Consider the following 144,179-nt stretch of genomic DNA (forward strand, 5'->3'; position numbering starts at 1 on the left):
CAACCAAGAAGCAGTGTCTTTATCTGTAACGGAGTACAAGTTAATTTCATAACGAGCAACGAGACTACAGGCAAAATGTTTCCCTCCATGGTTCAGCAACGGAAAGATCGGGATCTCATCTTCCTGCGCAAGGGCAGGCTGAAAGAGCTGGGAATACGCTGACGTTGAGATCGCCGGCAATTGTCCGCTGGAAAGAGCGTATCTCACCATAAATATCGGAGACTACCAACGCGGCTGAGATGTATTGCAAGTCCTGCATCCTACCGCTGGCCGGTCCCGGTCTGCACCCGGAGTAGGACTCGATCGGCCAGGAGAGCTCAGACTCCGCGGGTTCCTGCAGGGCCTTCGCTTCCTGCTGAGATAACGACTGCAGCTACTCCTCTAAGAACTCTTACCAGTCTGGTCTAGCCTAGTGGTTTGGCTCTAGCCTGCACGGAGCCGATAAAATCCAAACCGCATAATTTCTCCCGCTTACGGTGAGGAGCCGATTTATGCAGCGCGGGAGGAGTTGTCGCTGGGTCTTCCAACTTCGTTTTAAAATATCTGAGGAACAACGGATGTTATCGCTCCATCGCGAGAGACGATCGTCGGAGGCTTGATTCGACTGATTTTCCTCGATTCGTTAGACAGCTCGTCTTGGTTTTGATGGGAGATGGTCGGGCAGGTGATAAAGCCGAATTACGGCAAATTTTGTATACCGCGTTATCCTGCGCACACGGAAGAGAAAAAAATTTACGACCTATTTGTTTCCTGCTGCAGGTCCGATCCACGTAACGTTCCCAAGAAACCGGTACCCGGCAACGCTTCGGCCACTTTCGCTGCTGCGGCCTAATAGACTTTATTGTTTTACAGCCCAATTATAGATTACGTTTACGACGCGATCGTCTCTGAGTGCGTACGCCTCTATTACCTTCCATCTCCTAATGAATCTTACAAAAAATTCAGAGATCCAATTTGAGCCGCATGCGCGCTCGTCGAGTTTACGCTGATGGTGGCATTCGGCGTTTAACCGCGATTTATTTTTCTTTACCTTTTTGACGCTTATGGTACAGATTAGCCAGCTCTAATTCCGAGGATAGTAACTTCGAATTCTCTATTCGCGGTGAGGCTGACTGTTCGGTAATTTCTTGAATTTCACATTTTAATGGTTACGATTACTTACAACATTTCTGGGATTTCTGACTCTCCCTTACGGAGATCCGTACCCTCAACTTATAGATGATGCTGATTTCCCGTAAGAAAAAAAGTTGGCTTATTTCCGTAAAGACTGACAGCGTTGTAAAGATATACAAATAGCCATTTTCAGAGGACTTTTAGAATTCCGAAATTGCGCTGAAGACACACTCCGAGACGTTTGGAACAATCTGTTAAGGAAGCTGGTTCGGGAGTACCTAAGTTCAAATTCAAAACTCGCGGTGTAACTTAAAAACAAGCTGTTGAACTCTGATCCGAAAATGCAGTCATGAAAATATCAAAAACGTACCCGATACCTGCAGCGGTGGGTGCGCAGGGGAGTTTCGAGCCAAGGTTGACGGGCAGCCGGTTCTGGACAAAGTAGATGGTATCAGCGAGCAGGAGATAGAGAGAGAGAAAGAGTTATAAAATTGTTATTTTTCCCACGTATTAAGTTTTCGTCAGCGAAGTCCTAGGCCGAAAGGAGAGTAGGATGTATCCGTATGCGAGGTGTGCCCGAAGAGTGGTACTCGCCGGAAGCCATAGGGCACCGCTATCTGCGCCGCATCTCGCACCCCCAGCCCCCTGGACCCGTGGAGTCGCGGGTTTCGTGAGGACGTGAAGAGGACGTGAGGAGGACCCGGGAACCGTGGAACTGCAGCCACACGCACATAAGCGGGCGCGAGTGCTCCTTCTTTCGGAACGGTGGAAAAGTTGAAAGGGATTACACCGTGAAATTGGAGCCCCTCCAAACGTACCCGGGGCAATTCGTAGTGGCTCGAAGGGTCGGCCGCCGCCGGAAGCGGACTTTCTTTTATTTTTTATTCCTCTTCTTATGTTCCCCCTCGCCTCGGTGTAGACGGGCCATACCGCGATCACGCTGCAGAACCCGCAGCCACCGTTTCGTCTCCCGGATTCTCGGACTCTTCTGACATTACCTGGAATCGAAAAAACCCACTGCCTTTAGGTAATTTTGAACATGGTGTCACTTGACCGATTGAAAAGCACTTTTGATAATCAGGATAATTTCACTGGTGAACAAAATTTTGTAACAAGGAGGGTGCTTACCAATTTCGAATTGCATTAATTTCGAATTGCGGGAAAAAAATATAATGATCATGTAGAAAAACTGCCAATGCTGGGTGTAAAAAACGATAGAAACATTGCATACATCACACGTGTGACGTGCTTGAAAAAAAACTTAAAATACATGCTTCGCTGGCAGAAAACTTTGAATAGCGAAATGGGTTTGCTACTGTAGCAAGCCTGTTGCTGAGCTGGCAAAGAACTCGGTTGTACTTAGAAAACAAATTTGTTATACACGGAGTGAAATCCTGTTGATCGAATATTCCGATACATACTGCAAGCGTTTATGCTGTCGGAATGCTTCAAACAATTTTATTTTCTTTATACTGAACTTTTATACTTTATTAGTCTCTGCGATTCATACGCGGTCACAATTACAATTGTATGTATCGATGCTTGAGTTGTATAACTCGAATACTTTTCCTGCTCGATATTTTAAATGTTACGAAACATATATATATCCGTGTTCCTTGATCAATTGTAATCGTAACTTTACGAGTTTAAGAGTAAGAAAAAAAACAGGTTTTATATAATACAGTTCAAAAACCGACTAGCGCTTGAACGAACTGTGAAATAAAAGTGACAGCATCTCGTAAGGCATTCCACGACGAGCTTCGAGGATTTGAATCACCGAACGAGAACAAAGACAAAGGTATTGGTCGAGCTTAACAGATATCCAAGGTGCTGATGCGAAGATTTTTCAATCGCTTCCTAATTGGTTAGCGAAATTACGTTACGAGGAATTGATCCTGCTCCGCAGCAAGAATTTAAAGTCAAAATGATTGAACGCCACGTCTGCAGAATCCAACACCAGCTGATCTCTAGCATAGTGACGCAAATTATTTTTACATCTGAAAAAGATACCCGGTTCGCAAGCCAGAAACCGATTATTTCTAATTAAGAACAAAAATTCCTATTGACTGAGATAACGTTTTGAATAATTTTAAACATAACATTTGTTGCAAATAGTTCCTGCAAAACAAATTACAGATAAAGAAAAAAAAAATTTCAAAATTTGCAAAAAACAATTTTACATGTTTTATTTTCAGAACTCTTTATTCCGAATATTCCGACTTCAAATTGTAGAGTAAAGTGATTTAGTCCCTTGATTTCTAAACACATAGACAAAGAAACAGTATTGTAAACGACGACAAAGAAATTTTCTGAAACACTCCAGAAAAATTTAAACTTCAAAATTTTCCAAGAAAGTATCTGTCATTGAAAAACTCTCGTTCTCCGGAAACAGAGAGTGAAGGTGTGCGTGCAAGTGGTTTCGAACACTTTCGTAGTGGCCGAGTGGTAATGAGACAAGTTGTTATTTGCACGTGATGTCGATTTAAATGCTGGATATTTTGTGGCGCGTATAATATAAGTAGGCTGCGCGATTATATTCGCATTAGCCGATGTGTATTGCAGTGCAAAATTGCGCCCGAGACTTGAATCACGCGGTGTAAAACGCCACACACGATGCATTCCATCATATTGTTGCCGTGAAAAGAGCGTAACAATTTCTGCCGTGTCCGCGAACAGTGGAGAAAACTTTCATTTCTTGAGTTCTACCGATTTCACAATCCGCGCTGATTTACGCGCGTTGGTTTGAATCGATTCCCTCGTGACAACTGGTTATGGAAGAAAACGTATTACAACATTTAGACACGGTACACCTTATTGCGGTCTTCCTGATTTATTGCTTGCATTCCAGGACTCAAATACTCGCACATACTCCGATATTCCCGCAGTCCAATACCTCATTGGTCTCACCCCGTGCACATTGCACGATTATGCCGCAGCTTTGACCGCTAATACTTATAGCTGTGTGTATAGAATGTTTATCTAAAATTATGCACTCACGTGCTCTAATATGCAGACTTTGTCAAAAAAGTAAGATAGCTTTTTGGTTCGAATACAGTCATCAATTCTCTCATGAGTTACGAAATGTCACAGAGCTTGCTGACTAGTCCACCAACTTCATGACCATATACATTACATCAAACCACAATGAAATAACGTCCAGCTATGAAGCAGCGTTATTATTAATACCGCGTGAACATTGACGGATTCGCGAAACGATTCGAAGAGTCCGATCTACGTGTCACGCTTCCATAACGAAACTTTGTGATAAATATGCGATCGACGTGAAACGCAAGTGCCCCCCGCACCCTGTCCGAAAAGTTTGCAGGGGGGTCGCGACACGCGACGAATAATCGGAGCTCGGTGTATCGGAGCCACGGCTGGTTATGAATGGCCGAAGGTGGTGGTGTCGGTGTAGGCCGCGTATCGAACAAGCATCTGCGTGTCGCTTGTTGGGCCCCGGGGCCCCGGGGCCACCTCGAGCTGGCCGAGCCGCGACGTTAAGGAAGCCGCAGCACACGCAGTCCTCTCCGCCGGGTGTCGAAACACCTCGACCAATTATTGAGAAACTGGAATCCCTGACCACCCAGCCTCCTCTCGCCGGACCACCGCATCTACCGAAAGGAAATCGGTGCAGAGATGAGACCGCACCTCGCCGCTTAATTAGGCCGGGTGTATTCCGAGTCGGCGAGCGAGTAGTCACCGAATGATGTGTGTCCCTGTTTTCTATTTCAGCTTTTAATGCTCGTAACACCGAGCCTTGACGGACTCACTCGCTCCGAATCGTATAAACACCTAATTTCGACGAGACGAGCTGCATACGAATTTCGCCTCCGGTTGTATTCGTTCGAGTATTAAGAAAAAAACCATAACCGTGAACCTAATGGACGCGAGGTTTTCCGCTGATTCTTAATTATCACGCCACTGCTGCGTATTCCGGATCACGTCGCAAGAAGCGCAAAATCCATTCTTCGAATTCCAGCCGTACGTTGGTGACCGTTGAAGCGAGGCTCATGCACGCTTAGCATATTTGCACATCACGCCTGCATCTCGTTCCCTCACGGTGACGGAAGATCAAAGATTGCCCGACCCTGGCGAAAATACAGTCGGAGTGATCTCAAGGATCGCGATGAAATGCCGATGTGGCGGGCAGAGGGTTTATCGGGAGGATCGGTAGTTCACGAAGGATACGACCGCCGAACCGAGCAATTGGTTGGTATACGTCTGTCCGTGCGTGGAAGAAGGCGCTCTTTTAATTGCGTTGTTAAAAGTTGATCCCGCTGCGCGAAGACGACATTCTGCACCGCGTTTATCTCCCTCGATCTCCGATCGTTCGGTAACCGATCTGTATTAGACTCTCTCCGGAGATCGTATCGCCCGGGGAGTGCGGTCAGCCCGACCCCGTCGCCCGATCTTTATCTCCGGAACACCCTTGCCAATGGACCTTCCGTCCGTCGATCGGTGGATACCGCTGGTTGCCGTACACGGGTGTACACTCACAGTCGCACGAATGGTGTCCCGTCCTCCGCAGCGGCACCCAGATATCATTTCGTCGATCCATCTAATGGGAATCGCATTGGTCACGTATTCCTCACCCGGCATCTGTGACACCGCAGGTAAGTAGTGGAGGGTTCGAGGAGACGGAGCACCGTGCAAAAAGGCAAACGAGATCGGTCTTTCTCGACGCGGGATTTTTTTCTTCCGAAAGAACAAAAATGCAAGAAAGCCGCCATTGGGTCTAAGCCTTTGTATCACTTAACCAAATTTCCCCGATTCATCGACGCCCGATGCTTGTCCATGTTCAGCTGACGAGAGTTTCCTCGAACGCACATTCACCACGAAATCACTCGCATATGCGAAATTGCACCCTATTTTCAGCTATCAGTGTCGTTGCCAGGGGTGCGGGGGTCGGAACCCACGCATTAGAGGGCTGACTCATCTCCGCGGATCCGTCCGATGGGGTGTATCGGTATCACCCTTCGCCCCATCAGCCGCCAATCCAACCTAACCCGGGTGCCAGTCTCGCCCCGTTCAATCCGTCCCGATTCTTCCCCTTCCAGGATAAAGTTGGGATATGTAACATATTTGTGACGGTTCGATAGGCCGCACCCCGGCTACAGACGCGTCTGTTCGTTTGTGAAATTAGTGCTGGTTTTGTCGTGCTTAAGAGTCGGGGTGATTTCAACCAGGGGCCACTGCATGGGATTGGCAGTATAGGAGGAACCGTGGAAGGACGACTGTGCTTGTGTACACGGTGTTTGTTCTAGCGGGCACTTAAGATCCGTCGTTAATCGCTCCCGCGCATATTAGTCATCGGATCGTAAATTTATCCCAGCATTTTATCTTCGGAATGATTTTTAGTCCAGGATTGGATTCCGCTTCCGAAACTACTTGCAGGTCTGCAGGACTCGATGAAACGCTTAAAAATCACACGAAGAAGTTTGAAAATTTCAGTTTGGTCAAGGGATACGTGGCCAGAGAATTTTAATGACAAAACACTGAGTTATCATAATTTTCAATTACCCTATTAGGAATCTCCGAAACAGATCTCGTTGCAGTTCAGTTACTGCGCGGTTTGTTGGTCAACTTCACGTTGAAGCTCCCACACAATCCGACCGTTTTCGAATAATTCATGACCGATAAATAAAATCGTTGAACGAGAGTTAATGAGACAAACGCAAGACTATGTTACGTGGATGTGACCAAGCCTCAAGAGCAGTCGTAAGCCGGATCTACACTTAGCACCTATCGGTGTTCGAAGTTGAAAGTGCATCCGGTGAACGAATGATGTTGATTCGACGTTAGCCTTTAAGCCCCAGGTCTGTCAGGATTAATTACACCGCGGCTGAGTACATATATTCCTGGGATGAACGGCTCCTCTGACAGTGACTTCCTTTATCGGAAAATCGTTACGAATGAAAGAAGAGATCGCACCTTGGGTCTGGAATTATGGAAACGGCTGCGTCGCATGTATATTAATTCGTTAATAAAACGGGGGTCTCGTCCTGCAACGCAGCTGCCCGGGGCACGCAGGGCTGATCCGTTTCAGAGAAGGGGGCTTTTAAGCCCACTAATTACGTAAGCAAATTAACACTCGTTCGGCATTCCCTCCGCGTCGCGATACCGGGGCTTCGCTAAATTCGCGGCAACTCATCAAACCGCGCCAACTGTCGTCGCTCTCTCCTGCGTCGCTGCGAGGACGTGTCATCAAAAAGTGCGAAAGCTTAATTGAAGGAATTGAATCTTCCGCCTGGTCAACTCGCAATCAGAGCTCCCAGCTCGCCGAGCCTTCGAGCCGGAATCGCAGTCGGTTACGCTGTCTCGAGGGGTGAGAGGAGGACCGACAAACGGCAGGGAGGCGGCTGGACCAGAGGATCAACCGACAGGCTCCTCCACCAGCCTGGTGGATACCTCGCGCGCTTTCCTCCTCGCCTCTATAAGGATCTCGCGTTGATTCTAGCGTCTAGACAACTTTATACCGCCAAGTGTCACGCATTGCTAAGGCTCTATTCACACCGGGACACCTTTATTCGATACGCGTCTTCGACGAATATATCATCGAAACTGTGAGAAGTTGGTTGAAATTGACACACGATAGCGACGTCATCACTTGTACCGCTGATGCAATGAGCTTATACAGGTACTGTGGTGACAACACGAGTCCGAAGATTACCATATTTTCGATTTGTTTTAGTCTATAGAGGGCTAGAATTAAAATACCAACACGGTTGACCAATATGGCATGGTGACTAGGCGGAAAACAAATTGCTCAATTAAATCCATCCTGTTTAGCGTAATAGATTTTCTACCACCAGGTGGCATCTACTCGATACACACTGGATCCCAATAACTTCATTGTCTTGTGGACTGAACGAATGAACCTGCACCTGTATCACTTAAAAAAAAGTTCCAATTCGCCGATAACTTAATGGGCATCTTTTCGATCGCTCTTCGCGAACGTTGCGGTAATTAACGTGGCCCTCTACTGGGCGTTGATTAATGATTTCGTTGCACGACGGACATCGGAAGACGTATAGAGCTTCTTCATTCTATGTATATTAAGAAGACGTTTGATGTCCAGCTGTGTGGATGGAGCTTACATTAGGTTCCCTCAACTGGCAATCGTCGGTCGCCGAGGAAGACGCAGGATCGGTACAATAAGCGTCTGCTGCGAACCAAGAGCTGGATATACTCTCGGTCAGCGGCTTTGATGACGCGACACTTTTTACATCGTTGTGCTGTATCGTCGGGACAATTCACTCATCCGCTTTTTAACTCGTCACGCGTTACTTATTAACCATATTGCAACTCTTATGCCGCAAGAAAATTTGCCCCGCCATTATTTTTCTATTAAAAATTGGCAAAATTTGGGAAAAATTTATGCGCATGCTTTTACACTTGATTTCACAATTTCTGCGGTTTGATTAATTGCGAGTAAAAGAAACGAGTCCAGCTCTACTTTGATCTTAGGTTAAATGTGTTCGGGATTTCAACAATGAAAGACTATATAGACCCTGTGTTTTTATCGTTAACTCGAGTATTGTTATATGCTTTGCAAGTTTACCCCGGTTTCCGAGCTGCATCGAATAACGATAAATTTTTCAACTTTTTAACCCATCAAGATCGATAATCCACTCATAACTCTGTGTTTGAAAAAGGTGTTTGCCGTTCGCTCTGCAGCGGATTACATGCCCCTTAACGAGCACCAGAGCAAGGCGCGCGTTCCTTTCTTCACGCGATTCCGCAGAGGAAAGCGTCCGTCTATTTCCATCTCTACTTCTCGAGAATAGAGCGCAAGAAAAGGACAACAGGAAGAAGAATAAGGCGAGGAGTTTGCCGTTTCCTTTTTCCATCGGGAATCGTTGATCGCCGTTGAGGTAAAAGCGTGGACCGGTATAATAAGCTTCTGTAACGACAAGTGGGAGAGGTAGGCAGCTTCCCCGCAGGGCCTGAGGGCATGGCTTTTTGCATCGGCCATTGTCGAAGGCGTCGGGACAATTCACTTAGCGATTCTTTGGTACTTCGATGAAAGACGAAGAGGAGCTGCGGTGTGATTTTCTCTTTCTTTCTTCTCCTTCGTCTTCTCTTAAATCGTCGCTTTGCCGAGGCTCGAGCTCCCTCTCGATTTCAGCCAGCTTCAATATTTCGCCCTCAAGACGTGCCCGAATCACAGCGTCGGGTGCAGAAGGCGATGGATGCCACTCAATTAATCTAATGAATCATAAATCCGTTCGCATCTCCTCCTCGTCTCCTCGACTCCTCCCGTCAGGCCGATACCTCGAGATGCAGCTCGAGCCAAACACCGAGACTCGAAGACAGCGGCTGGGGCAGCTGCTCGCTTTTCAGTCCCACCTGCAGTTTGTCGCAAGCCTAATTACGCGTACGAGGTAATATGGCGCCGGATTCACGCTGCAGACGCCGAACGACGAATGCAGCGGATCCTTGATACGATTCATCGGGAACCACAGAGGATATTATTTCTACTGCAGGACGCAAGAAATTCTGCATCAGACATATTCTCCTTCGGTTGTAGCATCTTAGTAAATACTTTTTTTCAGACTTTCATACTCGACCACTTTGTGGATACTCTTTTTTCGATACCGATGATACACCGTATCAAGTAAAAGTTATGCTAGGAACGAAAAATGATATTAACATCATCAAAAAAGTTCAGTCTTCAGTGACTGTGTAATTTAGAGCAATTCCAGGAGCAGGTGTGTGACTTTACTATAGACTATTCAGGCTACGTTCAGTCAAAAATTGTTTCAAAATGTTTCTAAAATTTTTTCGTGTCATCTCTTTAAATTCTCTGTAATATACATGGACCACATTTCTTAGAATAGTGCCACGCTGCATTCACATTTTCGAACAAGTACTAAGTTTGAAACATAGCCATTTGAAAGTGAATAAGATACTATATCGTTATTTGAAAATTCATGTACTCGAGAGCCCGCGTTACACAGTCATGAAATGAGCCTTCAATTGTTACGAAAACTTTTTTTAAATTTACCAGCGATGACAACCGTTAAGAGTGGCTGCAGAGATTGAAAAGTAAAAATAATCAAGAAGCGAGCAAAACAATGTGGTAATGATCTAAATCATTCGAAAACGAGGAGAACTTTGTAATTTCAATACGAATCCCACAAGTTATAACAAACACCTTTTAAGATCCATGAAGAAATTGGCCCTATTACAGCAAAAAGAAAGCCATACGGATCAAAGTTACGATACCAAAGTTGTAACGCAATAACTTTCGATAATTGGTTGATTCGTTATGCCTCCGTGCAGCTGATGAGAAGAAATTCCTTTCAATAATTACGTCGCACGTATAATACGCGGTTGATATTGACGTTATATTTAGCATAAGTGAAATCTTTTAATTTCACGTACGCAATCTGCAGGCAGCGCTGCCTTCACATCGTATCGACGCGTTTGATTGCATCTACGAATCGCACTGCTGCAGGTTCAGGCTGCTGTTCGCGTCACCTGCTGCAGGCGTTTCTCTCGTTTTGATTTCGAGGCGATTCGATCACCTGGAGGAGATATTACAGTAACGTGACGAAATACCGGCATCGGAGGACCGCGAGTGTATTTTACGAGTCGGGTTTCATGCGCCTGCAGCAGCAGAGCTGAGTAACCTGATTACTTATTTGGTGTGTGACGTTTTTAGTACGAGTAAATTAAACTTCCTCAATATCGCGGTGGGTATTCACTGATAGCATAGAACGTCTTTCGCTGTGATGACCCACGGAAACTCCACACGTTTAAACTTTTAAATTACTCCTGCACCCGGTAAGCACTCGCTGGTTATGGGTAGGCAAGCCTGTAGAACAAATTAAGAATCTCCACAGTAGCTTCGAACGGCTGGCAATAAGTTTCCTCCACGCATACGCGGCCTATTACCTGTATATATGATTTCCTGCAGGTCCCACGTCGCGCCGAAAGCTCGCAGGCCACGGCCGATGAGAAAGACTCGTTTTGTTTTCTCTCTTTCCATTTCTCTCTCTCTCTTCTCGTCTTTCTGCTATCCATTTTAATTTTTTCATCAACGTAGTTATAAATTAGCCGTGGCTATAAGGAAGTTCGTCTACTTTCGATCATTCAGCAATTGTACAGATGTAACGTGTACGTATACGTTTCCTTTCTTCTGTTAATGCAGGTGGCCTGTTTCTGTTCTGTGGAAACTTATTCACCGTGAACTTTATCCTCTCAGTGCACACGTAGGCACAGTCGAAACAGTAAGAATTTAGGCGCAGGTGATTTCAACTTATATTTTCACTCAACACGATCGTATAGTAAATGGCAAAGACAGATTGGTGAAAATTAGATTTGCTCACTTGGTTCTGAATATATGTATTTTTTTCTATTGCAATATTCAAATCACAATTCATTAGACTAATATATGAAAAATGGCGATGCACAGATTGACTTTAGGTCACCGATTAAATGCAACAGATAACAATTTTTTATTTTTCCTAAGTTTAGCAAACGATTCTTTTTTGGTAGAACCATTCATTAGTTTTATAGTTCCAATCGCCGAACGGATTTCAAGAGTCAGAATCTCCAACTTGTCAAAACAAAACCTGCACCATATGAACAGCAGAAATCATGATAAAAATATTTATTTCAAAGAAACTCGATGATTTATCTGAAATTTTTTTAAGTTTCCAAAGCAAAGATAATGCATTTCAGCAATACCTTCATCCCAAAGCATGTTATAAAATGCTTCCACTCTTGATGCGATAAAAGCGTCTACACCAAAAAACAAAAAGTCTAACAGCTGGAAGCCGCCAACAATCGAGATAGAATGTTACAACATTTATATTGTCATAAACTGGAAGATGCAGTAAGTTCTTGATATTCATAAAGAAACAATCGTCATTAATTCTTGATGATCGGTAAATTAAAATAAGTGGCGGAATGGCTGAACTCTTATTCTCATTTCAGGACTCATTTGTTCGTCGAAAACATCAAATATTTTCGAAACATGTAATATCAACTGAATTTTGGTTTCCAATCAACTGAAACCAAAATCCATTTGATATCACGCGAATAAGCCGGAATCATTGTTGTCTCGAGAATCAGTGGTTAAAGAGCCAACGAGGTGATTCGTAACGTGGCATTCTCTGACTCCGACTACCCTTTTCCCTTTTCAATCCGAGTCTTGAAAGAATTCTTAATAAAGTATAAGCTCGATTAGCCAATTAAAACGTTGTGCAAATAAAGGAATATCAAAGTGAATCATGGAAATAAATGGATCGAGATACAGGTATGTGTGTATATAATTAATGATTCAGCCACGTTACAGAAAGTGGAGCATTGCGGAGAGCAAGGTGAAAAACAAATAAGCCAGCAAATAAACATGCAGAACGAGAGGAGGAGAAAAAAAAGTCCCCGAGAAAACGGAGAAAAAGATAAATAGAAAAAAAAAAAAAAAAAAGTAACAAACAACCAGGGAAACACGAAGAAAAATGCCTGTCCCTGTAAGCCGTACTCGATATTATACTCGACAAGCGCAGGTTGAGAATGTGTGTCAATATAATAGGGGAGCCAGTCGAGAGATCGTAAAATATCGCGAGACAAGTTGAAATCTAGTTGTCTATCTGGCAGATGACCTCATCGCGGTAATTATCTCCGTGGTGAAAAAGCTGTCCAGCCTTTCATGGCTTCCATCGCGGTTTCTGCTGCTGCGGCTCGTACGACTCATGTCTCATGTCTCATGTCGCGCGTCGACGTGCCCCGTGTCCTTAAGGAGCCCGTCACTTAATTGCTTATTTTCCAGGATCTTTGCGCGGATCGTTGGACCGGAGGCAATTAAAAGGGGGTCAGAGCCGCGCGCGTATTGGCCCGCATTTTTCCGTAGAGCGTCCGATTGCTAGCCGACGATATTCACGTGCTGCGTTGTGTCTGCGGACAGGGTGCGGCGAGAGAAACACGCCGTCTCGCTCCGCACATCACACGCGCGAAGCGCAGGAGCCAAGTCGGAGTCGAGTGTTTGCTAATCGCCGTTAAACGTTCCTAAACACACGTAGTTAGCACCGTTTATCCTTCTGCCTCCTCAGACAGTCCAACGCCTTCCGGGGTTTGACTCGACGAGCCAATTTCGGCGCCTCCTCCCATCCCTCGCAACTCATCTTCGCGTCGATAATAATTAATACCCATCACACGGAATTGCACCCTCGAATCCGGATCGTCGAGACTTGAGCGGATGATATAACTGCGGGAAATGCTACGAAATAATTATTCTTCAGAGATAAACCGTATCCTGCACATCGATGAAAGTCTCGAGACCTAAGGAATTGGTTGCTCAGTGTTCCTATATTTACTCCATTGCTTCGTTTCGTATTGGAAATAGGTATAATTTCAAATATTGTAATCTTCTCGCTGGTATAATTTCCAACTTCAGGAGTGCGCTTCTGGTATTTTTCACGCTTGAACATAGTCAAATTTTGCTCCTCCGCAGTATATTCAGCAATATTGAATACCGGTTACGATCGAAGGTCCGAAATTCTCGCAGATCAAGAGAAACGCAATCGTTGATATTTTCCCAATTAGTCAGCGCCCCGCATCAAACTCAGGTGCGAATAGGTCCCCAAGGCCCGAGGAACGATCACTCGAAGGAATTAAGTCATAGATCAAGACGCCCGACGGTGACACCGGGGGCATGCGTCGGGGGTAGCGGACGTGTCTCAAACGGCCTTTCTAACGGCTCTAGGCCTGCGCGTAAGTCGACGTCGAGGGCCGCTGGAGGGTCCGGAGAAGCGGAAGGGGACTCGGAGACGCAGGTGCGACGATAACTGCTAACTGATACGAATTACACGAGCCGGATACCCGCGTCCTCGGTTCGTCGAGGCTGCTTTTTCCTCACGTGCAGCGGATGCTGCTGCTGCCACGGCGTCGCGTCGACGGCCGCTTTTGAGACGGCGGCGTATATCGTGATTAAAAGACGTTAGGCCCGACGTGGGGCCCGGCCGTCGGCCGGCTCCGTCGTATTTTAATGTTTAATCGCTCTCACCTCGCGGTCTTATCTCTTCGCCTTTTTATTCCCGTCCTCGTTTTTGCCACCCCGAAAACCCGCGGGGATCCGACTCGGTCAAACTCATCCCGCCCTTCGAACGATCCTCCAATTAACGCGGCCCTGTCAACCGCGTGAATCACGGCGAGTCGCGGTTTAAGCTATTATTGTTTATGCTTTCGGACCGATTAATTGAAAAAACCCGGAGGAACGGAAGCTATCTCTAATCCTCTCATGAGCATTTATATGGAGTGTCCCATTTTAACTTACACAGCTGAATAACAAAAAATTGGAAGCCAGTTAAAAAATATTTCGAACAAAAGTTGTTGGGTATCGAAGGACTGACCCCACTATGATCTTCGCTTTGGCGTTGACCTTCATTTTTAAGGATATTTAAAGGTCATCATGTGTTTCTCAAACTAAAACATCGGCTTCCAATTCTTTGCGTTATTCAGCTGTGTAAGTTAAAACGGGACACTCTGTATCAGCTTTTTTATATTTCCCTAATTTATTTCACAGCCGCGCGCTGCACTGACCATCGCAATAAACTCCACTATACAGCAAGCGTCGGAGAATTTAATTAACGCTCTTGTACACGATGACCTATCGGCTGCATTACGATATAATTAGAAATCCAGTTATACGCTGCCGATTATCATTCTAATTAAAATCGTCATCAAGCCCTCGGAACTAGTCGTCGTCGAGGTTTTCGATCCTCATCCTCTTTCGGCTGTGTTACGGTTCCTGTTTATTAAATGAAAATACAGACGAACCGCGAATGTCTCTCCTCGTTTGCTTTACGTCTTTCACGAATTTGATCAGAATTCTTGAAAATTTTGTACAAAATTACAACACTCGGCAAAACTACATAACTTAATATTACAGTTGCGTTAGTGTCTGTCCGTTGTTTTTGCGTCCGATGCAGAAAGTTACGAAAAATAAATAAAGAAATATCCGACAAATGCATACAATTTCATGAATACGAATAGCAAAATATCCGAGTATATTATAACACGATCGCGTGATCAAAGAAGGAATTTGAGGACAGGGAGAAATAATATCAGTGGAATGAAAAAATCTTGAACATCGTCTTCCGCAAGTATTGTCAGTCTACGCTGACCATGCAAACGAACATAAAAGCACGTTGTTATCGCGAAGGGGAGACGAGAGTTGATTTTTCGCGAAAAATTTTTCGCCTCGTAGCGTGAGCCGAGACACGAGACGTCCTGCAGCTTCTCTTTCAAGACGAGTCGAAAACAATCCAGCTGAGATCTCGGGGCCCGACTAGAGAGCGGGTTTGGCACCGCGGGGGGCCTCACGGATGCCGCGCGCACGCGGTCCCAAAACCAACATCGGCGCCGACAAATAACTACCCGCATTATCCGATCTCCCAGGCTACCATCTCCGCCATCTACCTTACACTCCTCGGCGTGGCGTCCGGGCGTCGTCGCCTGTGTGTTGCGTACCTGTATTTCCCGAGACAAGCAGCGCAGCTTGTGTCGAAAGGACACGGTAATAAATACCGGACGAGAACGATTAACGAATTTTAACCGCAAGGCATTCAATCCGGACACTCGGTGCTGGTACTGTCGGATTGTAGGCAGGCACCTTAAAATCGAGTCAATGCGGATGCGTCGAGTCGCGGATCACCTTTGCCATCGTACAATTCTGTACGATGCCTTTATGGTCAACGATATAATGCAAATGGTCGGCACCGATAACGGAAAGAGGATTTTTTTTTGTTTCAACGTTTTATGTCTGCGAAAATTTCTAGAATTTTCGATATTTCGGAAGCTATGATGGTAATGTCATTATTCGAGAGATGTTCGTCCCTTCGGGTTATTGCGGTTTATGGTCTTTCCCACCAATTGAAAGATGGAATGAACGAATGTGTGTGGTTACAGAAAAAGTCGCCTGCGAGCCTGAAGGAAATTGACGATAGCTGTATAAATTATAGGTGAAAACTGATTAATTGAACTTGGCTGAATTGTATCGTCTTAGAAAGCTGTTCCATACATATCAAATTGACTACAATTGCAACTCTTGAACGGTTGAAGTTTCATCAGCATAATTTCAGAGACAACGTCGTTCAAATGATTTAATTTCATCGCTTTTCTGGAATGATTTCCAACATACGTCGCAGGTGACTTTGACCCTGAAAGGAGAGCGTCTTTGTACGGTTATTGGAAAGAAATTTCAACGTTACGTACAAGGAAACGCAATACCTCCGTATATAAGAGACAGACGAAAAACGGTTATGAGGTTAACGTACCGATAAGGAGAGAACGGCCGATACTGCATATAATCGCGAAGCGCGGAGGACGTATGGTCCTTTGGTCGCGGGAGCGAAGATCGTCCGTCGCGATTGTAAATCAGAGCAAATTGATCGCAAATCAGGCTCGCCTCCGCCCACGCCGCGCCGGACTGCGGTGTGCGGCTGGCCTCGCACGAACGGGTTGGCGACGACTCGGCACCGAGCGGGCCCAAAGCTTGGGGATCAAGCCTACACCTCCAGGCGGCATCGGTCCCACAAACGCGCCGACAAACGCTGTCTCACTAGAAGGCCCCTCTTCCGCCGCCCGGCTCTCGCCCCGCACGCCTCTTATAAAGAGTCCAACGAGCCCGCGTGTGCATACAGGCACTTTATTACGCAGACTCGCGCACTCGGCGTCGGCGCTTGTGTCCCGTGCGTGAATGTGTGCCTACTTAAGTGTATTAACGACGGTTTTAAGGGCGGGGGCGGGGGCCGCGGGGCCCAGGTGCAAATCAGGATCCAGTCTTCACCCCTCTCCCCACTCCCCACTCTCCATTGCTCACTACCTCCGGCTATCGCTGAGTTAAGAAGTAGTGCCACAACGACGGAACAATGGACGTGGCTTAACCCCGATAATGCCTGTTCCATATATACCCAGCGATCATTCGACGGGCGGAAGAGACGCCCGAACTGCGGCAGCGACCCCCAAGCGTCTGCTGACGGGGACGCCGACCCAATTGCTACGTGGGCCCCATGGACCCAGATGCCCGTCTTGGAGTTGTAATCACGTGGGCTCTACTGCTGCCTTGGTACCTATTGAGTGATTTCATGGATCCCCGTTTGGAAAGGTAGAACTGATTACCTTGCGCGGAAGGATCCAATTTTCAGAAATTATATTGATTACGAGCGTTGATGGGAGGTTATTCGCAGAGGATGAAGCCCTTTTCCAACCTCGGAAATGGTTGGGAAATAAAATAGTTGGCATAAGGATGATAAATCGGTATACGCATTCTTAGAACTTCTGCAAGAACATTTTTTCTTCTGCAATAAAAATTAATATGCAAGTATTATAATGCCCGAATTTGACGTTTCTTGAGTCATTCTGAATGAAAAGAACACCCTGAAACACGTACCAATTTTGGATTGTGTAGAGTCAGTGAGAATTTAGTTATACTTAAAATTACTGAATAGGATCAAGAAATTACAATAAATAGGAAAAAATTTTCAATTTCCTTATGAATATTTTACGTGACCCGTCACACGTAAAGGACCATGCCTCCTCTTCAATGATAACGTAAAATTCTCAAAAAAATTAATTTCTTTCACCATAGCCATATCGGATAATTAATTATCATTCTCATTAGCAGTAGCGGGGTAAATAAAACACAAAACTTTTTGCGGCGACAGAAAGAACCCGCAATAACTACCGCGCGGTTACCTTCAATGAGAAGATTAGCCCAGTTTACGACCGTTGAACGACACCTCGAGGCCCTGAAGATCGGCAAATTCGCGCAAGAAGCGGCCTGCATCCTGGCCTTAGCGGCCGCTGGAGTCCCGCAGGAATCCGCCGAGGCTGAAACTGCAACAGGGATTCGGCTCCCTACAATGGGGCTCTACTTATACGTTACCGACGTTAAATAAACCCGCACCATCGGGATATCTATAGCCTGGACAGCGAAGAGGAACACGAGCCGAAGAGTCGGCCGCGGATGGACAGGGACAGGTCCGCATTGTTTCCCTTGGCCAGTAAATTCTCCTCGGCAAGGAGTGTAAATGAGAACCAACTAGGCATCCGCGGCAGGAGGGAAGCTGCCTCCTCCTTAGGCCACCTCCGCACATCCCCTTGGTCCATCGGCTACCCGGCCTGCACAGCACCGGCAGCAGGACCGGGCGAATCCTGGTGAGAGAGATTTATTTCACGGCGACGATGCAGCGTATACCTAAGCCCTTTGTCGCCCACCGCGCGGTGAGAAGTCCGCATTTTTCACAATTTTTTTCCAATCCTCCGCATACTCTTTTTTTTCATTTTTATTTTTTACATCTCATATGTATACCCGTACATACCTTCGATCCTCCGCAACGGACCTTGACCTGATCTTCCTCTCGGCTACTGGAATTGAGCCTGCAATCTGCCCCTCTTTCTCTGACCCCGAAATGCGTTCCAAACCGAACAGTCTGAGGGTATTGAAGACGTGTTTCTCCTCGGTTCGTCATGATGATGTTCCGTCTTATCCTGCAAAGTGAAATCGTTGGTATCGTTAAAGCGGCTGCCCGTACTCGTGAATTCTTTTCAAATCGTGTAAACTGTGTAACAGAAATAATGTCCAGCGTTAACTCAGACCGCACTGGTAGTGAAACTTGGTAAAATATATCCTCAACCAGTTTGATTCAATGTTGAAACAAACAATTACCAAAATATCGTAAAACTTACACTCGAACCCAAGAATTATAGTGCAATGCAATATATTTCTTCGGTTCAACAACTCACAAATCACTAGGTCAAGACAGTTAAGTATACAAATTTTCCTTTTTTGAATGTTTACTATGCAACCTGACCTCAACCCCGATATGTTATACTGATTGTGGAGAAGTGTGCTTTCGAGGCTTAACGAACTGCGTTAGAGTGATGAAAATCCGCAGTTCAAATAAGACGGAAAAACAATCAGTTGTTAGGACGAATAAGGAAACATTAGACATAGTCAATACTATTCCGTTTTATCGTCTCAACGAATCCTTACCCTCGTATAGACTCCTGAGAAGCAAAGTCACATGGAATAGTAAACAGTTCTACAAATACCGTCCACGGAAAGAATTCACTCCAACCCGCCGGTAGTCCAAAAATGTCCCTTTCCAAGGTGTGTACCTTGCCTTAGGGCCCGATAAAAAGCGTTAACGTCACTCCGGCTCCGCCTGTACCCACCTTAAGCAAGGCATAGGGACTTCTGCAGTCTGTAGCCTGTCCCAAGGTGCAGCTTACGTAGTAACGTAACTCAATCGTGGAAGACAAATTGCGGGGTCCGAGTATATCCAGATGCATTGTGTGGAATAATAAAGATGCATTTTGCACGCGGTGTTTCAAACACATCGAAGAAGACTGTGTTGAAATATTTCAAAGTGTTACTGCATCATCGTACAGTAAACGAGGCGAATGCGGAAAAGTGCTTTTGTCTTAACGCGATGTCACGTTGAGAGACGTGAGCATTGACGAATTGGTTTCGTGAACACCGATGATAAACTAAACTCACGATTTAAAATAAAATGACAAGGCGGTCGTCTGTGTTTTTACCGACAGCCTTACGACGCTGTAAAACGCCAGCGATGCTGTATGAGATATCTGGCTATCAGTGAAGCATCGAACGCTTCAGACTGCCGCAAAACTTCGTGACGCTTGTATTCGCAACGTCTGCGGTACAGATCGTCCGATGTGTGATCCATACCTGTCACTGCACGCCATACAGCATAGCTCAGCCACCACGCGGTGCAGCGGTAGTTAGCGACAGGGCTTCGTTAAGAAAACGACTTCAAACTCCAATGTCCGATCGCACCCATCCTCGAAGTTCCGAAGGACGTTTTCACGGTGGGCTGTAACTACATACGTACAAGAGCACGCTGACGCGAGATGTATAGAATGCCCGTCAGTGCAGTATTTCGAGCAGTTGAAAATCACCTGGAGAGAGTGGAATTTGAAAGGAGAAGAGAGGCGGATAGACGGTCCGGTAAAGTACGTCAGATACGAGTCTAGAAGTCCACTATAGACGAGGAATCTCTTACTGATTAGGAAGGTATCGGAATGCTCCGCGCGTCTCAGGCGTCTTTGATCGGGCGCGTCTCGAGTCTCTTCGAGTCCCGCACTTGTCCCTGAAATTAGAGTCCGCTCGCTCCAAGACCGGTATCCGGTTCTTCAATCGGCGCGCGGCGATAGCGCCGTTGAATTAATTGACACTGGAGGTGTCGCCGCACAAAACTATGCAAAGTGGTCCTCCGGCCGGCCTGCCGAAGGACGATGCGGCCCGTTGACTTGATCCTGCGTCGCCGGCAGGACGAACGAGAAGAAGATGCGGGTCTCTGTATTGGTGCCGGGATGCTGCGGCTTCTGGACCAACTCCGAGCTGCCGGCGTCGCGCGTTACTCTCCGCGGCTACCGTTCCGATTGCCACGATTGTCCGGCGGCGTCGGCAACTCCAAAGGAGACGCCTTCGCCCGAGTGAGCGCGTATAGCCGCGTGTGCTGACGTCCCTGTAATATAGACGCCAGGTTTTCAATATAAGGTGAGAATCTCTTTAAGTGCTGTATACATTATTCGGACGTTTCAAGTGAAAAACACACCTGTTTTATTTCCAGCTTTAACCGTCCGATTTCTAGTACATAGCTACGCTCTAGATACCGCCTTACTGAATATGCTCGTTCGATTTGTCGCCGCGTGGTTTGAACATGTGCCTGGAGCAAATTATCCTTTTTCTCAATCAAATCATGCCGCCTATATGACGAACGGTGTCAAAAGTTTTGATCTTTTCACCCCCTGTTTTTTCAGCATGCCAACATCGCGTTGACTCAAGAGTAAAAGAAAATCGAATACGTTAAATTTTGATTAAAACTTCTCTGGCAACAAATTCTGTGGATATATTTGTGCTACGACTGATCGATGAAGTCAACATTTTTTCGAATTAGTAGGTCAGTAACTTTGCAGCCACAATGAAGTCCTTTTGACGTATAAAATTTAAGATCCTAATGCATCTGAAAACACGTTTCAACAAAGATGAATTTTTTTTTTGCTCAGAAAATCGATATTTCGAACACCGCATATACGTGAATGGTGCGATATTTTTCTATTCTCTTTTCCTGTAGACTGCAGAGAAATATGTATAAGCAACCTAATATGTGTCAACGACTTTGTGAAACGTATATATTACTGTCCAGATGCGCATACAATTTTATCGAGTGTACGTACCAATATTGATAATGTCTACTTTTCATAGACTCATTTTTCTCGTTCTTACAAGATGGCAAATAGAGATATTACAGGTTCCTGCGACACGTCGCGCATACCAACCAGTACATTGTGCACGTAACGTACACCGTGGATACCAGCCTCTGTGCGTAAATATTGGTCACAGACTCAGCTGTAGTGAGGCTACCAACGGGATGCAGGATATAATTAATCCCGCGCATCCTGGACTTGCGAGCTCTAAATATCCCGTCTGTTTCGGATTTCTGTTACACATTCTCCGTAGGCATAACGTTGTAATTTGTGAAAGCGGTGAAGCCTGCACATCGACTTCTGTGTGCGTGCAGTATCCGTTGAATTGAGCGCAGGAAAGAGGACAGAAATAGAAATATCCGACAACGTGTAATAGAGGGTAAGTCAGGCGTGATTTGAGGTGGGATTTCCTGCGTTGCACCTGACAATAAAAATTCGCGACGTTGTAACTCTCCGTGCGTTTTCCGCCATCGGAATCAGCCCGGGAGGAAGAGGGGCGTAGGAAACGTTGAAATAGAAGAGGAAAGGGGGTGTTGCTCGAGTTTCCGTTAGCGCGGGTCGCACGCTACCGTAATTACGGGTGTTCCTTGCCTCTGCCCCCCGTCAAACCGTAACTACCGACCAAGACCGAGTTCGACCGCTAACCGGCAGCGCTACCGTGTCGACCGATTCTTCTTCTTCGTCTTCTTCGTCGACTGCGAAACGCCCGCAGGACGAGGACGCCGAGTATTGAATCCCGAGTCCTCATCCCCGACAACCTGCCATTCATCGTAATGCCACGGTGCTTGCGGAAAACGTTAATGCCAGTCTTAACTCTTACGTATCCCATGTTATAACCTATTCGTAGGCTTACACCTACCGCAGTGAACCACCTACAGAAACCGATCCTACGCCTCGCCACCCTGGGAGTCCAGCGTGATCGACCAGTTGAGAAATTACTGCCGAAATGGGATTTCGATGATGGAGGATGAAAATGATTTTGTTGTGTGTCCGAGTTCTGACATTACAGAGAACGGTGATTATTTCGACCCAACTTTTCCTTTCCACGTCGATGTCGTTTTGATCTTTAAATCAAAGCACCCCTACAAAGAAATTGCATCGTGTGTACACGCCGAATAAGTGAATTTCATTGATTGATTAAACTAAAGTACGTGCGAAGTTTGTCACCTAATTTTTGGCACAGATCTGGGAGTACATAATATTTAAGATGACGGTAGTCGCTAGTGTCTTGAAGTTGTGTTGACGACAGTTTGATACAATTCACGAGAATTTATCTAATAGCCATTTCATTGATTACCAAATATATAGTAATTGTGCATGAAAATATGTGGTAATTGGGTGAAAACAGAATCGTGAATACCTACAGTTCAAGAACGTACCTAATAAATAGAAATATACAGATGAAAATGAGTAATACGTTCGTTGTTACGAAAAGCTCAATCAATGAGAGACGCTAATGATCGGTATTGGTATACCGAAACCGTATAGCTTTGATGTACCGCCGGTACAAAAGCGATTCTTCTTCTTTTTTTTTTCTTTACTTTTGAGTACGGATCGTAAATCCTATTATTCATTTACCTGCAGCACAGTCAAGATGCGGGTAGCGTAACGCATCCGAAGACAGTTTATTGGAAGTTTGACGATATAGAAGCAGCTTCGTCTACTTTTCGACGCAAGTTCCACTGTGGTAGTGAGATACTGCTAGAACGAATCATCCCACGATTGTTCTGAAAAGTGAGTAGCATATATGAATATACCGTATGTGCAATAAAGTCATGAATTACGAATGTGTTCGTTGAATTCTGTTAATTACATTTTGTTACTACTATTTTTTGTTTACGATCGGGACTAACAATAGTTTTCTACTCGAATCACATGTATAAGTTACCCTCGGAGATTAATTAGCTTTAATTTTAGTTAACCCTGAGTATGATTTGAATTTCGAAGAGTATAAATGACTCGGCAATAGCAACGTTAAACGGAGAACAATAAATCCCAACGACTTTATACGTTTACATAATATATACACAGGTGCCTTATACTTAGGCGAAAGGATCAGGACCCCGATCTATAAGCTAGGCGAGGAAGCGGGGCCGAAACAAAAAGTGTAAAACCTACAAGTTTGTTGAATCAATGCTCGGAATCACCATAAAATAGTAATAATAAGCTGCCTAACATCCAAGAGACGCAAGGACTCGAGTATAGAAGCGAACTGCACCTCGTGTCTATACCGATCACATAATACGTATCAGAAGCACGTCGCTGTCTCAGATTTAGCACAGAGGATGTGCTGGTATAGGAATGAATAATTTTTTACAGAATGATTCGGTAATACACGTGACTTCGTTACCTGCGTCAATTTTCTTCCATCGTTTCAACGAGATTTTCAAGATCATATCGTCGACCCGGGTATTCATGATTCGTTGCACGAAAAGGTCGGCGAATTTATGAAACCGAAAGTCTACGATGATTTTGAAAATTTGTAAATTGGCGAAAAAGGGATAATAAATCGCGCTACGACATAAGCCTATCTGTTCCTCCGAGGCATTGTCATCCTCTTACGAGGGTTTCAATGGATCGAAGAAACTGGCTCAAGTCCCTCGGTTCCTCGGGGTGAGTCGGGGCCGTACAGTTGGTAGAAATGCGGTTTGGGATATAGGAACCAATTTGTATGCTGATAGCTATCTCCGAGGAATAATTTATAAACGATATTAAAGCGCGCTCTTTCAGGCTGCCCCGGCACGCTAGACGGTACCGCCAACCTGTTCATCCCCCTTTTATAGAGTTTGGCGTCGCACATGCGGCCGCAAAGAGTAAAACCCGCAGTTAGCGGTTAGCTGGCTACGATTTTCACCGCTGCGGAGTTGGTCTAGATTTAAACTTAGCACCGGCGATACAGCCGATCGGGGGTTACCCGTTTTGCCGGGTGATCTATAGATCCACTGCTGGATAAACCCTCGCATCAACCGAATAACTAGTCCGTTTTCTAAGAACGCGGATTTGCTGCTCGGATCGGGATCGGTGCTCGAGCCTCACTCCTCGCCAATCGAAGTAGACATTCGACAAAAACGACCAACTACAGGATTTCGCGTGCCTTCGGCTATTCGGAGACGTGCACGAATTAATTTGCCGCAACGAAGGGGCGGTTTTATAGCTTTTTCATTTCGCATCGTACTTTTGGGCCTGAAAAGGAGACAGCGGTGGCATAGAGTTTATGGAGAATAGTTGTAGTGGGCTTGGTTAACATTCTTATCCTCCATTTCTAAATCCATTATAACTTCGATAATTTTCTTGATATTTATGCAAATGCTGTTTAGAACATCGAATATCGAGAGCTGCATTTAAATGAAAACCTAAAATTTTCAATCCATGGATTGACCTTTACGCTTTGTTTTCTACTAATAGATACGCCAGAAAAAATCAATTAATCAATCATACGAAGCATGCAGCTATGCCACGAAAAAATGTTACACCTGCAGAGCCCATTTTTTAAAAACTTTATTCTGACAGCATAAATTCAAACAGCAGCACAGAGACGACTTGCTTCGCAATTTTGTGGCATTAGTGTTGAAAAAATGGAGCATTTTAGAATTCTGAGCTAAGCACAACATTCTCAAAAAGGATCTCGACCGGTTTTCTTTGGCTCATCTGATAAATTTAGCCGCATAGAACCGTTAGAATCCTCAAAACAGATGGCCAGAAAGCATAATAATTGATTTCGAATGAGCATATTTGCAAGAAAAAAAACCTTTTGGCATCGATAAAATATGTTTCTGCAGAATTAATGCTCTCTTAAATTGGGATATAATAAAGAAATTGAAAAGACATCATCGACAAGCTATTAAAATATTCTAACGAAAGTCCTGTTTTTAGAATTTAATCAAGCGTAGTCGCTGTAAAAACACGCTAGCTTTAATTATAATGGATAAAATTTGTACAGACACCTTTATGAGATACTTTGTTTGAAATACCTCTTGTGTAAAACTTTTCGTCACAAACTTGTATGAGGATTGAAAATAATCGCGTTGCAACTTCACGACGTTTACGTGGGAAAGAAGGAAGAATTGTTTGAAAAAATAATGACACGGTTTCTTTTCGACTCAAGTAACGGAATATATATATATGTAGGTACTAATTTTCGTCTGCTCAATTCGTTGAATTGTCAAATTTGTTTTACTCCCGGTCCTTATAATCGCTGCAGCGATAATGAATGAGGATATTATATTTTCTGTCGGAGCTGGTGGTAGAGGGGGGGGGTACTGAGAGTCGTTAATTGCTTCCGCCATAACGCATCATTACGCGGCAATCTACCGTCGTAAAAGATGGTCATTTTTTCCGTAAAAGACGAATGAAAATTGATTTCTTACTTTTGAATCGGTTTGACATTTTACGACAGCTCTAACGTTCTTATAAACAAGAATATCCCGATTATTTTTCCGTACTCCGATCTGTCTAATCGTAAATGGGAATGAAATGGAATATGCAAATAAATAGCCAGATTTATATGTATTTTGTGTTTATTCCGACCTAACGAATGCATGGCCTTCATCGAAAAGTACAATTTGCATTTCAACTTACGAGATCTCATATGCGACGCGATGCTACGTATAATATTATGTCTATAATCTGTGGAATCTCGCGAATTTGTCACTGCAGGCTACGAATGAAGCCAAGTGTTTGATAAATTTGTCCGATCGGTCGAGTATAATTTATACATACACATCGCAGAATGTCTATGCAATAGTACGTGAAATATGTATAATCAACGGAAGCGTATAAGATCTCTGACTCGCGTTTATCTTATACTTGGTCGGCGAAACTTCACACGAAGCCGTCAATTTACGAGGAGATATATCCACGCTACACGTATCATGCACACAAATCGTAATCGGCAATAAATATCCATCGAACTCCTCGGAGCGAGATGAATACATTTTTCTCAGCGTCAACGATCTCGTAACGATCGGTCATGTGATTCTAATCATAGCAGGGCTCGGATATTCAGTATTAATTGAACATAAATTTGTACAGACCATCACACGCACCTGACGTCATGCGTCAGTGGAACCGGTTTCATCACGGACTTTTCCGACGATGAACTATTTGAAGAAATTCGTAAAAGGCAAACCGTTGATCTTTTACACAGGCTGTGTGCAGATGCCGCAACTAAACGTCATGTTTACTCTTCTAATTTCACTGTAATTCCTTTGATTTCCATTTTTTTTTTTTCTCTCTTGCATTCTTCATAGAGTCGAATATTCAAAGCACGTACCTTACATCATCCGCGGCTGCTGCACCAATACTACACTTCAAATTCGCGGCAAAAGCTCGTTTCAGCCATCCAAGCGCATAAATTTCAAGACATAATAAAGCGACCGAATCGCTTCAAGGGACTTTGTTTAAAATAATTTTTCAGCGCACTGGCCAACACAATCAGAGATGGTTCACAAGCGAACGTGTATGTTTACGAACAAGAGGTAAAAAGCATGCTACCAAAATTTTGAACAATTTTGAGTACAATTCGGTGTAGAGTCGAGTTTCATGCGGTACTTTATCTGTTGTGCAAATTATAACATTCTTCGACTGAATTGTTATGTCAACTGGATTAAATGTGGATTTATACATGGGCATGGAAGCGAGGAACGGATTATCAAACTTCTACCCCGACTTTGCTGTCGTAAACATGACATAATCTGGCCCTGACCGCACGCCAAGTATCGTTACAGTCCGACCGTCGCGGCTGATTTGGATCTAGCCCGTGTCTCACACTGATCCTCAGCTCGTCGAATTTAACTCGCTTGCGAGTCTGCGCACTGCGCGTAACGCTGAGTCAGTATACACTTTGCAGATACGGAAGAGGCAAGTTCCGTCTGCTGTTTCTCGCCCAGGATTGCGATAGAAAAAATGTATATCAGTGAATTTTCCGTTAAGACTGTATACCTGGATATACGTGAAAATTTCTTTGATGAAAATACTGCCGGTTGACCGTAGATTGACTGGAGGTCTCGAATTTAAATGGCAAATAATCTTGGATGAAAAGTTGAGTTTGAACGTAAAAGCCGTATTTCTAAAAATCATTTGAATCTCTTTCATATCGAATATCTGTGCATTCCGAAATTTCGAGCGCTTCGATTTTCATCTTTCTCATCTACTGTAGAATGTTTGATAACGAATACGTAATTTATGCTACTTTCAATGGCGGATAGAAAATAAATTCTTCTCGTTCTACAATAATTTTGTTTCAAGTTGGAATTATATTTCAACAAAAGTATACGAATAGTTGTCATATAATTACGTGCACTCTTGGACGTGCCAGAAGTTAAATTACCGCTTTATTCACAATCAGTTCATTTCAATATGGATATTCACTCGCAGCTTCGGCACATCCATCGACATATATGATAATGTCATCAACATTATTGCAGTATAGGAAAGGTGTTCAAGATTATGAAATAGCAACAAGCAATGGATGAAATACAAGAACAAGTGGTACAAGAGACGTTTGACAATTGATGAAAATGCCGAGAGGTAAATCACATTCACGGAGTGATAAATGAAGAAGAGACAGCGTTATTTTTAAATTAATATATAATTTCACTCATGTGAGGTTTGGAGTTTCGGCTGGGTCAAAGGGTCTTCGATATACAATACAAGCCATAGGAATACGAATCGGGGTTATCACGGCCACGCAGGACCGAGTTATTATTGCTTTATTTGAGGGTCGTGTTTGAATATCAGGGCAGTGGCTCAGGAAGAAAGTAACTTGTTGAGCAAATTTGCAAAAATTTTACAATACAGGAAACTGTTTACAGAGGCTTCGTTCCATCCCCACAGACGGGTGAGGGACACGACCCCGAGTATCACCCTCGAATATAATAGTTAACAATTTCTTATTTTCTTATCTCGTTTTGTGCATTTTACATAACGTGTCGAACAAACAAACGTCGATTCGTCCCTTGCGCATTTTTAATCAGCAGCACGGTTCTGCCGGAACGTCAAGCTTTCTTCCATCTTCATATACACGTCTATAACATATTACGATTCATCGACTCTCAAAAGCCGGCTAAAAACTTCAACTCGAGTGCAAGAGCAGCGATTCTGCGTCGACGTCGATGCGTGGTGGATATAAGTTTGGACCCTAGGAGAAAAAAATAAAACGAAAACAAGAAAATATTCAATGGATCCAGAACCGTGACTGATCTCGGTAGGATTGCGATTTTGTTGAAAATGTTGCCAACATTTTTACCGTTCGTTAATTACAGTTATGCGTAAAAAATTCAATTGAGATAGCGAAGCGCGTAATTAATCGTAAGCTTGTGGTTCAACCCGGTAATTTTAGACTGGCCTGCGAGGAAAAGAAATTTATCGACTTACCGTCGAATTTTGAGTAAATCTAAGCCTTGGTTTCGTATTTCCATATTTTTGGTTCGTATACGGTTGAAATAAATATAAATAAGGAGATATAATCGATTTGAAAAGTATAATTTTCTGCGGTGCTGTTACGTAGCCTAATACAATTCCTACTAATTGATCGCGTTTTCCAAATTTTTCTGCTATATAATATCATTTCTCTGTTACTCTCGAATTTATTATACACTTTAATCGCTATGTATAATATTCTCTAAAATTTAATCGTAATTTAGTTTAATAACTCCCTCGGTTGATACAAACGATATAATATAAGACTTTTCTTTTTTGTTTGTTATACGTTCCGTTTTTTATGATTGTAGTGGTTCTTTAAAATTCATCTTTTTGTTCTTGTTTATATTTCGTTTTCTACAATAAGAAGACTCTCACGCACGGATTGATTCTGATTCACCGACACGTTCTATTTATGTATTTATAATCAATAATCGTTATCTACAATTTCTAAAATTTATACAGGTTGCATTAAAGATAGATAGGTTGACGGAGAGAAACAGAAACGGTCGGAAAAAACGAGATAAGAACAATTATGAAGCAAGAGATCGAAAGTAATAATAGAAAAAAGCGGGAAGAAACGGAGCCGCGATGAAAAACATTAATAATAATAACAACAACAATAATAATAATAACAACGATAATAATAACAACAACGCATCATGTACCGAATGAGCCACTTTTAGTAGGTAAGTTTGATAAGCGAGAATATTATTTTGGTCTTTGAGCCAAACTCCACTTTTCGTTGGTTTGTGGATCCTTGTAAATTTTGAAGACTTCAGATCAAGAAAAAAATCCAATAATTTCGAGGTAAGATCGATTCGATATTGTTTTGAGAATTGAAAATCTTAAAAATGTGAATTTGATTAATTTGTACCACATTTCTTGTATTGGATATGAACGAAAAAGCTCCAACATGTGCATAATAATTGCATAATTTAATCGAATCACGATGTTTTAAAAACAATGAACTTATGCGTCCCGGATAAAATATAAATCACCCAATTCACGGCTCATTGTTTCTTGAGTAGCAATATGATAAAAAAAATTAGGAGAATCCGTCTAGTGGTGGTCAAAAAATATATTTTACAAAAACGAAAAACGACGTTTCGGCCGGACCCTGACGACTATCTTCAGGAATTATTTGACGACCTTCATAGCCTAGATGTTGTTATAACGCCATTTTGGAAGGAAGTCTCGGTATAATAAAAAGACGTACATAAGTTGAAAATTTACCAAAATCGCGAACTCGAACTTGACGATTACGAAAGAGTTGGAAGTAAAAACAAATGGTCTCAATTACGAGTTTGAAGAAGGTTTCATCTGTTTTTCGTCCATAATTTTCATAATTCAATTATAACCTTATCACAAGGCAACGGTAATTTCGATAAATACCTAATTGATAAGTTGTATTATTTTTTAAATCTATTTTGTATTTTTCGTTAGTTTTCTGTTCCTCTCTTTCCTCTCGATTTTACGTACTGTATATATAATAATTATCTGCACGCGATCTGTGAGTCATATAGAACTTGTTTCTGCATTTATGACTGAGTCTGTGTGAAACTTTACAAAATAGAATATACATATACTTTTCCGTCGAGTCAAATTACGTAATATTATTCCATCTAGATAAAGGTATTCATATGTGTAAATATATACACACACCTAAATACGGCATGTATGGATAATGTTAGTATGAAAAACGTAACTCTACTACTTCTGTCTCGATGCGAAAAAATCATTATGTCGATGGGGCAGCGTGCGTAGTACATGCGTTGATTATTATCACTATTATCATGATTATTATTCTTATCATATGATTCTAATTAATATAATATTTATATACTATAATAATTAATAATATAGAGGATAATGTTTATGTGTTTGTTTTTATGTGTGTGTGTGTATATATTATATATGTATATAAATATAATATATATGCGTGTGCATGTACATATATATATATATACACATATATATATATATAATATAATATAATATCACTAGGGTACATATTTACAAGGTCGGAAATAATATCTAGAGGTGCTTTATATTGCGTTATCATTATTGTTATTATTATTGTTTTTCTTCATCTTCTTCTTCTTATTCTTATTATTAATAATATTACTATTATTATATATTCTTATTATTTAATATCTGCAGGTAGTAATTAGGTTTTTTTTTTATTTCGACCTTTTTTTTAAATATTCATCTCCACATTACTTCAATTATTTTACTTTAGTGTTTTTCATTCTCTTTTCTTTCCCTTGCATTCTTGAATTTTTAATAATATATAACTGTAATTTACATCGTCGCTCGGCAACTTTTCTTACACGATCTAACGAACACCGTATAATATGTATGCATTTATGAATATATATATATATAGTAACGAGACATCGTTTGACGCTCCTCGATTCCGTCAATTACAGTACCTACAATGCACGGACGTTATATTTATATCCCCAATATTTAATCTCTTTCTCGTTATATTTTTACATGTGTATAGATCGCATATCATAGATCGTTTTAAATTGCTCTCGGCCAAGTACCTTAATCGTCTAATATTTGTAAAAATCATAATTGTGCTTATTCGTTTATTTTTTCTTAGTTTCTTCCTGACTGATTTCACTTTGTCTTGTTTTTCATTCTGTTATATTATTTCCTTTCCTTTCATTGAAATCTCATCCATGATCGCCTATATATATACATATATTTTATACATGCTTCAAGCTTGTGTTTATGCCATGTATGAAATATATACTTGTATATTTAATATTGCAATGCATGAATATATTCTCAACGTTTTACATGTCGTTAGTTTTTTTATCCTCTCCTCTTCCTCGTTTTCTTCTTCTTCCTCTTTAATATTATCATATGAATATTATCGTTATTACTATTAATATTTATTATTATTAATATTATATTTTCTATCAATTAAAGATGTATATTTACACACAGAGAGACACACCGTTGAGCCACAGTTCGTTTTGTTCGTTACGTTTTTCTGAAAAACCTCATTCAAAATTCGTCCAACAATTGTACATACACGTCGTAACTTCGCGGGTATTGCATTACATAGATAGCTACAATGATATCGGTAAACCGCGAGACTCGCTCGTCGATCACGAAAGACAGTCATACCGACATAATACCTCGTTCAGCAACAAGCGTTCAGTTATGTGTATCATGTACCTACATCACGAACGCTGTTGTTGCAATTGAAATCGTTCATTCGTTACGCGAGAGTTGTGAGAAAGAAAGAAAAAAACAAAGTTCACTCAAAAAAACCTCCACTTTCCTGCAGACTTTGAAAAGCCTACGTTGTTGTTCTTTTTCTTCCCCTGCAGTAAATAAATGTTAAACGAGGCTAGCCATACGGTTATTAAAACATTTATACAACAGTTATATTATATATATATAATGTACGAAAAGATTGTATACTTCTTTATTTCGTTTTCCCTTTTTTCACGTATTTCACTCTTTTTCTTTTTCTATATTATAATTGTCAGGACTCTTCGCGGTTCTGTATTATAAATTGCACTTTGTATCGTCGGGGGAGGGTTTCCCTCCCTCTTTCCTCCCTCCCTCCCTCCCTTCCTCCTCCTCCTCGTCCGCGACGTCGTCCGCCGGTTACCCAAGCCCCTGATGAGGCCGAACCGCGTTCGGCTACGACGGCGGTGAAGTGGAATCGGGCTCGAGTTCGCCACCCTCCTCGGCATCGTCCTCCTCCCGACTAAATTCGTCCAGATCCCCGTCCTCCGGATCCGGTAGCGTGCTGGTAACACGTATCTCGGTCTCCTGTCACGGACTCGCACCGCCCCCGGTTTCCGTATCACCCATTCGACTCCCAGACACGGGTCCGGGGCTCGTCGTTCTCCGTTTCCGTTGCAAACCGTTCACCATATTCTCTATCGACTTGAGCTCCCCCGTCGAGGATGGCGTTCCGGTCAACGCGCCGCCGGGGGAGGGCGATCCCGTGGGAGGACGCGGGGGCGGCGAACGAGGACTGAGGGTCCGACTGCCCGGCGTCACCGTCTCGAAGGCCGAGCCGTGCGAGGGCGCCGGGAGACCGTAGGGGGAGAATCGGTGCCCCTTAAGCTGGTGAAGCGGGCTCGCCAGCGGGTGGGGATAGTGCGCGAAGAGCGCCGGGTGCTGGGAAGCCGCCAGGGCGAGTTGCGCGTTGAAGAGCATCCCCGGCGTCACGCCGGCGTGCAGGCCCAGAGGACTCGGGGGCAGCAGCGGACCGGGGCCCGGGTAGAGGCCCGGTACCGGCGGGTAGAGGCAGGGTAGGAGTGGGGGGTGGAGCGGTGGGCCCACCGAGACGTCGGGCCTCGGGCCCTCCGAACTCGCCGTCGCCGTGCCGCCGCTCTCCGAACCGGAGGAGTCGCTCCCCTCGCCTCGGTCGCTCGCCCGGTCATCCCGGTCCCTTGAGTGGTCCCGTTCCCGGTGATGGTGCGCGGGGTGCGGCGTGTCCGGGCCCACTACGTCAAGCAGTTTGTCGTCGTCGTCCAGGTCCGTCGCCGACGTCGAGGAGCGTCGCTTCTTCGGCGTCGGATCGCCGCCTGAGAGCCGGGAACCACCGCCTGACACGGTCAACAGCGCCTGTCTTCTGCAACAACGGCTCAGAGTTAGCAATCGCGAAATTACGACGCAGTGGATTTTTTTCGTTGGTTAAACGATTTCGGACTTGCGGTATGAGCGTAAAGCAGAACGTGTTTCAAACTGATCATTGTAGCCGCGTGTTTTTTAATTACCGTCAAGAATTGTATAATTGCAAAAGTTCCGAAAGATTGAATCGCCCTAATTGAGATGTAGGTGCACGGATATACTTTAGAATGCGGGGTACATTTTTTTAACCTGTTGTACCCGTTCATTTTTTCTTTCAAACAGGAAAACGAAAAGAATAATCGGAAAATTATTCTTTCCTGCGTACATATAAAACGCGATATCATAAAAAAAAAAAAAAAAAAATCATGAAAATTCCTCGTTGGAAACAGTTAATTCACGCAGTTTTCGTACCATAATAATTAGATCGAATCGAATCGGAAATGTATTTGAAGCTAACGGTCAGTGTGCAGTCAAACATGCCGACGGTGATTATAGAACAGGATAGTGAAGTTTGCTGACCGTAAATTTTCGATAAAATTTTACGGAAAATTGATCCTTTTATTTTACTAAACATCCTTTGAAATTTGCTGAGATCGATTGTGCAGAAATCAGTTGAAAAAGTTACACGAAACTTGCAATCACTCTTACGTCTATAATATGACAAGGGAATAACATTTCGCATCAAGTTACTTCGCAAAAAGTTTAAGCGAATTTCGCTTAAAGTTCTTTCGATTTTGAATTTTGCATTTATAAGTCTTTACGTATCTTAAGATTGGAAAAAAAATTTTCAAACATAAATCATGACAATTTACCTACAGCTGAAAATTTGTAAACGTTAACCGTGTATATCTGAAACAAAGTATGCGAAAGTATTGTTGCCCGGATGTCTGATGGAAAAAAATGAAAAAAGAAAATCATAGATAGTACGAGAAAATGGAATATAATTTCAAGTCATTGTTAATTTTCATCCAAAGACTGTGACGTCGTAAGATTAACTCATTCTTTCGAATCGTTTCAATTGCACGTGCAATCGCAAGTCTGAGAGTATGGACCAACTGCCCAATTCGCGTGGATATAATTACGTCGTTTATTAAGTGACAAGACGCATGAAAAAGCTGATCGGATAATGCGTTCGAAACGTATTCAAGATACGCGCGTGCAGGCGTTTCACTGCTGTGATTAATATTATTATTATTATTATTATTATTATTGTTGTTGTTGTTGTTATTATTGTTGTTGTTATTATTATTAACAGCGAGGCAATAAATGAGTCGTAATTCAGAGATTTATCCAGGACAGAAGTTATTGCTTATGACAGACGTGGGATATAATTAATTATCTTAATTACACCGCCGGCGCGGTTTGCATGCACGAGTGCGCCAGTACTTAACCCAAGTTAGTAACCCCCATTCCCTCGGCCCACGTCTGCACCTGGATCTTGGGTACGCCGGTATAACAAGCCAACCATCTTCCATGTTCCTTACCGTCAACGTTTAGTGCCGATGTCTGCGAACCCGGGTCGCTTTTGAATAATTTTGCGAATTTTAATTAAGAAAAACTCTCATAATTGACATTCCATAATGCGTTGTAAATGTTTTTGGGAAGTTATATAACTACTACAGATACTTGTGATTTCATGATTATCAATCATGACTCACATAAATTTTTACTGTTACCTGCAACAGAATATTGTTTTGCGTATGTGTGCAGTACGAAAAAAAATCGACTTTGGTAATTACTACCAGAAAATTTGCCGAGTGCGCCATTTTTTCATTGGACTATTGTTACACTAAATAATCACTTTCGCAACATTACGTTAGAATTCTAATAATATTCACTCGTTATTTTAACGCTATTCATTCCGTACCTACTACAACTTTTTATACGTAGCAAAATGAACAACATAAAATTTTGCGTAATACTTGAACATGAAAAGTAGTGAATTGAAATCACGTAACGATATATCGTACAGAAGTTGGTAAAAAATTACATAAAGTGGCTAACAAGAACGCTACAGAGCAGAAGGCGAGAAAAACACGGAGTTTCTCTTCCCTTCGCGTATCGTTACAGTGACGCACCCTTTAATAACAGGAATATTTCACACCTCTGACCTCTTACAAATTACAGCAGCGGTGGTTCAAGGACAATTACCGCGGCAAACTCTTTCACGTGTGGATGAGCTCTAACCGTTCGCGCTTTGTTCATCCCAAGGACAATGAGGGACCGAAAGAGACAGAGATAGGGAAAGGAACTCAAATGGAGAGGGAGAGAGAGAGAGAGAAACGTGGACTCGGCGCGAGAGAAGCGATTAGCTTCGTTGGCGAACAATTTTTCCACGCTTATATATGTCGGTGAGCTTAAACAGCTGTTAAAGGCAAAAATAATGCGAAAATTTCGAAAGAATAAACCGCGTGCCAAGTGTTGAAATTCATGAGGGTCGTTGTAAGTATTGTGCTGGTGAACCCAAAGTTGAATGGTTTCAATTCGTTAAAATTCCACTGACCTCCAACTTATCGTATAATGTTTTCGCCAATTTTCAGTTGACCAAGTAAATTCCAATAATTTTCCAGCATTCTGGCTGATTTCTAGTGATCTTTGTGTTTTCCTGTGATTCACTCCAATCCATAAACCACTGAAAATCGCTTATCGTAGTGTTGAGATTATGTGAAGCGTTTGAGCCTAATTAAGTGGTTCAAGTACCGATGACCAATCTGCATAAGTAGCTACTATTTAGAACAAAAAGAAGCCTAGGAAGTCATTGAAAAACAATGGCAGTCACTAATCAGTGTACCGGACATCGCCGGAAATCTCAAGTTAAGACAGACACCACACGAAATCAACGCCAATGAAACGGAATCATTCGTTCCATGTTGAAGGGTAAAAAATGAGCGGCAGACAGGGCAGCGCACGTAGGGTTGGACTGGGTCATGAACGTAGGGTTGTGTCGCGTCGTGCGGGGGTAGGTGAGCTCTCGTCCGATAACTCGGCGGTGTAAGCTGGATGTAAGTCCCAGGCAGAAGCAGCAATGCATCGGCACACAGTACGAGGCTTAGGAGTCCGGTAATTCCCCGTAATGCGATCAGCGCGGCGCACACAGAGAGATGACAGCAATGCCGTGCCGACGAGCAGAGTGGCGTCGACGATCACTCGGCGTCGCTTCTTCGCACACACTCTTCGTCCATAGATCAATAGTACATTGAGTAAGGTTCTCGCGTACATGAACCCAGTCCGCATGTCGGCACGTCGATAAATAGGTCTTACATTTTTTTCAATAGCTTTAAAATCCAGTCGCAGTATCTAGTCGAGAAGATTTTTGGTATTTTGTTTTTTGGTTTTTTTTTTTTTTTTTTTGATCTACGGTTTCGGGGTCGGGTTGAAATTCCGAATTTGAAAAGTACCGAAAGCGCTAAATTTCGAATTTTTTGATGGCGAAACTTAAAGAAAAGAAATTAATTTTTGACGAAACATCAAAGTGTCGTATGGTCTGAAACCCGACACTCAAAGTTACGAAAGTGCAAAGTTCCGAAAGGATAAAATGCCGAATTTAAAGGGCACAACTCTCACCAGGTGAAGTTCCGAAAGTATGAAAGTGAGAAAATTGAAAAATCTGAAACATCGAAATTCTGAGTGATCGAAGGTTTTCAGTTTCGTGAATTTCTGGCTTGGTGAAATTTCACCGCTTTGATATTTATTTGTTTTGGATTTTCGATACTTTTACGTTCGAAATCCTGGTCATTTCGAGTTTCGGTTTTTCTGATTTTTTTATACCCACTCGTTGAGTAAACTACGCTGTGTGAGTATATGTTAAGTTTCGCAATTTTAATCTGTCGAAACTTTATTCTTTGGAATTTTCAGAATTTTACATTTCGGAACTTTGAGCCGTCGGCTTTCCGAACATTTGAAACTTTGTTCTTTCGTAAAAGTTTGATTTTTTTACTTCAATTTTTCCACTAAATAATATTCGGAATTCGGCGCTTTCGGAACTTTTCAAATTCGGAATTCCAGCTCCGCCTCACCGTTTTTGAAGTATCGTTCGTTTCTTTGAAACTCTGACCACGAAGAGTTGTTTACATGTGAACCTGAATGTTCGAAAAATATTTATTCCATCCAATTCGGCAACTCCGATTCACTTTATACTTGGTGTTTTTTTTCGTACGCGTAAATTTCTATAAAATAACATTTTCCACGGGAATCTCTGCGCAGAATTCGTGGAAAGTTTCGTAATCGTTAATTTTTAGTATACAATACGATATAATACGTTTGCTAAAAACATACGTGATGTAAACGAAGAGTTCTAGTTCTTGTTAAAATAGCGAAATCTCCGCGTTCTGCGTCGCGTTACATTGAACGACAGTAACAGTCGCAGCAAGCGTGAATTCCAGTATTCACCTCGAGGCGAGTGGCACTGCGCAGTGGTTAGGAATGAAATATGATTGAATTTATGGCTTGAATCATAATTGACGTTGCTAATGCGGATGGCATATTAATTGAGCCGGTTGTTCGAGTCAATTTACATTTTTTCCACTAAATAATATTCGGAATTCGGCGCTTTCGGAACTTTTCAAATTCGGAATTCCAGCTCCGCCTCACCGTTTTTGAAGTATCGTTCGTTTCTTTGAAACTCTGACCACGAAGAGTTGTTTACATGTGAACCTGAATGTTCGAAAAATATTTATTCCATCCAATTCGGCAACTCCGATTCACTTTATACTTGGTGTTTTTTTTCGTACGCGTAAATTTCTATAAAATAACATTTTCCACGGGAATCTCTGCGCAGAATTCGTGGAAAGTTTCGTAATCGTTAATTTTTAGTATACAATACGATATAATACGTTTGCTAAAAACATACGTGATGTAAACGAAGAGTTCTAGTTCTTGTTAAAATAGCGAAATCTCCGCGTTCTGCGTCGCGTTACATTGAACGACAGTAACAGTCGCAGCAAGCGTGAATTCCAGTATTCACCTCGAGGCGAGTGGCACTGCGCAGTGGTTAGGAATGAAATATGATTGAATTTATGGCTTGAATCATAATTGACGTTGCTAATGCGGATGGCATATTAATTGAGCCGGTTGTTCGAGTCAATTTACATTCGTATGACAAGTTGCAGTGTTACCACAGCCTATACTGTACGTTCTGTAACATTGCGGTACGGAGACAAGACCATCAATAACAAAGCTTGACCGCTTATATGCATCACACGCGACTGCAGTTCGAAAGGATTTATACACGAGAGTTGACGAACCGTTTCAATTCCCACCTTTCCCCGTATAATTTTCGACAATTTTCACGAAAATCAGCGAACTCTATTCCCAATCGAACTCGAAAAACTCGACGCAGCCCCTGTTTTATAATCGGCTCTTGATCCTCGGCGACCCCAACGATCCCGGTTTCAGCCAACAGAAACTGCGTCCGTGCGTTTTAGCCTCCTACGAAAGGCAAAGATCAAACCGTTCAAAGCGATACGAAGGGGTGAAACGGGGTGGTTATGGGGATGGGGGTGGGAGTGGAGGTGGGGCTACCCTTGTCGCCGTTCCTTTGCGCCTCGCGCGAGGTGAACGCACACCGTCATGCCTGGATTATATTAGGTAGTGTCGCCGCGACGATGTGCAGGGGTGACGCAGGGTGCGAATTCGCCGCCCTGATCTCTCCTCTGCATTTTAAATTTCTACCCCCTCCGCTTTCCCTTCCTTCTGCAGAAGGGACGCCAAAGGGAATCTTTGTGCATACGATACGCGTATATATATAAATACACCATATGTGTGTGTGTGTATCGTATATGTGGTGTATGGATGAACGAAATAGATGCGAAGCTTTTAACGCTGTGAAGAGGTTAAAAGAGACGGGAAACTTTTTTTTTTTTTCGGAATAATCTGATTTCCTTTTTTTGTTTCTCAGTTTTTATTTCCCGGTTGGCTATTCTTCAAAATACAATCATCGATGTAGTAGTATCGTTAATAATGTTTAATTGAGAGAAGCGATAGAAAGCGAATTTCGGAAACGGAAAATTGAGATGCAAATTTGACTACTGAAATAATACACTAGACATGACTTTTCAGGCTAACTTACTAACGATGAGTAAAAAGTGATTTTCGATGTATAATAAATTCAATTTCAATTGTAATATGAAACCGAACATTTTTATAATCCAGCATAAAGCTCGACGAGCCTGTTTCAACGTCACATAGGTACGACTGAAACAATGAATTGCATGCATGCGCATACATACTGCGACACGAAGAGGAGCTATATGGCGAAAAAGTTTTCGCGACAAAGGGATAGCCCCTATAACCCTTTGTGAAGCGACAGCCCGGAGGCCGGAGGAAGAAACGAGGAGGGGAGAGGGAAAAAGATAAGGAAAAAAACAAATTTCAATAGGGAAAAAAAGGATGTACAGAATATAATGTACAGAAAAAAGAGTTCACACACGTCAAGTGGTTCGTATAAGGGATGAAAACCCCCTGGCGAGTATCGCGAATCTCGCGTACATATATAGTAACTATACACGCGAACGAGAGCTCCGCCCTTCAGCATCACTATGCTAATCCGATGATTGGCTCCAGGTCTGTTTAATCTCTCTTTCCCCGGGCCACCCTCAACCACCGTTAAGCGAAACCATGAGCCAAAACTAACCCTTATTCTAATTAGTCAACCATGCTTTATCCTGCACCTTCGACCTCGCGATGACTCGATTTGCATATTCGCTCGATTACACCTTTCTCGATGCAACGCCGCATGCCTCTCTCTCTCTCTCTCTCCCCATCTCTTCCTCTCTGTGGCACTTTTGACGAGGCGGAGGAGCAATTTCGCTATCGCATTCTTTATCGACTGTAAATCGGAAGTCACGGACGAAAATGGACTTGCCGCTGTTCAAGTTGAAGTGAGAATTTATTCAACCAATATTTTCCACACGAGGACAGGTATATCCACATTATTTTGAACCACCTTAGCGAAGGCTGCGCGGTATAAAAGAGCACAAGTGTTAGCCGCGTCCGCGCGCGATAAAGAATTGATGCAATAAGTGTAACATAATGGTCCGAAAGCCCGGATGGCTCGGGGGTTTTGCGGAATATCAGAATAGGTAGATATAACGCGGTGGGAACCTATGCATACTAAGGTAACGTCATCAAAATCCACTTGAATTTTCACCCCGAGCTGAATGAAAACGAAATGGCTTTGAACGCGGCGCTCGGTGGCTGCGGCGTTAACAATACCCCGGGGGTGGTCTTCCCGCGCATAAGCTCATAAACTTTCAATATTGAATACAAATGGATATCTCTGTCTACTTTTGAGGGGTGCAAATGAGCCGAGCCTTACCGACGAGTTCGCCACCCTCCCATACGGAATGGGGCTTGTCCCCCGTTAAGGTTAGGCTTATGGTTACTACACTGATACTGTCGAGGGACGAGAAAGTTTCTACTAAAAATAAATTAGCACAGCTTTAAAAATTTCTCCGGAATACTTGGACGCTTTTAGTTATCCTTGTTCCTTGCGTGGCTGCACGCTTTGTGAATTAAGTTCCCTAACTTGTTTCAAGGCAGTGTTATGCGTACGGAAGAATCTGCTACGGCTTAAGGTACTTGATAAGGTACCCTCAACGCAACTTGTGGACGTATTCGTTACGCGTGATCTGAGATTATGGACAGAAATGGCACGTAGCTGCTTTGATCTACTTAAACACCAATTTTCAAACACTCGAGTGTAACGAGTATCAAAAACTTGCGTCAAAACGTGCTCGAAGTTGGTTTTCACTCGTGAATCGAGTAATTGAAGGGATTAAAATTCGAATGAATAAATACAGAATAATGTAAGGTTCTTCACAAATCATGCAAACCTATCTTATTATTGCAGGTAAAGATTTGAGCGGCAATATAACCGAAGGAAGGAACTTGATTTCCGAAATTCACGGTGCAAATAAAAATTTTGAAAGCGATACTCACTTTTTCTCTCTCTTTCCGGCCCCCGTATCCCTGAAACCTTTTGCAAACGGGTTGTTATCGATTTTCAACTGCGTGATCTGAAACAACGAAAAGACACTAATAAAATAAAAGATCAGATAAAAATTTACATCCTCGATTTATCATGAAATAATCAATCGAAACTTTGAATATTTTCCAAACATGCTACTTTTGCCTGAACAACTTGCAATGCGCAATATTAACGACAAGAATGAATTTCAGTATCACAAAAATCGAGATATGATAACGAAAATATTTCCAGGTAACAGCTGTACGCTTTACTCTAAAAAATGTGCGTTATTTTATCTATGCATTCTGTAGATAAGGTATGACGGCGAACCATCGGAAATGAAGCAGCCTTCGACGAAGGACATTGTACGTACGATAACAAGACAAACAAGGTATGGCGATTATTGCATTGCTTCTGCCCCGGGTGCTGGACCGGAAGTCCACATTTACTTTGCTTATTCGGTGCTGTTTCAATAGACTGACCGTGAATCATTCGAGAGAACGAACTCGGATCCATTCTGTTCAACGGCACGGTTCACGTTGCTTTCCGTACGATACGAATCACAGCAGTTTCAGACAAGTTTGCCTTGTCGGGGAAAAGAAAATGGAAGTTCCCAATCTTCCACTTTCTTATACTTCGTTTGAAGTAGCCACAGATAGTTATAGCGACTTGTTTGAGTATGAGAAAATGAACCGTATTGGATCACAGATTGATTTTCATTTACCGGTAGTAAAATTTCTCTCTAACACTAACAGACCAGAGACTGATAACCGTAACACTTTTTAAAACAAAGAAACTTTTCATTTGTAATAAATTCATTCGACCCATTTATTCACTGCTTTAACAGTGAAACAAGCGCAGGTTCTAGTCGAAAATAAAATACGCAATGCTGGATGTATCTCTCGCAGATAAAATGGTTTCTTGGAAGAGCAGATATTACAGTACGTTATACGGATATTGGCGCGTGAAGAGTCAAAGCTTTCTTTGGTAACGCGACGACGAGGTTTACCGAGAAAAAGTTGATGCTTCGAAGAGTTTCGGATATACTTGACATACTTTCAACGTGACTGATTCCGTCTTGCCGATGTTCGAGAGAATTTTCTCGTATAACGTGGATATATAACGTACGAATAAGAGCAGGTAGTGAAGAGATTGAGAATTAGCGATTAGATGCAAAGTTTCGTTTTGTAAAGAAGCGGGGAATAGGATGAAAAAACCAGCGATACCTCGAATTAAGTGTTTTCAAAAAGAACAAACAAGACCGCTTCCTGTCCAATAATTGCATGCACTCTATGGTATGGGTTTACACGTTTTACGATATCCGCCCCTCTTCCGATGATGGGCATCGGCCAATTGTACGTCCAGCAGATAAGCTTAATGGATTGCAGTGCCCGGCGTAGGCATAATGGTTAAGAGAGAGGCGGAGAGTAGTTTTTTTTTTTTCTTCTTCTTCCATCCTCGACGTACGTACGTCTATGGCGCGTAAACGCGTGTATGTGGAGGTACACGCCTGTGTATACATGTACATAGTAAACGATTCCTAAAACGGGGGCTTAAAAGGTTTATAGGTTTCTACCAAAGTACAAAGGCAGAAAATCAAACACAGATGACGCGAGGGAATGTCATCCGACACGTGGGAAAGGACCGAGCTGGGTATGGACACATGAGATCGACGCTACGCGACCGGAAACGGAATTGTAAACGGTCAAGTTGTGTCACGGTTTGTCACGCGGTTTGACCGATGCCGCAATTTCCGATCCGGCAGCAATTGCGATATTGTCGGGCGAAAAAGCACGCGCCGAGACGTAAAAATTTGATTCTGTGCAAACCAACCTTTTCGTTTTGGTATGCAGTTACGGCGATGAACTCGGTTTCCTTGAACACGTAACTTCTGAAGGTCGAGTAGGGCAGTTTCAGGATGTCGTTAGCTCTGACGAGGTGAAACCTCGGCTGATACTTGTGCATCGAGTTCAGTATCGTCTGTAACAAAAAATTACACCATACATTGGGACAGACTATTTTATCCAAGTTATTTGTATCCGAGAGGTTTAACCACCCCTGTAAAATCTCGTGTACAACAGACTGCAGCGATGCTTATTGAATACGCATGAAATCGGGGTCAGTCTCGTCGTAATCGCTCTCGCAACAAGACAATACATTTTCAATAGAAATGAACTTGCAAGAACGTAGAATTGTTAAAATCTGGTGTACACAAGAAAATTGATGAGAAGTTATACCCTCGAACGGTACTCAAACTTTTACGAAGTTGAATCCAGAATTGTTTTCGAACATTGACTATAGTTTTTTAGTCCATAAAACTCCGTGCGCGAAGACAGTAAAAGTGCAGAGCGTCTGCATTATTGCGTGCGAAATGAAGGAGAAGAAGAAATAGGAAATATCTTTAGACCGTTGTTACACGCACTGGCTACCACCGAACCTTTGAGAAGAGGGGGCGGAAGAAAAGAAGCAACATTATTCGTGCAACTATTACAGGAGCAAATAACAGAGCACAGGCAATACATGCGGTGCATGCGGTATGCATTGGAGGAGCAGGAGATCCGTCGAATCGACGAGCACCCCTAGCCGCATGGTGCAACCACACGGCGTGAACAAACCCACCGCCTAGGCTACGATCGGCCGCGATTATATCGCCTGTTATTTATTCACGGGGTAGCTCGTGTGCTTCGTCCCGACGCTCCAGCTTTGTAATATAAAAGTGCACGATGTACGTAGGAGCCCGGTGAGTCAATCCGATACCTATTCGTGGACCTGCGATCGGTGTGGTATCGATTTTTAGAAATTACTTGCTGGATATTTTGAGGGAATTTTGAAATTTTTTAATTTTTCCCATGCACGCTCACCGTTTTTATACCCAGCATATGATACTGCCACTCTGTTCGAATAGTAGAGTATCTTCGAAATCACTTTCAACTCGTCACGCGCGAGTTCGTGGAAATTTCAGTTGAAATATCGAGTGAAATCTTTACGAACTTTGTATGAACATGTGGTTGAGGAATGAAGTAATTATAACAGAAGAGTTTGATAAACTCTTTCTACGATATTATAAATTGTGCTACAAGTGAAAACGTCTCTGCGCCTATGTTTGACACTTTTTTGCTTTCTTCAATTTTCAGCGCACGAAATATGTGTCAATTTTTCAAGTAGCAAAAAAGTCGAGTTATAAATCGATCACGTTTAGCCGTCGTATCACCTATCGAACAATAAAATTTCAGCGAATCTTTTTCAACATAACTGATTAATTAGAGTTCGCAAACGCGTGACTTACCAGCACCAGGATAGCAAAGTCATTATTCAACTTGAGTATATGTGTAAGAATGTAGCCAGTAGGCGTTCACTGTTAAAATTTTGAATACAATGGAGTGATTGGTTACAAGATCAATCCTTAATGATCGATTAAACCCATCAATTGTACAAATTTACCTATAACTTTTCAATTGTAAACAACAGGTATGTTTTAAAATGCAAGAAAAAAGCTTTAAGAAAATAGAGCTAATTAAAATGAGATCCGTAATTGAAAGGAGATTTGCCAGGCCAAATTTGGTATAACCGTATAGAAATTGAAAAGCGAGCTCGGGTATCGAGTGGATCGCGCGGTGCAGATTATAAAAAGCGCGAGAACCGAAAACATCAATGCTACAAGCGTCATTACGATCGCAATTAGTTTGCGCCAGGGCTTAATTGTCGTTGTACCGGATTAGGTCGGGACAGCGGGTAAACAGGGGCGAACAAGGGCGCGATGTGTTATTCAAATCGACGCCCAGCGATTCCTGCAAGCTCTGGCTGCCGCGCAAGCTGAACCCTGCGGAAATGTACGTACCAAACTCGAACGAGCACGGCCACGCGAGATTTATCGCGAACACGGGTTGGACGGCCTTTGTAACGAGACCAGCTCGCGTGCGGACGCACGCACGTAGGAAAGAGAAGAGGAGAAGAGAGGAGAGAAGGACGACGGGACGGAGGCACGCAGGATGCAGGAATTGACGCTGCCCGCAAATCGAAGACATAAAATCTCTAAACGATTACTGCGGAGGTGGTTTGGATGGAATAAGGCGATTTCCGCTTCGGAACGGCGGCGCCCGATTCTTCGCGAGAAGAAACGCTTAGCCGCGAATGCCGGACGATCTTCGCCTCCGGGATTCCCCCGTCCCTATGCAGATGCCGTTCTTCTGCCGCGCCGCTTTGTGCGATTCCAGCTCCCGCTCCATCGGCTAACAAGATTGTCCCCGACATTCTCGAGGAGATGCGGGAATCGAAACCGGCATTGCGATAAATAAATTGCCGCAGTGCTTCGAACGGTTTTTTCATTCTTCCTTTGTTTTTTATGGTTTTTTAGAATTTTTTTTTATTTTTTTTTTTTTATTATTTCGAATGCTTTTGAATCGAACTTTTCGAGGTACGCAAAGATCGTTCGTTGGCTAATGTGCGTAAATTGTGTTACATAGTTGCGGTGGGGATTATCTTCTGCAATACCGAAACAGCGAGAGGGATCTGGGATATTCTGGTACGGCGAAAGAGAATTCAAAACAAATAAACTTTCAATTTGAAATACGTGCTCTGCGCAGTTCAGTTATATAACACTTATGCCGACAAAAATGGTGAATTGAAAAACTGGCTTCGTACTGCCAAAGTAGCACTACGGCGATCAGAGTGCTAGGTTTGTGGCAAGCGATCGATCTTCGGGTATTGCATAATTAAAGAGACGCATTCTACGTTTTAATTGATTTTCAACCATTCAATTGTAATTAAAAATAACCGATGTATTCTGTTTTTCAATATTCGTTTTATTTCTCGTTTAACTAAAAACTCAATAATGATGCAAGATAAATACTCAATTGGCATTTCGGTAAATTAATGATTGATCACTCAGAGTACGTCACAGCTAATTATTGAATTCGATTTAATCGCTTGCGGTGTGAGTTTCATTTCAGATTTAGTTTCTTATTATTTTTTTCCAACGTTCGAGATTCTACTGGTTTAACGTCATCTCCATATGTAACTTAATTAATGTCAAGAATATCCGTCCCAAACGATTCGAAGTATAACGTAGGTACCTGTGCGCACGGACGTCAATCATTAACTTTACTTAACATAAAACTGTGATCAAAAAAATTCATCTCTTCCCAAAGTTTCATTGGCAATAGCATTGAACGCGAAATAGTCTTGCAGTAATAGTCTTGTTCCTATAGTGCAGTACAGTTCTCGCGAAAAAATGCGCATCTCTCTCTCTCTCTCTCTCTCTCTCTCTCTCTAACTCTCCTCTAAAAATACTCGACTATCCTAAAGACGCAATCAATCCGTCACGCGGTATACGATCAGCGACAAGGGTCGATATTAGCTAGGCGAGTAACGTGGAATCGTGAAGTCGAGGCCATTACGATTTACGATATTCAGCAAGAGCGTGGGGGGGGGCAAGCTGTCGGCAAAACGCAAGGAGAAATAATTAGCGGTGTATATGGCTACAGACATATATATTAAAGCCGGAAAGATTGCATTATCAGGTCGTTTGTCATTAGCCTATCAAAGTCGGCGAGCAGCTCCGAGTCTCCGCGATTTCTCGGTCGAATGAATAACTCCGCAGGGTCCGGGGATCGAAAACGGTATGTGCGAACACGGCCAGCAATTAGTATTTCTCAGGAACCAATATCTCCAGAAGCCTGCCAGCAGCACCGATTCCCCCGCTGCTAATGCATCGACGAATGGCCGCGCCAAAACCGCCGCAGCGTATTTTAAAGCGAGAAACTGGAGGAGAACCGAGTTTCCCGCGGATTCTCGCCCGCGCACCGAACTGCGGCCTCAATTGAGAACCGGAGATAAGCTCTCGTCCCTCCGGAGGGGGACGGGACGAGTCGCGTACAGAAGCCGCGGCGGCTAATGACTCTGTCCTCCGTAATCTTTAGGCGCTATCTGTCGCCTCGGCTACCTGAGGCCCACCCTGAGACGCTGCGGGGCCCAACCGAGACGTGGGAGGGCCCACCTACCACGATTCAGAGGGAGCACCGCCTCCGGAGTGCGGGAATATCGGCTCGTTTGAGACTGTGGAAAGTTGATAAAAATTTCAACGGGTTGACGGTGACTTCGGAGAGCCGAGATGAGAGAAGGATTAATTCGGGGCTTTGATAATAGCCGCGTAACAGTCGTCGTCCTCCTCCTCGAAGGAATTGGAATTTCCTGATTTATTGGATACGGCAGTGCGAGGGAAACGGCCGCTGCGATATTTTCACAAATTGCACACCGACAAGCATCTTGACACCGTACTGTAAATTAGCCGCCTTTGAGTCAGGCGAGACGGCTGTTTAAAGCATAGCTACGTAAGCAAGTCTTGAGAAATGAGGGCGTGGTATCATATTCTCTCGAAAGTTTTCTTTCGTCGTGTTTATAATGCTTTTACAAGATTTTAAAATTCTGAGACTGATCGACACTCGAATCTACCGCGTATTATATATATTATAGGTACCGTTTCGGCACTGACCGCACCTTCCATTTTCCGTACGACGAATGCGAAGTGGTTGTTTGCTAATTTTGGGGTCAAGATTGATCCGAGCTAACCGCAGAACTGTTCTCTGAAGTTTTGGAGATATTTTGTACATTGGCCAATTCTGAGCGTTATAGAATTTACCCTCTATCGCTAAAAAAAAAAAAAAACAACTAAATAACTAATCCATCCATCTAATAACTAATTACCTTGGAATGAGAAGTGTTTGGGTTCAATGTCTCACCTGACTGACGAATTTTACAATAATAAATAAAAATTAGGTTATGTATCTACGTAGATATAATCATCGTTTTCTCAACCAACGTCTAAGCCCAGTAGACAGATTTCTAACACCAGGTTTTAACGAAATCAGTTTTCCCACCCAAGCCACCCAAGCCCCGATTGAAAACAGTGTGTAACGGAATCGCAACCGAAGCGGGATGCAGAAGCGAATTGATTCAGAGGTGTGGGCGAGGCAAAGCTCCAAAGAATCGTCTAGACGCGCGGATAGTGCTGTGTAAAATTGCACAAATTGCACAAATTGCACACTTCAGTGGCGCCACCCTGGCAGTAAGCGGTAGAGCATAGAGATAGGGAAACTGCATCGCCCCGGCAATAAAGGTGGAGAGAAAGTGGACGAGACAAAGAGAGGCGGCTAGACCGGAGCGTAGAATCGTTCGGTGGCCTAGAGGCTCTTTTACGACCGCCGCATGTACGTACAGTCCATCTATCGACCCGGGAGTAAAAAAGGGGTGGTTTTTCGTTGAGGGATACGAGAGTCCTGTCTCCACCCCTACCTTCTCCTCTCAGCGCGGTCCTAAATCGCGTAACTGCCTGCACCCTTCTTTCTTCCGCGAGAAAACATGGCTGTTGACGACATTTCTTCCCGCAGGGTCAGGATCGCTTAAAAACGGCAAATTCATTTCGGGATTATCACTGTGAAGATTGGCGGTTTAAAAAAATTGACGGAAATTTGCCAGTGTAAGAGAAGCGAAGGAAGAGAAGGATCACTACACTCGGAGGAAAATTTTGCTTTTTTAGAAAAATCAATTTTTAGACGCAACTTGTAGAAAATTTTCAAAACTGCAAAAAATACATTGACTAAATAAAATATACTTGTAAATACAAAATCTCGATTTTAATTTATTGAATACGGTCTTGTAGAATCATTTAAATCGCTTCGTACGGTTCACTAAATCTATTCGGTGGATAAAGATGAGTAAAATCTGCAAGATCATGAGAACTAGTAATTAATTACTGCTATCAAATAATGTGTTACATCCTGGATATAAAATTTTTTCTTGAAGTGGCGAAATACTCTCTGCAGCGCGTTAAAAATCCTTTTCCGAAAGAGAAGTAAGATGAGCACTCGTTAGCAAGGTCTCCAGGCATCTGTCAAGTATAATCAGCAGAACTAAATTACTCGTAGTCTAGTACCATTGAATCAGCCAGTGAATCCACAATGGCAGATTTCTTTGTCACCGTTCGATGATGCGGCACGTGGCATAATTTGTTCAGTTATAAAAATTAAACAATCATTTCGAAATGGCAACAAAGTCTGTGGAATCGTGGTGCCAAGCCTTTCCTTAGACATTACTAAAACACTTTATTTTCTGCGCACTATCAAATCAACTAAACTTTTTGTTTGTGTAGAAATAATATTTGTTCTGATGTATATTAATTCTGAAATTTCGTAGCCGTGACCAAATTTTGGTCATTACGACGAAGTTTTTTTTCTGATTGTGTTAGGAATCTATTTTTGTACTAAATTTGAAACTTCAATATGAGTTAGTGTTAGACCGACAGCAAATTATAGTCGATAGAAGTCTACACCGCATTTTTTCACAGCATACTCTCTTCCTCTCTCTCTCTCTCTCTCTCTCTCTCTCTCTCTCTCTGAATCTTTTTCATTCTCTTCCTTTTAAGTGACGCGTACTGCTTGGGTACTTAAGCGAGAATAACCCAGTGACTGGGGGTAGTAAATTAACCTTGAGGTGCTTCGGCCTTGACTCTATTGTAAGACGGGCGTACTTTCGTTAGCTTCCTCGGGTGACCCCAGACGACGGGGGTATCGGAATAAGTAACAGCGCCCAACTCCACCGTAAGAAGCGGGGGAGCCTCTGAATAAGGGACGTAGAAGCGACTCCGCAGGGGCGGATATCAGGAGAATGTTAAACGGAAATCACCTTGCTTATACTGCAGAGTACAAAGCGTGTCTCTCCCACGAGACTCGCCTCGCTTTGAGGTGTTTCGAGTCGACATCAAGGGGGATGCTCGGCTCTTGTAGGGGTCGTGAAATACGGGAAATATCATATAGGCCGATGCAAGGCGTGGGAAAGAAGTGTGAAATTGATGCAAACTTCAATATTGCCTCGCGAAGCACCGAATCTAAGGCGAAAATATGGATATAGGTATAAAAAATCGAAGAGTGTGAGGACAGGGAAGGAAGGGACTTTGTTTCCAGATTTCGCCCTCGCAAAACAAGGAATCAAACTCTACATCCTCCATCTCCTTCGCCTTCTCCTCGTCTCGAACCCCAGAGTTTGCTAATCGAGAGGATCGACCAGCCGACATGAGAGGAATTTTTTTTAGAACAAGAGACTTATATTCCCTTCAAATCCCCCCCCCCCCCCCCCCTTCTCTTCTTGACGCAGAATTGCAGCCTGGCGATGATAGAAGCCGCGCACAGACAATGGCACACTGATTGTCCACAATTGTCCAATTCGTTTTTCCTCTCTCTCTCTCTCTCTCTCTCTCTGCCTTTTTTATCAAGTCTTTCCCCCGGGACATTAGTATTGGCAAGAGCACGCTCTGCGGCGGTGACGGTCGCAACACCCTGACGTTTCTTTCCGCGCGAGGTGAAGCGACCCTGTAATTTCGTCGACGTGGGTCAACCTAAAAAAGGCGAAAGGGCTGCGCTCCTGCGAGACGAACGAGCCTGACCCGCCTGCCCGTCGCGCTTGTGGAAAGAAACCGGCAACCCCACCCGGATATCTTATTGTCCTCCTCCCCAGGGATGAATGGACCGAATAACCGACCCGTAATCGCGAACGATTGATCGCTGCGTTTTATCTCGATATGGGCAAAGTTTTGGAAAACCAGTAACGCGTTTCGGGAGAGCGTAAACTCCGATCCATAAATATGTTTCACAAAACAAAAAAAAAAAAAAAAAAAAACGACCCTTTTATACATGACATATTAGTACGAAGCTCATCGACTTCTGAATACGAATTAACCGTATTTAATGATGCAAAGAGTTTTCAGTTCATTCGGTTTAACAACCTTTGAATAAATTTGTGAATTTCCATTGAACAGAATTATTAATTTCCGATCATTGGGTGTTGAATTATAACACATTCACGAATTGTGGAAAAACGATGAATGACATCGTGCCTACTTCGAGGCGTGAGGTCAAATATAGTTCAAATCACCCCAGAGCACATACGTATGTGTGCGTAAAAGTGTCTGCGGGTAAAGCCGTATCGAACCCATAAAAAGTGTTGATTTTTCACGACGAAACAACCTTAGCGATTGAACTCAAGTCTCAAACGACAAGTTGACGAGCGGGAAAAAAAAGCGATAAGCCCAAGATTCTAATCACGCTTGTCAGTCATCACATTCTTAAACAGTCCACTCATGAGAAGCCCAGCCGATAAAAAGAGTCTCATCAGTAGAAGCCGGAGGTACAGGGTGGGAAATTTCTATGGTGGGATTTGAATTTGAAAATTAACCTCACATTAACCCCGACGCAGAGTTTACAGCTCGAAACCTTTAGTCTTTAGCCGTTGTCGCCTCTGCTTTTTTCCCTTCTCAATTCTGTTTCGAACTTTTTATTCCGGTCACACTCGTCTCCATTTTTCATGGTATATCTATCTGGTAGACTATCGTCTTAACCCGAGGCAAAGTGTGGATAACCTTTGCTTCAGAGCCTCGCATATCATGTCAAGTGGTTCTTTTTCGTTCATGATTATTCCGCCGCTTACACCATGCGATACGTCTGAAACTCGATGCTATCTGTGTGCATCACACAAAAGTAATAATTATGGCCCTCATCATCCCTAAATTTCACAGATAACGCGAGATACAAATATGAAAGCAGCCGCTCTGGACTTGGACGTTAATAATTTTCCGAACTGACCGGAACTACTAATTCGTTGGGAAAAAGCTTCATGCTGTTGAATTCACATGCACCGAGGTACATCAAGTGCAAAATTTGTGTATCATGTCACACTGGAAATACATATACTGATGTATATTTGAATTCGTTCGAACATCGCTCGGTCGGTTTTACCAATTCCACTGTAAAAAGACGGTGTAACATTCCCGGTTTCCATTCATTCAAGACGCGTTGCGTAGGCTGTGTGCTATTCGGTTTTTTGGGGTACTAAATCGGTGAGTAATCCCGGATCAAATGTCTTCGCGGTTACGGCTATTATATTTTCCGTCAAGAGTTGGAATGATCGAACGTGATCCGATGCTCGACGCGCCTCGGGAATACAAATACGGACCGTCAACTTACATCGGTATAATAATTAGCATGTACGGGAGGGTTTGTCCAGTTTCAGATTATCTAGTGTCGACTCGGACGCGATGACAGCGTCGTGATCGTATCTTAAGAGGGTGCCCTGGTAGATTTCGACGTCGACGTGTATAGCTCCGAATATCGAAGTCCACGTACGTGAAACGGGAAAAAGAGCTTCGTAGCTAGACAAAAAAAAAACAAACAAACTCCAATCCGTTTTCACTTGACGCAGAAATAAAGAAATGGCACGGATTCTACGAAATCGCAATAGTAAATTCGTAGAAGCTAGAGATTCCTTTGCTTTTGCGTAAATTGAAACTGGATTGAAGTCTTGTTCAGAATTGTGTACACAACGGAGCTTTCAAGCCCATTTTCGCGTTTGAGATGAGCGAACTTCGATATCGATAGACATATACGTCAACGCCGAAATCTGCCAGGGCATCACCTCATCGTTTATAACAATACACCTAAGGGTTATCAAATCGCAGCACGCGCAACGATGATCGGGCGAGCAAGTCAGCTCAATGAGAGAGGCAAAAGGTGCAGAGGTGCCGGCATGCGGTACGAACTCGAGTCGGTGGGAAAGAGGGGCGTGAAAAAAATGTTCAAAAGCCCCGAAAGAATCGAAGGGTTTTAAACTCTCTTCTCTGCTCTCCTCTCCAGGAGGCTGCCGATAGCCACCGCCGCGACCTTATGCTTCTCAAATAACCGGCGCGGCGACACGTTCGGAATAGGGAAGGAGGCGTACAAATACCATCGGTTGTCTCCTACAGAGGCAGTAAGTAAGTTGGTTAAACACAGCGACTAAAACATTCAAACGACAAACAGCCCCGGGGCGGAGAGACGCGGGGACGGGAAACAGCTCGGTGTGTCTGTCCATTAGTGAGTTTGCGTGGCGGCGCCTCTGATCTCCTGCAGATAAAGCAAACAAGAGACAGTCGATTTTTCTTCCTCCTCGGGAAGCTTCGGCTCCAGAAGCCGAAACCGCCGCCCTCTGATATCCCCTCGAGCGATTTCTCCTTTTCCTTCCCTCTCGCTAATATTATTCTTACTTGATTTTCCAACTAGGGGATTTTATTTTAGACCACGCTTAACAAATTTTAATGTTTTTTTCTTGTTTTTTTTTTTTTTTTGTTTCGTTTATTCAATTCAAGTCACCGACGAACAACCAATTTTTTCGTACACGAATTACACCCGTCAACACGAATTTTGAGTCTGGGTTCTAGATGTGAAATTTTGATTTCTTCCACGTAACTGATAAAAGAAAAACTAGTTTTATTAAATAAAGTTTTCTTTTGTAGAATCCAAAACGATATTTCAAATTTTAAGAAAAATTACCTATTTTTCAAATATTCATCATTATTAACAAATAAACAAACTACAGTTTCGCATTTAAATCATTTATATTCACAAATAATATTTTTTGGATTTTTTATTAGCTAAATAATTAAAATCATAGATTTTCTTCAATTTTGTAATGGCACTTTCCTGACTGTAAAGTCAAACTTTTTCGAAAAGTAGTCATTAATTTTTTTTTCTATTTGAGCGATGCTATCTACACGATATGAAAATACGAGATTTTTTTGCACAGAATATAACTACGCCACGCACTTAGACCTCCAAATACATATATGCAATGCGGTTCTTTGGCGCTTAATCGTCCGTTCGACGGCTAAAAATAGGCGATTTTTTTGGCAGCATAATTTTGAGCAGATGTGACGAGTGGTTCATTAACGGTGCATACCGCGTGGCGCCTCCTCTATACACAGCATAGACGTCACGAGCCCCAAAGTTGTCGGCAAACAGAGACGAGCCACCTTGGCTACAATCCGCGGCTTGATATTGGTACATGCATCGACGACAAGCAGGCGAACAGCGACGAAAGAATATTGAAAAAAAAGACTTTCTTCTGGTTGAATCGCGGTATCACAATTTCCGTCGATCTCTTGGATATTATTCCAATAATTTGTATTCCAATAATTTGCCGGTTTACTTGATTACACACGATTTTATTCCGTTTTATCACACTTGTCATCATTTGATAATGACTAATTTTTTTGCAGCTGCGAAGTTTTCATTTAAGAACTGCTATGTGCGCAACAAGATTTTCTCTATAAATGAGTTTCGCGTGATTATTTTAAAATTCGGCAGACGTGCAAAAAATAATCAAGTAGGTCAACTTGGAGATTTTATGATTTTTTGTCAGCTGCGTTCTCGGCTAGAAACAGCCTGCAAATCGTCAACAAAATCAAGGCTACAGACTCGCAATCAGACGTTGACATAAAACTAGAAATTTATTTGTACACGTACGAATTCTTTCGCATGATTCACGTGTTTTCGACGATATACAGGGTCACTCGAGAAAGAACGGTCTGAAATTGGTCGCGCTGAAAAACGTGTAGAAAATAAATGCCCGGGTCGTATAACCAAGCCCCGAATGAATCTCATAATTAATCGTAATCCCAAACCGTTACTCGCTCGAAATCCAGAATCGCGATGAAAGATTGTATACGCGAGGCATTGCGATGCACTTCTTGGCGCCCCGACGCGAGATGAGTGCTTTGAACAGCCCCGACAAAGGAGGAGTCAACCGATAGAGGAGCTGATTTAATTAATTCCGTACGAGGTAACACGACGGAGGAAAGTGGCTCTCCTCGAAGAGTGTTCGTCAAATTGTTGAATCTTGACCGTCGGAAAGATGAGAGAAAAAGCTCGTTGAAGGAAGAGGACTGAGCATGCAAAAAAGCACAAGGGCGGCCAAACTGACGAAAATCGAGAAATTCGAGGAATTCTTATTACACCGCTTCGAGTCGTGGCGCCAGAATCGCGAGCGCATCCGACAAACAGAAAAGCATTTTTCGCCGTACGTGAAAGTTCTTTTCGTCGGTGTGGCGGAATCGGGGCGGCGCCAGGCGACTGGAAATCATGTAAGAAGCACCACGTTATGTTTCGGTAATTAGCCGAATCCAACGGGTGTTTTCAATTTGCTCAAAGACACCGCGCGCTGCTGACGATCCCCTCTTCGCAAACCGGGGGATAGAAAAACGCGCGGGGGCGTCTTTACGGGGAAACCTGGGGATCTCTGACGCTCCGGAAGACGCCACGCTGTCGCCTCCGATGTAACCGCGAATGCGACCCGCGGTTTTCTTCGCCGTTGGAAATCAACGAGCAGAATTAATCTTTTCACCGCGGGGAAATGCAAGTTAAAATCGAATTTCTACCGGACGTGAAATTCATCAATAAATTCAATGAATTTCTCATGTTGAGTCCCCAACCTCACTGTTGGTCGATATATCATTTCAATGCGACGTCTCTCTTTTTTTTTTTTTTTTTGTTTCAATTTTTTCAAAAGTATAATTTATCGCGACTACGCACTAATACGCAGGGACTGGAATTTGAGACTGTCAAGTAAAGAATAGATTAGAATCTAACTAATGATGAGCATCGACGAAAGCTTAATTAGTTTGGAGGAATATAATATTCGACATTTTGAAATTATATTACCGTTATATTTCTACACTCGCAATGAATAATCGCGGCCATTGGGACTTGACTAGTGGAAATGGAAAATAAAAACTCATTATGGTTCATCGATGATTGGCGGTTGGTGATATTCGTGTGAAAATTATCAAATTCCCGTGTTCCATTAGAATTACCTATTTGAGGCTGTCGAAAAATTTTTTAAGATCTGCAACTCTTCAAGAGCGTGACATCTGTTGAAAAAACCGAGTGATTTCACAATTAGATCAGGGATTTTTGGGTAAATATATGACAATATAAAAATTCTTGTCGATGTTCATAACCTTTGGCGATATAAGAAAAATAATGGTTCCGGTCAAAAATCACTTTCCAACTTTACGTTTTCGAACCTCTAGAATCTAAAAAAAAAGGTCTGTCGATCTGGATGAAAAAAATTGAAACATATAGGATTTTACAATCAAATGATGGGCGTGAAAAATTACCACGTCGCGTTTAATTTAAACTTCCGGTTCTAGTGGAAATAAATCGATTTTCAATGTGTGACCGACAAACATATACTATTTCCACTTTATTACTTTTTTTGAATAAACGATTATGCTTCTCCCAGTTTATGTGTTTATTTTGAAAGAATTCATAAACAATTTGATTTACAGAATTTATTCATTCCCAATTTTTTCTTTCCCAATTCTTCTTTCAAATCTTTTTTCTTTCGTTGCCAATTCCTATCAGTTTCAGATTTTTCACTCGGCCGTTTTCGAGATCATAGCAAAAGTTTGTCAGACAGACCGACAGGCTCTTCCGGAACTGTTTTTCCGGCTTGTTTTGGGGATAATTCTCTCTAGTGACACGAAATTTTTGATTGAAAAGCTATAAATTCTAATACATACGCATTCATTGGTTCATGGTCGTAACTGCGGTGGCTGAATATATCGTACCGATTAAAAATGAAAAGTACTATTTCAAGACATGTAGTCGAAATAAAATCAGACCATTTGCACGGTGTTCAACATTCGGGTGAAATTGTGGGTAACTTAGAATGTATATTCGAAATATATAACTCACGTTAACTGGTGTATAAACCGCGTAAGAGACCGCGTGGTAGCGATTAGCGGGAGAACGGATTAGGCAGAAACCGCAACTACGACAAGGAGTCCAAAAGGGGAGCGCAAGTTAACTCCATAAAGCGCACCGGCGCTGAGCAATCATGCAGCAGGGGCTGTTGGCTGTCCCCTTCGGTTAATCGTCGTCACCCGGAGGTGGCTCTGATGGACATTATGATTGGAGGATTGGCGGATAGAAGAGACCAAGAACGAAGAACGGTGAACGGTCCGTGGTGAGCGGACGTCGCGAGTGGCTCGGCGTTAAGCAGGAAGCGGACCAATCAACGACTCCCCCACCGGCGTATGTGTCGTTCAATTCTATTATTTCAATTCATTTTTCAATATGGCTGACGCGGCTGCAGTCAATCTATAAAAATTTCATAGCCTCCTCTGCCTCTGCAAGCGGTCGTAATATATGCGTGAAGCTGGACGATAACCGCAGTAACCAGTCACTCTGATGATCGGATCGACGTCCATTCTCTGACTTGGGTTGAAAAATTCCGCATACGCATCGGTAAAATTCGATGGGAAAACTCTGAATCCGATCGGCGTGTTTTGGTCCGTGCCGAAGCCTCCCACTCGCCTTGGGTACCTATAACGTGAGAACTCGACGAGAGTATACGAATTGAAGAATAATATTCCCAAGAGGCACTTCCTCTTTCTTCTTCTGCAGTCCTCTATTCTCTTGAACACTTGAGATTTATCAACGAGTGACAAATTACGATGTGGGTATTGTAGCGAGTATACGTTGTACGTACTTGACGTGACAATGGTTACACGCTCTCGGAGGGGCTGCGGAACAAAGTTGAATTCAAATTAAACGGATTATAAAACGGCACGACGTCACGGCTGACACCCTACAGCCTCACGATCATGAAGCAGTCCAAGTCGCGAAAGAGTAAATTCTTGATAAGATATGGAAATGAGCGGTACCTGCTCCGATCGACATTAAATCAGCTTAGACGACATGCGAACCGTTCGGTCTCACGACTAGCACTCGTGATAACTTTGAAACTGAGAAAGGTGACCGACTTGATGGAACGAGGCGCAGGCTAGGGACAAAGAAAACAACAATAATGAAAATTCTAAGCGAGGACGTGCATCTTGCTCAACGACACTACCGGCTCGGAGTGACGGACTTGTGCTGGAAGCACTGCATACAAGAACGACGTCTGTTTGACTGACTAGTTGCCGACACGGTGACTCGACGACTATGGACACTCACCGCGCGTCACTGATCCCGGCCTTTTCGAGTCTTGAAACCCTGCGTGCGTCTATGATACGCGCTTTGGAAAACAGAAGGAGCATCGATTGACGCGAAAAATAAAATAAATAAATAATCAGCGAAAGACGTGCGCATGTAGGTAGATGCCAACTTGTCATTACTGTACGAGCGACGCGGTGACACATGCCGGTGCCCGTAAAATATGTGACGAACACGTGTCCCTGCATGCGAAAGCTTTTTGTTCTCTTTTCTGTGAAACAAATGTAAATGATTAGGTAATTGATCGCAATTTCAGCGGAAAAGGCAAAAGGCCATCCAAGATTGAAGGTGGATAAAGGGGCGGTTGTGGAGTAACCGGTGTCATGTGACGCCTGCTATCGGACACACTCGAAGTTAAGTTTGATTTCACACCTCCGTGGTAGAATAAGAAGATTTTCAAATATAGTTTGAAAGTTTACTCGATTTCGGAGAATATGTAACCATGACGTATTTCAGCTCTATAATTATTTATTGATGTTAATAATTGATTTGGCAAGTCATGTGCGTGTAATATTCGTATGAGAAACGAATGAATATTGAATTATTCGCGAACGTTCTGCTGTACGAAAAAGAGTAGCGCGTGTCAAGTCGCGTTTCCAAAAATGATGAAAAATATCTGCAAGTTCGATGATAATTTAACGTTATAAAAAAAGGATATGATAGAATCGGTACAGTACTTGCAAATTTGAGTTTCTTGACCAACTTTTTCCTTGAGAAAATCTATGAAAAGCCATTGATGATAATAATCACATCAGAATGACAAACGATGTGACCGAAATTTTCAAAGGTGTATTTGGTTGGACCGAAAAACTTGGTTATACAAAAGATAGAATTGACACATGTTCAACGGTTCCACTCGCTATAATAATTTATTATACCGTATGGCAATACTGCTGCACGAATGCAAGTTGGTAAAATAAGAAAATCGACATCACCTGCATCATCGGCTAATCAGCTCTAGTGAAACAGACAAAACAAAAATAAGAAAAAATGAAAATAAAAATATTGTCCGTATAAAAGCATCAAGATTCTACCCGCTAAACGAATTTTCGAACTGCTTGTAACAATTTGAAAGAGAGAAATTAAAACATCATTTCTTCCCAACGAGAAAACTCCTGTCAGAAGATCCTCCACGACTTGAGCACCTCTACAGTCTCGCTGGACGTGAGGAATAAGATACGGGCAAGAGGCGAACGAAGATAGCCGGAGGCAGGACGAAGAGGACGAACGAAGAGGCGAGGGAAGGAAAGGGAAGGGAAGGGGGCAGGGAGGAAGGGAGGAAGGGAGGAAGAAGGGAGGAAGGCTCAGCGAAGCTAACCGGGAGATGTAGACGGGGCAGAAACCCAGCTGTAGAGGCCGGTGGTAATCATATGTTTGTTTAACCTCGGTGGCCCCTCCGAGGCAGACTACCTCCGGGCCGTTCGCGGCCACCCCGAGCCCACAAAACGAGGATTTTTCACCACGCGAAGGCAGCGGGGGCCGGGGTGTGGGCTCGGTTTTACACCGAAGAAGTGATGGATGACCAGCCGCCGTCACGGCTACTCCCCCAGCTGCGCGGTGCGGAGGACCGCCGGAGATATTAATGGAGGAAGATTTAACGCGGTTTTAACTAACGCCAGCCCCGGAGGGTCTACGTAATATCCGCGCGTTATGCGCACCTCGGAAACTCTCGCCATCATGTTTTTACCGCTGACCCCGGGAGATCCGGGGAACGGAAGTCCGGAAGGAATCCATCCGTCGTTGCGCACCTTCCTAACTCCGGATATTATTTCATCGGGACACTTGTCGCGCCTCAAATATTTCACCTTTATTACACGCGTGGAAAATTCCCGCACGCCGTTTCGACCAACGCTCGACCCTCACCCCTTTCGATTTCAACCTTGATTTTTCATGCTGTAGTTTCATACGAATCACTCGGAATAAGAAGTTGCGATCTGTTGTTTGTTCGTTTTTGTCGGAACGATTCTTCGGAACCTGTGGTTCATACCGTTTTCGCCATTTTGGACAATCGTTCGACGAAGTATTCAATCTATAGGTATTCACCGATTGTCGAGGATGACAAATAAATATTTTTAAAAAATTGAAAAAAAAAAAAAGAAAAAACAAAACCACTTACCGCATGCTCAGTGATATCAGCAAGAAAGGTTTGTCTTGAGAAGCGCAGGCACAACGCGCCGTTACAAAGCCGAGGAAGATCTTCACACATTATATAAACACATCACGGAAATCTAAACGGCTGTAGTATACAGTTTGCCCGGTCGGGATCTTATCTCAATCTTGTTTGGAACGATCTCGCCGCGTCATTGCAGCCAAGCAGCCAGAACATCGCGCCATTCACCACCCAAAGAGAGGTATAAGATATTTTCCAGCACCGTGCGGAAAAAAAAAAAAAAAAAAAAAAAAAGTAAGAATAAGCACAGGGGGATACACGGCAAAACCTGTTCATTTTAAACGATCATACGTAGAAAGGGTTGAGAGGCAGGCGGGAAAACAAATATTATCGGAAGATAGGTAAGGTCGAGAAGGACGAGGCGACCCGGTTACCGCAGGTTTCGTCCTTCGGACGTCCTCAGTGGGCGATGGGGCGGAGCACCCTGGCGCCATGTCGCGGGGGGTCCGGCGTCCTGCAGGAACGATCTCACGGACGCGGATGACCGCCGGGGTGGCTCGTCACGCACACACAGCCAGAGGAGACGAGCTCTCCGTGCGCCGTCGAGGTATACTTGTAAGGTGGGTACATACGCGTCGGGTTATTAACATGGTCGCTATCGCGGAGGTGTGCTGATGGAGGTTTCCGAGAGATTTGTGATTTAGATGAGCCCGCTCCGAGCTCTCCGTGCTCGCCGCGCGAGTGTCCGTACACACGCAGACACGGACTAGCGCTGGACACGAACGCACCTGAGGACGACTCGCGGCTCTTCGCATGCCTGCAGCAGCAGCTCCTTTGTTTTAACTTTTAAAACGTTCCTTCTCGAGCGCCGACAGCTGCGCCGAGGAAAGAGAAAGAGGAGGATTCCTCCGTCGTTAACTAGTCGCGATCAGGTATAAGAACGGCTCGGGCTTCTCACCAATAACCACCCGAGAATACGTGTAATAAAGATACGTGTGGAGAGGAACCTCGGAGAATATTAGGAGTGCGAGCGTGTGTGGCGCTGCGCGTGTGTAGCCACCTCGCGCGTTTCTAACCGACGATGATATAATACCTCCGCCATCCTGCTTCGGATTATAAGTTCACCCAGACATCTCCTGAACCGCTGTATAGCACGCTCGCGGAGAATGTCTATCGCTGGATGTTACGCCCGGCCGAAATTACATCGAGGGGCAAAAGCCGTATGAATATCGTCCCGGAGTGGAGCTAACCATTTCTCAAAAGTCGCTGTGAAAAGGCCCTCGTTTAATTTACAGATTACCCAGTTTTTTCACTTTTCATCTAACACGGGGCTTTTTATCTATAACGCTCTGTTCGACCGAAGAATGGACGGCTGAAATCTGATCGATCCAATCGATGCTGTTCGTACGCACGACAACATGATGTGAATCCACCAAATTCATACGGTTCAACTTGAGTTGACTGATTGAGAAAAAATTCTGTGACAATAATGCATTCCGGCAGGTGCCAACTGTAAAAATAAAATGTCCTAATTTTCTGTATTCCTCGAAATGGTTATGAAAGAACCACTGACCGACGTAGCTTTCGAGTTTACGATACTCAACACCTCAAACCACCGGAGTGACTGGCCTGTAACCTCGTCCTAGAGACTTGAGAATATTTCAGGTATAATACAAGACTTTGAAACCCTGCTGCCGAATTTGCAACACTACCATTAATGCCGGAATCCGTAGAGTACGGGAGATTTTTCTAGTTATACCAATCGAGCGAGGGGGGCTCGTTGGCTCGTCACGACTAGCGAGAAGCAGTTTGGAAATCAAGGTTCATTCATAACTCATGGAAAGCAGTGGGCAGCCCCTCGGCGCTGACTGCACTTCGGACCCCGCGGGACGGCGAGGAGAGCCTCCTTCTTCTTCCTCTTCTTCTGGCTGGCGCCAACCGAGAGTCATCAATTCACCGAGGTTCGAGGGAAAAATTCGTATTTTGACTGGGTGCCCCACGCTGTGACGCGGGGCCCGAACGGGGCCTTATTCGGAGACCGGACGATCCTGACGCGTTGTTTGTTTAGATGATTACGGGTTCGGTAGGAAAGGACGCTAATCTGGTGGACGGAATGAGACAGAGAAAAATTACCGTAGCTCCATATCACGATGCTGACGACCCGACTCAACGTCTAACTAGGCATCGCTAATTTAGAAACATCTGCCCGGCGGTACACGGACGGAGAACGGTACACCTATACGCTCTGTATAAGTGCACGCCGGAGGAGACGAAAATTGGGGGGCCATTTTTCGTAATTTTCTGTAATTTATAGGGTGTACTTTTGGGCGTATTTTAGGGCGGGCAGCGGGAGATAAGTAAATTTCGAAACAGGAAGAACACCGAATCAGCCAACCACCGTGCGTGGCATATGGCGTGTGCACCCCGACCGATCGAGGCGAACGATAAAGTTGTATAACCATGTAATACCCGTCGTCCGTGTCCTTGTGCGGCAAGTCGTGTATACTTATATGCCTACCCACACCCTCGCAAACATCCATCTCTCTATACCTATCCCGGCGCAGGATGAATGCAGCAGCGGCAGTTTATTCGGGGGTGCCGACGGCAGCCAAAGGGGCTGACGGAGAGGGAGGATCAACTTTGATGAACGATATCGCGCCGCCGATCGAAGATATATTCACCGCCACAATAGCCGGCTCGTGCGTATACGAGACGCGGGAGCCGTCGGCCATCGCTGTGAGCTCGGTCACTCGGAGAATTGAGATTTTTCTACTCACTTCCAGCACCACCAATCAGAGGCGTTGCTCCCGAGGATCCCGAGATCGACTTGTCGCCGTTTCGTCATCCACGGTTCGAACGTCGAACCTTCGGTGTCCCCGATGTTATTCTTCCGAAGCTATTCCGTAAGTTACGACTCGAGAGAAGCGTCGTCGTACGTGAAAATGAATGAGCAGTTGGAATACCTTCACGCGATCGGACGGTACCGGCAACGTCGAAGAGAGCGAGCGGGACATCTCAATCGAAGCCGTCTCGACGGTTGACGTGAAACTATACGATCAGGGAACACGTTCCCGGTCCTCCTCCTTCGCCTAGGCAAGCACGTGTCGCCTCGCGTGTCCCGTGTTAACGCGTCGGTCTTGTCGTGTCGTGGGTGGAAAGAGACGCGTGGTGATAGTCGGGGTCGCGACTGTCGTGACTGGAAGTCCTAACCGATTCCCGATCGCGGTCGAACCGAAGGCGAGAATATTCCTTTCAAACGCGGTAGCCACCGGATCGCCGGTCACCTTCGGGATGCTGCTGAAAGATCACACCGCGGGATGTGTGTGCGGACCCCTTTTCTCTCCCCACTTCGCCATCCGTTCTACACGCATACGTACGAAACGTTAAGGACAAAATACTTTATCGTTATACTCTTCGCGGCTCGATGAAAGGGACCCTCTTATCTCCGAGGTGTCTCCGGGAGTAGAGGCTTCCCGTGTTTCCGAGATAGTCCTTATTAATGCCGCAGCCGTATAATACCCACCCACCCACTCACCCATCGCCTCTTAGCCAGCTACCGATCAAACGGATGCCTCCGATCCTACCGGCCCTAAAAACACTCTCAACTATCGGTGTCCTACGGATTCTTCCCCCGCGATCACTGTATACACTTTTCTTTCGGCGCGTTATACGAGGTGCCATTTGTATACTCTCGAGGCTGGGTGCAGTCCAGATATTTCTGTTTAAATGAAAACGAATGACTGTCATTGAATTTCATTCAATTTCACATGAGACGAAAATGTGTCACGGATTGTGTACGTCATTATTGTCGGTTATGAAGGATTTTTATCGAACAATACAAGCTGAATCGCAATGTATAAAAAGTGTTCAACCACTGGAAATGTTCCGGAAAAATCCCGAATCTTTTACGATAGGACTTGGTAGTAAAAGTGATTGAACAGGTGCAGCGAAACCGCTGAAGATTGCGTCGGAGTTATCGATCCATTATAGAGGGATCGGCACTTGAAAAATATCCCGTCGCGTAACAATCCTTACCCTTATGCATGCGCGATCGACAATTGTACGGAGTGTAGAGTGTCGACGTTGTATGTAGTCGGACGAGTGGAAGCTAGATGTTTTTTCCAAAGCTCGTAAGCAAAAATCGTTTCGTGGAAGTAACTAGTGCCTGCACGGTGGTGTATTTTAGCCTCTAACGAGGAGGGACACGCGTTTCGTCGTAAACCTCCAGAAGTTTCCGAGAGACGGAAGAACGAGGTATTTTATCGTGACGAATTGCGAGGGTGGAGAAAAGCCGTGTGTAGCATAGGGCGGGTATGGCTGTAGAGGATGGAAAAGTGGAGGGAGTTCAGAGTTTGGGGTAGTGGAAATTGTTTCGCTAGAGTCGGGAAGATGTCGAATCGTTCGCCCGCGTAGTTCGTGAAGGGTATACCTCTCCCCGTAGCGAAATTCTTCGTATAATACCGTGTCGTGACGATGCCTCGCAAAGTCGTGCCTCTCCTTTTCACAAAATACTTATCATGTACGTTATTACGCTTGTCATGCAGCCACGGTTCCATCTAGGCACCAATTGACATCGCCGGAAACACAGGTATACCTTGGTATATCCAACTTCTTGACGAGCGAAATGAATCACATTTCGTTTCCCAGTTTTTTATCGTCCACTTTACGAAATTAAAGTTACGATCATTGAGGAAATAAGAAAAGTCAAGAACACCCGAACGGAATTGGTACCCGATCAACCGCGGCTATTCAAACCGTTGCCAATTTTCTACTTACGTAAAATACTCGTCAGCGTTTCTGTCGCAAAGAACCCGCCACGGACATTAAAGTAGCGAGAGAAAAGAAGGAATTTGAGAAATGGTCGCGTGACCAAAGCTGCAGAATGCGGTAAAAGTGCATGGCACGGATGTCGATGGGCTGCGATAGGTCGCCCAGCGGGTTCGATTGGAGAATCCCAAAGGACCCGAGCTCCCAAGGACCATAATTTTTGGCCTGTCAGCGGATCCTCGAGTCTTAATAGTATCCTTAGTGCCCATCCTGGGCTATGCGGTCCACCGGCGCGGAGGAGAAGCCAGGATGTGGGCAATTTTCACGCTGATAAAAAAATCGACACCATCAACCCGCGACTGCATGCTACACAGACGCGTATCGCCACTCTCTGTTCAAGCATACACGTGTACAGGTGCTCACAAACGAAGAAAAGATGCCTATCCCTCTTGCGGGGATTCCCAGAAGAAGATGCTCGTGGAACCATTAGACACGACCGGAGGCAGAGATACCACCCTCCTCGCTGTATTGTCACGTGACCGTTCAACGCGCTTTTCAACTTTCCAACGTTACTATTCGTCAGATTGCTTTAGTGATAAAGAATTGCAACAGAACAACGAAAATTACGAGTTTAAAAGCCACTTTGCTGTTTCCATAACACAGGTAATGACAGATTGATTTTCCTTCAAAATAAAGTCCATAGCGTGTGTTCAAAAATCGACGACTCCCAATATAGTGAAATATTTCCTTATGCTGTACAAGAATATATTTGAGTAATTAGCAAATTTTTATTTTTAGGAATTCAAATTGCACCACAGGTTTGGAAACACTCGTTTCCCAAGAATCTTTTTTCAAAGGTTCGATAGAAAAGAATTCGCTAAAATAAACCATTGATTCTCGAGTGGCACGTTTTTCTTACAGATCGCTCTCGGCTGCAACCGCAAGTCCATTAAGACATCCTTGCGAATATTTCGGAATTGACGTGTTGAGGATTTCTGAAACTTTCGCTGTCTTCTCAAACATCAAATGGTATTACCTCATTGATCGAGGAAAACACTCCACCAGGAGCACATCCTGCACCCACAACGCGCTACACCTCGAATACGCCTTCCATACAACCTGCTTGAAGTGAAAGCTCGGCTTCGAGTGCAGGTGGTGTTTAAGTAAAACGAATCAGTTGAAAAGACTAAAAGGAATTCGATGATGCAGGCGCAGGCAATCCGGTGAGACGGATGGACGGTGGTTTGGATGAACGAGACGCGTCCGTGGCTCGGGAGAAGTGTCGGGTCAACTTAAAGCGAGCAAGACACGCTGAGGCGCCGCGGCTCTGTCGTCCTCACGGTCGAACGGAGAGCGCCAAAGCTGGGCCGATTTTTTTTCCCTCCTTTTTTCCGTGCCTCTCTCGGTTCTTCTTCTCGCTGACATCTCTCGCGCCTCTCGAAGGAGTTCGCTTCGTCAAAATAAAATCGAAGGCAAAGATACAAAAGGTCCTTCAAAGCCCGCAGCGATCCTTGTAGCGATAAAATTAATTCCCAAAATGGACTTTGAGCCACGCTACGCGGTGGTGGCCACATGACCGGCCGAGGAGATACAGAGAGAGAGAGCACCCGTGAAAAGGAGAGTAGAAAATACGTCTGGTGCCTAGGTACGCTAGTCGAGAAATTGAACCTTAATCCGCGAAGGTGTGACTAGACTCTGCAAAATGTGTTTGAATTGCGATTAACACCGTAGGTGCGAGCCAGTGTGAACCCAAAGTGGCAGCCAGCCGACAAGCCAAGGATCGTGTTGGTGGTCCAACGGTGCAACGGTGCAGCAGTGCACCACTGCAGGCAGCAACGCGTTGCACGATCGAGCGCCAGACGTGCCGCTGCACCTCGAATGAAATGAACACAGCGAACTCTGCTAATTAATATTTACCCTCCGACAACATCACGCCCACACAACGTTACCTCGGCTCGCTGTTAACAAACTACCACCACCGATATAACTAGACTCTATGCTCGCCGCAAAGTACACAACTAAACGTACCCTAGACTGCATATATCCACACGTCATCGCTCGACTCTCGCGAATTCGAATTAAAGCGAGTGTTACGTCGGTCAAACCGTGTCCCTGTAGTAGGTACGCAAAGCGGATCAAGACTAGTCGGCACGTTTTTCAGGAACCAACTTTTCGATCGATTCCATGCGGCGGATAATCGAAGTGACGATTTTCACCACGAGAATCGAACGTTACATTAACGTGCACTTTTCGAATCTTCGATTGCAGACGTTGAAACTATCCTGACGGACGGTTTCGGTTAACTTGAATGTTACAATGTTACATACCTATCTCAAAGGATCATCGCTGGATCAAGACGGAAGGCGCAGATGGAACAAGCATTCGTTTCTCGCTTTCCACACTCGTGCCCGTCAAATCGATGTCACTTTAATTCAAACAGGGTAGTTATAATAAAATCCGGAACTGATATCCCCTGACATTGCTAGATTATTCATGAACTCGGAGATTTTCCAACACTGGATCCAATCTCGGTCAAGTACTGATTATCGATCATCCAATGTCAAAGACGACCGAGATCGTGGCATGTAAATGATAATGCGAAGTGGAACCGCGGATAGAATCTTTAAACTATAGAATCTTTAAACTAAGCTATGTTCATGCAGCGAGAAACTCGTACGATCGAAGGTAGAGGACCACACGCGAGTTTCGTAGCTATAAAACGAAGCGGAAGCTTGAAAGAGAGGCTGCAGGGTCCAAGTGCCGAGGTCTGATCACACGAGCGAGCCTCGTTTAATTATTATTCCCTCGGTTGATATCTCAACTAGCCATTCGCCGCGAAGGGTTCGACCATTTTTTCCAGATCCAGTTCGAGTTCAAGTTCCAACAGCGTCGCCGCCTCTGTCCCGCAAGCCGCGTCCGTTCGCCTTCGTCAACGAATTCCACGAATTCCTCCTTTGTCTCCGGATCCTCGAGGTGGATCTCGTCCTCGAGGTGACCAGGGTTCGCGGTCATTTGTTAACAGTGACCGCGGCTTGCTCTGATTTCCAAAATTTTCCAACCCCGAATCGAATCAGCCGCAAGCTAGTTATTGCCCGTTAGTGCAACTTGACGAATGTTGTTCTAGAATGTCAACGACAGTCACGTCGTGGTAACGATTCCCTTCTGGGTTAGGAAATTCGTAGTCTTTGAATGACTCTGATTCTGAAGTTCTGACAGTGTTATTAGGAAATTTTTCCACTTTCTGATTATTAAACACCACCGTGAAGAAACCTTCTTCCTCGAAGATTAAAAATTGGCTGCACGTCCTCGAGTACCAAAGTCATAACACATCTCTATTAGAGGATAGCCTGCAGCTTGGTTGTACCCATATTTTTTATAAGTAATAAAAACACTTCTTCATATTAGGGCTAACCTTCCTCTACAGACCTCGTCATCGCACTTACAATTTATGGCCTGTACTCTCGGTAATCCGATTTCCAAGTGTCGCTATGTGCACACATCTTCATTCCTCATATTCTACAGTCGATATAGGAAAGACACCGTCAACTCTTTTTATGATATGAAGTGGCCGCACTTTAGGATAACGCAGCAAGAGATTCTTGTCTAAATACTAGAATCAAGTATCACGTGTGGGATTCCACGTCATTCAGGGTTCCGTTCACGTGGTTATGCTCGAATTTTGACAGTCTCCCAAGGCGGCAAAGTCACTCAAAGCCATTTTCACTTTTCACCAGGTATATATAACGATCGTGTAATTGTCGAGATTAAATTGAAATAAAAAGAATCCTGCGATTCCTTTCGCTGCCCGTTAAAAGTATTGTTAAAATTTCATCCCAATCCTTAAGATCGTCCAATTTCGAACAATTCGTTGAACCCGTGTAAATTCCAGTTGAGTGTGAATAAAACAAGGCGCATGCAGCAATGCGGGATGCGAGATGACCAAAGGTGATATCGAAAGCGCGACAAAGCGAGCGCTGCATATTACAACGCGGGTTTATAATTCGAACCCGATTCTCACCCTCGATCCTCACCCTGGCTCTCAACTCCCCTCCACGTTACTTTTATACACCAACTCCCGACCGTGAATAGTAGAGGGGATGACGACCGCCTCCAGAAACGCCCTTCGCACTTCCCCGTGGCAAGGCTCACGTGTGTAACTTTTACGTGGTTTACTACCGCACGTGAGTTCTGCACGGTATACATGTATCACATATATGTATATAGGCGTGCACGCATCACGGCCTGCATTTCCTCCGGTTGTCTCTTTTGTGCATTCGGATGCGGTGCACAAGTTTCTGCTCAGCTTGCACCGGTTATAACAGCTCCGTGGAATAACTCGGAGAAGTACAATACCGTGTTTGTACGTAGGGTACAGTTGAATTTATACAGCGGATGATGACTATAACTTTGTAAATACCGCGTGAGAAATACTAAAAAAACTGTCGTTGAAATACGGAATATTTTGTGAATTTATACAGCGGATGATAGCTATAATTTTGTAAATAACACGTGAGAAATATTAGAAAAATGTCATTGTAATACAGAAAACGTTGTTAACACTCTGACAGTTGAAACAATACCAATTTTTATGTCGAATTAAGACTGTGCTCATTTTGCGTTATGCCTATAGGCGATGACGAATAACAGATGTGCATATGTTGAAAATTGTTACAGCCGAGTTTCGAGGACTTGAAATATTCACGAGTTTCTTCGGTAGAAACGAATTAAATAGAATCGATTGTTCTACTGGTTATTCGACCAACGAATTTATATAAATAAATTGATAAAAGTTACATTATCTATCCGCATAGTCTAATCAACGATGAATCAGATTCAATTCGAACAACAATACTAATTTAAATTATTTACTTCGTATTAATCGACAGTTTTTCAAATTTATACGCAAGTAGACACGTACCAACCGTCATTGCGCCTCTCTCACGTTATATAAACACGAGTGCGCAGCAACAGTGAACAAACAGTCCGGTAGCAATAAATTCCGCGTGCGGTTCCCGAAGCGGTGTATTTTTAATGGAATATTCACAGCAGCAAACGCGTATGCGGATAGATCGAGCGGCGGACCGGCGGATTCTTCGAAGACGTTTATCTTCCAGGCATCGCTCCTTCTCAGGACTTCACAGCCTGCGGTCGCATTATACGTACATGTATGCCTAACTGGATGCGCCTACGTACAACACTCGCCGTATGCTGATGCACGGTGCGAATCCGCATAACACAACCTCTGCAAGTGCGGATATTCTTCTTGCAGGTACGCAACTCTGCGTCCGCGTGTGAGGCAGGCATATTGTGCATTGCCTGCATCAGGTGGGTGTCACGCGAATGTTTCGCAAAGACGAATTGCGTTACGCGGGTGGCGGTGCGGAGAGAAGCCTTCCGCTTTGAACGTTATGCACGAATCTCCGTGTTCGATGGATCCGATTCTGCGCTAAGGTCCTCGGAGATAATTATCCGTTTCTCTTTTTCTGGGAATCGTTCGATTTTGCAGATTCCACGAACGCTTTTGCAACAGCGTGAAACAGAGTTTTAAAGAGTATAACCACCTCGATAATTTCCGTTGAATTTATGTTCCGCCTTGTTATACCTGCGTTAAAAGTGAGAGGTTTTCTTTCAATTCTTTTCTTCGCGTTTCTTCATGGGACTACTCTTGAACGAGTGGTTGGTTGCCTCTGCTATTACCGTTTACACACGATCACTGTAATTGCATCTGTAAATCATTCTTTCCAGATCCTTCGAACCGAATTTTCAGGCGTACAGTGTGCGCTCAATGATCGTAAGGTTAGGTATATTAAATCTCGGAGAACTAGATCGAGCAATTTCCTGTCACGATCACTGACTGTCACCGATCACCGAACTGAGAACTTTCCCAATTTCCTGAATATTTTCCCAGATCTTATTTATAGCATACGCGTAATTGCCCGAGAAAACGGCCATCATTCGGACCAATATTTATACCTATAGGCATAACCGAACTTTCTCGCGAACTTATTATTATACATATTTTTGTACAGGTGAGCTGTTTAGCTTTATATGCTGGTATAACAAAAGTTTCTGGCAAATTCATAGATCGAGAGTGAAGTAAGTTTGTACAGTATTGCTGCACTTGACAGAAAATCAAACAACTATTGGTACATTACAGTTTATGCAATTTGTTTTGTAATAATCGTCGTGTGTAAATCGTTCATTTTTCTTCATTTTTCAACAAAAAAAGGAACAAATTTTTATTGCTTTTAACAAATTCTCAGACACTTGTTGTATGGAAAAAACATTGTTAACAAGTCCAATTCGTTGATTCGGATTAAACCGTTTTTGAAACTTTCTTTGAATTCCAAATGTGAATTAGGTGGATCAAATTGCGCTACCTACACAGAACGACGAGTCGATGAAATTGCGAGCGGCAGAAATATATATTCTTCTCTCATCCTCGTGGCTATCGCGTTCCCGGCGCTAGGCGTAGACTCCTCAGTGTTTATAGACGACCGTGAGGGTCGGGGGGAGCAAACGGGGCTAAAGACGGATCGGCGGGATCGCCTTACAGGCTGTTCGATTCTATTAAGGCGACTCTCCCCTGATCTCATGATCCCCTATTTCCCTCCTTCTAGTCCCGGCTGATGCTCCGCGCCCCCAAAACCCGAACCCCGACCCCTCTTCGGTCACAAACATCCCCAAAGAATTACCCGAGTCGAAATCCATCCTGAAACGCTCAACGAGCCCGCGTACCGCGTCGTTTGCCGCGCCCTTTTCGCCCTGCTGTTACCGTCGTCAGTCGTAATACGGGGGCGGGGTTGAAATTCCGAAAACGCCAAATTCCGAATTTTTTTTTATGGGAATACTAAAAATAGAGAAATCAAACTTTGACAAAATATCGAAACTCGACGCTCAAAGTAAAAGTTTCCAACGTGCGAAAATGAGAAAATTAAAAAATCCGAAACTTCGAAATTTTGATTAATCGAAGAATTTCAGTTTTGCGAATTTCTGGCTTGGTGAAATTTCACTACTTTGATCTATCTTCGTTTTGGATTTTAGACGTTTTTACGTTCGGAATCCTGTTCATTCCGAATTTTAATTTTCGGAATCTTGCATTTGCGAACTTTGAACCGTAGGGTTTCCGAGCATTCGACACTCTGTTGTTTGATAATGATTTAATTTCTTTACTTGAATTTTCGCCACCGAGTAATTCGTAATTAGACGCTTTCGGATCTTTTCAAATTGGGAACTTCGACCCCACCACGTAATACGCCGCGAGAAATTCCGAGCAAAGTGCGGCGAAACTTGAAAAAAAATTGCCGCAAATCTTAGGCGAGTCAACCCAGCTTGTGATTTTGATCAATTAATCTACTGATTCTAGATTTTGTGTACCTCATACTTGGAGAAATCTTCAAATATGAGACGAAGTTTTTCCGTGTGATCGGCTGCTTTAAACATATTATCGCTTTTATTTTAGTTCACCGTTAAGTTTATAAATTACAATACTGTTCATTGGTAGAACAACATGCAAGAATAATTGAGTCAGGGAAAGATTTATAGTCGCCGTATGTTGCATATAATGTTGACTGTAATAAACTAAATCTCGCCAGATGAACCGTATACTTCTGAGAGTTTAAATACGACCAGGTAAGAAATAATCACTGTTAAAAACAGAAACCACATCAATTTCAATAAACTACGTAAACTGCTCAAACTGCGAATATTACGTACCGTAAGCAAGTACATTGTACCCAAGCAGCGCAATTTTTCACGTGAAAATCAAAAACTTTTATACAGAATAGTGAGAAATAAACGATCCAAATGAGCAGCCAAGAAAAAATATGTACTCCGTGTTGGAACAAGTAATTGAATGAAACTATTGTCAAAGCGATTAGGTAGATGTCTCACTTTAAGTAGCCGCACAACCATTCGTGGCCACTCTCATAAAATTCCTCATTAATTAATGTAACTTCTAATCTAATCGATCACACAACTCATTACCAAAATCTGATTTTAATCAATTTCGTGATCTTGCCTACAGTTTTCTGTTCGAAAATTAACGTTTAAAACGTGTAGGTATACGTCTAGTCTGCTTCCTCAAAATTTTCGAAAAAAAAGGCCCCTAAGCGTTCGAGATTTTGGAACAGGTACTCGAATCTGACCGAAGATCGAGGGGCGAACATTATCGCGAATCGCAAGTCGATTGATGAGTCGGCGACCGATAAACTAGCACCTACTCGTAGGTGCTATACCTAGAACTCGGCCTCCAAGAAGGACGACGCAGGACGCGTCGCGGACAGCAAAATGGCTACCGCGCGGCTCGCCGGAGTCCCGGATGGTCAGTGCGCAGCGCGCCCTCGACACGCGATTCCACAATAAGCTGCTCAGCCCCGGTTACAGCCGCCTTCTTGATCGCCGTGTTACTTGTGTAGGTGGGTGGACGGGCGAAGCTTTTTCAGGCAGGCGTCTCGGCGCGCCGCCGCCGGCCACGAACCTCCGGGAGAAAAATTGCTCTTCGATTTATTACAACTAATATGGCCGTGGAACAAAATATAAGGTTTTGCAGGGACGGTTTATACGAGTTACCGAATGCAAGGGTGATTTCACTTTCTTTTTTTTTTTTTTTTGCCATGTGTAACAGATCCGTTTTCAATAACCGTTTGAAGTGTAATAGTGTAATATTCAGGGAAGATGTCTCATTTATATTCAATTTAATTATGGATTATAATCGATTCTTAACCTCGAGTCAATTTGTAGTGTATCATAAAAACACTATGCAAGTAGGCTTATTCGACTTTTATACGGAAAACTGTTATGAGAGGAGTAAACGATGACGATAAAACATTTGCAACCTTAATTATGTCGAATTCGACGCGTCGTCATTAATTCGTCGGAGCTTTAATGGGTTTCTGGTTCCCGCCAAACCCGGTGGCGCCTGCAGACGTCCGGGAAGACGCACCTAGCAGTGATCCGAAGTTCATATGGAACGGCAGCAGCTGCCTCGCGTGTTTGACTGTCCTGAGAGGTTCTCGTCCGTTTGTCCGGTCGTCCGTTTGTGTCTCTTGTGTACTTTGCGGCTTACACCACTCTCCGCCGGCCGCATAAGCCAAAGATTCTAATAGACCTGTTTTATATTTTTGTTTGCCCTTTCAATCTTTCTCCTTTTATTTCTACCTTTTCTTGTTTTTCTTTCTCAATTTTCCTGCCCCGACAAAAGAAACTTCCGAGGACGAAAAATTACTGTCAAGTGGCTTACTCTTTTTACCCCCTTTCTCATGCCTCGGTATGTGTTTACACTAATTTTATTTTCTCGGTCACCTGAAGCTCTCGATAAACAATGATTCCCGAAAATTGTACGAAAATTATACTCGGTACGTATAATGACGATATGAAAAACTGTAGCCTCGCAGACTAGTAATTGATTATTTTTTGTTCCAGATTTTTCACAGCTTACGAACAGAGTAGAAAACCTTCGCCGTCACACGGTCGTTTTCGGTTTTTCCCTCGTTCGACGGCAGGTGAAGATAGAGAGAGAGAGAGAGAGAGAGAGCGGTTTTATAGCTACCGCAACACGCCTATTAGCCAAAAAGGGTTTTCATGGCCTCTCGGGATATTTTCTGGCTTTTTGCACAAACTGGATCGGCCGGTATACACACGGGGCGGTATACACATCCTTTATGTAAGAGAATTGAGGGAAGAGCCATCGGGCGGCCAAGGAGCCCTTAAAGGCTTCTGTCCGATGTAACAGAGCCATTTTGACCCGAAGAAAGGTGGCTATCCACGCTGGGTATTGAGCGGGCCTTCAAACGGGGGCCTTGGAGCTGGAAGGACTGGCTTTCACGATCGACTGCTCGCTGACAGATCGCCCGCCGGAGGTTCAGAATCCCGAAAAATTCCCAAATTATGCCTCAAAGAAGGCCGACGTGAGTCCTCCGTGCTACCGCAAAGGGGATTCGCGTAGGATAAGAAAAAAAAAAAAAGAAAGAAACAGATTTCCACGCTGATCTGGCGGGTCAACACGCTGCGATGTCGGGTTGGGCCTGTAAGATCGGACAGTGGGCCCTGCAGAAACCAAGCACGATGATAGTTTCGGTTTAGGTCTGGAAGGGTGCACTTCTTCTTTCTCTCTACGCGTATACAACATAAGTACCAAAAGCAACGAAACCACTTGACGACAAAATCTCTTCTCTGATCCTAGATTAACCCAAACGTCAAGCCCTCTTTTACCTTATATAGTACAATTTTACCATCGCGGATCGATCTTACGCTTCTTGACTCGCTTTGACAACGGAACTGTGGGCGTAAAAACCAACCGTCTTTGGAGAGAAAATTTTTTTCTTACATCACACGTGTGAAGCTTAAAACTAAATTTTTTTATACACTTTTCTGATCTATTTTTGTTCAGCGCGTCACTCGCCGTATTTAGAATCGCTTGGATCACACGCGGAATTGCAATCACTTCGCTGTGTTTGTACACTATCGAGAGATACTTTTTATCGAAAACGCAACGCGGAGTAAGTTTCTCACTTAACCAAAAATACCTCAATTGCGTTTCACGTTTCTGAATTTTCACCCTGAAAATTGTATCATAAAACAACGTCACCCAATCAATACCGGAGGGCTCGAGTCAGGCCAGGGCAAGCACTTATCGTTACAGTGTTGCTTAGGAATCAAGGTGTGCGTTAAATTAGAAGAATTAGGTGATAAAAAATACTGCTTCAAACTACACTTAATGTCTAGTAAGTAAGTAAATTGTTTGGTTTGCGTTACGTACAGTACTTACAAAGCCGTGCTTGTCGCTGATGTTGTTCGTCAGTTTAAGCTTGTGAAAGCTCACCACCTTCTGCATCCACTGTTCACCGTTGCTCGGAGAGTCCGGATGAATGTACATCCTCTTCGGCATTTCGGGATCCGCTTTACCAGCGACCATCCATCTGCTACTCGATCACGAAACAAAACGAAATTCACTTTGTTAAAAAAATCATGAATTGCGGGTAAAATTGGTGAGATAATTGTGAGCTGGGTTTGCGAAATCGGAAGGATTCACAACCAAGGAAAATTTATTCGCGTCATGCAAGTTTCATAATCATGCTCAGATCACAGGGTCGCAAAAAATCGATTCGAATTATATTCCCCGAAAACTTTTTCCGACACATACTTCGGTTTCTTTAAATTTTCGTTGCCGAAGCTTGCAATTAAAAACCGATCACGAACTTGTATTTTTCCCGTGGATCAGGATCATGACTTTCCGACTATGTTCGGTATCACGATTTATCGCCACCCCGTTACCTGCTATTATTCATTCACTATCGATCGATTCATCGTTTCCGTTCATCCCCACGTATTCACTTCCTCTTTCGCAACTGCCTCGCATTCGTTCGGCACGTATGTTTTTCATGCGAAAAGCTCTAGCCGCACAGTTCGATACTTGTATAATCCGCGATTCAGAGAGAAATTGAACTGTTTATACACTGTACTACAATGAGGAGAATCGAATGAATTGTCGAAAATGACGGTGGTTCGGCACGTGTCCACCACTTTGCGCACCTATTACGAAACAAAGTCGAACCCCCCTTTGACATTCGAACCCTATTAATCGACCGCGGAACTAATTTCAAAGCGATTTGATATTTCGGCATAATAGCTCTCCTCTCTCGTCGACGCGCGGTTTGTTCCAGCGAGTCACGAGTCGTATAGTCCGCGATAACTCGTAAGTCGAGTTTAAACTCGTATACCTAACCGCAAAAGTTAGACCCCGAAGCAAGTAGGCGGGCGGGTATAATGGGGGGAAGAAAAGCACGAAGCCCGGCGTTGTTGCGGTTCGCGGATGATCAGCCTCAGCTCCTCCACATCTCGACTCGGTCATGAATGTCCTGCAGCATCTCTTGTTGTCAGTCTCCGTAATTCGCTGCGGTCGCTATTCGATTCTCTCTCTTACTGTCATTGCGTATCAAAATGACAGAGACATAGAGATCCTCGACTTGTTGGCAGTGTAAAGATATTCTATCACAAATGGGTATAAGGAACGGTAGGGTATAAACTAACAATTTAAGCTTTCGCATGAAAAACATCGTGTACCAACCGTACACCGCACAGAAACCGTGTAACCTCCAGACTGCGGGAAAGACGCAGCGGAATTTCAGACTTCGTCTTTACCAGTCTCTTTCACCGAATTCACACGCACTTTCATTACTGTACATTCAATCTCCGTATCACTTTTGCAGATTATAATATTTAGAAACCGTTGTGAAGAATCTCTGCTGCAGCCGGATGCGAATGCATGCGCCATCCCCATACACGTCGAACATAAACTCTGCGAGAATTGATCAGAAATTTTCAAATTTATCTATACGTTATTATGTCTATATATAAATAAGTGTATAATAAAAGACTCAAACATATCCCGCATATTTCTAACCAAGGCGGATCAACCAACCGATGCTTTGCAGAAAGAATAAAGTTTATCGATCACAGGTTGTTTTTTTCTTTTTTTTTTTTTTCTCTCACACGCTTTACTCTTGTACATCGCACTTGATATTTGATAATTGCGGATAAGTAAGTAAATTCTGATCGCGCATTCCTGTAAAACGATCATCATGTTCAGTCTAACAATTGACAGTGGTCAACGAACCAATTATATCGTGCTAAAATATGACAGTAAATATTATTTTTCTTTGTTTATTTTCATTGCGGTTACGACGAGTATGGGGAATTGTTCGCAGCGCAAGGTCCACACGTATATATATTTATATATAATATGTATACCTGAAGTAACGATCGTGAACAACGTGCTGTATTAGGTACATACGAAGAAACGATCAACGAACCGAGGACAAGCATATTCATTCGATGAAGGAAAGATTCTTTGGAATTGGTTTTTCTCTTTTTCTTTCTTTTAAAAGCACATTAAAATTAACCGAAGTCTCCGTATGAGCCCAAAGTACGTGAAGAGCGTCGAGTCCATTTCCTCACGAATGCACATACATCATGTGCGTACGTATATGTATAATATATGCGCTCTGCTATTCGACACACATGCAACGCGGACAACTAGCGCGATTATATATAATAATAGGTTGATTATATGATTTCGGACCCGACGCGCCACTTTCTTCGCCGTGAATAAATAGACGTGATAGTCACCTGTTATGAAACTTATAACGGCACTCGTCGGATGCCACGATGTCCATAAGAAGGATGTAGCTAGCCTGTCTGTCTAATCCGGATATCCTCACTTTATACGCGGGGAACATGCGTCTGCGAACAATTTGCAATCGCAAAAGCAACACTCCATTAGCTTTTGGCTGTCCACCGCAGGGTCATCGATGTTTCATGTGTATACATAGATACATGTCATCATTATCATTATCATTATCATTATCATGTTACAAGTATAATATGTTGGTTATGGTGAAACGTATTTTGCCGGATGTTTTTCCGATCGTTTTAGTTTTTCCTTTCATCCTCACAAGAAACAGCAAACCACGCGAAACAATGATAGCTGCGGGATGGATTCGCCGTCTGCCGCAACCCGCCAAAAGTCGCGTTGCTTGAAAAAAATTCCGTTTGGGGAAATCGGCAGTCAGTCAGTCAGTCAGTCAGTCAGTCAGTCAGTCAGACAGGCAGGCAGGCAGGCAGAGGGTTCAATCGAAATCCCGTTATATCCCCGAGATTGGGAATTTATACCTGTTGTGGAATTTGTATCTGTAGTCGTCGGCAGCAACGATGTCCAGTAAGAGGATGTACTTCGCCTTGGCGTCGAGGCCGGACACCCGGAACTTCATTTGCGGGAACATCTGCCTGGACCCGCCAGTATACAACAGTTGCATTCGAATTAGATCCTCGAGAATTCGTTTGATCCTCGGAAAATTAATCAAGGTTGTGGGGTGATTAATTATCGGGAGTGCCTCCAATTACTTCGTCAAATTCTGTACCCACGTCGAGAGGAAATCACGAGTACCAACTTTCGTCTTAGGTACGTATATAATGTATATAACGGACGACAATCTCTACTCGAGAAAGCGAAGGATACTTCGCGTAAATAATCAACTAACCGCCGAAACTTGGCTGATCCTATGTACTTCGGAATGTATTTATACACAAATACATACGCATAGTCCGTCTGCTCGTTAGGTACAGAATTAGACCCGGTTAAAATCGGAATTAATTGCGAGGGTGAAATAAGGGCGGGCGTCGATTCCGGGGGAGGAGCTGATGAAAATTGTATTTAAGCGTGAAGAAGGGGAAGAAAAAATAAGATACAAGAAAAATCAACACCGGAGAAGGAATGAATATAATATTATGTTTCAACGATGGGCGACGATGAGCGATCGTGAAATTTTCCCCAGCGGTCTGTGATCCTCGCCCCTCGCATGCGCCATCCATTCGGCTCCTCGATCCGAATACATTTTTATAAGCTGGAAAGACTGCGGTTCTCGTTGCTTATATATAAGAAACAAAAATTACAACATGGTAACACAAAATGATCGGATACATAATGATACTCTATTTATATGCATACACGGGGCTGAGAGTAATTAAAATAACATCATAATAAACAAATCATGCAAATGTGTATAAAGTAAGATTTCGAACGCCATGAATTCAGTTTATACGAGTTTCTACAGACTCGCGATATCGTCTGCCGGTGAATTAATGGTCAGTTTCTTAACGAATCATTATTTTGATGTACAGGCATACCTTTCACTTTTTCTTCGATCGGTTAATAACAATTGCTGGTAGAAACCATGATTATAAATACACACTTGTTACACTCTGAGCGGGTGAAAAAAAGAAATTACGAAACGCAGGCCTCGTTGATTCGGACGGTAGACTCTACATAACAAGATAATAATATTGGCCGAGGGATTGTTGTATGGGTCAATAAAATTGACACTGATTTCGACTGTCAACGAGCGAGACCACCTTCTGTCGCAAATCGATAACTTTTTCAACAACAAACGTTTTATTTCCTGCTACTACGTATGCGCAAATTACAGCGCTGCTCACTGTACAAACCAAAAACTTGGTATTGCTATTTGCTGACGCGTTAATCGTTTCAACAAAATTTACATCAGTGCCAATCTTTGTGGCTCACAGAAGTAAAAAAAAAAAATTGACGACTCTGTTATATTCAACCGAGGTAAGTCAATAATTGTGCAAAGTATTTTTCGATTCAATATTCAGAAAAGTAATAGAAGAAAGTTGATAATACCTCACGAATCACGGTTTTGCACTTGCGTAACAAACACTACATGATATGCGTGCCTATTTGCCTAGGAAATATACGGGAGAATTTCAATTTCCAGCCAGCCTGTAAGAGCATAGCGAATAGCGCTACCAGATACGTGCATGAGCGCATTTAAGGCCACCCTGGAAGCCAGAGGCTGCGCCGATTACCGCGCAGGACCGATTCTGCTTCTCACAATCGGCTGTATGCAGAGCTGCGCGAAGCGAGCGGCTTATTAGCGGACGCGCACGCGCACACCAAGAAGTTGCGGAAGCCCCGCAGCGGCGGGGGAGGGAGGGGAGAAAATAATGGAAGAGGGAGCTGCTGCAGTCTAGCCTAATAAGGCAGCCGAGCATCACCGTCGCACGTTAATGGCATGCATAAGTAGACACTCCGATGTGCAGAAAATGCGTTGACGCATTTGCGAGGAAATCAAACTTTTCGAACTACGGTTATGATCGATATGAGATGAGCAAACTGTCCCTCAAAATACCGGAACAAAATCTTCTATGTGCCGAAGTATACTGAATTTTTTTTTTAATTTTTTTCGTATTGATAGGGTTAATTAACATTTAAGATTTGGATGAATTAATCGGATAACAGAAGAAACTCTGAGCGTTTCAAATAACAAATGAAATATTTGTGTACATTTTTGGTAGTTATAAACTTCATGTGGACTGAACTTTTGCAAATTTCACTTGAGCTCGTAAAATAATGAAGTTCAGACGAATCATAATTGAAATGAAATAATTTCTACAAACTTTGCACGAGTTGGACAACTTGACTTAAATCGAAACGTGAAAGTCTTGCACAGCAAAAGTGCTCGATATTTTTCAACGGTGTGAAAATTTTCTGAAGCCAATTTCACCCTGATTTTTTCCTTCTATGTCAGTAAATTTGTAAATCTCAAAAATTTTGTTGAAACGTAGCAAAAAGTAAACCAGAATATTTGAAAGAAATCACGAAGCTGAAGCTAGCAGCCACAGTTAGCAGCTGAACATGTTAAAGTTTTCGGAAATAAAAAAATGCTGTTCAATTTTATCCTGATAATTTTACAAAATTATTAAGGATTCAAAGTAATTTAACAATATTTTGATTTTCAGGCTTCATTACCTTATTCGAATGACCATTCGAACGTTTGGCTGCCAACTTCAGCCTCGTCAGAAATCAACGGTTGTACAACATAATTTAAAATTCTATGTTTTTTTAACAGAAAATAGTTGAAATTCCTCCAGACTTTGCCGTAGCGAAAAATTCTAAATTTCATAATCGCAATGTGCAGTTTATAACACCTCGCGGAGGGCAGATATGAACGCGCATGCAAGAGAACGGGACGCCGTGAATCGCACTAGAGGGTTGAGGGTCGTCATTAGAAGCTCGCCATGCGATATTTTCCCTCGAATAATTAATCCGAGAGGGGTTAAACTGGTCTGCGGCAACGGCGATGAAGGTACGCGACGCTTCGCTGCGGAGGAACGCTCTTCACGAATAAGCGATGAGGGGATAACTGACCGCGCGCCATCCGAAAATCGTTATTCCACGGAAACTCGGTTCGAATTTATGCAAACAACTTCAATATCGGTATCGGTGTACCGATGCGGTCTATTAGCATAATTAGGTGTCATAAACATGTCGTCTGGCCCGGGGGCGTGGGACAATGGAGCCGGAGACGAAGCGGTAAACCGAGGGACCCCTGCCCTCCTTACCTATGGTCACCTTTACCTGCAGGGGCTCGACTCCTCGGCTCGACCACGACCACGCTACTTCACATTCTCCAGATCCTAATGGGCCACTTTCTGTTTCGTTTATTCGAGTCTGACGGTCGCTTCGCGGTCGGAATCTGCCGATTTTTTGGCGACACTTTGATTCTTTGATAAATACTGATTTTTTCTTTATTAAACAATTTTACTCGGGCTTTTTGTTTAGTCACTTCTCAGGTACTTGTATCATTCCGGAACGACTGTAAATTTCGCCGATTTTTTTATTTTACGCGAGCAAAAAGAAAACGAAGGAGTTTTACTGGTGCAAAAACTGGCATAACGAATATCAAAACCATTTACTCGTATAGTGTGGTTGATATATTATTGTTCGAAATTTATTTTATCTTGACGAATTTAAAACCTCGATTAATAGTCGATTATTAATCGAAGTGTGCCTAATTTTTATGTACAATGAAACGGCAAGATGCACGAAAATCGAGAAGGCAGCAATTGTAAGTTGTCAAATAAGTCAATGTATATATATATAATTAAAAAATACCAGTCACGCAGTACGGAACAGCTTCTGCGTGTAAACGGCCGTTGCGAGTTACGCACTCGAATCGTCTCTGAATAAATAAATCCACACGCCTGCCTAGGTCGGACCTGAAGAGCAAGGCCCGAATTTAATTCTATTACAATAGGTAATAGGATTAAAGGAAAAGAAGTAAGGAAGCGGCTACTGGGCGTGACCCTTGCTACGCGTGTCTAATTGCCTGCCGGTTTCTCGGAGTATGTTTACCAACCCCCGGCGGCGCCAATGTCGCCGCTTTCTTTGTCCGCTTCTAAATGTGGAACTAGTATTGTCTTGGAATCGGTAACACAACGAGAGATAATTGCAGCCGTGTAATAAATGAGTTTAATTCAAAGCTGTGAGTAATAATTCTGATCTCCGAGCTTCCGATAGGTACAATTAGAAATTCTATGTCTATGGAGTATGTACACACAACTGAATATTCACAGACCTGAAATTATTCGATCATTCAGAATTCCGACGTTTCAGATTTTTCAACCTTTTCATTTTCGCACTTTTGGAACTTTGATTTGTCGGAGTTACCCCCTTTCGGAATTTTGCCCTTAGGGGCCATTCGAAACTTTGACGTTTTAGACAAAATTTAATTTCTTTAAGTTTTGCCACCAAAAACTTTTCAAATTCGGAATTTCAACCCCGCCTCTACCCACCGCGTTAGTGATTGTAATTTATCGATGAGTTCTGCAAACTTGAGCCTCCCCGGTCTAAGCTTTGAAATTAGCCAGATAACGCTTACAAATCTAGATCTTCGAACTGCCTGAAAAACTGTGAACAATTCACTATCCGGTCCTCGTGAAATGCTCAACGATTGATCCTAACAATCCCGAATTTCATGAAATCCTAAAGGAGTAATTTAGATCTCTCCTTAGCTCGATGGTACAATTTCTAAATTAGCCAATGGTTGCCATAAAAAAGAAAAATAAACCAACAAAAGCGAGCTCGCATTTGTCCCGCGGGATTTGACAGGTATCATCGTGTGTGATACGAGTAGGTATAAATGTCGCGTAGCGAGTAAGCTGACGGAAGGAGATCGGTGCAGGTATATTATAAGGTAGAAAATAGTAGTCTCCGTTCTTTGTGAAGCATCTCGTACAAGGAAGCATCTGCTTAGTGTTTGCCGCGGACGCTTTGAATCGAGGAATAGCTAAACTAGCGCCTATGCGGTGTGCTTTAGCGGTAGACACGCGGCGTGTATCGGGAGGAGCAGCACTCAAAACTGAAAACCACACATTCACGCCGGCCCTCAAAGCTGTAAGCCGGATTATCCCCGCTGTGAGAGGCAAAACATGTCACGTGATCCCAGAGAAAAGCTCCCGGATTCTACAGCAAGAAATATAACGTCTTCTTTTCAAATACCCGCGTTATACGGTATACGCGTGTTATTCCATGGGTGACCATACCTCGGCAGTCTCACGTGAATACACACGTTGGCCAATCAAAAACCCAGTGATATCTTCTTTTTTCTTGTTTTTTTCTCACTTGCAGGCACTCCAGAGTGATTTTTAAGCCTCCTCTTCAATTATGACTCGAACAGCGTCGCGAAAACGTGTTTAAAAAATGACCAATTCACGTCACGAACCTTGTCATACGCCTAAAGTGAATCAAATTTTGCATTAGGAAATTATACGCACAATAAAATCCAATTAGACGTATATAGAAGTGAAATCCCATGAGTCGAATCAACTTGGGATGATGCGTCGCACGTGAGTTACAAGAGTCGGATGGCGGTTAACGGCACCTCGGTAGACAATGTAGTCATAAAATTGAATCTAAATCTCTCATGGTTAAAATCGTGTTTCCACTGCCGAGACTGATTTCATAAGAATTTAAAACAAGCCGGCTGGTCGGCTGCATGTATACGTGCAAGTTTACATGATGGCATCGAGTGATTTAACATGATTTCACGTAGCTTTAAATGAATTCTAGTGACTCCGTACGTGTGTGGACGTCGGGTGAATTTGAAATCACTCCTCATGCGCTCGTGTCGATGCGTACAAGCGCGTTTACGTATCTACACACGTATACGTATGTAATATACCTGATCTTGACTATTTATGAATGGTTAACTACTCGAGATGTATTGACACTGTATTCAACTCACGCTTGCCGAGACTAATTGCTCAGAGATCATTAGCGTAAAACAATCTTGTCGAGTTAAAACAACCACACCCAAATAACCGGATGGAACCGATTCATGAATTTCGTTAAAAATCATGCGATAAAAACTACGTAAGCCAATAGAAAAAAAATATTACAATATTCAACTACACGTCCTTGTACATATCTACATATGCTGTACTGACTGCACAGTTGGGCCGGTTAAATTAGCCTTCGTTGATGGAAAGGCGCGTGTTAAACTACACGGTGAAATGACGAAAGGAGTGAAAATGAATAAAAAATTAATAAAATTCGTTCACATCCTAACGCGGTCGTTTCGTACTGGGTAAAACGATCGGTCACGTTTAGGAAATGTATAACAGTACGCATCTGGAAAAGTTGGGCCTTTCAACGAAATCACCTGATCCGAACATGCGACGATGTACGAAAATATATAACGTATAAGGGCGAAAAAGGGGGAAAAGGAAAAGGAGAAGAGATCCATTAGGTTTCTTTCGCCGTGTCACAGGGCACGAGCAAAAGAAACGCGGTCATGCGAAGCTTCTGCAACTTGATGGATGGATATTGTCTCGACCGTTTGAAGCTAGGGTTAGATAAGGTCTTTACCAGGTCGGTACTAAAATAGGTAAAATAAGCATGAAGAAACACAGAACCTGCAGCCGTCAGAAATGTCAGAGTGTCGTTGTTCTTTTCTTCCATTTCTATCCTAAATATGTGAAAGAAACGAGAGTTCGACGTCTATAAGGACGGAGGAAGATTATTGCCGGTACATATATACGCGTATAGAAACGTCCGAGTGACTTATACCCCTGGTTTACGACCGCGTCTTCTTTCCTCTTCCGGGGATAGGCCAACCCGGTCCTCAACCTGCGACCCTGCCCTACGTTATCCGCGTTCCTTTCCACCAGACATACCAGACCTCGGAAAGTTCCCCAAGAATCGAACAGATTTTGGATTTAATGGATTTTAGTCGGATAGTTAAGGGAACTATCACAACTCTCAGATTATGGTCACGAACGATTTTGCCCCAAGTTCATTCAAACGTTGTTCCACGTTCGAAAACCGTTCCAGTAAGCACGTTGCATGATCCCGGTGTCAGTAGTCGGGATTTGGGTTTGTTAAAATCATGCGGCTGCGGGTTCGAATTGACATACTGTCAAAATGTTTGTTTAGATCGTTCAAAGAATGACGGAAGCGGTTATTTCTACGGCATAAACATTCGATGAAACGGAACACGAATGCCAAACTTTTGCCAAGTAATAAAATTTATCTGTTACTGGCGCAAGTTTGCGGATTGACGAATCTTAATTGTAGGGTATAAAAGCAATTCTGGCTATATCATTGTAATTGTCGAGACTTTTTTTTTTGCTCGGATCGCAATACACTGGACGCAAAATATAACCCGAGTCTACTAAAAGTGTTGAGACAATAGTCAAATTTTCGGATTATTAATTCGCACGAAATCATGATTTGCCGCAAGCTGCACGAGCTACCGCATATTAAACCTCTTGAAAGGCGTGAAACGAGTCAGGATCGTGACTTTGTATTCGTATCTCTTGCATAAAAACAAACAGCGGATATTTCCTGCAATAATTCATCTGGAGATGATGATGCAGATAGTGTGATTAGTCTGCGACAAATGACTGTATTAACCTCGGCTATTAACCTCCCGGGTATTGTATCATTGTAATTATTAAAATAACAAGATACTAATTAAAATTTGTAGCGCTGTTAAAACTGAATAGGCACAACACGTATAAAATTGTACACACACATTTCAGCGGAGAAAAAATTTGTAAAACATGAATACGCCGAGGTAGAAGCAACGTTTGTAAAAACATCTGTTTTTATTACACCAAGTAAATCCTCCCAACCCTTTTCTCTTGACGAATCAACCATCGAAATATTGAAATAAACAGAGATTCGATCGATTGGCTCGTGAAAGAACACGGCTCAAGACTATCTATCAGCAGAGTTAAGAACGTATTGTTATATAATAATTGATATCGGATGTACCGTAAAAGTGATTCGAAATGACTTGGAAATTTCTCAAGCTTTTTTTAATTTCGGAGGTTCTGCTCCAGTTTCAAACAACAGTTCATATCGAGATCTTAGTTCGCGTCGAACCTGATCCCAGTATCGGCCTAAAATCCCATACCACATTCAGACCAAACCGACCAGCTCTTAAATATTATATTCCCTCGGTTTCTCCGAGAGGCGGTCCGAACTTTTCGACGACGGTAGAAGAAGCAATAAGCGGGCACACAGCGAGTGAGATGGCTATACGCATATGTATGTATAGGTTGTCAGGAGGTGGCGACAGGTGAGCCTGGTTAATTGATCAACGGAATGACGTCGGTTGAAAGGAGCTTAGCTTGATATAACGGTGGGAAAAGCGAACGGACAATTGCCGGAGTTCTAAGAGAGCCGCTCTCTCGGCGAATGCAGTGCGCTTGCTTCACACACCACATCCATCCGTAGGACTTGCACGCGTGAAATGATACACGGCAAAGCGCAATAGTCACGAATCGAAGTTGGTTCGGCGGGTATGAACTCGTGTAGAGCAACCTGCGGGTATAAATCGAAGGGAATGATAATTTATCGCCCGTCGTTAGCACTCGCGAAGCAGTTGTTCGCAGGTTCCTGCACTGATATACAGGCGAAAAGGATATGGCGTACATATATATCGGAGAACTCCGGTAGCCTCGAGTTAATTTATTTTATCGCGCAACGCCGAGCAATGATTTGTTTACATCCTTCTCTCACCGAGTCGAGCACGCATTTATTGCACTTATATTGCTCCGGCCGTACGCGTAAGTCTGTTGCATTTTGCGGATTAACGATTGAACGAAAACTTCGATACGTTTATTGTACACTCAATTTCTACTTAGACTACAATGCTGTTTTATTAGTATATTTATCATCGTAGTTCACCGCCTGCAAGGAAAGAAAATATACGATATATGCGTAATTGTTAACTAATTCAGGCGGACAATTGTAAATTTATGGACACAGTTTCGGGAAAACAATTGTTTGACATGCGGTAAATTTTTATTCATCTTTTCATCTCTCTTGATTATAATTTTCGAGTAACGGTTCACAATATCGATAGTCCTTCAAAATATCATCGATCTAGCAATCTTTTTCCGCCTTTATAGCATTGTAAATTGTACGAATAACAAACCTAACTACAAACTATAATTATAGCAACGTATTAGGAAACTTCTGCTTGTCCACTCGGTCAAAAAACCAAGAAAACCAATGACGGTCAAAGTCCGAACGATTTACTAAAAATTGTTGTTCCTTCCGATTGAAAATACCGCCAAAAATGTACGAATCACACGTATCGCGGGTGAAAAATCGTATCAACGTATAAGAATATGCGAGAAACACGCGAACCGCTGTAGAGGCTGATTATCAGATAAGAAAACGGCCTGTACCTCCAGAGAGACAGTGCATTGGCCGTACGTAGAGGGGAGTTGCGAGGGGGATATAAGAGTTCGAGGTTCTCCCTTGTCGAACAAATCGGTATACAAACGATCCTCGTAAAGCAGTTAAGAAGGTTGGGTTTATATCTGTTGCAGGAGCGTTTCGCCTTTGAGTGCCGGAGCAGCAGCCTCTCGAGGAGCCGTGAGGAAGGAGATGAGCGCGCTGATAGGGATGCGCCGATAGCCGAGGGTCCAGGGCCCGCAGCCTCCTCCTCGGGGACCCCTGCGGCGCGTTGCGTCGAGTCGCCTCGTCGCGTCTCTCGTAGACGTCGCCGCGCGCGGTCGACACAGAAATTTCAGAGTTGCGTCCCCCGGTCGTCCTTTTCTCATTCTTTCTCTTTGCTTTTTATTTTCTCTTCCCCTCCACCTATTTCATTTTTTTTTTTTTTTTTTTTTTTTTATTTTTTTCTTTTTACTATTTCTATTCATTTTTCATAGTGCGTGTCCCTCGTCCTCTCGTCTTATTGTCTCTATGTCTCTTTGTCCCCGAAAAACCGACCGCCCTTTGTTTTAAGTCGGGGAAGGAACGGAAGCGCGGTGAGGGGGGCGAGAGGGGGGTGGGGAGGTGTGAGGGGGGGGGGGGCTCGCTTAAACCGAAATTACACGATTGGCTGCACTCTCGCGGTCGAGAGAAAGATGGAGGATAAAAAAAAAGATGGCAAATTCGTACGGAGAAAGAAGACGAAGAAAGGGATAGAGAAGGAAAAAAGAACAGGAAAAAAAATCCGGACCACCGTCAAACGCGACGCGATGACCAACGTCTGTACGGACAAGGAAAAGTCAGGAACGCGATATATATTTAAAAAAAAAAAGAGGGTTCCGTACGTATGTGTATTGTGTACAAAAAAAATATATATTTTCCAAATCTTTCATATCAAATGTAAAACCTGAAATGGACAAAGCATCACGCAAACCAAAAAGTGTAATAGATCCAGGTACACACCAAACACACACACACACACACAGCCACGACTGTGTACACATATGTAAATGTTATGCGTGTGTGTGTGTGTGTAAGATAGGTGGGTAGGATAATTACGGTAGAAGATTCAATGTAGCTGTTGACCTTTGTGGGAATTACAGCCAACCGGAGGCTACGCTATTTAAGGTTATACTATCGTAACGCGGGTGTATATGTTACATCCATATGTGTGTGGATTGCGTATATAATATAGACGGCAATTACGTTCCCTCACCTTACATACCTAGGATACAACGTCTGGATGTGTATAATATCGAGCTACAGACTCGAGGGAGATATATTCTCACACCTGAGATGCTGCCTAACAAGAACGTCACTGTATAGACACGTATGGCCACGTATGTGTGTAACGTGTGTGTGTGTCAGTGGACACAAAGAAATTTATCGTAAAACAAAATACAGAAGAAAAACCATCAATTGGGTTAAAGGCTAGAATTCCAACTACGCATTTGGACAATTTGAAAAAACTTTATTTGTGCAGGTAATTCATCTCGAATGTAAAACATTATTACACTGTACTAATGTTATTAATTCGTTTCGCTAATCACCTGTAAAATAGGCAAGTTCCGTCAAATTGTCGAGTGGGATGAGATACAAAAAAAAAAAAAAAGGTGTTCGCTTGAAATTTATTTTTACCGATTTCGAAACGGAATAGACGGAGCTTCTGCTATATATATGTATAATAGGTAGCGTACCTAAGTTTGGCTGGCGCCACTCGTTATTTATACGAGGATAGGAAGGAGAGCCGAGAGGTAAGCGAGGGCTGAAGGGGGTCGACGGGCCTTAGGGCCCCGTACCCGAGGTCTCTCGAAGGCGGGAGCCGCCCACTAAATTATTATTTGTTTCTCGAAGGACTATAAACGCCGGGCTGCAGGCTTGCCTCTCCTGCAGGACAGAGCTGCGGTCTTCTCGTCGTGCCTCATCTCTCTGTCTGCGTCCTCTGTCCGAGAGTGCCATACCTTATATCTCGCGTTTATGTGTGCAGCTAAGGTAGAAATTTCTGTCCCGAGGCTCAGGGAGAAGGGTACGTGTATACGCGTAGTATGTATACACGGTAGTATACATATACAGGTAGAGGAGACGAGAGCCAGGTGATATAATGACCGTCCTTCGTTTTTCCATACGCCAACTTTCAACGATATTTCACCTGGGATATAATCTACATCTGGAGGTTACAACTTCTTTCGAAAGAATTTATACACTGTTTTCCCATTCGTTTTTTTTTTTTTGTTTTTTTCATCTCAGAGAATGCGACAATTTTACACTCAGAAAATTATTTGGGCCTGATGAGCAAAATTTGGTCCTGGCTACGAGATTTCAGGGACCATACACATCCGACCAAACGTTATTTCCACACAACCGAAAAGTTTGGTTGATTTTATAGTGCGCGGATAAGGAAACGTTTTAGTAATGTCTGAGAAAAGGTTTGGTACCACAATTCCATAGATTCTGTTGCGATTGAGAAATCAGATCTACAAAGTAAAATCATCTTGTAAAGACTAAAAAATGATCGATTAAATGTAATTTATACTATACATGAGTTATGTGCCACATCAAAGAGATGAAAAAGAAATATGCCGTTGTGAATTGACATGCTTATTCAATGGTATTAGACCACGAATGATTTAATTATGCTGATTATACTAGACAGATACCTGGAGCCCCTCCTAATGACTGCTCATCTCCCTTCTCTTACGAGAAAGGATTTTTAACGCGCTACATAGAATACTTTGCCACCTGAACAAAAAGTTCTGTAGATTTACGATGCAACATATTATTTAATAGCGGTAATGAAACATTAACTCTCATGATTTCGTGAACTTGATCAATCTTCATCCACCGAATAGACTCAGTAGAGTAGGTGTCTGAAGCGATTTAGTTGAATCTACTAGAGATTTGAAAATACCATGAGAACAGTATTATTACATTAAATTAAAATCGAGATTCCGTATCCATAAGTATTATTTCATTCAATTACATTTTTTTTTGCGATATCCAAACAATTATTTCATCAATTTTGGTATTGACAACAAAATTCTGCGTTCCGAAGATAAAGTTTTCTACAATATGCTTCAACAAATTGATTTTTTTAAAAAGGCAAAAAGTTTTCTCTGAGTGTACGATATCGTAAAAATTTTCTTATTCCTCATACCAACACTCCTGACAGCATGAATAAAAAAAAACTTCATTATCTGAACGGAATAGTATTACAATTCGACTTAATTTTACGAAAATTATAAATTCCAGTATACCGAACGCTTGTGTACCTAATTTAATTTCACGTTCAGATGTATCGACTAGACTATATATTTTCGGAACGAAACATGGAATAAATGGAATCTGGTGACAGGTCACGAGACAGTTATTTCTGATTAAGTCGAGTCGACAGATTTGTTTTTTGTGTTTTATCTTCGGTCTCCTCGGCACGCCGACAGTGAAATTGCAATCTCGAATATTATCACGTAATTACTGCTTATGCCGTGCGAAAGCTCAAATATATGATTTGAATTATTAATGCGGGGGTTTTTTTTTTATTTGTTTGGTCATATATATGAAAGTTGGAGAAAATGAAAGTTTTCCTCATTAATCTACCGCGAAACTTTTGAGGGACGAGTGTTTGTAGTTTGAAATTCTTGAACGTACTGCACTTTCACTGCAACGATGCTAACCAATAATAATAAAACCTAGTTATATCAATAAATGAGAACTTTCTGTCGATAAAATTATTTTAACCTGTTCCTCAGCATGTGCAAACGATTCTTCAAGTGATTTAAAAAAAAAAAAACAATCACTTAGAATCTCCACTAATCCATACGATATCGTTACGTAAAATTGTAATTTTCCATCAAGCAAGAATGAATTGGAAACAATCATAACGCAGCAGCTGATGAAGTTGCCGCGAATTTTCTTCTTCGGAAGTGCAAAATCACAGAATTGAACATACCGATGACCACGCGTCGACACTTTAAGAAATGGAGTGCAGACGTTAAAGTTCGAAAGCCTGCACGGAGAAGGAGACGTGGAGAGATGGGGTCCGAGAAAAGGAGGCCATACAGAAACCGAGGTTGAAATTCGTATCAAAAAATGGATCTCGGGATGTTAAAAAGGGAGAGTAGTTTTAGCGCCTCGACTCGCGAATGCAGCCGAGGAGCGTCCTAAGCCGAACTCCTGAGGGCTAAGCTCTGCACGGTCGCATACATAACGAAAGGTAAATCCACAGCCCGTCTCTATTCCGCGGTGAAAACGCCGCTGCGATGAATGAACCCACGCGGTATAATGAATGAACTGGTAAAGAATGTACCGCGAGCCGCGTTGGTGTCGAGGTTTCGCGTACATACGTTAGGGGTACGATGCACAATTTCACCGTGTGCTATCCCTCCGCCTCACAGGCGCCTGTTTCACCGTTGGAAATGAAAACTCGAGCGGAACAGTCAATTCGCAATATATGTATATATATAATATATACGTATACGTATATGTATGAAACTATCACGCGGGTGTGAGAAGGTGCGATTTGCACCGCATGCTGCACCCTATTCAACAGGGACGAGTCGCCTCTGCATGGCCCATGGGTTATAACGACGACGATGGAGAAGGAAAACAGACTGTATAAGAGGCTGCTGCACTTTCTATTTGCACGCCCCCGACACCCTTTTCTATTTGCATTCAGAAATTGGCTGCTTCCACCAGCTCGCTCGCCTCGACACTCCTCGAATTCGTCAACGTTTAAGGGGAACCCGATGCTCCGTGCACCCGCGTCATTGCCCGAAAATTTTTAGCCCCGTCCTTTTTTAATCCAAAATTTGTATTGAAATGACAAGTGGATGGGCGAAGAGCAATTTTCTCGTCTTCACCATTTTCGCAGTGATTCGGTTATACTGTATAATGAGAGAAGCTCGCGAGACGTCGTCAAGAAATCAAAACTTGTACCATTAAAAAATTCAATTTCATTCAAGTAAAAGAGTATACCTTTTATACCTAATTCCAAAAATTGTATATTTTTTATTGCGGGTTGTCGAAATTTCGTAATACTTTTCACAAAAGAAACTCAGAGATGGAATCGTCGGCGAAAAATTGCAATCAACGCACCTTTGGAAGCCTGTATTTGCGTATACGTGTGATGTATTTATTCTGATGGTTTAATACGCTATGTAGGCTGCAAAAACTGCCAGACCTTGGTTCTCAAGTGACAGTGGTTAAAGGGGAGCCCCCTGGCAACGATATCTTCAAGAGGCCATTACTCCGCCATTATGGACACGACTTGATTGGCTTTCACACGAAACTACAGGTCGCGGATTATTACTACAAACGTCCGACTCGCTACAGAATCGTTTGTAGTCGTTTGTAGTACTAATTTTTTCGTTTGTAGTTTCTTGGGAATTTACTACAAACGTCCTACTCGCTTCAGTATCGTTTGTAGTTGTTTGTAGTACCATTTTTCTTCGTTTGTAGTTCCTGCAAAATTCACTACAAACGTCCGACTAGCTTCAGAATCGTTTGTAGTGGTTTTGTACGGTATTAGTAGGATTATATTGTATACGCCGTTCAAAAAAATGTATTTGAAACGAGTGATTGGCTACTTGAGTATTATCCAGTAATTCGCGTATTGTAATGAGATAAATCAGATTTAATTCAAATAAACTCATTGCGATCAAAGATGATTTATTTCGGCAAAATAGATCAAATCTGATTTATTTCACGCTAAGACACGGATTACTGGATATACTCGAGTAACCAAATACTTGTTTCAAATACATTATTTCAACGGCGTATACAATATAAACCTACTAATACTGTCCAAGGGCTACCTACTGATTCAAGACTATTAGAAACAAATTCCATTATAAACAGCTACAAAAGGGAACCAACACTACCAGAAATGACGACAAACGAAACGAAGTTACTACAATCGAAAAAAACAAAAAAAAGTTATTCAAAGCAAAAAAAATTGTACTACAATCAACTACAAGCGATTCTGAAGCGAGACGGATGTTTGTCGTTAATTTTGCAGGAACTACAAACGAAAAAAATGGTAAATAAACAACTTCAAACGTTTCCGAAGCAAGTTCGACGTTTGTAGTAAATTTTGGAGGAATTTTAAACGAAAGAAATTGTACCACAAACAACTACAAGAGATTCCGAAACATTAGTTGACAGCAGGGCCACAGAAATTCTAGCTAAAAAAAAAAGAAAAAAAAAACGTATCTTTTTTTCCTTTTTACTACAAACGAAAACGTCTTCACTACAATCAACTACAAAGGATTCTGTATGGAAATCTACCGATAAATTCGATTTTTTTCAAAATGGGGTGCTGACATTTTTTCAACCCCTTATATTTTTTTTTTTGCACTACTGCAAATGAAATCATTGTTACTAGAAACAACTACCTACAAAAAATCTACAAGAATCAACAAAGAATAGTTAGGTTTTTTCAAGTCGGGTGCTAGGTTCACATAGGTCAAAAACTATCATGTTTTATTAATTCAGATTATACCTGTGCGGAAATAAGGAGATAAAATACGATAAAATGACCGAGATAAAACCGCACAACTCGGTCTTCGAAATATGGAAAATGAAGCTTAGGACTATTTGTAGAATATTTTCAGGTTGATCGTCCAGAAGCGAAATTCAATTTTTTTTTTCAATAATTTAGCCAGAGTCTGCAATTGTGTTTTCAGTTTCAAAGGTCGGTTTTTTCCATTCATATTTATAATCATACCGTACTATAAGTTATATAAATGACGTAAAGAAAAATCAGTCGTGATAATTGGAGGGTAATTAAATCTACTGCACAAATTTGACGTTACAAGCCACAGATTCATTTAGACACCCATATATATATATACATTGTATATATATATTGTATATGTACCTATATAACGTGAATATACATATGTATCAGACATTGAAAACATGGAGGCCATACATAGCGCATACACAGGCAGAGGTGTAACCGCCAATTTCGCGTATCGGAGTTGATTATTTGCCCGGAGGCGGCGATGCCACACCGCGTGGTTGACACGCTAAAGAGCCAAGATGCTGTTATACCCTACAAGGTATAATCCACAAGTATAAGGTATAAGGTATTCCAACTCGATTCGATCGTAATTTTTTTTCTGCTATTTGTCGAATAATTTTTCTTCGTTTTAAATTATTAATTAATTCCAAGAAATTGGAGAGAAAAAGAAAAAAACTCGTTGATAAGTATCATGTTATATATTTTCGCAGTTGAGAAAAATATTCTAACAATTGGTTACGCATTTTTTCAGCTTACATAAATCGATTTGTTGCACACGAAATTTCAATGGCATCTGGAGTACGTAAATTCTGAATTATTATACCTTGAAGAATTTTTTTCGTATAGAACATGAGAAATACTGAAATTATTAAATCCAAGAGAAGTGTGAGTGTGAAAAATTCTTAAACGAATAAAAAAAAAAAAAGTTTGGCGTAACAGTCGAATTGTAATATCACCCGATTTATACACGAATACCCCAGTACTTACATTTTGCGGTGAAATGACATGAATAGTGTTGAAAATATACAGAGATAGAAAAAAATTTACTGAAAAAAAAAGGTTGGAGGGAAACTATTTGTACGAAAAAAAGTAAAGACCAAAAAAATGGTGATAAATAATGAAATAAAAATAAAACAATAAAAAAAAAAAGTAAAAAAACCAGTAAATACAAAATCGAAACGATGGATTTAGTTCCAAGCGAAATACTGACTCAAGAACTTCGAGCATGTTTAATATTAAGAATTTCGAAAAGTCAAGCTAATAGACGCCAGAAAAAATAGCGAATACACTGGGATACGGAGTGTTTCAAGTACGTACGTGCGTGCGTGCGTGTGTGTGTGTGTGTGGGGGTACGATATGAAAAATATTTAAAATAATGTATTCCGAATGGAGCTAAGGTGGATAGGTAGGTGGTATATGCATATGCCAGGAGTGTGCGAGAGGGTCGAGAGAGCCGGCAAATGGGTGCGATGAAGACGTGACGTGACGGGTATGAGTGAGATAATGAAAGGGTTGGCGGTATGTGCATCTGGGTCCTGCTCACTCTCGCGAGAAGAATCCCAAGATGCCCCGGAGCCACGTTTACCCGCCACATGTTCGCGACCTCGTCTTCTTCTCGCTCTGATCCTCGCTGTTCGCTTTTCGCTTTTCGCTTTTCTGCCACGAGTTGCGAGCCTATTCAAGACTTTGTCTTCTCCTTGTACTTATATACACGTGCATGTAAATGCAACGTTATGCGTAACGTGTATAATCTTTGTTCGTATTTTAAGTGAAAAAAAGTCCAAATAAAACTGTGCGTGAAAGTAAGAACATAAAAAAATAAGGTACAAAAACGAAGGAGCGAACACTTTTATTCGGCTCCCCACAAAGTGCGGCACTCATGCTTGTGATATGTGACTATCTGAGGCTATATAAGCTTCTGCTGAATCCGCCATGTTGCGTGATTATTAATATCCTATCAAACAGAGATTTAGAGATTCATGCGTCATTGGTCGGTTCTTTTTTATAATACCACAATACGTGGGGAAGGAAATTATATCTGAGTCTCGTTACGTGCGTGTGTGGAAATTGAATGTTACGCGACGTATCGTTGCGATGGAATTAATTAAAATTGTAAAAATGATAGGAAATACGTATTTATATTCTGTCTCTAATTAACAAATTATCACTATCATAATTCATAATTATTTCATAATATGTTGTACCGATAGCTGTATGTATACGCGAATAACGAGAGATAATCTTTTGCACACTTCAAATATATATATATATATATATATATATATATATATATATGTATATATATAACTTATTGGTATCGAAAAACATATATTTACACATCTATTTGCTATCACCAAAAATTTGTTTTTCAACGAATGCCGATTACTATACTCATACCACCTAAATACTTGTCCGCAAATTTTTAATCGATCGGTAAATAATTTCACACCGCGATACCAAAGGACGTCTTCGATTGTAATACATATGTATCTGTATTACACTTGTTTAAGGATGATATAATTATTATCGATATTAGGTACCGAAATGAGAACCTTGCCTTACATTATTCAATCGACCGGTCGATTGGTTGATTGATTGACTGATTGCCGACAGAAGCTGACAGAAAATATCGGTAACGAATAACAATTGACGAGAAGAAATTTGCAGAGTTTTCGCACCCTGCATGACTGTAATGATATCTCCGGATAATTCGTAATGATACAGGTTCGCATACGTTTACACACGCCTGTACGAAGCGAACTTGTATTACAGGGTTTTTTCCCTCCGTTTCATTCCATTATACCTTTTTCCCCCTGTCGGTTTTATTAAAACCCGATTAGCACCGGCTCGCCACCAATTGTTATCTCTACGCATACCCGAGCTACAGCCGAGGCAGACTGATATGCCACTTTGCATAGGTATTGTTTTCCGGAGCGCGCCTCGCGTCAAGCACGCGAATTCGCGATTGTACATCGCGCGGGGTTTCAGTCGTTTCAGACCACCCGAGCTGCACGCGAACACCCTGGGAACTCGGTTGCCTCATCGCTCTACCTACTTGTAAGGTACGCACAACGGCAGGGGTATAATAATAACAACAATAACAATAACGGTAATAACAATAATACGCCTGAAGCGTACGGAGGTTTACACCAATTTTCGATGTTTGCCATTGTCATTTGGGAGCTTATCGGGCCCCAAAGTCACGCGATTTCTTTTAACGGAGGCCAGTTTTCGTCTAAAACGATACAAGAAGATCGGGCAGCTGTAACAGCATCAAATTTTTTGAATACGAAACACGGCGCACACAGAATTTAGAGATTATACCTAATAGGTGATTTTTTCAGTCATGTTTAATGCATGAAAAACAGCGTATAATTTGCTGGTATATAAATTTATACACTGGGTGAAAACGATTTAGGGTAACTATTATACGACGCAGTGTTCATAATCAAAAATGTTCCACTTACAATTAGCTGAGTGAGAGGCTTGAATTCCGGCACGAATCAGCTGTTGCAACCTGTTGTACTTTGCAATTACACAATCCAACACGGAGACGTATAGTTACGTGTTTCAGGGTGTTTCGTCCGGAAGCAGAGATTGTTTCTCTTCATTCTGCGTAGAAAACTTATTCTACGTAGTGGAAAATAAATCCTCACTGTCTGATACATATGTAGCTGAAATCCGATTTCAGTCAAACGGTTCGAAGATTGCAATGATCGGAAAACCTCGGTCAAAGGTAATTTTAAAAAGTCTTCAGTTGCTAAATTAATGACTCAACATTAAGGAAAATCGTACAACACCTTTCCAGAGAATTTGATTCTCCGCAAATTGCATCCCGGATTAAATCGTCCGTATCATTAAAAGCAACTCAATGGTAAAATAAATTCCAAACTTGCCGGTGAGACAGAAAGAAAAAAAACGCATCTTCTACGTAGTAACTCATCGTGAAATAATTCAAGTTCTGTTACACTATTTTGATATTTCACGAAGTAGTTTGACTGTAAGCCAATATTCAGTGATAGTTTAATCAGCAAACAGCATCCGAAGAGACTCGATAACCGTTTGCTTCTACTCGTAAATTCGGTGCTCAAAAATCGACTCTACCCTAATACATTTCGGAAAAATATTGGCGCGCGCGAGACGTCGACGAATGATTCGAAATTCGGCAGCGAAAGATCGACGAGCCGTGGCAAGGGGGTCGGCAAGACTGGCGGGGTGCTGCGGCAAGGGGGAGGGGACCGCCAAGAGGGAGGGGAGAATTTGGGCCCGAGGCCCAGTGGAGCGGAGTCGGGGATACGACTAGACGAGGCTGCGGCGCGAGGACTCGTCCTCGTCCTGCTACAGCTCGGCCCGGATACGGTGTCGTATAGGGTTTCGCATCGGGGCCGCTCGGGTAATATCTCGTTTAGAAAGATTACAGGTTCGAAGAGGCTGCCAATGTATAAAACAAACATCGTTAAAACCAACCCTATACTTAGGTGGCCCTTGCGTTATTTACTCCCGGGTTATGTGCCGGGTTATTTACCCAGTTATTTACCTCGTCGAGCTGCAAGGGCGAGGCGATGCACGTACGTATATTTCGACGCGAGACGATTTAACCTCTCCCTCCCTTCGCCCGGCAGAGCGCGCCATAAAGCGATATGTACAGCGATTCGTCTGCTCGCCGTAACGTCGCGAGCGCGCAGGCGCGCAAGCGTTACGAGCGATTCGCTCCTGCGTCTGTGTGTGCGCGCGCTTCTCTCCCTCCCTCCCGCCCTCCACACCCTTTGCGATACGACGGATGATGATATTGAGATGTAGACCACACCGGTCACCGCCGCGCCGGAGCAGATGCTGAATGCCGAGATACGGAATATGTAATTATCGGTTATTATTATGCTCCCTTCATGATGGATATACGTGTGCCCGAGACTCGACTCGACTCGACTCGACTCGACTCGACTCGAATCCGCTCGACGCGACTATTGATTTATAGATACAAATTGATTTATACCGGAGCCCGGGTTTGCATATTAAGCGGTATCCCGTACGCGGTTACGCGCCAAGCACAGGTGCACGTATACGAGATACAACTCTATATCAGGTACACGTGCAAGTATGCGTTAGGTTAGATATGAAGCTCCGCATTATTATTACAGCATTGCTTTACCTACTACAAGATGCACCGGAGATACTTTTGCGCTGTTGAGAATTTTTGGAGGAAAGAAATCTCGATCCGGTTCATTATCTTCTTTCTGCGATATCGTTTACGATGAAAAAGAAATAAATAAATAAATACATTTCGGTTAAACGAAACAGAAAGTATAATACGACCTTGCGCCGGCAGATGGCGCCGTCTGTCAATGCGTCCGCTATCTTTCTCGCGAGAAGAACAACTACAAAATATAAACCCCCGTTGTCTCGGTACACAATTCGAATGATTCAGAAGCTATCGGACAAATATTGAAAATTGAAAATATTCGTTCGAATTTGAATAAAATTTCTCGTTCAATTCAACCAAATAGTCACTCAACAATTATTATGCTGCAGCAGGAATTAATAGTACACCGCAGGCTAATTGTTATAAATGTAAATTATATCATCTTGTGGTATTGAAATTTCTATTTAAACTTCAACGATAAATCCTTATCTCGAGCAAACACGTAACATCGTTATATTTCCTAATAGAAATCGCATATAATTAGGTACATTTTTACGAGAGGCAGATATTTCGTTGCATATTTGCGGCAAAATTCTAATTTGTCGAATTATGGGCGCTAAGTACATGTCTGGTTACAGTAGATCATTATTAGAGATATTAACGTTACTCCAGCTGATTTCACTACCGTCAGCTGCACACTGAAATGACCAAACAAAGCCTTGTAATCAGGTACAAGAAAACCTGCAGGATTGCACGGAGACTTGTGTGGAACGAGAAATAAACAAGACGAAAGAAAAACAGATCGTCAAATATTTGCCTTGTTATTAATTATCTTTTCTTTTAATTCGAAACATTGTTTCAAGTGTATAATCTGAATAAAATTATATTTCCAGGATTTCCTCGTATCACTGTAAAAAACATGCGGTGTGGACTTGTCCAGAATATTTTTTACGTCAATTTAATACTACTTATCGTCAATCTAAAAATACCTTACGTTCAAGTTCCGAATTGACCAGGAAAATTTTTCAACAGCAGTCCACACCGTTCATATTTTTGGTCAATTTTAACACCGTCAATATCTTACAGTGATGAGCTGAAACAACGACACTAACGAACGCAAGTGTTTGCGACAATGAGAAACAAGCAATAAGTATACCTACGCGGGTATACGTATAAGATAATTGTATAATTAGAAATAAAGTTACGGGTGCCACGAGGCTAACACCAGCGCCACACTACCGCAAGAGTAGGAGAGCGACGTAACCGCGGAAGAAGAAACGTCAATAGAAAATTGTACGAGGTATGGAAATGTGGGTAGGCGGCAAGTACACGGACACGCGGCCGGGGCTTTTACACCACCGTCCGCGACGCGAATCCTGCACCACGGTCGAAGCTTTGCACACTGCACGCGTGACGCGGCGCGGGGCTACTAGGGCTAATTACCATAGGCGGTCGGAGGTGGATTCGCGACCCTTGGGACGCGGGGGAGAGCGACGGAGATGAGGCGACGGCATTTTGCCCTCGCCAACAGCCCGAGAAGGGAAGGACGGAGAATCGGGCCCCCGAGCAACGTCGCGAGGAGTGAAAAGCGCGAGGAAAAGCTGCGGGGGGCGAGAGAGAGAGAGAGAGAGAGAGAAGGGAGGAACAGGGGGCGAGGCTCGATAGGGGGGGTGAGAAAGAGAGGAGAGGACGGGTCGAGACGATTCTTTCAACGCGTGCTCATGACGCGGGCATATATATATAACGTGTGAATGTGTGACGTTCGATCAGGGTGAACTAAATCCCGCGCTGCTGCATCATGCTCAGTTCGCTGCACATCGCTCTTGTACGTTTCAGGATTATTGGGGATAAGGTATGTGGAATTACAGGCGGAAATTTTTGTACGGATAATAATACTGTATTGATAAAATTAATACACGCACGATTATATTTAACCTTTCGTCTGCACACCCCCCGATACGATCCGTTGACTGGAAATGGGGTCAATCGGACCTGAGATAATATTCGGCCTTGAATATCTCAGCAGCTATGAACTTTTCGGAAAAAAATGTAGAGACACTTTTTGCAATGAATTGATTAAAATTTGGGCCTGTGCGGTCAGATTTGCAAAGATGAAAAATGTAACCGACGGAAAACATGATTGAAAGTTTAGCGTAATGCTCAGCGCTGTTCAAGTACAAAGACAAATTTCGGACAAAATGACCGTACGTGAACGTGAGACGAAGGGTTAAACGTGAAGTGGAAAAACCTTTGGATTGAAACAAAAAAAACTATACCGTTTGTATATTTTCTAGAAAAAAACAACATAATTCTCCACAATTTTTTGTACGCGATTAAAGTGGAAACGATTTTTAGTCAACCCTGAAATTTTGGCAGTTGAGTGTTTGCTGAAGCCGTAAAGTTTTCAGTTGCCGTGACAATTAAATTAGCGCAATGCAACTTGAAATTTTTAATGTCATTTGGCTATAGGTGGCAATCGTCACTGTCCACTATTTTCATACCTACACAAAGTGTTGATTAGTGTATATAGTACATCGGTGCATTATGTTTGCAATAATCAAGATGGACTCTCTTCAAGTAGAGAGCTAATTATATAACCTAGATATATTGCCAATAAATATGTTCCACAAGATTCATCCGATAACTTGAAAAATTAAATTCTTAACTCATTGCACTTTGAATATTTAAAAACTGATTTTCAGGATTCATTTTACGTATTCAAAGACAATAAAGTCCCGATTACTCTATGCCGAGATTTTGAGGCAAAATATGATTATAGATGAGCATTAAGTGCAATTCTCGTTGTTTCAGCTGCTGGATTATTAACTTGAAAATTTTCCTTCTATATCCACGCGTCAAACGTTCTTAATTGGCTTTTATATACCTGTTCAAAACGGCGAAACCCGAGAATACGTAGAACGAATGTAGGTAATCCGTCAGCTGGTTATGGTTTCACGGCTCTTAATTCTACTGATTTGTAAATCGAATCAACGCTTTGAAGAACGCGTGGAGAACACGGAATTGGATGAATTAAAAAAAATTGACTTAATTGAGTTAAAAGTAAAAATTTGGAACGGGAACGCGGAAATTTTGTACAATGCATCACGCGTCAAACGGCAGTAAAAAGACACGATCATCAAGCCCAAAGTCTCCAAAGAGTAGAACTCGCTTCTACTTACTTGGCCGTAAAGACGTTGTACGCGGCATGTACGAGTACATTGTAGACGTAGGCGGTTGACGCACATAACACACGAAGAGTGAGCCGGGTGGGCGTAGACAGGTATTAATTAATCGTCTGACACGTTGTACAGCAGAGTGTGTTGTGTAAGAATAATTGATTGCCGCTATACCTCACATAATGGGATTTATGCAAGAGAGTTATTTGCTGGTAAACAGTAAAATTGCACCGTAAGGTGATTTTTCAATTTCCGCAAAGAGCCAATGGCCAGCCAAATTCACACGATTGGTTATATTTAAAATCACGGTAAAACCGACAGATTACTTTCGTCAAGTGAGTGAATCTGCAGACTCAAACATTCTGCAGTTTTGGGGGGTTAACATATCGTGTTGTATTATATTCCGTTTGCTGCTGCAGGCGATGACAATTCGGTATTACTTTTCTAAACTTTCAGCAAAAATCGATGGTTTGTCACAAGTTGATATAGCGTGATTGTTTTTTCAAACAAGTAGTGTAACATACAGCTGGTATCGTGTTTGCAAATTCCGCGCAACTCGCGATGTATATTTCCGTTCCACGTGCAGGAGAGGTTGAAGCTTGAGTGTTAAAAGAAAGAGGTAAAAACAAAAAAGTTTATCTTCCTCGCGAACGTCCGCAGAGCCCGAAGCGGGTCTCGAGTGTTGGGTGAATAAAAGTTGAGTACCTACGTAAATTTTGAAAATTTCGACTGTCGATATAGAGGAGAATACAAAGTCTATCGACTGCTGCAGCTTGTGGGCAAAAAATTGTTTTTCAACAAAAATTCAGCTGCTATCGCAGAGTGTTTTCACGTATGACAACGACTTGTACGAAATTCGATGATCCATTTTATGTATGCAGGGAACTCGTGAGGTGACGCCACGATAATATTTAGCAACAATATTTTTGCCTGGCAAAGCTGAAAAAATAGAAACGACGACGCGTAGTATATAATATATATGTATGAGTTTGAGGCACCTGATAAAATCGAACGAGGTATGATTCAGGCGTTATATTTCCATGTATATCGTGCGAAATACACTAAAGTATATTTAGGGTACATAACACTGTCGGTATATAAAATTATAAATATATAATTTATAATAAATATATACCATATAAGCTTTGGAATATAGAACGCGAAGGAACGGAGAATGTAGTCAAGGCTTGCGTAATCCGTAATGTAGGTATGTGTGAAACTCTGCGTGTAATTTGATAGATTCAGATCGCAACACGTGATATTCTACAATTGATTTTGTAGGATCTCTCATATATACTGTATAAAACATGTATGTACAATGTACATACATACCGATAATTACTATACGGATTCCTCATTTTCTTCGTTTGATTTTTTGTTTCCTTCACTTTCTTTTCAATGTGGATTTATTCTAAAAGTTATACTGGCACGAGTTTATTCTCGCTGATAAATACCTTGAGTGTGAACAGAATGAAGGGTGCAAAAAATGCTCGAGTATGAAATGTAATGGCGTTCGAAATCTTCAGAGGCATAATTCCCTAATAACGATAAATTAAGAAGGTAGGGTATGAACACATGGGAAAGAAACTTTTAATTGTTGTTACTGCAGCCGTCAAAACTTGTTTCGCAATATATGTATTAGGGTGGTCCTTATTTGGGGGTAGGAAAGATTTTCATTGAGACACCCCCCAGATCTGTTTGAAATCATTTAAAAAAATCTTCGTAAAGTATTAAGCCTCTACGTCAACTGGAACACGTACCTCTAAGCACCGAAAGTTTTAAATGTAAAATACATTTAGTTTTGACAACCAGCTATTTCGATTTGGATGACTTGGTATAAAATAAGGGACCGGTTTGAAACTTGGTAGAATTATTGCTTATACAATGATATGAGCAATCCCTGAAAATTTCAAAAATTTTTAATTTTTATTTCCATATAGAAGCCTAATAAAAGTGATGCTTTTAATCTTATATAAAAAATAAATATATTATAAAATTATGATACAATTTTAAAATTTTCACGGTTTGTTCCTGTCATTATAAGCAACAACTTTGTCAAGTTTCAAATCGGTCCCTCAATTTAGGTATACCTAAGTCATACAAAACCAAATAATCGCCTATAAAAACTACATGTATTTTACATTTGAAACTTTCAGAACTTAGAGGCACATGTTCCAGTTAACGTAGAGGCTTGAAACTTGACGTGGATCTTTTTTTTTTAATCGCTTGGAACAGATCTGGGGGGGGGGCGTCCTAATGAAAATTTTTCTAACTAAGGACCACCCTAAATTATGTATATACGTTGCAAGATAAGCAGTCAATTAGAGATATATAACAATTAAATTTACTCTAGAAATAATTTGTGAATGAGAGTAATATTTGCTGTAACAATTAAATGAACTGTGATAATAATATTCACAGTATTGTTAGAGAATTCCTTTTGACAAACAATTTTTGCAGCAACGTACCCTGGATGAAGTAACAGAAGCGTCATATAACCTAGATCGGAAGACGATTAAGGGTGAAGTTAGTAACGATAAAGTGACGACAGACCGAAGTAGATTGCTCGCCGAAGTGAGTTGCGGTTTCAAAAATATTGCAAAACATATTTGAGTTTAGTAAAATACGATGAGCCCCAAATCTTGAACTTGAACACAATTAAACTAGCACATCGTCGTTGCGAATTAACGTTACGAACCTCAGCCTAGGCTATGGTAGGGGATTATAACTGGGCGATATTAAAATAAAAGAAAACAATAAATGGTCCTCTTACCGGCCGCTTTTCGTGATGACCATCTCCGTCCCGAGTTTGTAAAACCTTTCCCAAAGCTCCTTACCCTCCAAGGTGACCTTGGGGTCGTCAACGACACCGTCTTCCTCGGGGTGGTGGGGCGGTACGAGGGGGTGGTGGGGACCCGTAAGGGGGTGGTGAGGCGGGAGCGGCAGAGACGGACCCAGCATCCCCGGGGGCAGAGGATGCCTCAGGGGCCTCATCCCACCACCGGGCCCGCCCTGGTGGTGGTGGTGGTGGTGCAAGGCCGCCGCGGCCGCGGCCAACACCGCGGCGTGGGCCTCTTCGGGGGTATGGGGCCCAAGGCCCAGTCCTGAAACAAGCAGCGAAGAACGTTCTCGTCATGTCGATAGAAATTTAAAAAAGTACTTCCAGAGACCCCGTATTATACCGGGAGAATTTTCGGTTTACGTTATAACGCGATGCACAGTCCTTGAATAAGTGTGCTCATTTTTTAACTTGACCAGAAAATTTAGTAGGTGCGTAACTGTTGCGAGATAATTTGACGCTGGTGCGACGATAAGTTGATGTTAGTTACACGAGGCCTCATTTGAATATAAAAATACAGATTTTGTGCGACAATATGCAGAAAATATAGTTATTGGCGCCTGTAAAGTTGTTATATTGTAGCGATGGTCGATTAACTAAAATTTTCTGTAACAACTAACCGCATGAGAAATGAAATTTTGCACGGTGTAATAAACCTGACGTTCCACTACCTGCAATTAGTGTCCTAATGAGTTTATGGCGCCTCAATGTCATTTTCAACGTAACAAGCTTCTCGTTAAATTGACCGCCTTGAAATATCGTGCTCACGTTGAAACATTCCTATAAATAATCTTCCACATTCGGATATAAGGGACTGAATTGATTTGTTACGGAATATGTGGTATGTCGATTTAAATTTCGTGGATCGCGAAAAGTTCGTGAATTTGAGAATGCTAATTACTAATCGCACGTAAAGACCAGCCAATACCCAATAACGAATCCCCGCTTCACTGTTCGTGCAGCAAATCAATCAAGGCATAGGTAGGCGGAGAAACGTCTAAGCGTGCAAGCTCGATGCACAACGCGGCGAATTTAAAAATTTGAAATTGAAGATCGCGATTCGATGCGACGGCACTGGTAATACGCGGATACAATTTATAATTCGACATAAAATTTACTTTCAACGTCTGAGCACCTTTTTTAAAATAATGGCTTGTCAAAAAAAGGGCGAATGATTAGATACGCAAACTTGAGTGAAAAAATTCGTCGGTTGGATGACAAATTCGCGAAATCAATTGCGGACATAGGCGCAAAATAGGTTTAATGTATAAAAAAATCAACAATCAATGCCTTGGGCATATGAACGCGATGTCAGACGCCATCGCAAACAAGAATTGCAAATGGTGTCTAAATACTGTCTCTGAATGTATACAGACACACGCACTTGTTCGGTACCTAAACTTTTATACTCATACCTAACGTAATTTCAATAAATGCATATTTAATTGGTTTTCCTTCCTCAATTGCGTGCCATGGTAACGAGAAGGGTCGAGAAATTCGAGGCGTGTCCGCGTGTCCCCCGCTTTTACAATATCGACGTACGATTGAAGTGCCTATGTTGTTGTCTAATAATACTCGAAAAAATAAATATGGATAAAAAAACAATTTGTGCAGTACGCACTTAAACGTTTAATTAAAAATTTACATAACTTCTAAAGACGCAGTATTAATAACTTAATCGTCAGCTTAATTAATGTGACTTGGTATATTTATATGTATATAAAACATGATGCATAAAACAACGAATATTTTTAGATTGGCAAATTATCAAGTGGGTGTATAATTTTTTAACCGTTTTCCTGCTCACGATAAAGTTGGAACATATATAATGCACGTTGTGCAAAATTATCGTTGAATCATGGAATTATTACTTCGCTAAGAAAAAACTGTAGCAAATGGCCACTGTCATTTGTTTTTCTCTTCAAAAGGCGTGTAACACGTTATATACTATGCATAGCAATTCAGAGCCAGTGCAAAGATTATTTCGTAATAAAAATTGAACGTCGAATTCATATCATACAGTTAATATGATATCCCAGATTGTGAATTCGCCGAATTTATAAGTGAGAAAACACAATTTTGTTCAATGCGGTACAATCGACAACGGAATAATATTTTGACTCGAGAATAATTTCATGTGTTTGTATAAAACGGAATTCGCGTGGGACTTTTTATAAGTTATATACCCATACTATGAATATATAAAGTATTTATTAAATAATAATGAATAAATGTTCCATTGCGATAAAAATTTTCTCTGTAAATTTATTCCACACATCGTTAATAAAACCTGCAGCATTTTTAATTCAATATCTTCTTGGCGATAGTTGCTTTTTTTTATCTGCAGAAAGTTACGTTGATATTACAAAATTATTAACCGCGTAATTATATAGTTATAAGTCAGAATGTAATCGTACTTTAATAATCACAAACACGTTCGGTGTTAACAAACGCAAGTTAAAGCCGAAATTGACAATTCCCGAGTACCTACGCATATGTATTTATATAATAAATGTAATACATGATGTAAAATAAAGACGAAAATAATAGTTTTATCATGATAAATATACCATGATTGCTAAGAGATTTTAATTAAAATCAATTCTGATCGCGAGTTTTTGGATTTCTAGTCAGGTAATATAATCGGGCACTTAAAAATGAGCCGCGTCATGTTGTTTATGACGCGTATAATATTCACAGCTGCGGATAATATTATACAAGAGTTGATACGAACAGCTGATCTGACGACTGAATTGCAGGTTCATAATTTATTCGCATATTACAATATGAGAGGATGAAAAAAAAAATTATAATTATAATTAAAAAACCTATATGCGAATTATGATTTTAGAATCAATTTAAACCTAGAAAACAAGAAGTTATCTCACCAGAAACAAAACGAATCACCAGTACTTTGCACTCTTGAGATATAATTTGACAGTCTTTTACTAATTACAGTGAAAATCTTGAGTATACAGCTAAGAGGTTCGTATACTCGCCATTGAGTTACACGAAATTTAAACGTACATAAACGACAGTTGGTATTCAAGAAATGTAAAAGATGTCTCGTTTCGATTATTTAAACTTGAGTAAATCTATCTATTCAGACGTGCACGTAACGTCGGACCGTGATAATAGCACGAGATGAAAAAATAGAATAAATACAAAAAGCATATCAATCAAGCACTGCACGTAAATAAAAAGGACGTGGGGCTAAAGTCGGATGATAACGAAATATTTATCCACATTTAAGCCTAATACAGGTATAATATCTACGTCGATAATCATGCAGACGACTCATGCGTATAAATAAATACATACATATATAATATATATATATATATTTCTTTTTAGTCGCCAAATTATACGCGCTGCAGCATAAATCTGGAGATTCATACATTTGATTGCGGTTAATTTTTATCAGATCGATTTCACTTTATCAAGGTATTCAAACATTGAGCTTGACTTTTTTGCAAAATACGTCGGCATTACGGATAACCACGCATTACAGACGTTCGATTATAGGCGTATTATATAGCCGCTGCAGCACGAGGCGCGGAGGAGCCCGAATATGTAAATAAGTTGAAAAAAATCTAATTACAGGAGCAGGTTTTATCATATCGTTACAGCGTTCATTCGGCGGATTGGCGAAAATATTTTTACGTTTAAAAGATAATGTGCATGACGAGCATTTAGATCCAGCTCTTTAAAATATAATATACGCGTATATCCCCCATTTCACTTGTTGATCGTTTCTTTTTCACCTTTCTTTTTCTCGTTTCTTTCTCAAGAGCTTTGCTCCAATGTTTCAGTGTATGTGTACGATGCACGAGCATATTGCACACCTATGCTACTGAATTTCAGGGTAAGTAAATTAAGAATCATTCGCGAGTGCGATATCAGACAGACATATGATACGCGAATAACATTAAGAAACCGGTTTTAGCGGATGATTGTTTACATTGACCGTTGTGGATATTTTTACTCACGTTATATTTTCAAATTTTTCAAATCAACTATGTATTAGGATGCTGCATGGCGTATACGTTATAAGATGCTGGTGAAAATTCTCTGATCCAATCTAATGTCAATACATACAATATATAATACGAACTCTACACGTCCAGTTTAATGCCACACGGACAGTCGTAATGTAATTAACACAAATTAGCAGGGACTGCAAAAGGATCGGGTATATTTATGTATAAGTGTCGCGGTACCGTCGACGATGTAATATAATTCACGAATTGCGGTGCAGAAATGGCCGTCGCGAGGCTAAGTAACAGCGAAAAACGTTCAAGCAGTTATTTTAATGAAATAAATTGAGCGCTCGCAAACGTCTGCGTAACAGAAACTAAATCGGAAGCACAATTACACGCTTTTTTAATAACAGTTATTACAATTATATATCTAGGTATTAATCTCAGTCCATTGACACGTTGGCTAAAAATATACGCGACACCTAGTCGTAATGAATCTTATGTAATAACTAGCTGTCCAGGTTCAATTGATTCAAAATTGTGTTTAAATTCAGTGTATATATACAGGCATTATATGGTATAATATAACTAGATGTGTGAATAATTACTGACTATGAGTAGAAAGCGGGAGATTCGGCTGATTTAAATCGCGCCAAGTATAAGAATGGTGATAATGTATGAAAAAATAATTGATGCATTTCTTACTCTTCCAATTTTGAGTTATAGCTGCAGCGGGCGACATCCAATCCTGATCAGAAAGCAGCCAAGAAGCTGCGTAAGGACGAGAAAAAAAAAATATCGTTTCAAAAATAATCCTATAGTAATAAGAAAAAACTATTTGAAATGTAAAAAATACACACGATACGAAAAACGCGTATACATGCAGCGTAATTCTGCAATTTCTACGAATGGTACGATCATAGAATTGTATAATTGAAGAGACGATCGTCTTTTACACAGCTGACCAGGATTTCAAAAAACGCCAATTTTCTTCCCTAATAATCTTCTGTATCCAATCGTTGTTTTCCAACGTCATAATTGCAAATCTGATGAAAATTTTCTTCTAAAAAATACTGTTAAAATTCAACTGTCACAAAAGCACACCTGCGTTATTACTTCCAAATTACTACACTGAAAGTCTGTATAATTGTTTTATAACAATGATAAAAAACTCGAAATTTCTGTCCTTCTTTATTTGTATTAATTTCCTTGACTTTTTTTTCGTACGATCGAATTATGTCCATATTTTTCATTGAAGATGTCTGTCACGCTCCAGGTGCAAAAAATTGCACGTTTACAACTATAATTGTATTCGATGTAATATATATCTTTGCGATGCGCGATTAGGTAGAAAACGCTGCTTACGCATTACTTTATAACTATATTTTAGGAGAATTTGTACGACATACGTGTTTCTTGTCGGATTACATTTGAACGGCCGTTACCGTCGAGGTTTTGTGCCGCTAAACCGAGAACAATATGCAGAGTTATCGGTACTTTGGGCATCAATTACGCTATCTGTAAATCTATCGATGCCTTCAGCGAAGAACAAACATGCAGGTTTCGAATATTGGACGAAAATTGTAAGAATAACGACATAATTGACTGTACTTAACATCCACATTCGTTATGTTCGTTTACACACCAATTCGCGTATGCGGTAGTTTCACTGACGATTGTCCAATATTATATTATACATGTATACAAGCTATCTATTGTGACAGGTATGAATGATTAAAAATGCAAACACAACGGAAATCATCGCAACAACACGTATGCGCGGAAAATTGGTCTCTGTGTGTAATTAAATAATATAACGTAAACTATTCGTAACCAAAATATGCTATAAATATTGTGAAATGATATTAAACATTCCAAATACTTGTCCCTCATTTGCCGAAGAAGAGAATTGAACGCTGCAGTTCGTGATTTATCCCCCTCGTGAACTGGACCGGAGATTTCAATAGGGCTTGAAATTCCTTCCACGCGACGAATTTTTTCACGCTTTGTCGTTTCGATGCCTGCAGCAGCGAATCGAGACAATTGCTTGTATGCGAGCGAGTGTTCTAATGATTCGGCCAAAACCTAAGACTGATAAAGTGCATTCCGAGTTTCCCGCGCGAATAATAATCGTGGGTTCGACGGATAATCTTTTGAACTGTTTCACGAAATGCATCGTCAATTATCCTATTGCCCGCAAGTGAAAAGTTCAGGTGCGAGTCATTTCGACAATTTTACGTTTTAATTGAACTAGGTCCTATTTTACCCGATACTTGTTATTTCCATTTTTCATCCCTCATTTTCCCCACGGAACTAAGAGAAACTATTGCACAAGCTATACGTATACAAACGATTTATACAATTCCAGAAAATTGTATACCTACGAATTACGATGAATTTTTCTAGCTTCGTTAAGCAGTCTGTTCAATTCTCTTTAAATTCGTCATCTAAATCCCTTTTACATCTCTATAGCGCTTTTTTTAGGTTAGGCCGTTTCGCGAGTCTCGTATAATATACGCGCATTTCTTCTACTAATTCTCGCAATATTGCTAAAACCGGATAACATGTGTGCAGGTACATAAGAGTATCAAGTATCTACTCAGTTTGAATTTTTCCTGTTCTTGAATTATCGTACGCGTTGCGCGTATAAAATAAGGACGTCGGTCTGCCTTTTATACCACAATATGGTCGACATGACAATACTTATATTGTTCCAAATGTGGCATTTTTCTATCCGTTACTCGTGATTGTTTCCATTGTCTATGCATAATGTGATCGATGACCAAGCTTTTTTCTCAACTTTAGTAACGCAACTCGCAGATTAATGGTCCAACGCACGTATCGTGAGATGCTATTCGCAATTTTTTTACCTTTCTGTATTAAATGGCGTGTGAATATTTCGCACAATACAATCAAAGAGTACCTAATTCACCGACCCTTATCGCTGTTATACCGCGCTGAGCAGTTAAACAGAATTATATCCGTAAAGCTGTACATTTTGTCCGAAAGAATATCGAACCGTGTTCAAAGTTGCCGGCCATAAGTAACAACTGTGTGAAAATACCTCTGAAGAATTGAAAGAATTCCCTGATTTCAACCGCACCAAACCGATTGTGAAACTTTGTACGATCCGGCACCGCCAATACCTATATTATATAGCAAGTCCTACGACTAGCGCATATTTTCGCAACAATGTACAACCGCCGCGGACGGCACGACTCGAATATCGAAAGGCCGATGAAATATCTCAAAGATTTCCCGCTTCCCGGCAATTCGTATATCCGGCACTCGGACGAAAATATGAACTTACCGGACGGAGTGAGTCCGTGGGGATTGAGATGGGGGTGATGATGGGGGCTGGAAAGAATGCTCTTTCCCTGAAGATGATGCCCGCCGTTGGGTCCGGGCGAGCTGGTGGGAGGGAGATGGGCCGCCGGATTGTAAAAACCAGCGGCGGCGAGCGCCGCGGCGCTAAAGTAGCTCGCGACCGCCGACGAGGGGTGAGAAGTTTCCCGATGACTCGGAAGCGGCGGCGGTGTTTCCGGGGCGGCAGCGGGACTTCCGGGTCCGCCGGGTGGCGGCGAGGCGCTTCCCTGAGACGAGGAGCCCCCCTGGAGGTGGGTCGGGTGGCTGGAGGCGGCGGTGAGGAGCGACGAGACGCTGAAGTCCGTTGGCCTGGGGGCCGCCGGGGCCGGCAGATGGCTTCCCAAGTGACTCGAGCTCGTCGCGGATCCGGGAATCGTCGGGAATGGCGCGTGTTGATTGAGAGCCGCGGCCGGTGCGGGGTACGCCATCCCAGGCCCCCCCACCGCCCCCCTGACACCCGTCCTGGCAGCCTCGGCCACGTTCGTCTCCAACTCTTTGCCGTCTTCTCGCGGGCCGATGTTCTCGCTTCCGGAGTCGGCCTTCTTACCCGAGATTAACCTGGGCCGAAGTAGGAGCGGAATGCTGGCGCAGTGGGTACCCCTGCTGCACGCCGAGTCTTGTTCGAATCTCATTTAGGCTGGCGAGTCGCGCCGACAGCGAGATTCTTGCGCTCCTTTCCTCCTTCCTTCTTTCCTTCTTCCTTCTTTCCTTCCCTTAAGCACTGCTGGCAGCTTGTCGCCTCGATGCCGATATTAAATCAACACCGCGATGATCGCGTCGCGAGTCGCGCTTCCGATATTCCTTTCCTGCCGATGCGATATTGCGCGAATATCTCCGAATCCTTGCTGCTGCTGCTGCTGCTGCTGCTGGTGATGATGACGACGATGATGATGACGATGACGATGATGACGATGACTGCAATTTTTCTCGATTGTAGTAACGCGACACCGTTTTTGGATTTTTATACCGATTTTTCCGAAGCTCTCCTTCATCATTTTCACACCTTTGTATAATCCTCGTCCCCCTTTTACTCTTTACAACATCCTCGGCTCTTACAGCCGGAACAATATTCATCGGTATGATGTTGTAGTAATACCATCAACACCTCACTATTTATTTATTATGCATGCGCAACGATGTATCAATGCATATGAAAATCTCGGAGAACCGGGATCGGTGCACCGGCCGTTCGCTTCCGGCTCCAATCACAAACACGCGCGCACTCACAGTATTGGATTTAAAATATATGCATTATACACATATGTATAAGTATGTGCATACACACACGTATATATGGATCAGTAACCCTGTCACGTAGCGACGAGCAACTCGAGGTGATAGCGCTCGTTACGACACGACGATTTTGACGATTCTATTCACTCGGCATAGACCATCTGGCACGATAGATCGTTCTCCCTCATCTATCAACCTCGCCCGTTCTTTTATCGTACACGGCACACACGAGGAGAAGGATACACGCAGGCTTCGGGGTCACCTAGCTCGTTCTTTGGAATTATTCTCGTTCGTGGTGCGGTTTCGATTTTCGCGGGGCTACGCGACTCGAGTGCGTGGAGTTGCTACTGTCTTTGAACCAGCGTTTATTCCGACCGTGATCAGGCCTGCGAATAGTCGACGCTACGACCGCGTGACTTCGTCAAGCTCATGTAAATCTTGAGTATCAGAGTCAGTGGCATCGCGACGGATTAATACCACGTGTCGTTGCTTGAGAAAACACACACTTTTGCACTTCGACGGGTGGCCGGAAAAACAAGCCTCCTCTGTATCGGTAGGCGTACAATTTATTGCGTATAACGATCGAATCAAACACCACTGGTCGTTTTTATTACTCTTCTTCGCCAAGGTATATACTTATAATACGAAACTTGATCACACTGTATACCATAATCACCGACGTACACGACGACTGTTTCTACGCGTCTGTTTATTCACAACGATTCATCGGCGCACCAAAACTCGATTAGCCGCATATCGCGTTGGCGAAGTTTCTGCGCCGGCGATACAATATCGCGGCTTACACAGCGTCTTCGACGAACAACATCTCGACTGCAAGCGTATAATAAAAATCACACAAGTAAAAACACGCGCGAGATTTTTAGTCACGTTCCGACGGCCGGCGAACCTCGGGTATTGAAAATATCGTCTCAACACGGTTGCCGAACAAAACCCGTCTCCCGAATGCAGCTGCGGGCAGCAGGAAGGGTTTCGGCTGCAGTCGCGGGTTTAAGGCTAAGGTGTTACTTGGGTGGCGCCGCGACGGTCACTGAGCAGCGCTAGGATTGACACCTCCTCTGGGGCTCACCCCCACACCTATCGAGGTGTTGGTGTGCTAAAGTCCCGGGACTATAACGTGCAAGGTATACACCGGACGCTGGTAGGCGTGAATGCTGGAGGGCAGCGACGCGCCGACTGAAACCGTCGGGGCTCCTCCTCCCCTCCCCTCGCCGCGCCGACGCCCGCAAGCTCAACGGACCAGGGCTGGAGGGGAGGACGAGTTGGCGGTGGTGGGAGGCGAGAGCCGAGCCGCCCCTCCGCCCGACTGGCGATAATGAGAAGCCGTCCTCGGGATTGGCGCGCCCCAGCCAATCCGGGGGGCGTTGAACATGACGCCTTTTCCGACGCTCCGCTGTCTTCCCCTCCCGCCCCGACGCCGCCGCCACGGCGTCGTCGTCCTCCCTCTGCCCCCACCCGGGCTACGGCAAGGGTGTTAACCACGAGTACGCCCATTAGCACTACCCCTCAACTTCTACGCCGCGCTTTTCTGCGGAGACTGATTCTGGCTACGAATTATTCCCGAAAGGCCGTGGGAGGGGGTGAGAAAATTAACTCGCTATCCTCGTTTTTTCTTTTCTCCTCCTCCTACGCCTCCTCTGTAAGCGCGGGCGGCGATATACAGCGACGAAAGCGCAAATGTTTGTCCAAGACGCGTTATTAATCCCGCGTTTGATCACCGGTACTGCGGGTCGTATTTTTTCCATAACGGGTAGAATAATGGATTAGCCACCTCACCTCGCCTCTGCTTTTTCTCCTCATCGATCTTTTCCCCTGGCCGCGAATCCCGCACGCCGTCTATTTTCACTTTTGCAGACCAATCGTGTAGTTTCGATTTTTCGCTCTCTCGTCCCATCGACTCGAACGAATCACATCGCCTGCGGAATTAGAGAACGAATCGACGCTGCGCGGAAAAGTCGCAGGATCGTCAACCGCACAGTTTCGTTCGACGATCGGGTCGCGATTATCGTTATACCTAACTACGTGCAAACGTACATGCGAAGGACTAATTCCAAGTAAGTACCCATCCTGTAACCTACCAAATATCAGCACGACTGCGAAATACCGAAAGGCGTGAGCAAGGGAAATTCCGGAAATAACTCGGATGCATCCATAAATATAGTTGTTTCAGCAAAAACGGCGAAACCTGAGGTTGGTATACTGCACGGATATACTTATACGGAGAAAGTTCCTGCAAACTGTGCCAAAATTCTCGCGCCGGGCTGCAAACGCCGTCGCGGATCCGAGAGCGTGGCTCGGAGTCTCGGTTGCGCTTTAACCCGCGCCGCCCGCGGGGCTGGAGGGGAAGTCAGACCACGCCCACCTTCCCCCTCCCTCCCGCCTCCCTCTCCGCCCCCGACAGCGATGTCGCGAACCCCTCCCGCGCCACGTTCGCGCTTAGGGTGTTGCAGCGACGCCTACCGCGTTCGTGAGTTTACTCAGGGTTCGCCTGTGTCTGTGCGACACGGTTATTACGAACTGGACTGGACTCGACTCGACTCGACTCGACTCCGTTCTCTCTCCTGCGTGCGCGATGGATCCGGCAAAGTTGGAGGCTGGTTTTGCTTTATAATTACACAAAATGACGGACGAGGCGGTAAGGCTTGTTGACCGTACCAACACCGTACAAATGTACGACACGTCGACGCGGACGCCGCGTGCGCTTTGAAAACGCATCATCGGCTTAATATTCAGCTGCATTATACGCGTCACGCACGTATAATCGACGTGTGTAATCGAATCAACGGATATATATCCTCACGCCCGCGTGCGGGGTTCTCACTACGGATCATCTCCATATCCGACTGGCGAGCTGTCACATCGCACGGTCTATTTCACTCTATTCGAATAAACCTTCGTATTCATATATCGCTCTGCTGATGCGCAATTGACGTAAGTATATATACAGACTGTACGACAATTATTACATAAATCATATCGAGACTACTACAGGTACCTGTACATTGATATGGTTATAAATTTATAACTTATTAAGCACCTCGTTAAATACGTAACACTTTATTCCAACCGCCATTATTGTGATTCAGTCTTGATTTTAATTCCCTTTACTTTAAACTATTTATGCATTCGGTTGGACGCACGTTTAAAATTTGGCCTATTTTCATGCCTCGCGATCATTGTTTCATTTATTAATCTTTTTGCACAAGACTTGCTGTTGTCAATGCATGAATCGCGAATGCTCTTTGTCGACTATTTTTTATTTTTCTAAATTCATTGTAAACGTTGTTTGAACACTGGAGATAATTCGAAGTGACGTATCGAATCAGTCTGCGGTGCGTAAAATACGGCAACGAGGATTAGTCTATACCGTGGGTACCTGTAATATATCGCTCCGCAAACGCAAACCGTAGATTAATGCTCAACTAATTACTGGACGTGTTAATTGAAGGAAGAAGTAGAAGCTAAAAGAAGGTAAAGAATACTAATTCCTCACGGCACCATTGCGGCATGCGATGACTGTTTACACTATTGCGCGTGTACGTCAGGGTTTATGTACTTAACAAATTACACCCCCAAGTACATATATAATGAGACTTATACCTACACTCTGCGCAGTAATGATATATTAGCGTTGGACCGACGACGTGATGAGTGTACAAATTGTCTGGCTAAATATTAATTCATGTGATTTTCTTGAATTACAATTCGAAAAGAATGAAACTGCAATACAATGATGAAAAAATTCCGTGACAGGGTTGCGCTTAGATTGCGTAATATCCGTTTCGAGACATCCTGCAGATTATTATAGCTGCGACGTGACGAAGCGATTCTGCGAGCGATAATACCAACGCAGCCGCTGGTATAAATATTCGTTGAAATACAGAACCGAATTGCTAACTCTCGGCATATCAAGCCGCTGAGAATACCTACGTATCCGAGACTTGAGAAGCTGCCGCGCTATAAACTTCGACTGCGATAATAATAAAACCCAAGCGAAGCCACCACATCGGTGATATTCTTCGATCGATCCCGGGTCCAGCATCGCGAGGAGCTTCAACAAGGTCAAAACAGGGTACGAGCATAGCATGGCGAGGACTAGGATGAGAGAGCGAGAGAGAAAGGGAGCAAAAACGTAGAGATGAAAAGAAAAAAAAAAACGAGAGAAAAACGGCTATCTTCTCCTCCAGACGTCGACGAACGGCGTTGCGCAGGGGTCGAGAAAAGTGGGGGGCGAGAAGGAGGGGGATCCACCGCGGCAAGGCGAGCAAACAGAAGATCGAGAGAGCGATGCGTATACGTATAGTATATATAAGAGTATCACATACGTATAGGTATAGAAGATCATACCTACAAAGGTGCGGAGATAAGAGAGAGTGAGCGAGTGAGCTAGCAAGAGAGAGAGAGAGAGAGAGAGAGAGACTGTGGAAAAAAAAAGAAAAATACGAAACGTTAAAGAAGGAAAGAAAAAAGAAAAACCAAACTAAAGAAAGTGGAATGAATAAAAAAAGAAAAAAGATCAACCCCTCACCGCGCGAAGTGCGCGGTGCTCATAATCGCGCAGATCGCGTTATAATCCGCGGCGAAAAACATTTGACGAGCTATGGTACCGTGGGATGGTATACATGTACATATATACGTACGTATATACCGTGTATAAGGTACACCCGAGGAGAGCTGGGAAAAAGGCAACGTGCCGCTGCCGCTGCCGCTGCCGCTGCTGCTGCTCGCGGCTTTTGCCTACCCGGTGGTTCGAGGCGGAGCCGTCGGAGCCTCCGCCCACCAACCACCCCTCGGCAACTCCCCCACACCCCACCGACGTCCCGACGCTTTACTACCCCCCCCCCCCCCCCCCCCCGACATCGCCCTTCCACCGCCGTTCCCCTCCGCTCCCTGCCGCCCTTCACACAACGGCGACAAACTTTTACGGAACCCCCGCTGGTTCTACATCGTGCCACAAGCATCGTCGCCGCGGCCTTCGTCGTGGGGGGATCGAGTGTTACGGGATGGACTTTGGGGTGGTGGGGGTGGGAGGCATCGGCGAAAGAGCGAGACAGACGCGCGGGCACGGCTGTGGTCGTCAATTGTTTTATTACCAAACCCGCGTCGAACGCGGCAGATATTCTACCCGAGATATTCGCGTTTTCTCGTCTAATAGCGTCTAAATAAGGTTCGCGCGGTCGGAAACGGTTTTATCCTGCACGATGCGAGAGGAAGAGGGAGAGGGAAAGAAACAGGCTTATTCCGCCATACGTTGCACTGTATCTTGCTCCGTCTCTTCAGTTCGCTCGCTCGCTCTCAGCACGTATCACTGTATACTTATACGTACATACGTATGCATTTACATTGTATGCACGTGATTCCATCCCTTGCAAACTTTTCGTCTCATGCGCACGGATTGTCCGCAGAGCTGAACTATACGTATACCTACTTATGGGCTGATGCAGCTCGGATGTATATACTTGATATTAACCTATCAGGCTGCGGCGAAACTTTGTGTGCTCTTCGTTGCTGCTTCAGATTTTCATTACATTACGTTACGTCTTGGCGCTTTAAATATTTATACTTTGGGTACGTTAGATTTTATGTACAACTTTAATATATCTATTCGCGTTTCACATCGGCAAGTGTTTGAATTGTGATATGAGGAAAATCGTTGATTGTCCCTTATCTTTCACTTACCTAGTCGATTTCAAGTCAGTATAACTTGTACAAAATGCAGATTCATATCGTGACGTAGATAGAAACAATTATCGATGAATGCGAATTTAACGTGTGAAAGTTTCATGTACCGTATTTTTGATGATATCGTGCGTTTGAACGCAACAAAATTTTCGCTACATCTTCCAGCTGTTGTAGAGATCATCGCAGCAGGAATTTCAAAAGCGTTTCAGTATTCATGTGTATAATTGTCAAAAGATTTATTGCCTGTTAGTTACAACTGTAATTCGGTGTATGAAAAAATTTGACCGACAGGTTAGTGAAACGTCACGTATATTTTGTATTAACAATGTGTTTGGAATTTTTCTGAAAAGTTTGTCTGAGAAAAATATATGCTAACGTGTCACACCTTATTTACACGTACGTCCATGAATTGGAATTGTAACAATTAATCACAGATTCGAGGTGAGTATCCAAAAAAGTTTCTAAAAAGTTATTGCACAGTGCAAATACCGCAGGTGTAATCACATACTATTACTCCTCTATCATACTTCCAACATATATAAGAATATCTAGAAAGCGTTGAAAAATTATCATAAATTTTCATCCAAACTGGAAAGTTTTATTCACAGGACAGTAGGTATAAAAACCTCCCAAAATCAGGGTGGAAAATATCCCCGTGCCTACGTTACACTTCACTGCGTGACAAGTTTTGAAAACAAGCAAAACCAAGTTGTAACTCACGTATCTAATAATTCTTAGCCGACAGCAACGGCAGAGTGGAACGTATCTCTGACTCTGGATAAGGGTGAAGGAGGAGGAGGGCATGTTCCGCAGACTCGCGGATTCGGGATGAACGTCGAGCGTCACTCCTCGAGCCGAGCAATGCGCCGCCGTGGTGAAAGCTCTATATCGGTCCTACGGGGGCCTATAAATCTTCTTGGCTCATAAACGGGGCGTTTGAAGCAAAACTCGAGGCCTCGTTCCGCAGCCGCTGCAGCATGTGCGTGACGACCGGTCCGTCGGCAGGCTCGGCCAGCTCGACAGCTTCGCGTAACGCGAATATCGCACGTACAATTCCGCGTTACATGCACGCCGCATCGCCGCTGAGAACTCGACGACCGAATTTAACGCCAGACTTGCGTACACGCGGTACTTACCGTCATCTCTGTATCGCGAGTCGCCTACCTACCTACTTTTTTCTCTCGGGTCTGAACGACTCCGAAACATCGCTCCCCATAGCTCACGTCCGCACCCGCTTTCAGATTCGTCCCGTATCCCTGGTAAAAATGATTTCTACGATTTTCGACGAATTCTTAAGGAAATCCGGACAACTCGTAGAATTTTGTACAAAATTGTAAACGTGCATAATTTGTCACGAAAACTTGTAGATTTTCAAGAAAATTTGAATTTTTTCAGAAAATTAACAATTGTTTATGAAAAACTATACATATTTAGAATTTTTTACGAAATAATACGAGATGTACCAATTTCCTTAAAAATTTGTAGTAGTAGAAATGTTCACCAGGGATTAACCCTTTCGGTGATACATTTTTCAACTCAATGTTTTTACCTGAATTTTGTAACACGAGGGTTTTTGGGGTCGCTGATCAGGTATCTGAAATCTGAATTTGACAATTTCTAAATCCAAGATGGCAGACCCAATATGGCGTATGTAAAATCGAAAAAAAATTTCAAAATTCGATGATTCTGGCCGAAATTCGTTACCCGAGGATATTTGGGGTTACGCGAAGTCACAAAGATCAATTGAAGTTGTAAATAAACTGTGCTAAGACTAGAAAATGGAAAATTTTGAGGTGGGACGCTGAGCATCCCACCGTGAGTAAAAGTATTAACCTTCTTCCGTGTCCTAAAGGATGAGTTGGAGAACTTTCGATTGGCCGGTGAAATTTGAAAATAGAGCATAAAGTACGGTTGTGGAACCTTAATAAGCAGACTTAGCACAGTTTTTCTCATCTATTCGATAGAGCGCCTATTTCTATATATATATACATATATATATCTCTGTTATGCCTATCTAACACTAGCTTTTCATTCTGCCTCACACGTCATCCAGCGAATGGGGTGAAAGAACTGCACTGAATCATCGGTTGAAGAAGGACAAATAAAAAAAAAAAATCAACTGAATCGCCACGAGAATGCCATAATAATTGGTGTGAATTGAATTCATCATTTACTGGCCGGTGGTTATTTTCCGGTGCGTTTACTCTAGGTACATCAATGTAATATTCATCGCGTATCGTGAACAAACATTATACCGTATATCTAAGCAATCGCATACATGTATAATGTATGAAAATGGTGAATATTCAATCTAGCGGAGAACCTGCTGCAGCTTGAAAATGCGGTGAATTTCGATCGAAACAATTTGTAGCAATACTGCCTAATGGAATAATTGTTCGTATAGTACGTCACTGTTGTATTATCACGTAATTAATGCGCGTGAAAACTGCATGATTGGAGATAATTAGCAAATTGTCTACCTCTAAAATTCCAGCTCAGGGAATTGGAGGAAAACCGTGAAAATTTTTATCGTTGGAATACGTTGCATACCCGCCGCTATTTTACCGATATTATACTGATTGAATAAAAAGTATTATACGCCCCAGCTTGAATTACTCGTTGTAGAAATTATTCAGAAAACTGAAAATCGTAGGAATATTAATAATAGTGCAGTGAAAAAACCAAGCAGCAAAACTTCAGTCAAAGCATATGTTCGTATTATAGGTATACAATTAATCCTGCGGAAACTATGCAAGCTGCAATACAAGAATAGTGCAAAATTGATTGATTATACATAAATTCTATTCATAACACATGTGTGCAATTTTTTCTATGCTATGTAAACACTCGCTCAACAGGTGAAGATTATACGTTCAGATTTGACGGTACACGTATTTGACGAGAATCTTTTCAGCCGTTCAAACGAAGTCATAAAATTCTGCACAGCCTATATTCTCAAGCGAATAGATTTTCGGTACAAGCATACAACCGCTATGATTAAATCGTGGCAAATTATTCTTCCGGGTTCAACTATCATAATTGCTACAGAACGTAAGTATAACAACGACGCCTTATTACTTAGGCTGCGGTAGTCTCATGCCAATTATGCACCATGCCATCCCGATGAAGTGCCGTTTTACGTCATGCCGGACCATGTGCTTGCGGCGAAAGCGCCTAGTTATACATAAGACATCGCCGTGCATACGTGCGGATGCGATATATGCTGGTACCCATATGAATTGCGTCCGTGCACCGCAGGCTTTGTACGCGGTGCATTCGTATACAGCGACGCACCGTTGCAACGAGGTGAAATATATTGGGTTACCAATTTAACCTCATCGGTATAAACTGCGGGGATCATCGGGATCCACGATCCCTTCGAATCATCAACTTTCAGAGCCGCGATTCATGTAAACCGAAACCCGTCGTATAACGTTTTCAGCCCTGCAGCTGTGATCGAGACGCGGGAAAAGGACGCAGAGTATATAACGGAGGCTCTGTTTGCCTCGAACAAAAATTCTTTTTACATCTCGTCGATCTTTCCAATATGGATACAATCGTTGAATTCGGGGTTTACAGATCATGTGGTATAACAGTTTATCACAAATTCATTTTCTCAATTTCATCCACTCGAACGATCTGTTATAAGCGCGTGACTCTAGAATCCACGAAACAAATAATTGCCTACTGCAATATGTGTACGTATACGAGGATACATTTTTTTTCTTCACACGGTTAAAACTTGATACAGAGCTGTCAGTTTTCGCATCGCGAATCGGAGTACATGCGTAATAACGTACAGCGAATCTGCTGCCGCTACTGTCGCATGGTTGCAGTCGGCGCTTTGGTGAGAAGCAGAAGTGGATGTGGAAAACGAGCGGCGAATATCGGCTGGTAAAAAAGGGTTGAAACTGCGAAAACAACAACAAACCAATTAGGGAGTTTAATGGGCGACGCTCGAACCGCTGTAGCAATCGGATAACACAATCGAGTGGATCCAACGAGGCTTGCGCCAACCCACCGCGACTCGAGTCGAGCTGGGGGTGGAAAAGGGGGCTGGGGATTTGGGGTGGACCGGCTCGACGGGGATCGAGGAGGTCTGGGCTGAAAACCTGGGCGAAAATTCGCAACGTCATTCTCCCGAAGGCGCGCAAATCCGTGCGGATCGATCCTGGACAAACAAACAAAACGCCGCGACGCCCGCCTCTTCGGCGCCTCGACGCCCTCTTCCACCCCTTTTCGCCCCCTCGCGCCTTATCTCTCTCTCTTTCTCTTTCTCACATCCTCGCGTATTCTATCCTACAAAGGTCTACGACTATATCCGCGCAGCGTCGCCCCTGGAGAACTCTCGACTTAACCAGTTACCCTCATCTAGCCTGCAGTTCATTCACCGAATCGAGACGCGAAAAGCAATAAGGATCTTCTTCGCATCGGCCCCTCATCGCTCTCTCTTCCCCAGCATCAACCGGGATACAATTATCCATGTACACCTACGACACTCTCGCATTCTGCATCCTGCACATATATCCGCAATTTTTAACACCTGCAGGCATTATAAAGATCTATCGCTGCGATGTTTTCACGGATCGTTAAGCGCTTCTAGTAATTCGCTGTACTCACGACATACGGCGGAAGAATTGTTCGGTATAAAAAATGTCAGACATAGATATGTTTCACGTTTGTATTCAATGTGTAAACCTATACGTAACCTTCTACTCAAGGGAACAAAGAATTTAGTGCTTGAAGGTAGAGGAGATTTTCACCGCTTATGTGTAACGTATGATTTATACGAGTATAAGTGAGTGGCTTTGCCAGGGCATGATAAACCTTTTACTTAACCCATAATATCTGCTGTTGTATAATGTAGTATTAGGTACCTACATTGTTACCTCAAGTACTGCTTACGGATATATATATATATAAATCAGTACGACGCTCGAAGCGGTGGTAAGGATTTCCCTGACTGCTACAGAGCTACGCTTCTTACACTTTTCTGTTTTTGCTGTAATCCGATGTAATATTAACCTATCGGTAATTGGACTGTCCAGGTTAAAATCCAGGAACAATTATAATCTGAAGTCAGTCTGCGAGTATTCTTGTTTTTCCGTCCATCTGGAAAATACGCCGAAGAAGCTGGTATAACATTTATACAACATTACGCTACTTAAAATAATTTTCAGCGATTAGGAAATGTATCGGCTGCACTCGGAACTTTCATGATGTCCGATGAATTTTTGGTATCGATTACGTACTTCCATATCCTCGTATATTGTTATAGAAATGAGTGACATCGCTATGCGCTGAACATGCTCACATATATATGTACATATATATATGCGACGGTCGTGCAAAAACACATCGCGCCGAAACTCGCACGGTACTTTCGCATTATACGCAGTATAACATGGGACTTATTCGGCGTTCGCGATAAATGCGTATGCGAAGAGAGCTGCAGCGTTTGGTGTTCGGCGTTGGAACAGCTCACCGCGGCGCTCATGCATACACGGAGGATATAATGGCAATGGCGGCGGCATCGGTCCCGGCACAAGGCCCAAAGGAACCGTAGATATCGCATTGCGCGTGGGACTGACGGGACAAAACCCAGTCGGTACAAAAGATCCTGGAAGAGAGTCGCCCGACGTGGTTAAACGGCGAGGCTTCCGCATCCCTCCGAGGAGTGAGACCTGCTGATTCTGTTCGAGTGTCTCGCGTGCCGATACCATTAATTACCCCTCGCCATTTCTTCTTCAACGACGAGAGACTCACGCTATGCAACAAAGGGTCAGATGAAATGGGCCGACCTGAGGGATCGCTGTGGGTACTCTTTGTATCCTAGATGAAACGACTTACTTCGATATCATAATGCGCTGAGGAATCTATCCAACAATTGTAATATAATATTTTTCACAAAATAATTTTTTATAATTTTATAACAGGACGTGAGTAAAAAAAAGAAGAGGCGTTGAAAAAAACTTCACTTTCGATCATTTAACGTGTATCACTTGACTGCGTATAATTTACACGGAAGTTCTAGTCCTGATTCTTCGAGAATAGGAAGCCACGGAAAGGTCATGTATTACTATCTTTTAAATTGCGCGCTACCCTTTCATTTATAAGAAAAATCTCGTCAATATTCCGGCTGTACTCAATCTTCAAAATCAACCGAGTTAATTTTACTGTCCGTAGGGATATTTAAGTTTAACCCGAGGAATAAACACGTTACATAGATTTCAATGTCAATGAGGAAGATTCACGTCGACTCGAATCAATTTCCGCGGGCGTACACATCCACATGTTTTTTAAATTTATACCGTATCGATCGGGCCAGAGTTTAAAGCGTATAAACCGATAATTGCCATGCAGATACCTAATTTACAGTTTCTGATAAGAATTGCAAATCACGTTGTACATGCTCGTATAATAAGGTCCGCTTCTCAGAATTCTCGGCGCCGATCTATGCGTGTAACGTATTGCAATACATCAAAAATTCACGAAGCTTCATTTCCATGCATACGATGGGGAAATTAAATGTAATATCCGTGACAATTCCGCGGCCGCAGCATAAAACGGTGCAGATGGAACAACGACCGGAAGTGGTGAGGAAGGTGGTCTGCAGGTTGATTTTAAAACAGCGGTCTAGTTGCGAACGGTCGAACATAGAATAGATGTACGTATAAACGTATAATGAAACTCGTGAAATGCATGGATGTATGGTACATGGCATATACACGCGTTTATATATCTATACGCGGAGAGAAAGGAATTGTTGAAACAACAAAATAGATTTTGTTCCAGTCCATTCGCTTCAACCTTGTATCCCTTATTTGTTCCAAATACAATGACTTCGATTCAAAAATTTCGATTCAGTTAATTTGTCAAAATGATTTAGTCAAGCGAATTCCTTGATACAACAAAAGCCTTTCTTGTCGCAATCGAGTGAAGTATTGATTGAAGCTTTCATGTTTTTCCGAAATTGAGTAAATTGAATATCATTTCATTTGAAGTTTCGGTGTTGTTCCTCCAAGTCGCATGTTCGTTGGCCGAAACAATTCGTTACTTCACGTAAAATAAGTTCATGAATTTAGCCGACGTAAAATTTACATCGATCGAATGCCATACTTTGTTGATCTAACCGGAGCTTGTTTGGCGCAACTGCTTGAATCGGTTACACTAATTTGTTTACCAGGTAAAAGGAACACCACATGCCTTGAAACAAGTAGAGAATATGTTCATCGTAATTATCAATATACTAAGCATTACGAACAGCCATTAGGTGGTGAACTTTCTCGCTACGGAAGTAGCTTCAAAAATAGTTTTAAAACCGGGTAGTCGGTTAGAAAGCTGGATATGGATATCGTAAGATAAATTTGTCATCATACTTATTACAAACGAAGAAAGCATAATACCACGTTTCGAATCAACGAAATTGACGTTGAAGACGAATAAACAAAAACTATCGACACAAGTTCAATTTATACTTCTACACATACCTACAAAAATAAGTTTTCAGGTTTTACCCATTAATTAAATATCAAATATATCCCACCAAATTTTGAGTCAGCAGAGTTATAAATGATATCATTCGAAGAATACGTTTTGTGCGTTTGAATAACTCTTAATGTTCAGTCAATGCAAAAGATTTTTGCAACAAAAATTACATTACTTGCTTCGACCATTGAGCTCTTGACTATATACATGAATTAAAACAAGGTTAATTCGTCATCATACAGAAATTTCATATTTTTATAATAAAACGATTGCGGTATGTTCAATCGAATTTTTAATATTTTCAATCACACATTTTCTGGATACAAAATTCGCGTTGTCGCAAAGAACTCGCACATAGTTATCTTGTTCGCCGCATTTTACCGTATAGCATTTAGTCGAATCAAACGAATATAACTTGAATCATTGTCAAATAATCCTTTCCCTCCGTGTGTGTGACGTTGGATCGTTCGAGCTAAGGCATCGGCGAAGGGCTCGCAACGACCTAAATGTACGGTACACAACCCGATGACAAATTACGAATGCATTAGGCGACGCTTGCCGTCTCGCTGCCATTGTCATATATGCGAGTATATACATGTATACGTTCCACCGTGAACGCCCTGTCATTATATTTGCTAATAATTAATTAAGCTATAGTTCGGTACGTTTCACTCGGGGCGAACTATGATAGACGTGGATAAATATCTGCTCACGTTTTAGCTCATAGTACGTGGCCCTATGTCGCGATATTTTGATCTTTCAATCCGGATTTTTGACAAGTATGCAATTGTAGAGTTTCCTTTTTTTCTACGAAACTTGAATTCCAAGTTCAATTTTTTACGAATATGCGCGTAATTGTACATCAAAAACCAAATAAGTATATTGTCCGTGATTACTGCGCGGTGCAATATTCAACCAAATGAGAATTAAATCAGCTGTTCGAGGTAACCAAACACGCATCGAAGTCCTCGCTTCAGTCGCGTGTCAGATAATGAATTTGATGAGGCACATATTGAATGGCCAACCTAGACATAATTGATAGATACATAATCACGCTTGAACTGAGCCCGGTAAATCAATACCAATTGACCGATTCCGAATTTCAAAGATTTGATATTGAAACTATTTTTAGCTGAAAAGTATTGAGTTTTCACAAAATTAATAAACGCTAGGTAATAAGCAGAATTTTGGAGAATTCTTACGGATCAGCTATTCACTCATTGGCAAGACAGATTAGGGAACAGATCGTAAGAATAAATCACGGATTGTGATCATGAATTCATTATTTCCTTTCTTTGCTTTGCGGTAATTGATACATATATATATAGATCGCCATGCCCAGGTGCAACTTTCATCAAAACAGAAGTAGCCGGAGATTAATTTGAGACAGTAAATCGTCTCTAAAAATCCACAGGTGTAATATTTCCGGTACACATCCATGGAAAATAGGCGTAATTAAACGATAAAAAATGAATTATCTCGGCGTGCTTCAGCACCGACAGACGTGACGCGATTTCGCCCAAGTTCACGCGAAGTCGAAAATTATTCGAGCAGAATAATTGAGTTTACTGAAAAATCGATTCCCCGTGCCTGTAATAGCGTCGACGAGGGGAATCGCGTATGTCCGAAGATCTCGATACACGTTAAGCACAAGCATCAGTCGGACAGGCGAGACAAACCGCACGCGAGCAAAGTAGGACAGGTTATACATACGGTACACAAGGTGCGTTTAAGTAAGTAATTGACCGCGTGTCGTTGCAGACACTTGATTGCCTGCATCCTTTAAGGGGGGGGGCACGCGGTGCGGTTCACCCCTAGAGCGAGAAAGTCGTTGTTTGCCTAAAATATCAAGCGACACCCGCGCCGCCGACCTGAGGTCGGTGGAAATTGCAGCTGGCAAGAGGAAGGCGCGTGGTTAAGGTATATGTAAGCTGACAAGGCAGCCGCATTGCGATTCTAACCGCGACCGAACGATCCGTGTGGGTACATCTGTCTCGTTGTAAGGGAACACCGCCTAATAGAATTAGAAATACATATCCCGGCGGTTCCCCCGATCATCGGATCGGGACCGATCGCCCCTGCCGCATGTGCCTGCCTGCTTCACGAGTGGCTGCAGAAGCTGCTGCAGCACGGGCGCCCTTCGTCGAGGACAGTTAGAGCTCTACCCTCGCGGCTTTGAAATCTACCGGGGATTACGTTTCCGACCTCCGAATGACAAACACCAATCCCAACGAACAAACCCCGCGAGTCTGTATTATACCTGAACGTGTTGTAGTCCTCCTCGAGTGCCGATTTTATTATTTCTATTATCGAGCAGAATCAAAGCGCTCGCTTTCTACTGATCGTTCAACCCCCGGAGAAAATCGCTTTCAGATATTCGCGTGTACCAAGAAACTTCTGCAGGGTTGCAACGGTGTCTCCTGCCTAGAGCGTCGCCTGGGACTTTAACCGAATGCTTGATAAGGTGTGCTTTCGCAAAAGTATCACCGGCGACAAACATTTGTTATGACTCAGTGAATTTTTCCTCTCCGTCCATTTGCGTAGGTAGCTTCTGTCACGGTTTATTTACGGCAGTTCCTTCAATCAAACCTGCAACTGACAATGAAACACGTGGCTTGTACTCACAGTCGTTCATTGAGAATTTATTACGCTGTGCGACCCGCGGTGAGCGTTGCAGCTTTGACGGTACCTTGACATGTGTCCGATTTTAAAGGTTCATTTGACAAATGATATTCGGACGGAACCCGATTCGCTCCTAATCTCTTCTCTCATCGCCGCGCATTTTGACGCACAACGCAACGTCAAATCGTCTCGAAAGTCGTCTTTCCACTGAGAGAAAGGCTGAGAGCAACGCTTCGTGAGCGGTATCTGGTACCGAAGATCGTGTGAAGTTTGCTTCGCAGTCAATGCGATAGGTACCGTACTCGTATCTACCCAGAAACCGATCACTTTTGCAATACCATTTGTCAAAACACCGTACTCCGCGTACCTGTCAGCCCTCCAAAACATTCAAATACATCGTTCGCTTCACGATCACGGGGTCAAAGCGAAAAAGAACTACTCGCACGAAGTAGCGGTTCAGAAGTTTTCCTTCGAACATGCGAAGGTAGATACGCGAAAACATATACGGTACGATGTTGGACTCGGTCAAGTGGTTACTTGCCACCTACTTAGTCCGCCAAGTTGCCGATACACACGTGTACTTGAACCGCACTTGGCCGGACGTACGAGGCAAAAAAGTATTTACAAGACACAGGCGAAGGCTGAAGCGGCACGTATGGAAGCCGAGTGGCGTACGATAAGATATTTAGACATTTTTACTGATTCTACGCTCGTCACACGCGAGGCTCGCCATTCGGTTACACGGAGGACTGCAACGGTATAGCGGGTGGCGTATATCCCTCCGCAGCTGAGACCAATTCATTAATTTTTCACGAAGACTCGCGTCATTAGGAGGCAGGTTTGCCCGGAGTTGGCCTGGGCTGGGCCGAGTGTCTATACCGTGCACCGTTGCCTCGAGAACCCGTACCGTAGTAGGTACATTGAATTATCAATGGCTGTCACATATTCATGCGTTGCCGCCATCGCTGGCTTCGAGTGGCTCGTCGCTCGGCTTCTCTACACGCCCGTAGCTTTCCGCCCGGTTTCTTAAGCTCTGTGTCTGCTTGGCACCTGCTTGCTTATCGGCTCACACTGTACTTTCCGAGACGCCACTTTTTACACCCCGCTCTGGTCGGTCCCTCGTTATCCTCACTTTCTCCACTGACGCCTGGTCTAAGTTTGTTAGGAGAAATCCGCGAAGGTCACTTGTCTCTGGGGACCCAGTGAGTATAGGTATAATTGGTGAGGCTGTCAAGTTAGGTCACAATCGCAGAGGTTTGTATCAGCTTGTATGACATGCGATTAGGACGAATTCGACTTGTGACTTTAGGAAATATTTTTGTCAAAATTCTCACACGAAACTCTACCGCATGATCTATAAATATGTTTGAAGGATTGTTTCAGAGAGCTGTGAAAAGAACGGGAAAGTCTGCCTTCCTAGATGCTCAACACTCCGAAAGATAAAATCTTCCAGATCAGTATAGCCGAGTTACTGGGGGAAATAATTGATTAAAAAAATTACCTTACTGATTATTCAATTTGTTGTACCCGTTTGGCATCCGATATAAGTACGCCAATTGTCTGATTTTCGTCTCTCACAGGTTCCAATATACAGAGATTTCTAGAAACGTTATTTCTGAACCAAGCTTATGTGTTTTAGTATTTTTTTTCTTTTTTAACTACGGTACAAACTATTGATCTACTGGTAAAAATCGCTGACGCACGATTACATTTCTGGGAACCATAACGGATCGTTAAGGGCACTTATTATTTACAGGCGACGCAATTTTGAAACTTGATCACGGTATATCACGTATTTCTGAAAGTTGAAAGCAGACCCTAAAAGCTGCTGCAGATTTATCGTGGACAATGGCTGATTCAACCATGTTTGGAAGATCCCCCCACCACCTTTACCTCTTGCAAGTGAGTTTTTCTACGAAGCGCCCGCAGGTTTCCTAGAGGATCAACAATCGTACGAGCCGAAACGATCATCCGCAGATGCCGACGGGCGTGTTTTGTCGATATTCATTCATTCTTGCACCCTCTTCGAGAGTGAATGTAGGTAGAATTGTTGTCCGAGTGAAAACCACCCCTGAGTTACACCGGGACCAATCGAGACCCGTTGGCACACCGTTGAGACGCCCACCAGCACAACCCTGCTCACGGCCAACGCACATGCAGGCACCTAACACCAGCCACCTATGAACGTTAAGATATATCGGCCGGCGTGCACGCCATGTGCTCAACCTAATGCTCGCAAAGCTGTGCAGTACACTGGATATGTGATTGGAGGTCTGTGGGTCGGTATAACCTCGTACCCATAATCTTCCGCCACAATCGGGGCGAGTCTCAAAGTGTGCGGAACCGGGAGTCCTCCAGGGTGACAGTCAGGTGAGCTTTCACAAATATCACTCCGCTCGATCGCGTCTGCAAACCCGTTGCAATGCACAGCCAACCTTATCCGATGGGGCGTGTTTTTTTTTTTTTTTTTCAAATACCGAAATCGTGTCCTCTATCGCCAATTTGTTGATTCATTTTGTTACATTGTGAGGTTACCCCGATGGATCACCTTACATGGCCTCCTCTTTCTCATCCTCCTTCTTATGCTCCCTGCGCAGTGGTCGAATTTACTCGGGACTGTAAGCGAGACGTGCTTTTGTGTTGATACAAAAATTTCGTTCACTTGCACGCAGTGTATTATAGATTTATCAATGAGTTTATTGTGAGCGATGCACGTGCGTTGAACGAGCTTTGGAGCAGAGGACGTTTAATTTCGTAATCGATCGCGGAATGGCAAGAGGATGAAAACCGCAGTTGTCACTCACACGGTACTGCTAATAATTTAACATAACTTTCACCTTGTTCTACCGAGCTTCTGACGGTACGAGGAAAAAAAAACCAAGCCTCGAGGCCGGTGGCCGGTACAAGTCAGATAGGAGCAAAACGTGTACAGGTACGGATGAGTGGCATGCCGCTAAGCTATTTTTAATGTCTTCATCGCAATGAATAACACTTTAAACGTAATCCTTACGCGTTGACGCCTATTTCCGCTTCATCCTGAGGGTAATCTCGTTCCGAGTAATTAATCCCCATCAACGCAATTATCGAGTGTCAATCCTTCCGAACAACAATTATCACGTGCAAAGAAGTGATGAGAAAAATCTTCAAAAACTCACATTCTCATAGACTCGGAGAAAGATTTGGTCCGGACAACGAAATTTTAGGGTTAATATACATCCGACCAAACATTATTTTCATACAACCAAAAAGCTTAATTGATTTTATGGCGCGCAGAATACGAAACGCTTTAGTTATGTCTGATCAAAGTTTTGGCATCACGATCCCATAGATTCCGTCACGGTTGAAAAAGTTACACTTAGAGTGTAATTCATGCTAGATGAATTAAGTGCCACATCAAACAAGGACAAAGAAATATACCGTTGTGAATTGACAGGCTGATTCAATGGTATTAGACCACGAATGATTTAGTTATGCTGATTATCATAGACATATGCCTGGAGCCTGTCCTAATAACCGCTCATCTTACTCCTCTTGCGAGAAAGAATTTTTAACGCGTTGCCGAGAGTGTTTTACCACTTCAACAAAAAATGTTGTAGATTTACCAAGTAACATATTATTTGATAGCGATAAACGTTAGTAGCTCTCATGGTTTCGTAAATTTTACTAATCCTTATCCACAGAATAAATTTAGTGGACTGTGTGAAGAGATTAAGTCGAATCTACCAGAGCGTCTTCGACATTTCGTCAATACCGTGAAAAAAGTATTGTTTCATCAAATTGACTGAATTAAAATCGAGATTTCGTATATCTTATACGATAAATTGTTTTCGCAATTTTGAAACAATGGTTCAAATAATTTTGGTATTTACAAAAAAACCGTTGCGTTCCCGGGATAAAATTTTCTACGAAATGTGTCTAAAAATTGATTTAAAAAAACGACAGCAAAAAGTTTTCTTCAACTGTATCGACTTGTCAATCAGTCGATCGGAGATAAAAGCTCATGGAGAAGAATTATCGAATACACAAGAAAAAGCTTACACTGCATGATACGGAATTCATTCGTTTAACGAAATTAAGCGACACCGCGTGTTCCCCACACCCTGTGAAAACACAACGGCGATCCGAGTTCGCGGTGTAAATCGGGAGCTTTGAGCTAAATATTGGATTCCTTAAGTACACAGAGGGCATGGATTTGCCGACCCGCTATCACGGTGTGAGCTGCGGCCCTCGGCGACAACCTTGCGTCAGGCTGTTGTACGGGTTTAGCTTGCGCGCTGAATTTAAAGAGGACACATCCAGCTACTGGGAAACGGCAACCTTTCATTACCGCAGACAGTCGATCCGTGAGTTCCCGATAACGCCTTGCACGCATTCATGGAACTTCGCAGGAGGTAGAGCCTGTCTTCAATTATCGCAGTCCACGTGCCCCATCGACGCGTGTAATTACCCTGGCGACATCTTCGCGTGATTGTGTACAATGTGTGTGCACGCTGCATGTACTCGTACCTGCATGTACACTTATTGCAGCACCGGGTACTCGGAGCGGAGGAGGAATTAGTGCGACATGACATAATGAGACACTTAACAGTCTGTTATCATCCCTTGCGGACAATTGCAGTTACAGTGGTCTGTACGTAGGTACTGGATGATGAGACGGTCAGGTGCATAAGGAATGGGGCGATGGGCGGTGCCCGGTTATGGAAAATTAGACCATTGCTGGTTTTGAATATATAAACGAGTCCGCGCCGAGGGGTGATAAAATGGCGACGGATGGTTGGGCCGGGAATGTTATGTGAAAAAGGAGAGACGAACCGCGGCTGTTGGAACAACGAAAACGTGGACCCAGAAAATTGGCCACATCCGTGATCAGGCCTCTTCGTCTCATCCTCGTCCTCCTCGTCGCGACTCGTTGTTTCTATTGTCGCTGTCTTCTGGCCTGTGAAACTTGGGCTGGTATTTTCTCGAGGGGTTCTTCAAAAAGATAATGCTCCCCGAGGCATATCTGTGTTGGGTTTGGACTGCGAATGTATGCATGTTATATCTACGCAGTGTGAATCAACAACTCGGCGCTTATCCCCCGAGAACAATTACGCATGTGATATACCTGTAGTCAAATGGATTATTATTTATTGTCGACGTAGAGGGAGGACAGTTGTTATTGAATTTGAAAAGAGAAACACTCTTGCAGCAATACTTTTTCACTTTGGTCTTTGGATTATTTCACCATGAAAACTGTGCAACTATCATTTCGCACAAGGTCGGACTAATTTTTTTCACTTTACTCGCGTGAATAACATTTTGATCCGTCCGTCGAACCGCATTAGAAAAAAGATGACGTATTTTTACCATGTTTTCTCAGTTTTAGGATAGTACAAGGGTGCATATTCATCACATATTTATTCTAAACATATCATTTCATTATCACCTAATTATCGTTGTATACCTACCTACTCAACGATTGTCAGATTTATTTCATGCTCGATCTTTGACCAGAGAATATTATATTGGCCAAGCAACTAAATGCCGTGTTTTGCGATACTCATCCTCTTGCGCTACTCTTGAAAATCGCAGATATCTCGAGGAATATACTTGAAGCTGGTAATCGGCTTACCGAAATTCCACTTGGCCACGAGAATAAACGCGATTCCCCTTCGTGATATTTTTTCAACTTGAAAGAAAAAGGGTAGAGCGAAGCGGGTTGTTCGCACGGAAAGAAAGAAATCGTTATCTCCGCAAACACCGTTTGAAGATGTTTTCCACACGCACGGCACCGAACCTACATTCCATTTTTATTGTATACCAACCATCGGAGGCACGGACTGACGTATTTATAGTAACAAAAGGATATTATTATACACACGTCGACGTTTCTAGTTCAAAAATATATTATCCATGTTGAGCGTCGACTAATCTTATCGCGTTTACTTGCCAAAACTTAGCCATGCGAACAATTCCAGTGGAACTGTCGCACAGTTCTTGGCGCAAAACTTGAGTCACATCATTTTGGTCTTCCTCGGCCAAGTGACACGGAAATGAAAGCCAGTTTTTTGATTATTTACCAAATTCAAAAGTGTACCTACACGGTCGCATCGAGCTGTATAATATTACTCAAGGTACTGAAAAATTGGCTGTGTTCGATGTTTGTTGCAAACGGTTCTTCGCAACGAAAGGATATAATGGTTTCATGCTACCCTAGAGAAATTCTTCACCGTCATTACCATCGTGACGAAAAAACCAACACGAAGACAGTCGAGACCATATTCGAATTCAAACCTACCGCACCATGTAATTGCACTGAGAAACAAATCCGTCCGAAACATCCTAGCAAGCGCAATTCGCGGCGGCCTCGACGAAAGGTTTCCGCATCAACGAATAGTATACGAGCCTTCATCCACCGCCGTATCCATTACACTTGACCCGTTTTGTTTGCCCGAATCCTGTACCTTTGTTCCGGCAGCGTTACCGTCGCCAGGGCTACTTAATCCTAGAAGAGGAAAGAGCGAGTCTCGTCCTGGTCCACAGCAGGTATAAACAGCGCTCCTAGCGACGCGCAGGAAATAGACTCGACGGCTCGCACTCACGCATCCCGGCGAGTGCAGGGCGAAACGTAGGTACCCAGACGGGGTAAGAACCGACGAAGACGGTCCTCCCCAAGCCGGCGGTGGTTTTCACGCACGAACTCCACTTACGTGGGTGGGTGGATTGGCGGCCGGATGGGGAGGGGGGCGGGGGGGGGGCGATGGAGGCATCGATCCCCGTTGAGCACAAGCCGGAATAAGGCGCAAAACGCGGAAGCCGGCGCAAGCAGCCTCGATCTTGGCCCTTCGCCTCTCCGCGCACATCTCGAATCTCACCCTCGTGTGCCGCCGCCTTCCTTGATAGGGGAGGATTACGGGGCCGCTAGCCTTTGTGCCGAGCATTCTGCGGGTTCTCATATCTGCTCTTATCATCGGGGAAAAGTTCTTTTACTTCGATTGGGTCGGTCATCCGTCCCTCGCGCCTCACTTCTCTACGTGTGTCCATCAGCCGGCCCTTCCCTCTTTTATGTCCTTCTACGGCGTTGTGGCGAGGTTAAAGGTACCTTGCCTAGTCTCGTTTTGCCTTTGGACACAGTTTTCTCTCCTGCATCGTCATTTCGGGTTGTATCCTAGGTTCGAGGGCGACGGGTTGACGAGAATCCTTCCTTTCGTATTCCAAGGTAAAACACGAGTGTCAATATCCCGACTAATTTGGAGCACATAATGTGAACGGATGAAAAGTTTGACGTCGAATTGGACGAACGTCGGCAGGGTCGATGCTGACCATTCATATGAGATCCGGTAATGAGTGTAAGTAAGCCTCGAGTCAAAGAGCGGCTGTCAACCCAACATGGATTCGAAAATGTCGATATCGAAACAAAGTGAATAGAAAAACTAGATATCATAAAGAACTCGCCGTGGTGGGTGTAACTATTACGTACATGATCAACAAAATCAGGTAGTCATCGAATTTCAAAATTTTACTTGGATATTTTTTAATAACGACAAGTCAGTGTACGGTAAACTTGTACCCTATTAACTAAAAACTGACAACTTTCGGGAGGAAATTTTTTACCGTCTATCTGGCTGACGTGTAGTCAATTATATTGGCATTTTTTACCGGCCATAAGTCAAATATGAGTCGACCGTTCGTTACTCGGGAATTATCCAGGCAACCCACGACCTATCGATGCTAAAGTGAAGAATCGAGGGTTTGCTCGGTGTCTCGTTCGAATTATGAGGCAATTAGCGAAAAGGCGTGCACGCATGTTTATAATGTAGGACTGCAGGCCGCGGGAAGATGAGCGTTGGCAGGCGTCGTGCTGATATCACTAGCAACGGGGATTATTAATTTTCATAACGGTGATTAGGGACTCGACCAATATCATTATAGGTTTCGAGGAGGTTCCGGAGCCCGCCTACGTGGGCAACTCAGTCAGTTCGCTCCGAAGTTGCAGCGATCTCATCCGTGGGAGTTTGACCCTCTTTTATTTTTCGATCCTTTATGTATATACCTTTTAATTTTCTATCCTTTTCTCTCTCCCCACGGCCGACACCGTGTCTGAGCATTGGCGCCGTCGAACGCGTAACAAGGATACGCCTCCCCTGTCTCTACTTCTGGACATTACGACTCCTATGTATATTTGCTTCTCAAAAAAACCTCTACCGCATTTTTATTGCCACGGATATATAGAGGGGCGTGTTTTATAGGCGGTGGTATAAAAATCCTTGCGTCAATGTCTGCGGAAAAAAATCTCTACGGTGTATTAATTTAACTAATTAAATTTTCTACGAATCACTTTTTCACCGTGCCTCGATGTTGTTGGACAAGTGTTTCAATCAACGAACTCAAAAAAATTTTGAAATCCCGTGATATGTGAGGGTGATCGATTCATTTCTTGAAGCGTGATATGCGATTGAAATCCACGCTGAATATTTTTTTGAGTTTTGGTCGAAATCAAATCCGGATTACGTATGTGAAACAAGACACAGATCTACATACTAATCTGCAGCAAGAGCTTTTGAAAATGTCAGCACAATTCGTTCGCCTTTTCTTCGTAATCCAGGTCCAGTCAAACATTTATTGAATGCAACTGTTCAAACAGTTTTAAGCTCTGTTTGTTTACCTCCGAACAAATTACGTTCCTAATCTTGTAACGAAGCGTGCCGTCAAGTTTTGTCCGCATAATCGGGGCCGCCTTACGACTTTCGTGTATGGACCAGCCTACCGGTAAGTTTACTCTAAAGTGTCGAGGACTGTCAGGGGTGATTAGTCGGTGCCGAAGGAAAGCAGGCTAATCCCGTATTATCGGAGATAATCGTTGAAGAGGATAAAAGGATACGAGAGGATAGAAAGGACTACGCGTAGAGCTGCGTGGGTGAATCGACGATGAAATACCTATAACGTGTAGGGCGAAACGTTGATCTGACAAAAATTTGGTGAAGACGGACGAGTGCCGGGGAGATTCTTGGCGAGGCTTCGGAGACAGGGAGCAAGATCGGAACAACCCGGACAGTGCTCGGCGGATTCTGGGTCTTATAAAGGGCCCGAGATGCGCGGGTCCCAGGACCTAGCGGGCAGCTCTTCGTCCGATGGGAGCGCGCCGAGATTCTTTCTTTCTATTTTCTTAATTTTATTTCTTCCTGCACTCCCTTACGGCTGTCAGAGATGCCGGCCATGGCGCCACCATACGCATAGCGGAGCTGCCCCTCCTGCAGCGGCGGACAAACCGGCAGACGGACGGACAGTCGGCGTTCCTTTTTTAAAAATAAAATGGCGGCAGGCAGGGCACGTCGGGCGGGAAAGAGAGCCGGGGAGAGAGAGTAAAAGAGAGAGAGAGAGAGAGAGAGAGAGAGAGAGCGCGGAGAGACTCGGCAGCGAGAGAAGACCACCGTGCCGCGGCGTTCCGCGATTAGACTCACAAAACAAACGGTCCCGGACTTTCTGCTGAATGCCACCAGGGCACCACCGGACCCCCTTTGGCGTTCGGGGCCCGAGGATCGCGTCGGATAATTGGGACTCTCTCTTTGCGTCATCGGATCCCATTATTATCCCTCGATGCATGATCGGCGCAAAGCGCTCGTCCGGGCTGCAGGTCGAGAAATTACCCAGCCTCTCTTCCGACGCGTGATATCCGCCTTATCTTAACAAGCTGCGAGACTAGTGAACAGGTACGATCTGTGTTGGCGCTGATCTTCGCGTCGTTTAGAACTCATCGTGTAAAAGTCACCGTTCGCTTCGTGTTTCGAATTTCAGAGATTATTCCTCGCGTTGTGATTCGAAAGAACTCTTATTTTGTCGAAAATACGTATTTCGGTCTTTCAAATTCGCTGTACAAGTTTGGTCGCACGAACAGATCTCTCGGTTTATTTTATTTTTTTTCATACTTTTCACAGTCTGCGTACTAATTTCCTTTGTCGAAATCAACGTGTTCAATACAGTTCAAATAATGGAGATTTATTTTCAAACCAATTTCAGTTTGAAGGATCTAAAATCGACGCAGCTGCATATAATAGTTGATCGATTCGTTGCGACAACTGCCTTCGCTTATTGACTCGAGGGGCTATTCACTCCGGAATACGAAGTATTAAACCGTTTGAAATTACAACGCGTGAGATCGGCTGAAAATCAAACTTTAAATCTATAGATCCGCAAGGCCGTTGGAAATTATCAGACGTGAAGTCAATTCTGATTCACCACAATCGGAGAGCTGCTTTTGAAAATATACGAGTTATGAGCACCGTATAAAATCGATTGCGATCGACTCAAATTTCACCCGTGAATTTCTGCCTCTCACACGGCATTGCCGGCATTTCTACTTGAGCAAATATCGAGGCAATTAAATGCCACACGCGATTAAACGAACGAGTATACAGTCGGAAAAAAATTCTTCATGGATTTGTTTGATGAAAAATTATTTTATTTGAATATGAACTTACTGAATTATTCACTTGTCGTGAGCGAGAAAATATAATTTTATTCGATCGAAATTGATTCCGAACCAATAAACTTTTGTTTCAAGCGGGTAAATTTTTTAAAAGGTTTCATATTCAAACAGTAGATCATTTTTCTGGATGTAGATAACGGATTCAAGTTTTTTGTGTAACGTTGCATTATTCAGATCCCGTCACCTCCGTCCGGACATGGAGAAAAATGAAGCGATAAAAGCAGCAAAATTTTAGTTACGCATAGATACGAATCTACCAGAAGGTTTATCTGCTATGCCTACACAAATGTTTGCTCAAATCCATGAAGTCTTCTTAATTCTTACAAATTTATATTTAATTCAAAAAAAAATTCAGTATAACACGTCTGAAGCAAAATGTTTTTTCGCTTTCAAATTAAATTGGGACTTGTTAAATTTCCGCGGTCACTAAACGTTTCGGTCCGTTCGTACGTATCTCTCTCTACCTGTTTAACGATAAGTACAAGAAATCGCGTTGCCTCCAGCACTGACTGGATCGCTCTACGCACAGAGAATATCTGGACGTCAACTCGCGCTGAGGCCATCCGTCTGTCCGTCCGTCCGTTCGTTCGTCCAGCTAATTCATACGTAGGGATACATCCGCTCCTGTTCGAACCGCGATGCCGGGTGTCGGTCGTTCGAGTAACAGCCACACGTAGCCGGGGAGCCACGACACGGACATAAATATAGCCTCGGGCTAACTCCTAGAGGCACGGGTTCTACGTTTCTACCCTCTATTGATCGACCCACGGTCCCTCCTCTCGGCTTCCAGCGAACCGGTGAACTGGACACACACCCTGGACGACGCACACGAACGCGCCGAACCTCCGACACACGTAGGGGAGGCGTGCAAAACGTCTCTACCCGCTTCGCCAAGAATCGTTTATACACCCCGCCGGATATACGTGTATATACCTATATACGTATAGAAAAGCACGCATCTGTATGCTTGCGAGGGCCGCTATCTAGCAGGGGTTGCGACCTGATCCTCGTCCTCGCCGATTTGAACACGGGCTCAAGCCTTTTTATCATCAGCTTTTACAGAGTTTTTCTTTCTCATCCCGCTTTTTCTTACCCTGCATGTGATCCGCCCTTATTTTACCTCCCTCGCCGCAGAGCTCCGCGGAAAATCGACGATTTCATTTTATATATTCGCCTGGCGTAAAGCAACATTTTCTTAACGGTATTTCGTGATCGAGGACCCTGTAATTATCTAATGTAGACGAGAATTGTCGATGCGCGTATCGTATATAACAGCGGTTCGATTTTCATCCTATATGAAATTACCGCGGAGTAGGTACGGCTGTTGGGGGTGGGGGGGAAGAGCGGCGAGTTCCGAAGGCCGTCTTCGTTCCACCAAAGTGACCATACTATCAATTTTTATTGCGCCTTTTACGAGGCCCCTCCGTTTTATTAATTAATCGATTTTCTGCGGAAAGGATATATCGCGGCTCCGAGTGTATCAACCGCGTCTCTCAAGAGCCGGTCTTCGGTTTACTCGGCTCTATGGTCAACGATGGTCAACGACGTCGAGTTCGAGGAGCGCGGCGGTCTGTTCGGTTTCGATGCTCGAGGCTAGAGGCCCGTATCGGGCAATAGAATCATCCTATATCGAATCCTCGAATTAGGGTACGGTTAGTTTCGTAAGGTTTATCATCAATCCGCTGTAATGTGGCTGGTCAGCAGACGCGGCCGTCGTGCGGTAACAAAAAATATTCTACGGATGGGCAATAACAGTGTTAATATGCGGTATTGTACGGAGAACAAATAAGTTTTTACCGATACTTAGTTGCCAAACTTTTGCTATAAGGATTGAGCTGGGAAGATCCTATTTATTTTCACCAACTGCCGATTGTATCCGAAATGTGTGAAAATGATGCTCTCGAAAAAAAACCTGTCTCATGAATTCAAGCAATTAACAATTTATAAGCTCTGTGATACACGCACACGAGAAAAAATGTTTAATGCGTCAAATATGGCGAAAGAAATTTTTTGTTAATTGAAGTAAATGTGGTTAGGAGTCAACAGCCGAAGTTATTGTTTTCGTCACTTTCGTTTTGAATCAAATGACATTTGTTTGAAAACATTTCTGTCGACATATTTTCGGAATTGAACAAATCCTTTTTCCGTAGGTATGTAGATAATTTAAGTATCGAATAATTCGCAAAGTTGTAAACTGCAATGGCAACAGAAGTTCATCAGCTAAATTTCGCGAATTTCATATACATGCAGTGAAAATCGTGAGGAAAGGATCGATTTTTCAAAAGCTTAAGTGACCGCCGATTCGTGCGATCGGAAGTTTAGAAAACTAAGTTTCACGACATTGCACGTGTCCATGGAATACACTTAACACATCTGAGGCCAAACATCACCTGCGAATCGATGATAAGTCTTTTCACCTATACAAAATAAATATATAACATACCTACATGGTTTTAAATGCGAAAACAATTCGGTATCTGAGAAGATAATTTTTCTCTATTACTCTCTCGGTCATTCAGAAATGTCGAAGTACAATAATTTCGTGATCGATACAGCAAGATTACGTATCATTGGTGAGAAAATATCGAGTCCTATCCGCATCCAGGAAAGAAAAAAAGGAAAAAGAGAACTAGTTATTAAATTTTTGCGAAAAGTGGGAATAAACTGCATCATCCCGTAGTTCGGCTGGAACGACGGGAGGAGGGGCGGGGGGGGGGGGGAGAAAGATTTCACCAACGAAATTCCAGAAAAGTAGGTTGAGTTCCATACTCCCGCATCGCATGTGCGCGTGTATATGCGGCGGGAAAGAAAATACCTTATATACACCAGAGGCGGGGTATTGCGGCACGGCACCAGGAGTCGGCAGCTACGCCGCATAACATAGCTTTGTCCTGCGGACGACACCCGGGCGTTATTGAATCGGCAGAGTTATGTGTGTTCGTGGGTCCCCCCCCCCCCGACACACGCCTCTGCACGCCGAGGCTAAGGGATGGCGTCGCGACGCACGCCGTCGCGGACCCTTAAGGCTCGCTTCGCCTGCGAGAAGAAGACGCGAGAGGCAGCAAGGCGTCCCTCCGAGGCGCCGCGACGCGTCATCCATCAGGCACCGCACAACCCTCGGAGCCACCCTCTCGTGGCACCGCGACGGGAACCCGGGAAGGAAATTTCTGCGTGCGGCGGTCGTGAGCAAACGGAATTCCTCATCACGGAGGCTTCCCTTTGTCTCTTCCATTATCTCTTCTTTATGCCGGAGCTGCTTTAACTTACAGCTCCGACAATGAGATAGCGCGCGGACCGGTCCCTGCGGAACTTTCGCCAAAGGGTTCGATCTTGAAATTGAACGAGGTTAAGTGCTCTGTATACATGTATAATGTACGTGGCATATACCTGTGTACATACTTTCGGTACAAATGACCCTCGCGAACGCGACTCGACTCGAGGTTTATCTTTTCCTTCTTCGCGCTGCAAATGA

The 144,179-nt window shown here is 43.1% G+C and overlaps 1 protein-coding gene across 7 annotated transcripts; it reads right to left on the minus strand.

Moving 5' to 3' along the window:
* Positions 1-30,948: 30,948 nt before the first annotated feature.
* Positions 30,949-115,614, minus strand: LOC124177706 (optomotor-blind protein-like). 7 transcript variants are annotated; one of them, XM_046560380.1, is made up of 8 exons: positions 113,144-115,614; positions 110,539-110,604; positions 105,788-106,118; positions 78,218-78,331; positions 75,858-76,011; positions 43,187-43,333; positions 41,326-41,402; positions 30,949-33,388 (listed from the first exon to the last, which is right to left on the minus strand). In XM_046560380.1, the coding sequence occupies exons 1-8, from the start codon at positions 113,829-113,831 to the stop codon at positions 32,581-32,583; spliced, it is 2,385 nt and encodes a 794-aa protein (XP_046416336.1). In that variant the 5' UTR covers positions 113,832-115,614; the 3' UTR covers positions 30,949-32,580. The 7 variants fall into 7 exon arrangements, with proteins under 7 accessions (XP_046416336.1, XP_046416335.1, XP_046416334.1 ...); XM_046560379.1 differs by having other exon boundaries at positions 30,949-33,385; positions 75,849-76,011; XM_046560378.1 differs by having other exon boundaries at positions 75,849-76,011.
* Positions 115,615-144,179: the final 28,565 nt, after the last annotated feature.

The sequence above is a fragment of the Neodiprion fabricii genome, chromosome 3 (assembly GCF_021155785.1).
Source record: "Neodiprion fabricii isolate iyNeoFabr1 chromosome 3, iyNeoFabr1.1, whole genome shotgun sequence".
NCBI lineage: Eukaryota > Metazoa > Arthropoda > Insecta > Hymenoptera > Diprionidae > Neodiprion > Neodiprion fabricii.

Excerpts from the sequence above, each read along its gene's own strand:
- LOC124177706 (XM_046560378.1), bottom strand. The coding sequence starts at position 113,831 with ATGAGATTCGAACAAGACTCGGCGTGCAGCAGGGGTACCCACTGCGCC. Across the intron at positions 78,332-105,787 it reads GTCATCACGAAAAGCGGCCG|ACGCATGTTCCCCGCGTATA; the intron begins GTAAGAGGACCA and ends AATTGTTCGCAG. Across the intron at positions 76,012-78,217 it reads CGTTATAAGTTTCATAACAG|CAGATGGATGGTCGCTGGTA; the intron begins GTGACTATCACG and ends GTGATCGAGTAG.